A 102,877-nucleotide genomic window follows, 5' to 3' on the forward strand; every position below is an offset into this window, starting at 1 on the left:
GGAATCTCTGTCTGTCAGTGTATCCTCTAAATAGCTCCGGCACAGTTCATCAGCTTGTTCCAGGGCATCCTGGTGAGGACTTTGGTGCAGTTTAGACATGTGACATGACTAATATTAATACATGTTGAATAAACAGTCGTACAGCGCTGTGCAGAGTCCAGCATGTCCTCTGCAGCGGATTATTTACTGCTGCTCCCTTTGCTCCCTTTGCACCAGGAACGAGGGCTTATTTGACCAGCAAGAGTAAACCGCTTTATTGCAAATCCGCTAAATGTATTCTGAAGATGTTTCCAATGAGTGTTTTGGTCCCATTCACCTCTTGCTTTACTTTTTATCCTTTCTATAAATGTGAATGTTGGCATCGGCAGTAATAGAAGAGGTACTGAACATCTGGAGTAAAACTATTACCTATTAATAGTTTTTTATGTGAAGTATTATCAGTGTACAATGTACTTTGATTTATTTAACAGTGTACAAAGTGGCGATTTCGATTCAATGTTCTGCTGCAGAGTATAATTAGTAATGATTAGTAATTTCAATTGTTATATTTTCTTAGAATACAACCAAACAGTGACATATTTCCCTCAGATGAATAGATCACCATTATGTGAAACATAATTCAAGGCTTTTCATACCTAAACATCTCAATAAATCAGTTTGAGGCCCTTTCTGCAGGTTTTCTCCTGTTTCAAACTGTGAATAGAGGAAAGGTAAACAAAATGGTCCGTAATAAAAACTTCCCCTACATCACTCGGCTTCAGTCTCATATTGCGAGGACCATAAAAGCGCCCAACTCTCAAATTCCAGCACTTACCAAACACTTTCCCTCCAACGCAATTATATGGTAAGTGCTTTGCCCATAATGTGCAACACAAAAACATCATTTTTTTTTTTTAAACCTCAGTGTGCTGAATCACACAGTCATCATGAATCCCGGTCTGGTGTTGGACTGCGCTGAGCTCGGCAAAAGCCACATTTAAGTGCCTGGAGACCAACAAACTATGCGCGTCAGTCCGGCCTGTGCTGATTACCAACAGCACTTGGATGTGATGAAGGAGGAGGATCCCGGGAGGAGAAAGGAGTAAAATAAATGAAGTAAACCAAGTCAGAGTGGGAAGGAATAAAAAGGGAAATGGTGTATGAGACTGAGCTGGTACTTACTTTGGTTCAGGCTGTCTCTGCACCAACGTGTTTACGTGCACGGTTTGTTTCTCTAAATGTGGCGATGGCTGTGAACTCACTGCAGTTCCTTCTATTCATTGCCTCGTGCATTAAAGGGCTTTAATGTAGTAGCACTTAATGGTTCTCCTCGGATTATATTAGCCAGCGTGGTTTGCCGCCAGCCATCAGAATAATAAATGGGTTACAATCAAAAATAAAAGAAGCGAAGGCATATGTCTCCTATGGATTACACATAAACAAAACAATAAGTACATAAATTGATTGTTTTATCCAGCATGCGTTTATGCTGTAAAGCTTTACAGTGTGACTCTGCCACATATTGTCAAGTGTTAAATGTCGTCTCTATCGTCAGACTACATGTGACTTTGCCAAGGAGCTCCATGCAGGTCAAAGACGAAACGGTAGATTGGTTGTGGATTACATCAATCAATAAATGGCGGGGGTGTGATGAGCTATTGAGCCACGTGCATTAAATGTTAATCTGCCGTGGTTCATGCTGCCCGAAGAAGATCCCAATGATTGAGTATTGTAACAGCTAATGAAACGTGTCCCAGCCGCCTGAACGACTCGTAAAGCAGCTTGAGGTTTTCCTACGAGGTTGGTGTCTTTGCTTTAGTCCGAGCAGCAGCAGCTGGACTTCAGTGGCGCCGTTTCACCGTTGATGGAGTTTCCTAAAAGCCTCACGTGGGACTGATTGTGCCGCCTCACTTGTCCCATGGGGGGGGGGTTGGTGGCTTTTGCGAGCCCACTAATATCGCACTTCCCTGGGCGGCGTGTCCTTCAACCTGTGCTGGTTTTAAGTGAGTTTCAGTCCTCTCTCTGCGAGAGAAACAGAGGAAACATCCATGGGGGAGAGTAACGCCTTTCTGCTTGGGAAAGTACCCCGTACATGTCGCAGGGTATATGGATAACCAATGACGCCCAACCCGCTGACAGGCTGCTGAGATTTAATCGCAGCATAGAGGATCTTCTTTAGTGTTGAAATTGATTGAGAATAGCAATCAACCTCCCGTTACAGTAGAGAAAAGTAAGTCCTTTCCACAGAAGACGGAGCTCAGTGTGACATAGAGGACCGTGAGGTGAATCTCTGAGTAGGTTTCTAAAATGAAAAGAACTTGGAGGGATTATTGTCAATGTCACTGTCAACAGCAATAGGAATAGCTAACATTCATTTAGTGACACTGAAGCAATGCAAACACGTAGCAGGGGGAAATGAAAGGCCGGACCACTAAATTGTTATACTGAAGAACTAATAGATTTCCAAGGTCAAAGGAAACATTCATCGCTCCAACATTACTGCTTTCCCCCTCCATCCTCATCCGCATTCAAAACACAACTCCACTGCACGGAGAAGGAGATTCCTGCACAAACTGCTATTCTTCGTGGGAGCATAAGGAGAATGAACCATCCATCGCAGAGCAGTGGCCGTGAGACACAAGGTGTGTATCCTGCTCACACTACAAGGCTGCGCTCATTGCGAGACGCGACAGCTACTGTGCGACAGTACGACAAGACGACACAAAATCACACGCGCACAGAAAGGTGTGACACCTAATTGAGAGACTGCATTAAAGTTATTGGGGGCTGTTATCATGTCCACCCCCAGGATCATGCAATCAGTTGCTTGTGTATGTGTGGGTTGTGCGTCTGTGCCTGTGTGTGTGTGTCTGTAGTGGATTCGGTGCGCAGTTAGGGCTGCATGCTCAAGGACCTGCACTTTCTTCTTAAGTTCTCAAAACATCTTTTATATCGGCGTTGTGGTTGGTTGGTATGACAACAGTACAGCAGGGGGTGTTGCAGACACAGTCAGACACACTAATGAGTGCAACCGTACGGTTCATTTCCACTTCCATAGATATTCTCTGAGCTGACATAAATACGTTACGTTCTACTTCAGGAGGGGAAACAATGCCCACACAAAGAGCATCTTATTGATGCAACTATTTGATCTTGACTAGACGAGAATGCATGAAAATAAATATAAATCTGGTGCAAGCAAAATCAAAAACATGCATATCAATTGCAGGTAAGAATGAAATTGTGAGTCATTTATTTGTGTCTTTTTGTTCAACAACATTCAACATTTTGCTGTTTAAGTAACCTAATGTGTCGTGGCTGCGTTTTGATGATATTGTGGTGTTTGTGAAGCAGTGAGAATCTTCTGACTTGTTGCAATCATCATTGAAAGTCAATCTCTCCTGTGAGGCCATGTCAGGCCTTTCGGGACTGATTGCTGGTTGCAAAATGAAGTTGGCTGTCACTTGGTTGAAATGTCAGTCTGCAAGCTGCCGGCTTTCTGTAATAACATGGATAAAAGAGCCGCCGTCTGGTGGCCACGGACAATGAAACTGTCTGATGTATTTGTTGCTTGGCAACGTGTGTGTTTTTTATTAAAGAGAGGAATTCGCAGCCACAATGCACTTTTCTGCTTGCAAGAAATACACAATCCCATGAAGCCATCATCAAAGAAGCATCTAAAAAAAAACAGATTCCTATCGGCTATAGAAAACAGACACGACCCCCACAAAGACGAGGGGTAATGTGTTAAAGATGAGAGGAGCCCATCTTCTCTTACCTGCCTCAGTCTCCCGCTCGCCATCTCCAGACACACTCACAGCTTCACAATCCCAATTTGAGCCGGCGCTTTGTTTCATTGAGACGCAGATGATTCGCAAAGTGTGTGGGGGGGGGTAACCACTTCGGCGTCCTCCGCCCCCCCATGTGATCCAGCGTCATAGAACTGGCACCAGGTTGTTCTCAGAGAGAGACGAGGACGGCTGCTGAATCGATCCAGGTCGCCTCGCTGCTCACTGCGTCCTGTTGAACTCCAGTTCCTTAAAGTTTGTATATACATATTTATACATAAATATCTGGTGTGGTTTAGTAAAGAGGCCATTAGTGAATCAATAACATGTGACCACTGAGAGGCTACACTTACCGGATCACAATTTACAAAGCCAGTCACATGATATGTTCATTGGAAGTGCTTTTATTGCTTAAACATTGGCTGCTGACGTGACCAGCAGAAGCTTCTCTCCTCGGGTTAATAGTCAATGAGAAAAACACGGTTTCCATCCGCAATACAAATGTTTTCTATGACTGATTTTAGCAATCTGAGCAGACAGTGACTAGTGCAGGTTAGCAGGTATATATGAAATAATAAGTAAGCAGTACATTTCTATTAGCGTTTAGCCCTTCAATATCACGGACGCACTGACTCAATTTTCCTTCCTGCATTGATTAATAAAATCCACTCAGGCAGCAAAGTGGCTGTAAATGGCATCAAACCTCAACACAACACAACATTTTGTCTTTGAAGTTTAATTACGAGGATGCGGAGCAGAAAACATGAAGAACAAGATTAATCTTTTTAACCTGATGTCAGAAAAATATCCCGTAAATATATATTTTATATCAAAGCTGTTCTGCTTTTCTTAATTGTTTCTTGGGGATGGTTGCATTTGGTGAATAAATAATTGCGGCACAACACCTGTACTTTTTCCTCTTTAATTTGGGTTTGTGTCGTCGTTAAACCAACAAGATGCGATGTGTTTTATGAAGATGTGGCAATACGCGCGTCCTATGACACTCCAGGAAGAATAATCTCCAGCAACGCCACTTGGGATAGGCCCAAGACCATTCTTATTAAGGCACGCAGAGCCGTTCACCAAATCAGGGGTCAGAGACCATAAGATAATTATAAAAATATAGTTTTATTTGTTTAATACTCTTTTTTAAATGGCAATATGTTCTGCGATAGGGAGTTTGAGGACTATAAGGAAAACAAACAAACAATTCAAATCAATAAACCAGCATGCATAATAAAGATGTAAACAAATTCAAATCAAACAATTCAAATCCATAAACCTGCATGCATAATAAAGATGTAAACAAATTCAACTCAAACAAAAAAAAGGAAAAAAACATGTAATATGTCCAACAGTTCACCCAATAGAGAGCCACATTTGTACTGTTCTTCCGAAAGGTTCTTAGCCGGTCTCAAGAACAGTCTCAGTGAGGGGGGGGAGAGAGCGCGCCGGGGAAGATCGGCCCATTAATTGGTCGCGGCACCAGGATAGCACCACAACAGCATGTCCAAGGCTGCAGCCGGGTCCAGCTATGCTGTGAAACACCGCATTAGAACAAGACCGTAATTAATGTACAGCAAACAGGCAGACACAGCGACTTACCAAATTACAGGTCAAGCTGCCCACAGACCCCGGCGGCAGCACCCACCTCGCGCACACTCACAGACAGCGGCCCACACTATAACAATTAAGACCATTTAGATTTTTATAATAACGCCCAAATGTGTTGAAAAAAAAGGGAGGCGTGCATCGTACCGAGACACCGAACACCAGCAGTCCAGGCATTCATCCACCCACGTGGGGACATCCATGACCCAGACAGGGTCACTATATGGAAGGATGCACATTAGTGCCGCATACACGGCGACACAGGAGACTAAAAAGGCACAAAAGATGGAAAAATTTCCCTTACCACACCACAGCAGAATGTTGACCTAGGGCAGCGGCCAAAACATAAAGCGCGCCTCCCGGGCCGTCTCCACAGACACCCAGCAGGAGAAGACCACAGGACGAGTCCACACACACCAGAGGCTTAAGTAATATCCCTGCCTCTCCCAATCAATCACAATTAGCCCCAGGTGTGCTGGTCCACACCCCTGTGTGCAGGAAAGAGGGAGGGGAAAACCCTCATCCGGTCACAAAGAGAACAAAACAAAAACGGCACAGGGATCATTAAGCAAACCGTGGTAGTTTAATGGCCGGCTGTCTGTCCCTGTTCACCCACCAAGCTAGTTGTGTAAATACATCTCAGATAAAAAATATTAACAACTTACTATTAAGACAGATGACCGTATGACCTCAGTTGACCTTGCACCTGACCGGGACATGGCTGTTGTCACAACGTGCAGATTCGCTGGTAAGAGACGACGGCCCAGAGAGGATCAGATGGCCTCCGAACTGTCACCATGCGCTGACTCTGTTACCTACTTTCACCACACGCAACACTATCACGGTTTTCGGGCCCTGCGGGGGTCTGCTGAGTACAGGTCTGAAGGGTTCTTTTCATCATCACTAATCAACCTCACAACAGCGGCAACACCATCGTATCGCATGGCTGACTGGTGTCCATTAGAGGGAACTTTACTGCGTTGGTCAACCACTGTGCTGCCTCAGAAAAGATGCCGTTGCCTCTTTACGAAGTGCAATCCCAAGTGATCTGCCGAAAAGATTTGAAGGTATAGGAATTGTGACAACTTTAAAACATGCAGTAAAATGCCTGGATGACTTCATGGGGGATGTCGTTGGGTGTGAGCAGGTAGTCAGGGAACACCAGGTTAAGGAAGTTATTTACGATGATTGATCATCTGTTATAAATGGTTGCAAATGTCTTTTGTAATGTAAGCTAGAAGTGACCTAGTGTGCATCGAAGCTATGCAAAAACCATCAGACAATAATATCCATTTCATTATGATCTCGTTTCCTTCAGCTAGCAATATGCTAGACTTATTGATTTTCAGTGTTATATAACCACTATTTGGAGTCAGTATATAGATGTTAATGAGACATATGCAATAAGCCAAAATATGTCTAGTGATGGAAAGGCCATTTCTGTTTGATAATGCACGCACATTTTAGTATTTTTTGTATTTTGTATTTCGTTTTTTGGTTTGATTCAGCATTCGCACACAGACTCACCACACAGTCAAAGTCAATGAGCTGATTGAATCAGCAAAGAGCACCGCGGGTGCAAGTATTGATATACACTGACAAACATTGAGTTTCACATTTACCAATCTGGTACCAATAACAATTTGCAGAAGGTTTCAGGGAATCTTTTCTTGTCCTCCCCTTAAACATTGAGTTAAGGAATAACAACTCTCTATCTGCAGAGGCATAGCATGCATTTATAAATAAGTGATAAGTGATGTGAGGGCTCTTTCATATTCTGCTTGGTCGCCCAGGACAAAGTATACAGAGGTTGACAGGAGAAGATTAGAAAATGTGGTTATGACTAAGCTGCTTGATATGATCCTTGCCTTATCCACAGAGGCAAACAACAAGTAATTATGTTTAAAAGTACTTAAAGGTACTTAAAGTTTTGAGGAACTCTGTGTGTTTGGAGTAGAGCAACATAAAACCAGCACCTCAAACTTAACACGTGGACCAAAGCAAGTATATGCTAACGGACCAACATCTCCACCAGCATGCCTCAGTAATCTTTCTAATGTATTCGTTTTTATGTATTGATGGGACTGACTGGATGTGTACCAAATCGGAATGGCGTTAGTTATGCAAATTGATTGTGAAATCGCAAAAAATGTATTTCAGACAGCCATCACCAGGTCTCAGGGGAGCCTCCCCCAGACTCCAACTGCACCGTTTACATCGCTGGCCTCTGCTAATACAAGCCACCCACATCTACAGCTTTTGAATTTTGCAAATGACGTTTTGTTTTCAACCGATTCTTTAGGAGCTGCTTATCATAATAAAATGCACTTGATCGAATGAATGCAACGTGGAGGACCACCAGTCTTACAAATCAGCACTGTGACAGTGAAGGACATTCAAGTTGACAATGACGCTTACCTGCAGTGCATGTTTCCGACTCATCGTGAGCACATTGGCTGCAAAGCTGCAACGCTGGTAGTTTATGTAATGATGACCGCTGCAGGAAAGTTATCCAGAGTTAAATCCAAACATTCTGATTCTCTTGGCGGCTTTAGAAAGCAGCAATTGACTGGCATGAGATCAACCAGCGGGGAGGAAAGGAGACAGAAAGTAGACAGCTGAGTGTGTGGTGGATGCTTTTAAAGTCTGCAGGCCACTGAAAGCCAAGCAGGCAGAGTGGCCACGGAGAGCAAATATGAGGCTTACTCTGCAGCCGTTTTGGAATGAAGCTCTGAAGTCTCAGAGGAGGAGTGTATTTTATTTTTGTACTGACTTCGAACCCATTTGGACTGTGGAGGGTCAGTGCTTAAAAAAACTGATTGGTGAAAGACGACAGCGATAGAAGGAAGATCTTTATTTTACAGTAGGTGGTGGAAGCTTTATTAGTCATATTTTCTCCATCGAAGGTGGTAGAGAAGTCATTTTTCACTTTGTGTACTTCTTAAAACAGACTTTTGAGACTCTGCCACCATTTAATCATGGTGGAACATTAGCATTCATTCGGATTTCTTTTTTTTTTAGCAAACAGGCAAAGGTAGGTCCTGGTGCATTAGCAGACAGCAGCCTGGCAACCAAACCTTTTAGGCTCCTTATCTCACTGGAGGGGAGAAGCCTCCTGGGGAGGACACCTGATCTGAAGCATCCACGAATACCCCAACTGCTCCTCTGTGGCTCAGTGCCAACAATGACCTTCTGATGTGCACGTTAATACTTGTCACATGAAGCTTATTGAAACATGCGCACATGTCAATCTTTTCCAATTACCTCCTCAGCAAGAAATGGCTTGCTATTATGAATTATTCATAACTTAATTAAGATGCAGCACCGAGGTTAGCGTGTTAATCTAGAGTCTGCCCCTCTGAATCCAGTGAAAAGATTATTTCTTAAATTCAAGTGACATCATAATTAAGTATCTTTCGGGCAGAATTAGGCCGCTGGCCTGTGACTCGCTGTGCTTAGTGTAATTCTGTCCATCGCAGCAGCTGTGTAAAACATTAGAACAGCAGGATTAAGCTTGATTTGAGGGAAGCTCCTGGTATTGTCTCACCCATCCTAACCGTGCATCTTTCCTTTGCATGGAGCAAAAATGTATGGCTCATTATAGGACATTTTTAAATTAGACATGGCTATCCGGTTAAGCTTCTAGCTCATTTAGTTTGTATCTATATTTAATCTCACCCAGGGATTAACCTTAAATGTGTCTTTTTCTCATGTCAAAGACAAATGACGCTGCGAGAGTCACACATTCCTGTGACAGACAGCGGAGGTTCTTTGGCGAATTCTCAATGACCCTTTGTAATGTCAGTGAGGAGGCAGGATGATTTGTAATGATAGATTTCTCCATCACTGAATACCAAGTGTGAGAATGTCTGTGGCAATCACCGTCCTCAGGGAAAAATGTTCTCTTACATTAACTACTTAGTTCCATCAAAGTAAACCGCTTATATCCAAAGGAGAGACCAGGCATGTTCATGCGCTTCGGCTAAAAGGATGAAAGCAGATGTGCAGAGCTAAAAGCGCACTTTCAGTGTGCATCATCCGCTGTCCTCAACTTTCAAGTACAAATTCCGTCTAATAAATCCCTCCCTGGGAACGAGGATGATAAGGCACATGGTCATTTGAGAGAAGCATTGGGGTGTGAATGTGGTCCTGGTGCAAGCTGGGAGGCTCCTACTGTACCACTTCAGGTGTGACGGGGCGCTGAAATTAGTCGGGGGTCATCACTGCAAGTCTTCCTCAGTTAGAATTTGGAATATTTGATGAGTAAGGCCAGATGCAGCCAAACATTTAAATATATCTTAAAATATTTACCTTTAAAAAAATAATATATAAATCAACCTATCATAATTAAGACCCATTTTAAGTTTCAGTGAGCTGTGCCCTCTTCATAAACACCTGGACAGAGCAGTTAGAAACTCTGACTGGAGGAAAAGTCAATCGGAGGTTTCCGTGTGGAAGTACTCATTTTGTCAGCGCCAAAGGCTGCAGAAAGAGAGACACCTCCAGAGAACTGGGTATCAACACTGTCTTAATGAAGCTGTTTCATTCACAAGACATCTTCAAATGGGTTATCCTGATGACGCCGGAGGGACACATCTATGCATCCTGACTGACACCGAGCTTTACACTTAAAGGTCAAAGCAATGTGAAGTGTGACGACATCGTCCCGGCGGTTACAGCGGTCAGCACTTTTTCAACGCCCTTGGTATATAAGGACACATCTTAGTATGGCGACAAGTGCCAGTAAATAACACCAATCCTGGGAGCTGGGATGACATCACGTTTAATACCTTTAAACACATGGACGCAATCGACTGCAGCATAATTCAAGCTTTCCTTGAGTGTGTTTGTCGTGCACACCCCCCAACACACGCACCCGCCCGCATCCCTTGCGTCATTTGACTTCTGAGACTTCGAATCCACCCGTGGGCCCTGAGAAATGAGGTCAGACCAACCACAACGCTGCAGGAGATCAGCATCACAACATGGTGACATTTGTGAACGGATACAAGACGAGGCAACAGGAGGAAGTAGAGCACCTGCAAATGTCAACGAAGGTGGGGACGCACCACAGAGCTGTTGGGTTACATTGATGATGAGTGCATGCAAAACACGGGTTGTTGGGAAGTGGCTTGAGCACTGCCGGGCTCCCCCTTAATGATGGCAATTTACTTTTGCGGCACTTTGGAGCCTGTAAATGCACTTTGCATTGCTTGGAGCCTCCTTTCTTGTTGACATCCTTCTTGTATCTCACATTATAATTAACACTTTGACGCTGGCAGGAGTACAGTTCCATTCAAATGTTGGAGCTCAGGTCGTTAGGTCTGGCGTGGTGTGCAAATATTTAGAATAATACACATTCCTGATCTTTGTGAAGTTGAAGGCTAATCTACACTGTAAAAAAAAATCGTGAAATATAGGCTGCGGTAAATTACTGGCAGCTGTGGTTGCCAGAGGTTACCGTAAAAAGCAAAGTGACATAATGACGTAATAAGACATTACGGTATGTTTTTTTGCACCCGTAAAAAATGAGAACCGTTTTGTTTAGGGAAAATAACTATTAAAAAATTGGATACTTCAATCAGACTTTCAAAATAAAAGTGTGAAATATAAAATGCAATTTACAGTTTTTCACCGCACTTTCCGATATGCTCTTATGCATTTATTCCCAGCACCGTTTCAGAAACTATTGCCCGCTATTCGCACACGAACGTGCGCACTGACATAGTTTGTGCAGCCGCAGTCTCGGGTCGCTCCGCATCGGCGGCGCGGGGAGGAGCGGCGCGGACACCGCGGCTGCGTCCGGTGCACAAGGCGCGCAGCCACCACTCCGCACACGCACCAAGTTTGTATCCGCGCAATGAATCCTGACAACGGCACCAGAGAGGAGAGAAGTACGGACCATTCCATCTTCGCCGTCGGCACCTACAAACTTCTCGCCTTCGCCATCGGGACCATCGGGGTGTTCGGCTTTTGCAACAACGTTGTTGTCATCGTCCTCTACTGCAAATTCAAGAGGCTGCGGACGCCCACCAATTTGCTGGTGGTCAACATAAGTTTGAGTGATCTGCTGGTTTCCGTCATCGGGATAAACTTCACGTTTGTTTCGTGCATCAGAGGCGGTTGGACTTGGAGCAGAGCGACGTGCATCTGGGACGGCTTCAGCAACAGCCTGTTTGGTGAGAGAGATCACGCGAGGAGATCCTCGTTTCTCATCCGTCAGTGTCGTCGCGTTAACTTTTCTTTTCTGAAATAGTTGAAGACGGATGTATTAAATCTATTTATGCCTATTTCGGGGCATGAATAGTATTCTGACCGATTGGGAAAATGAGCACACGCGGTGTGAGAGTTGGGAGGCAGAGATGAGCTCACCCACAGCACACAGCGATGTTTAACGCATGAAGTCGTTTTCATAACACACATGTTTGAGCAGCTGGCAGATGAGCACATTTTCTTTTTATGGTGGCACCTTTTGTCTCTCAGCTTTTGGAGGGTTAAAATACAATTTAATGACCTTCGTGTCAGCGATGTGCTGCGGTTAAATCAAAAGATACTAAAATGTTCTCTGACTGTGTTTTCTTTTTTAAGGGGACACATTTTGCCTTATGCAGAGGAAGGATTCTGCCACCAGTTTTACAGCCTCTACTTCACTGTAACATCAGAGTTCAGCCAGGTCCCTGAATCCAGGGGTGATGGATGTGCTGTAATGAGCTCATTAGAGCCGCACAGCCTCAGGCTTTTTGCTGCTTATCAGCAAACTGAGCACTAAAGGTCGTGGCCGTGACCTTCCATCTCCCCACTGTCCTCCGACTGACATTGGCTTCCTTGCACATGATCTAAGGAACGTTTTCCCGCCTCAGTCATGTCAGCACTTTTTGTGCATTGCAAGTTTGCCACGGATGAGATTTTCGAATCATAACAGCACACCGGGTGTTTACGTCCAGATGAAAAGTTGACGTGCGTGTTCGTGTTATTGTGATTTCTCCCTTCATTGCTGAAATGACATTGAGCCTTGAAGGGATGTGGCGCCTGTCGGCTTTTTGGCAAGATTTCAGAAGATGGCGGAGATCTAAATCGTTGTGACACCTCGTTGTTAGAACCCCCCATGTCATTGACAGAACAGAAGTTGTCAATGTGTACATGGGGGCATTACTAAATGTGAAAGCCCACCCCAAGGTCACGTCGTTATGCAATGGCAAGATCACAAATCCGGAAAAAGGCAAATTCTTCCGCAAAGGCACCTGATAAACAAATAGATCCCTTAGCTTTATCCGCACAGGAGACCTACATGCGGTTATCTATCTGCCTCCTCCTATGTGTTATTCAGAGGGGGCCGGTGTCATTGTGCCACACACACACACAGAATACCCCCTGGCAGCTCTGTCCATGCACATCTATCCCGCTGCCTGAAACTCTAGCTGGGTAGCTGTGGCTGAAGCTGAATGCACAACCTGAAACAAGTCACCAAATACATGGTGTGTTTGTAATTAGTGTGCGTGTCAATTGATGCTTTCACCACACACATCCAGAGATGATATTACGGCCTAAAAGTTTAAAAACATTTAGACTAAAAGTACATTGGGGTGTGTGATTGCATAGAAGTGTGTTTGTGTGCATGCGTGTGTGTTAACTGTCCTCTGGCTGTTGCAGCTCGGAAGCATAATGTTGCACAAGATAAACACAAGACTAAAAGCTATTGCTATTTGAATACCAGACGCCGGATCAATGCAGCTTATGCAACCCAGATCTCAGAGGTCTGTGTGTGTGTGTGTGTGGGGAGGGCAGGTATTCATAAAAGACTGCTTAAATATGCTGATCGGCATCAAACGCGCTGCTCCCCCTCCCCCCCCTGTCCTGCCAGGCATCGTCTCCATCATGACTCTGGCGTCCCTGGCCTACGAGCGCTACATCCGGGTGGTCCACGCCCAGGTGGTGGACTTCCCCTGGGCGTGGCGGGCCATCGGCCACATCTGGCTGTACTCCCTGGTGTGGACGGGCGCTCCTTTGCTGGGGTGGAACCGCTACACGCTGGAGATCCACCGGCTGGGCTGCTCTCTGGACTGGGCCTCCAAGGACCCCAACGACGCCTCCTTCATCCTCCTCTTCCTCCTGGCCTGCTTCTTTGTGCCAGTGGGCATCATGATCTACTGCTATGGGAACATCCTCTACGCCGTGCAAATGGTAGGTCGTCCGCCTTTTTTGATAAATCAGGAATCAGCTGTACTAATAAACAGAGTGAAGAACATATAGACTAAATGTTGGTTCGCTGATCCAAATCGTTGGACTAAAAACTGGGAATCTTTCTGAGCTGCTTGTCATCACCAATGTAGCCTTCAGAAGTGTTAAATGTGTTATATGTATAATTAAAACGATGACATCTCAATGTGAACTGATTTCTCATTTCAGGTCAACACATAGCTAACAGACAATTTACTTGCTTTCATATTTTCTCATCATTAATTCATCTGTGGACCACCCAAACGGACATTTCAAATGCCTGAATTCTTTACTGTGGAGAACTGCTTCTACATTACACGTCATTGTTCTCTGACAGACCACATGTCTGATCACATTTGAACACCCGGCGAGCCGCGCGGTCCTTGCAAGTCTGTGACATCAGCCGATCAAACTGCGTTGAAGAGAAACATTTCGGACTTATTTGGAATGTGTGTGTTGCAACCCAGTCTCACAGCAAAACGTGTAATAGCTACGCTGTGGACCAGCGTGGTGTGCTCACGCTTTTTGGGGAGAAAGCGTGACAATGCAACGTTTGATTTGCAACGAGGTCACGTGACTATCAACTTCCCCTCAGCTAAAAAAAAAGGAAATGGCGGACTGTTGGTCTATTATCTATTATAAATGCATCAGCATTTCTATGGCATTTCTAGCGAGAAGTATGCGTTACATTTTCATAATGTTCTATCAGAGAATGTAGAAGACCTTCCGTTTATTAGTTTCTAGTGACGTAGTTGCAAGGCAATGTAAATGAATGGGCCAAAATAAACCGTAGTATCGTGTTGGGGAGAAAAGCGTGAGAATACCACGTTCCACGACGTAGCTATCACATGTTTTGCTGTGAGACCGGGTTGGTGTGTTGTGTGCAAATGAACAATGTTCGTCTTCACTCCGTTGTCACAACAGTTGAGACGGGACGTTTCCTTTTAAGTGATTGCCCCTTCAAACCCCGTAGCACGTGTCTTTCAGTTTATACAAATGACGTACCGCTCATTCAGTCCAAGACTCCAACTGAACTCCAGGTCACTATATCATCCACACTGTGACTGGTGTCGTCACGGTAAGGATGGCTTCTAAGCGAGCCCACGGGCCTTTGTTAGAAGGGTTCAGTATTTTAACTTTTTTAAGTTTCATAAGTGACAAATCGTGCATTTGAATTCATTTAAACTCTTTAAACTTCACTGACCAAGTGCTGACTTTCTCTCCTCTTTCATTACGAGCTTTTTTAAATCACAGTAGGCTGTTGTGCCTTCAGGGCTCGGAAAGCTCTTTGTTCCTTGTACCTCTACTGATACTTGTGGGGCCTCTAGCTGTCGCTGAAGACAGCCTGGAAAAATAAGAATTGTGATCAGCCTGTGAGGATGACAGTTAAGAATTTGCATTTTTGTGAATGATTCATGCAAAAGAAAAAAATACATAGAAAGTGTGTCTCATAGAAATTCGACAGCACCAAGATTCTCTAAACAGAAACAGTGTCTGTACCTTTGAGAATTTTGCCTGTACAGTGTTTTGCACAGGAGAGTAAGCAAGCCATAATAAATATGCAATATGAATCAAATCGGACCGTTTGGTACGGCAGCCATCTCTGCTTCTCCTTCTTCCTCGTACCTCGTAGGACGTTTACACCTCAGAGGTCTTGGGAGGATTTCATACTTCACAGCCTCAGAGGAGATGTTCTGACAATCTTCAAAGAGATGTACTCTGAACCATAGAGATTATTTTTGGCTTCTTGTAAAGCAAATATTTGAAATTCAGTGATTCCGTCAGAAGTCTTGAGGGAGTCTAGGAAACGCTCCCCACTTTAGCTGCATTCCGTCACCAGACGCTGGTCTCCTAGATAGAAACCTTCTCGGTGTCAGGACTCTCAGTTCTGCTAAGGCTTATTTTAGGAATGATCGAAAGTGATGCTATATAACGTCTATAGAACTTCTCCCTCCCACAAATAAAAAGTCAGATAAATTATCAATGAAATGCATTGTTTCCTAATTCAATATGCAAAGCTGCGACCTAGATTTGGTGTGTCATGACCAGTAAGTGTGGGGATCTATTGCAATTTATTCACCGAATGACTCTTCCTCACTCATGCTACTATTATAGTGCATTTTCGCACTCAGCATCATCCCATAATTCTTACTTCTACCCACAAAAGCGTGCGTTTGAGCAAAGGCAATATGGGATCTCAATAGTAAACCACACATGCAAACAGAGACACAGTGTCTCTCTGGTCTCAATTGTAGTGAGACAATGTGCAATTTACAAAGATAAAAAGGACATTTTCCCCTGTGCCTGTACAGCAGTAATGTTTGTTTAGGATGTGTCCTCCCCTTGCTGAGAAATGTTTACACAGAAGTCCCAAAATTCATGCCAACTGAGGCTGGCTCCAAAAGCGAGTCAATCCGCATAGAACCCCACGTTGAAATGCCCTTTACAGCAAAAGTAAAGGTGTTCATAGAATAGTATGTTCTTCTTCAAGCCTTGTATGGCAGAATATGGCAGTTAAAAAATGAAATAAAAATTTGAAAACAAAAGCTGCAAAAGGTCACATTGTGTTGAAGGTCATTGAGGTCAGTTGTTCCCAACTGGGAAAAGCCAACATGCTAACATCTATCCCAGCCATCCTCACGTGCCCGTGCAGATCAACAGGCCCAGAGACAATCTGGTCACAAAACAGACCATCCTCTCATGACGGCATCTTAATCTCCCCCATTTCACATAGCTGCGCTCCATCCAGGACCTCCAGACGGTTCAGATCATCAAGATCTTGCGATACGAGAAGAAGGTGGCCGTTATGTTCCTACTGATGATCTCCTGCTTCTTGTTGTGCTGGACGCCCTACGCCGTGGTGTCCATGATGGAGGCCTTCGGCAGGAAGAACATGGTCTCTCCCACGGTGGCCATCATCCCCTCGTTCTTTGCCAAGTCCAGCACGGCCTACAACCCCCTCATCTGCGTGTTCATGAGCAGAAAGGTCGGTAGCTCTGTGAAAAGTACATTTTTAATCTATTTTATTGTCGTAGAGGAGCATTTGTAAAAGATCCATTTAAAAATGTGAATAATATCTGCATCATAGTATCATAGTTGTCCCAGGTTTAATAACCTTTGTACCGGTGGGTGTCCTTGGAGACCGATGTGTGTGTTTGACCTGTTCACAGTTCCGGCGCTGTTTGATGCAGCTGCTCTGCTCGCGGGTAACGTGTTTGCAGTGCAACCTCAAAGAGCGCCCCCTGGCTCCGGTTCAGCGCCCCATTCGACCGATCGTGGTGTCCGCGGCGTGCGGCGGCGGCAGGGTCCGGCCCAAGAAGAGGGTGACTTTCAGCTCCTCCTCCATTGTCTTCATCATCACCAGGAATGACATCCGCCACACGGACGTGACATCAAACACTCGAGAGTCCTCGGAGGCTAACGTCTTTCAAGTGAGGCCGTTGTGATCCAAAAGCAACAGGACTCCTCAAGCCCACCACTTAGTATGCCTTAGGACCGAACATGCCAAACCGAACCAAAAATAACCCGGTCTTAACCTCCGGACACAGTTACATACTACAACAGGTTGTAAATACCCAACTGGCTCCCTGAATGAGAGTGTTCTGCCTCAGCCGGCGACATTGTCCTCCACCATCAGCTGTGGCAATAGAAGCACATGAAGATGTAGTCGACTAGTTAAATGTTTATTTTAGATAAAGAATCACACCTGTATGTCAAACATAGCACAACTGCAGAAATGCGTGGAGATTTTTAGAGGCCGGCGCTGTTGGGAACTCGATTGCATCGACGTGTGATGACGGACGTCCTTTTTTCAGTTGGTACCCAACTTCAGTGAAACATTGAAAACAAGCTTTTGCTTTTCAGCCACAAACCATAATACATTGTTGTGAATGGATTCAATAAAGAAATCCTATTTTAAGCTACCAAAGGTTGTGTATCTCATTTCCCTTGAGAAGCTCTAGTGGGACGGTCAGAGCAGTCACTGTGAAATGACTTTGGGTGTTTTTCTAAGTGTGAAGTGTGATTAGATGAAAGGAGATGCGAGCGCGACCTCGGAGTGCTGCAGTGAGACGATCCTTTCATAACCGCCTGGTTCCTCAGCGATCATGGATGTCCATGGCTGGTAAAACCCTTAATTAGTGAGAACATTTTAATGCGTAACTGAGTCAATGTCATAGGGGGGAAAAAAACGTGCTTGTTTTCTTGCTATTCTTTTAACTAAATATAAAAAAACAAGTTCCACGAGTTCCACGCCTCACTTCTAACTTCTGCTGTGGCTCTGTGCTAACGGGGCAAAAACAATTTAATCATGCAACTCTTTCCAAATGTCTATCGAGAGGCGTCACTGTGGTTTCAAGGCTTGTTTGAGTCCCAAAGACTGAGTGGAGAAACACGTATTTATTCAACATTTATCTCTTCAGTATACAGTTTGTATTGACTGTTTGTATTGTAACTCCCAACTGATCACTGGAAATACTCCATACTAATACTCCTTGCCAGTGGGTTTAATACTGCATAATACTGCCATTTTGGTTCTCTCAATGAAAAAATGTGACAATGTTTTTGGATGGCAATTAAATATTCCAATCAGTCACACAGCTATTAAATGTTGAGGAATTCTACATTCAATCAACGCGTCCATCATTTAAGTCCTCATATCGCTACGTTCATTTGCCAGTCAAAGGCTCTCACTGTGTTCATCAGAGGATTCAATCAAACCCTAATTAAAATGGGACTCTCTGTCTGTCAGATCCGAGCCAGCGCTCGGGGGTTGCAGAGGGCCACGAGCCCGTCCCACATCTTCTCAGCGGGCCTGATGAGCTTGCTGATATCAGGAGGGTTTTTAATGAGCAGGTAGGAGCCTCCCAAAAGAGCTGCTGTCGCGCTCAACAGCAGGCCGCGGTTTATCACCTGTGAAAAAACAAAACATCACATTTTTGGAAAAAGCTACTGGATACGCAAACGTCATTTGAAAAGTGTTTATTTTTTAGGAATAACACTCTCACATCAAAAATGCAGAGAAAACGCCCTGTCAAGCCTTTTGCGGCATGATTGCAGATGCCCCTGTCCCCCCCCATCCCCTTTTGTGTCCTTTTGCCCGGATATAATCCAAAGGGTTTTGAAAATACACCACGGAGGCTGTGGAGTCTGTCCCCGCTGATGGAGGATCCATGGAGACAGTTCAGCACAGCGCCGGAGGGCAGACCGACTTGGCTCGTCACAGCCAGACGGGAGAAATGTGCTTTTTGCAGCAAAACGATGCGTTTGTGTAAGAAAAAGAAACACCTTTCACGCTCATTGCAAATAAAACGTGGATGTCAAAGGAGGCACGAATTACACTAAACTGTACAGAGGCATAAAGTATCTCTCAAAAAGAGTCAGTGGTACACATATTTGTCAGCGTGTCTTACCTTGTCCTGCCAATGCCAGCGGTCCACGGCCTCGTGGTACCTTGTCCTGGTGAAAGTGACCTGGAGGAAGTGATGGGAAGCAGATTATCTGGACTTTGTAACGAAGCCAGCAGTGGGACAATGCTGTTTTAGGATGTCAGCATTCCTACCATTGTGTACAGTGGAACTATCGTGCTTGGCATGAGGAAGTGGAGGAAGTTATCAACATGTTTTCGGAAAATGAACCATTTGGAGTTGACGTGGGCTCGCATCTACAAAACGGGAACAAGTACACATGTTAATGAAGTGAACTCCACTCTGCAGGAACGGGGAGGTTAAGCTAAAGCAAAGTTCTGCAATTTGAGATGTGTCTGAATAAATTTGGAGAGCTGGAATTTGACTGAACGGATGGTTAGTCAGATGTGGAGGAGAGTGTGGCTTCTACAGATGTTAAGAGCAAGCAGACACAGAACCTGACTGGATGGCTCTTCCATGCAGCGCTTTGTAAAGACTTTAAGGTTACTCGCTGTCATCGTGACTTGGGGCACGATGGGGGTTGGACAGAGGAGGATATCACAAGCGACCAAATGAAACGGGCCGTCATCTTGTTTGTAATTTCAGATGACTTTTTAAGATGATTTGAATTTAACCAAGCATATGTTACCTCGGCATTAACATTACAATTCAAAACACTCCCTGGCTTTTCATTTTAAACGTCTGTTTGCCAGAAACGTTGCTTTCGCCTTTACTCTACTTTCATGAAGACTTTCATGATTCTCGTGAAAGGTTTTTCTCAAGAATTCAAGGCAACATCTGGTGAGTGTTTATTCAAAGAGCTCAATGTTAATCTGCTGCTGTCGTGTGTTGAAGGCAAAACCTCTCCTACAGTGGGATCACTGCACATTCAATAGACACCTGAACCCCACTACAATGTTGTGTGAAGCAACGTATTTCAAAGCACAAGGACAAATGACCTCAATGTAGTTGTACATGGCCAGGTCTGCGATGGCGTGGTCGTCGGGAACTCGCACTCTGCTGTACTCTGGCAGCACGGCGCCTGAGTGCGGCAAAACAAAGGAATACAGACGATGATGCCTTCCACTCGTTCTCCGTCTCTTTTGGGCTTTGTTTCCTTGAAGGGTACTCACTGAAATCATTATTGAGCTGATCCAATATTTCTCCAAAGACAATGCAGTCCTCGAAGCCCTGTGACGCATGAGCAGACGAATGAATCTCCCTCTATTCAAATGGGCTTTTTCCCCCCCCCGCTCCTTTGAGTGTCACTTACAGCGTTCATCCCCTGTCCGTAGAAGGGCACCACCGCGTGGGCCGCGTCGCCCATGAGGACACATTTGTCTTCAATGTGATACGGGGAGCACTTGATGGACACCATGGCCTGTCCGGGCAGTCGGAAGTAATCCGTCTTGAGAGCATCGCTGCGGACCGAAATAAAACGATGACAAACTCGTGTCGGGGTTTTTTCTTTCTGCACTGCAACCGACTCTGGTTTTTGTTTGTAGCAAAAGCCGCCCGCCACTGTTTAACAGCCCGTGTTGGCAAATTTCCACTGTGTTAGTTATTTCAAACGTGACTTATCTCCTGTTTGTGTCGTTCGACTTCTCAATTTTAGAACCTTAATTCACCTGAGATAAAGGTTGTAGGACTCCCTGTTTCAAACAAGATGTATAAAAGTCAGGCGCTTTATAAGCTGCTCAGACTAACCTGGATCACGCAGCCAAACAAATGTTTTTGCCTCAGCGCTGCAAATAAGACATACCCAGAGGGGAGGTGGGTGCGTGTCTGCCTCGGGCGTCTCTGCACCTCATGCCTCCCGTGTCGCGTCACCCGAAGCCACAAACGGCATCACAAACCAACCTGTAACTGTTAGGCTGCGATTTTGCACTTGGCCGGACGCTGTGGACGCTGCGGATGTTTCCGACGGGACGACGAGGGATGACAGTGCTTTGTGAGGTCGCGTAGGTGCAGGGAGCAAAGGAGAGGAAGTCACTCACACTCCGATCAGTGGTATGGCGTCGGGGAAGTATTTCTGGAAGAAGTCGATGACTTCGTCGCCTGTGGTGATCTTCTCGAACTCATCAAAGGGCATGAAGAGGGTACAGGTAAAGGTCTTGTCCTAAAATAAGAAAACACAAACACAGTCAGATCAATAATCTATTGCAACACATTGCAGGGGATCTTTTGGCAGAAATGGAATATCATATCAGCAACTCTCTTTTCCTTTAGTGTTTAATCTCACAAGACTAGTTGTCGTAGAATGAGCCGTTTACATGTATACTGCTGCCGTGCCGTCAGCCCAGACTAGACGGTTCCTTAGGAACTAGGGCTGTGACAGAGTGAATGGACGCCAACGTCTGCTGGCTGCCTTGACCTGGTCTCCCTGAATGGAGCACAATAATTGAGCCGAGCCAGGAGAGAAGTCTGACAAACACAGACAAAGAGCGGCGGCGTGAAGGTTGGTGCAGCAGGCGCTTTGCAGTAAGTCACTGCTGGTCGTGAAGCTCTGTGAATTAGGCTAATTAACTCCAATTAACGAGGACAGGACCTCCCAGAGGTCAATCACACCCCGACATTGTCTGAATTGATTATGCTTTTGTCTTCGCCAAGAGATGTGAGGTAATCCCCTCAGAAACAAACAGCTCCCATTGCTCATTTTACAAGCTCGGCCTAAACACACGCCTAAGATGCGCACTCACCAGGTTGGGCAGGGCGATCATCATGAAGGTGTTTCGTGGCCAGATGTGCAGATAATTAGGCTTCATGGCGAACTGAGGACAAAGGAATCAGAGGAAATCGACGTTGGAGCCCAGCGCTCGCGAGGCTTACATTACAGGCATCTTGACCCCTTCAAGGAGGGGACGTCCACTCGGAGGACTGACCTCTCCGTCAATGGGTGGCATGGTGAGCTCCATGTAGCCGTGGGGGATGTAGGTCTGGCTGTAGTCGAAGCGGCTGCGGCGGAGGAATTGCTTGCGGATGGCCGAGAACGCTCCGTCACAGCCCACAATCAGGTCCGCGTTGATCTGCTCTTTGGAGCCATCTGACCTGAGAACCACGGCAGTGACATTTGTACCGGACATTTAAAATGAAGTCCTCTAGCTATTTGTTTTTTATATATTACAACTGAAAGAGTGTTTTTCTTTAAAACAGAAATGGGAAACTTTAGGATACATTTTCTCCAAAGTAACAGCTACATATTTCCCTGACACTTTGAACGATTGTTGTGTATAAGGCTCATTTCCCTTTACGCCATGGTGGTCAAGGTGATGGCATCTCATTTAAAAACACACCCAGCATGCAGTTCGGCCCATCTGCTCCTCGACTTTAAAAGCTGCTCTGAACAGCAGGAGTCAGTCTCCCCCACATCCCTGAACACAGATGCACCGTGCCACATGGAGAGGGATTCCTGCAGTAGCAGTATTTGATGAATTTGTACTTTCTTGTTTCTTGTTCTTTTGTTTTGTATCCCTATGGTTGAAATGCACTTATTGTAAATCGCTTTCGATAAAAGCGTCAACTAAATGACATGTGATGTAAAAGAGAAAAATGAACGTGCATCAGTTACTTACATGAGAATATTATTTTGGCACTTTATCGTCCCATTTTATGATCCTTTCCAGAGCACATAATGATGTTTGTATTGTAGCTTATTGAATAATTCTTCAGCTTAGACGTCAGTGAAATATATTCTTCATCTGTTTTGGCTGACATCTTTGAGGAAAGGGGAGGAGCAGGCCAACACATGAAGCGTTACTAAATCATGTTGCTATCGTAACTAGGTGATAGTAGAAAGCAACTGACAGATTCATTATGGGGTCTGTTTACATCAAAACCTAAATATATAATTTCAAACCTAATAAATAGTCTAATGAAAGCTTGAATTCAAGACTTCTCATACCACAGCAGCCACACGTTATTCGTCACATTCCCCTCCAGAACACGTCAACTCAACAATGATAAGATAGTTCAGGCCAAACGTACTTAACACTGATTCCAAAGAGAGCTTTCACCATCGGTGCAAAGTGGGTGTATTATTAGGTCACTTATCGGCTAGATTTTCACATAAAAACTACAATATTGTGGAAATACCCTGATGTGAAAGTAAATGGTAAAATTGCTCTGTAAATTTAAAAAATGTTTGAAGTTGAAGTGAGTCTGACAATCCTCTTGTGTGCATGTGACCCCACCTTCCCAAATTCATCCGATTGTTGATGAGTGTTCATTGACCATTTAAACTTCATTAACGTTATTAGATTTACAGCACTACAGTAGATTATGACTTGATCAGAGACCAGACTAGAATGCATCTAATTCATGCTGATGGTGCCGATCTCTGAACATTATCCATCCCAGTTGCAACCGGCTCCCCCAGTACATTTAATCACACAAGCTGGAGACAGGAAATAGGTGCCGTCACAGTTCAAGGACAGGAGGATCGGAGGGGGTCCGTGTACATTAGGGGGATTTTTGCATTCGAGGCACACTTTATGTAAAACATGACTGAGGTGCATTAAAGTGTGTTTCCACTGTTGCAGTAAGTGAACACGTTCACATCCACAGTGTTAACAAGGTACACGTCTCGCCACCAGGCATGAGAATACAAAATAAAAAAACAGCAATTCGTACACACATGTACAAAGCCATGTGTCTTAACATGTTTAGAGTTATAATAAAGAATCTACACATCCTCTTCCTAAAATTCCCTCCACACACATGTTTGTGTGTTACTCATGTTGTGTGGACATAAAACTGTTTGAATTACATTGTTGTTGTTGTTGTTGTTGTTGGGTTTAGGTTTAGGTTTCGTTAGGCAAAGCTTAGCTTGGGTTTCAAATCTAGGACATTCAAAGGAATCTTGATCATCCCTTATCAAAGCAATTATGGACGGATAAAATATAGATGTTCCAAAATTTACAATATCAAAAAAACAGCTGCACGTGGGGAACAAGGTGTCAGGTTGTGTGTATGTTAAAGTGACACTAAACAACACAAACCAAATAATACCATGGCACCGATTTGTTGTGGTAACTGCTGCATTTAAAACATTTGTTCATCAAAATAATTTGAATAAATAGCGTAACATGATATATAACATCACCTACAAAGGTTAGGGGCATTGTTTAGGGTCAGGTTACGTTCAGGATAAAGTTAAGCTTTAGATAAATCATGTTTAGGTTTATATTTGGGTTCAGGACCAGGTTACGGTTTAAGCCTCAGCCGGTAGATGACTGGGGTTATTCTCCAGGAAATGAATGAATGAATGAATGAATATTTGTAAGAGAGAAGGATCCAGATTATAGAGGTGCATGTGAGTAAGATGGGTAACTATTTACCTGGCAAAGGTCATCCGCCCTGTTTCAGCTCTCCAATCCAGCAGTTTGTGGTCAAAGTTCAACTTTGTGTTTGGATACGTCTCTGCCTCTGTGGGAGTAAAACGTGAGCTTATACGACAGATGCCAGCATACAGGTAACATCAGGTTCAAATGCACATGGAGCCTTTCACCACTCCAATAAAATGCCTCAAGGACACATGCTGCCAGCAAGCGGTTAAATCCTTGCCTCTGCAGAGGGGAACAACCTCATGCTGATTACACGGCTCAGGGCAGCTCTCACACTGGTGATGCTTTGATTGCCACACTCCCCAAAAAAATAGTTATCTTAACGTAAGGCGAAATCCTTTTAGGCCGTAAAGACCATGACAGCCCCCGGACGGCCCGCGGCGTAAACAAGCGCTTGAAAGAAGCAAAAAGTAGAACTGATGGCGTTCAATTCAGGCTGAATTGTTGGTTTCACAGAAACGACCTCTAACATTTGACTTCATGTTGACTAGTGACGTTCTTACTTGTTAACAGCTCTTTGTTCAGATTGGCTCGGTCCACTGACAGGATGAACTGAAAGGAAAATAATCTGTTAAAGTGCAATAACGTCCCGCTTCATAAACTGTGACAGTGTTCAGTCCAAATGGGCGCAGGAAGTCGCGGGCGTTGATCCTCTGTCGCCCCATTTGTGCCCTTGCGTGCTCTCACTGTCTTTATGGTTTATTTTAGATTTATTTAACCGCGCGAGCCCCTGCGGGATCTAGCACCAAACTGCCAGCCGGGTAATTAAAATACGTTTTCAGACTCACTAACCATGCTCGGTTGATTTGTGACATTATTTCAGTTAGACTGCACCAGTTGTCACTGCGCACTGTTCAACGTTTGGCACATTCTGAGTCGTCACAGTAAACAAACACATGTTGTTTGACTATGAATGTGTGGCTATGATAAGCACAGTTCTGGGATCAAATAAATTATAATTGTTAGTTTGTGTAAAACTGTACAGTTGACAATAGGATCGTATTTCAGTTTGGTCATAATATATCTATATAAATATATCTATAGATATTTCTCACATCATAACGATGGTCAGCTTACCTGACCTTTCTTCCCATAAGGGATCGGGGACTGTTTCCCATTTAATGAATGGATCATTCTTGAATTCATGGGGATCCCCTGGGAGACAATCTAAGGAAAAGTATACAGAAAGAAAAGACATGCATTTACGTCAGGATAAATATTTCTGCAAAGTGTAACAATTCACTTTGGCAAAGTCTATGTTTTCGGTGTCAAAGTAACCGTCCAACACGTGGTCGCCCAGCTTCTGGGGCGTGCATATCAAGCTCAGTGCAGTCAATGTGCACCAACAAAGACAATCCCTTACAATGGACGTAGGTATAAAACATCCTGGGTGAACTGCGAGTAGGGAAAGCAGCTCGGACACATGACAGGGGACCCGGCCATTAATGTATCAATTCAATTATTAGAAATTAAAAGAGCTTTCTATTCGGTTGGCTGCACCTCGTAGGTAGTGTGGTGTACAATAACGAGGGAAGGAACAGTGGATGAGCCATGCGTGTCTATTGTGTTATCTTTCAGATCAATAAACAAACAGGCCGGGGTCTACTCGCTGCGTACCTTGTCCTCCATCCCGACCTGCTTCAGTGCTTGCCGACCCCTGTGAGACAAAGCCAGGTTGATGCTTCTTCCCTTCACAACTTCGGCCCGCCGGATATCTAACCAAAATGAGACAAAACATCTTTGTTTCATCTAGGTGAAACAGTTATGTTTTTAACCTGTGTTTGCACAATGTTCCTGGACTATTGTAAGTCGTATGCAATGGATCTACTCTTCAGAGAGGGACATGATGTCACAATGTTAATTCCTGAAAGAGGTTTGAATACTACCTTCGCGGGATTCGAACAGTTCCACATTGAAGCCTCTTTCGGCAAAGAAGCAGGCGTTCAGCGCCCCAACCTCAATGGCGAAGGGGAGAAAGGACATTTCTCAGAACTTTAGTTCAACATACAAAACGAATTATTGCCCAACAAAGCCCAACGAATTATTGCCCAACAAAGCTGTATTGGCAGCTTATCCATAGTTAAAGACACAGCGTTTGTAATTGTATTTGCAGACTGTTTAAATGTTTGACTGCAATACGACTTTGACTTCGAACAAGAGCCTACAGCTCCACTTTAGGAGAAGACAGTCGGCTTGTTAAGGGTCAATATAAGAGATCGTAAAGACAAGACAAACATTTCCTTTTTATAATCGACTTTCCTTACCAAACCACCGCCCACTACTATAACTTTTTTCTTGTCTGTTGATTTCTCCATTGTGCTTCAGGTGTCTTGAACCTTCTCACTGTCCAGTTCAGAGTGCTATACAGAAGTGGTGGTGTAATGATTTAACGGGGGAGGAGCCAAAAGACTCCCGTGGAATGCAAGAACAAGCGAGGAAATAAAGTGCTGAGGTGCAAATTCATAGTGACTTTGTCAACTCGGATGACCCGTCCTGCTGTACTGGACCTGACTGGGTTTTCTTAAAATGAATCTAATGACAACCTGAGTACAGTCATAAGCCCTCCAGGATAAAAAGAGACGGGACAACAACAGCAGTGAGCGGATCGATCGACGTTCTTCTCTGATCGACGTCATTGGACAAACAACTGCTGCCATCTAGTGGCTGTGAGCAGCAACGACACTCAGCGCTTCTTGCATACCTGATAGTGGTGTGATGTCAAAATGTTCTTGGCTTTTTTTGCACTTCTTATTTACATTCTACGATTTGCAGTGACAGAACCAATGGTATTGACGAATAGCTTCGCTGTGTAATATATAGACATCGTAACAACATTGAGAATCTCCAACTCACGTGTCACTTGATCTAGTTCTACTGAGTACTACTACCTCGATCAGGTAGATGATTTATTGAACAATCAGTTTACAAGAAACACGTCACTACAATAATGACGTCACGCTACATTATTAGGAAAAAACATGATCAAAACGTAAACATGAAACAATAACATGTACAACCCATAAAACAATATCAAAAGTCAGAGTTAAACGAATTCTATTATGACCGTTTTAAAAGAAATATGTCAACAGTCCAATTGTGCTTTGTAGTGTTGTAACTTCCTGGCGGGTGCAGGTGTACAGTACCTGCAGACTTTCAGGTAAGACTCTTGATAAAATGCATCGGCAGTAAAATACACCTCATGCTCATTTAGTTGTACACAAACTGCGTCCTGTCTATTTCACACGAGTGCATCGGTTGCGTTAACTTCTCAATGCTTCGTAAATTGAATGCGTAGGCTGGTCTTCGTAAACCGATATGATACGCTGAACAAAAATCCACACGCAGAGCTCCTAATCGATATCAGAACCAATGACACGACAATATTTCAGAACTATGTAAGATATTTCGCCCCGTGCCTGTCATTTTAAGTTCGACTGTGTTATCATTGATTGTTGTTGTTGCTATTACACCAAACAGTCAACCATATCGTCTCAGCATTGATTAGATTCATGTTGAGTTACGCTCTGTTCTGTGTGCGATGGCTTTTGTCTATTTAAAAATGGCGCCGTAAAAGCCAAGGTTTATTTTTCATGGGTGCAAAGTATGTTTAAGTGCATTAACCGAACGTCCCATTTCACAAGATATCTCCAGTCAGCAGGCAGCGGTTTCTCTATCAAACAAGAGTTTAGGTAAGCGTTGTCAAGTTAAATGTCTTAACCTTCTGTGATAAAAATAATTGCGTTATTTTCACACCGAAGGTAGGCTGGCTAGCAGCCGAACTGGAGCGGGTTTGCTGAGCTAACGTTAAGATGCCATGCTAACGTTAGAGTGAAGCTGGCTAGCTATGTTGCTACTTTGGGTGGCACTGTTAGCTTTCTTAAAACGGGATTCGTCCGCGGAGCTTCGGTATTTTTTACAATTATAATGCATTTTTAACAGCAGAGAATAAACGCTGACCACATACTTGAACAAATAAACGCGACGCCGCGTGTAACCGTTCTCGTATTGCTGGAGCTTATGGTGCTAATGTAGCGAGCTAACGTTGACGGCAGTCTGCTTTCTCTGTGGCGGATTATAGGATGTCCTCTAGCGACTTGTGTTTGCACATCTTTGCCGTTCTTTGGGCGAAGCACTTGTATTTGTGTTTTCATGTAACCACCCGATAGCACATCGCGAATAATTCCCATATATTTCCTTTAACGTCGTTTAACGTTAACCAACGTTAATAACTGTGACGTTACTTTACCGAATGCCGTTGCGAGCGGGTTTGGTTTCAGGAGTTTTAACAACTATGCCGTCTAAGTTAACGTTAAATAAAGAAATGACTGAATGTCATATTCGCCAACCCCGATTTCGCTAATATCAGCTGCGTGTTTAGTGACGTTGGCGGCTGCATTTCCTTGCTGTGGTAAACTTGATGTGACTTGACCATTAACTAACATGTTATGGAATCTGTTAAACCCCAAACACCGTCACCTCGGAGACTGTCGTGGCCTTAATTTGGTCCATTTGTTTATTTACACAAGTCTTGTATATAACTCGGTCATACGCAGCATTTAATGTACGATGTTTGTCCGGAGGGGGCTCTGTGCCTAATTACCAATAAAAGTGCGTATGGTGTCGCTCTCCTCGGTCAAATGAAAGTCTGCCATGGACATCACGTCGGTTTATATCGGAATATGAGAGTCTTTCACTAACTGCTTGTGATTCCCCCCCAGGCTGGTGTCATCCTTGCCACTCACAATGAACGCCCCGGCGGTGAATAGGGTGGTTGGGGACATCATTCGCTCTCCTGAGGACAAGCGGGACTACAGAGGTTTGGAGTTCACCAATGGCCTGAAGGCCATGCTCATCAGCGACCCGACAACAGACAAGTCCTCCGCTGCTTTGGACGTCCATATCGGTAACCAAAGTTATTTCATCGCTATTGTCTTGGGAGTCATATATTTTGACCTCACAGGGACATTTTGAAATCCGTTGTGGAAAATATATGCACAGTGTTAATATTGTGTACTTTTGAGGTTACCATTTGTTCAATGCAAAGAGTAACCTCAATAACTGCAATACATTTTGCATTGTTGGGCCTACCTGATTTCTTAAGGCAGCTAATGTTACCCTAATTATTATTGACTACATCTCATATTTCAATGAAGAAAACAACTGTTTGAAATTCTATTTATTGTAAACATCTTTTTTCCCTTTTGTCAATTTAGAAAAGTAAATTATTGTTACAATTCTCCAAATTGTGTCTTGATCGATTTAATTGTGCCTTTTACATGCACACATTCTCTCTGAACAGTGACATTTTGCCCATGAACTGAGGCAGATGTTGCCTGTTTAGTAGTATCCAACGTATCTTGGCAAGGTCTCTTAATTTCTTGTCATATTAGTAAGATACTGTTTATATGTGTTAATTAAAAGCATTATTTGAATAACAAGTTAATAATGCAACTTATATGTGTAGTGCAATGACACATATATGGTTATTATCCGTCTTTCCCCTCCAGTCAGGCCAACCGATCTGACAGACAATGGGAAGGCGATGCATCTGTGAACTTAACAAGCCGAGAGCTACAGCCGGTTTAACTGATGTTCTGTGGCCGCTCTTCTTAAATTCTTAGGTTCATTATCGGACCCCGGGAACATCTCGGGCCTGGCGCACTTCTGTGAGCACATGCTGTTCCTGGGGACAAAGAAGTACCCCAAAGAGAACGAGTACAGCCAATTCCTCAGTGAGCACGCGGGCAGCTCCAACGCCTTCACCAGTGGGGAGCACACCAACTACTACTTTGACGTGTCCCACGAGCACCTGGAAGGAGCTCTAGACAGGTACATCCCTGTTCTTTGATCAGATTCATTTTACCATTTACAGACAGTAACTTGGCTCATTTGTGTTCATTAAAATCATTTGTTAACTTTAGGACCCTGTTACGGCTTTGTGGGCCCAAATATTAGTCGTGATTTAGACCTGACATGAACTACTTTTATAGTCAGTCCAGTCAAATGTATTCAGTAAGTCTCAAATCACCCCCCACACACACACACATTTTGTTTAATCTTTTATCTTCTATTTGTTTTGTTAAGGCTCCATCTACCCTAATTCAATTAGGACCGATCTCTGCCGAAGTGCTTGTTTATTTATCCTAATACAGTGTTTCCCTTCAGAGTCCAGGTGTTAACCCAATTGAGCTGACGGGACCACCAGGATACTAAACCTCAGGCACAGGGTGGCACTGCTGTCTGCAGCCTTTTAGAGGTCTCTGCTCACGTGTCAGAATTGAACCCTCTGGGATAAGCTTACCCACCTATAAATGAATGATGGCCTAAAAGGCATTGGTTTGTGTGTGGTAGACACATTTTTCTTCTGTGCCACTGGATTGTTAAGGCCACCTGGACTGCAGTGGTAGGAAAGGACAGTGCAGAGTACATTGAAATATTAATGATGTTGCCCTGTTGAAAATAGATGAGCACTGTGTCTGAAAGGCTCATGTGCATTAACTGGCCCCTGGAAATGAATGACTGTGACGCTGTTGTTCCTTTTGAACCATGCCGCTCGATGTTCCCTTTACTCTGTTTGCAATCTCCGTAGGTTCGCCCAGTTCTTCCTGTGCCCGCTGTTTGATGAGAGCTGTAAGGACCGGGAGGTGAATGCTGTGGACTCTGAGCATGAGAAGAACCTGATGAATGATTCCTGGAGGCTGTTCCAGTTAGAGAAGGCCACTGGAAACCCTAACCACCCCTTTAGTAAATTTGGAACAGGTAGACAATGTTGCTTTGATTTTCTGTCTCTGTCATAAGATTTGAAAAGCGGTTAATTCACAGAAGGGCAAGAAACTTCATTGTGTGCTTTACAAGCTGCTGTCACTGATGTCGTCGTGAACCGATTTGTTGTCCGATCAAGTGACTCTTGAAACATTATGAATATTTCTGCGGTCCTCAATAAGACCACGCTGTCGTTGGTCTGTGACCTTCTTGGTATTCTAGAAAGAGGAACAGTCTCCGTGCTTCATTCTCTAATGTCCATGCACTGCTCATATCTGGGATCACTTTATTAACACTAGATTGATATTTGCATTGTGAAGATGAACTAGAAGGATTTGACCTTTCTTTTTCTTTTTTTAAAGTTAGTTTTTAATGAACTAGTGAACCATCGCGATTGTATTCCTTGTCATTGACCAGCTCTGACCAACATTTTCTGTGTTTTATCGCCCTCTTTCAGGTAACAAATTGACCCTTGAGACCCAGCCATCTAAAGACGGGATCGACATTCGCCAGGAGCTCCTGCAATTTCATTCTACGTATTACTCTTCCAACCTCATGGGACTGTGTGTGTTGGGAAGAGGTAAGAGTCCTCTCCCACGACGTCACGTTTGAAAATTTGAAAAAGTCACCACTTGGTTTACACGGGCTTGATTGAGATATTTCCAGTTTGCGTTAGTTATTATACAAATATATCAACGGCGAGTTTTGTTACTTTACCTGATTAAAATTGCCCAAAACAAATGAATCATCGTAATGACAGAGTGTCTTCCGCCTACAGCCGGTTGTAGTATTTGTTAAAGGTTAGTCTTAGCTGAGCTGCACTTCACCTCGTCTGTTTGTTTTGCATATTTGTAGTCTCTTTGGGATTTGCAAAACTGACACACAGGATTTGTTAAGCGTCTGAAAATGTCCCCCGTTCTGCCATTTACTTGGGCAGCCTCTGCGATCATTCTGGTTGGGGGAAACTTTGAAAACCGCGGCTTCCTTTTGTGGTAAAAGAACGTCAACCGATTCCTGTTTTGCCATCTTCTGTCGGTTTGCTATTAAACTAAAGCTCATATTGCACTTCAAGCAAAAAGGGTTTTCTCAAAGACTAGCTTAATGTTGGAATGTTTGCTCATGACTTGTTGAGAGGATGCCTCAAAACACCGGTTTGGATTTCAAGTCAAATTACCTCCTTAAATCCTGTTATACAGTGTTCACTTTAATGAGAGCTCGCTCTAAATATGAAGGTCATTTTGGTATTCTTTGCACTCATGTGAGCCAATTGTTCATCTAATTTGAAATAAATCTATGCCTACCTGTACTTACAGAATCATTAGATGATTTGACCTCCATGGTGGTCAAGCTGTTTGGAGAAGTGGAGAACAAGAATGTTCCTGTCCCAGAATTCCCTGAGCACCCCTTCCAGGAAGAACACCTACGGGTGAGTTGGCTTTTTATCTCCCCCATGTTTCTCCCACTTTACTTTAATTTCTAAATTCTTTACACATTTACCGATGATACAATTTTTCCAGTCCACACCCAATATTTAATGTGATATAGGATACAAATGCAGTGTGTCCCAATCAGTCTCTCAAGTCTTCTATTGTCCAATTTTGGTGAGCCTGTGCGAATTGGAGTCTCAGTTTCCTGTTCTTAGCTGACATGAGTGGCACCCGCGTTGGTCTTCTGCTGCTGTAGCCCATCTCCTTCAAGGTTCCACATGTTGTGTGTTCAGAAATTGTATTCCCCATTCCTTGGTTGTAACAAGTGTGATTTTTGAGTTACTGTTGCCTTTCTATCATCTCGAACCAGGCTGCCCATTCTCTTCTGGCTGCTCAGATCAACAAGACATTTTTTTCATCCACACAACAACATTTCACATTTCTTCTATTCTATTAGTAGCGCTATGAATGGGCGGCACTGTCTCCTCACAGCAAGAAGGTCCTGGGTTCCACCCAGTCTGCATGTTCTCTGCATGGGTTCTCTCCCACAGTCCAGACTTGCTCTAGGGGTCCTTTTAGTTGGTGACTCTTGCCTGTGAGTGTGAATGGTCGTGTCAGCCCTGCTATCGAATGGCGATCAATCCAGGGTGTACTCCGTCCCTAACCGGGATTGGCTCCAGACCCTCCACCCCCCCTGTTCCCCCCGCAACCCCGCATGATGAGCGGCTCAGAAGATGACTGACTAACTAGCTGTATGGTTGGGGTTTTTTGTTCTTTGTTTACTTATGCAGCAATTCTACAAAGTGGTGCCGATTAAAGACATCAGGAACCTTTATGTGACGTTCCCCATCCCGGACCTCCAGAAGTACTACAAATCCAACCCAGGACATTATCTGGGTCATTTGATTGGTCACGAAGGGCCCGGAAGTTTGTTATCTGAGCTCAAATCTAAAGGTATGATGTAACGTACAGCGACAACACAACAAGTGGAGAAGTTGGCTCCTGTTTCGGGCTGGACACTTTCCTTTCACTTTTTGGCAACCATAAAGCCTCTATTGAAAAAATATATATATATTGTATTATGTTACATCGGGGTAGAGGATAGACCGACACCGACTGGATAAAATGAGACTTGATCTGGGTCGTTGATGTTATTAGTATACAGTTCAACAAGGGGACACAGAAATAAGCAAAAGGTGAAAATGCATGTTAACAATAGAAAGGGTTGAAGGAGCCTTATCAAGATGGTCCGTGTTAAATCTTCTACGTACTAATGACACACTGAAAATGATTCTGATTTTGAAGGCTGGGTGAACACACTCGTTGGAGGGCAGAAGGAAGGAGCCAGGGGATTCATGTTCTTCATCATCAACGTGGACCTGACTGAGGAGGGCATTCGTAAGTAGCACACTCGCCTGTACATCATACGTTATCACCGCTATCTCATGCTCTGCTCTCGTTTAGGATGATTCGCGTACGTAAATGAAATGTAGATGCTGTTCGTTTAGGTATTTTCTATGCAGAGCATGTACATCATACATATATTTGTATTTGTTGTGTTGCTGCAGTGCACGTTGAGGACATCATCTTCCACATGTTCCAGTACATCCAGAAACTACGCACTGAGGGACCTCAGGCTTGGGTGTTTGAGGAGTGCAAGGTGATTAATGTTGTTTATTTTAAGGTTACATTTCAGACGGAGGGGCGGGACAAAGTTGACCTGCTTATTTCTGGGTAATGGGGAAACCAAGAGAGCAGCACCGACTTTTGAAAGTAGAGGTTGATAACTAGCAGCTTTGAATCTATCTTATCCGCTGAATCCAGCCAACATCAAATGAAGCTGCATTGTATTTATTTCCTGCCTTACACTGTAAAACTGTGTTTCCTAAATGATTAAAATGAAACATCCGTTTTCTGCATTCTGGCTCTAAATTCCTGGCAGCTGTACGCAACTGTTGTAAGTGTTGGAATTTCACTTGTTACATTCTGCGTCTGTCTTTCTCTCTTTAGGATCTAAACAAAGTGGCCTTCAGGTTCAAGGACAAGGAGCGACCACGGGGCTACACTTCTAAAGTGGCCGGTCTCGTACATGTAGGTCCCAGCTCCAGCTCATTGCACCTGCACCTGTTGTTTAGAAGAGGCACATTCACTAAGGCTCAGCTTTTTACATCTTCCACCATACCCGTATGGCTGTCTCAGCACCATTGGCTGAGCCTGTAATCATCACTGCTGCCCAGTGTTTTTGTGTCTGTATTGGAGATCTGCCGCCCATCAGGATAAGAGCTTCAACAACATATTTGTTTGGTTGTTTTGGTTGTTGGTCCTTTGCAGCTGGAGAGTTAGAAGTATTTGGACTTGAAAGAATTTAATTTCAAGCCCTTTTCACTTGCGTTTCCCAGTTGTATTCGCCCCGCCTGAAGAAGTACAGCGCTAACATTGTTCTTTATGTTTCAGTACTACCCTCTTGAAGAGGTTCTAGCAGCAGAGTACCTTTTGGAGGACTTCAGACCCGATCTGATCGAGATGGTGCTGGATAAGCTGAGACCCGAACACGTCAGGTTAGTGCGAGAGCGTCACTCTGCTGATCCATTCACCCGCTGTCACAACCTCTTTGAATGTTAGTTTTAATATGCGGTGGTGAATTTGCTTATTATCGCAGCCGACTCCCGAATACGAAATAAATGTATTTTGTCGGTCAACACAAGACCGATTTTTTTTAACGTGTACATCCACAGACACGTGTTTCCCTCTGTTACATTACGATAATCACTGACACTCACTACTAAAGTAAGTGTGGCTTCACATAGTGTTTAATAATTATCTGTCTTAATGTCATGTGTGTATATAATGCACAAAAAACAACTGCTCTAAGAATGGTAAATAAATGCTTTATATTTGTGTGTGTAATATATTTAGAAAATGAAAAAAACACCTCAGAGTATTATAATCCGATAAAGATTTTTGTGTGTGTCTGTGTGTTCAATTGACTGCCTTGAAAAGGAATGCCAGACAACTTCTCAGACTTGGTTATCTGTGCAGCCTCAAAGGTCGACTTTGATGTACCAACAGACCGATACGAGTGCTTAGGAAGACATTATCAGCTTTATGCTCTTTGGCAAATATCTGATATTTTTCAACTAACCACTCCGCCTTTATATGGAGGGTTTTCGGTCGACCAGACAATTTTGTTTTAAAGCTGTATCCTGGTAGACTTGATGGAAGCCATAGTAAATTTATTCTGGACCGAAACACCAAAGTTATTTACCCAAGAAACCACTAGATTAACCTTCCAAAGAATATGCAAACTGTCCCTTTCTAAATGTTGTGTTTGGCCGTGGCCGAGTTCATTTGTCACAAAGGTTATAAATCACAACTAAAGTAAGATCATACCCAAAATGAGATCCATGCTGTGGGAAAAGCACATCTTCTGTCGCAACCTGGCTTTGAGTCTCATTTAAAATCCTTCTAGTGTAGCTATAACTGCAAGTCCTTTTTTATGGGAGGCTACTTGATTGGAGCAAAGTTCATTCTTGTAACTAGTCCGTTCCTTAGCGCTTCTCAAGGAGGAGACTGCATGTCTCCGTTGGCTCACCCTCACAGTTTGTGTGCCAGTCCCTTCCATTACTGAAATGGCGGTTTTAACCTTGCCGTCTGGCTGCTGGCTGCTGGCATGACTGTGTTTCAGCGACGTTAAAGTCAAGGTAGCGTAATTAAAGCCCTGAACATTATCATCCCACTTTGCTCGTCGGTTTGAAGCAGACAATATGTTAATGAATCTCTGTCCAAACGAAGTGGCAGTGACGTCTCGTCTACAAATATCCAATCACTTCTGACAAGTTCTTTGTGCCAAGGTAAAGCGGTTCTCTTTCTGCTTCAGAGTTGCAGTGGTATCAAAGTCATTTGAAGGGCAAACGGACAAGACGGAAGAGTGGTACGGCACGCAGTACAAACAGGAGGCCATCTCCGAGGAGTCCATCGAGGTGAGTCTGCAGTCATAGCAAAAGTCCCTGCGTGTACGTCCATGCGCCAATGGTGCATTATGATATTAGTTATCAGCTCCTTTACTCCACACAAGAACCACAACACATGCACTGCATATGGAAACCCGCACTGCACACCCACGGCTAAACATTCTACTTGTACACGATCCCTTTCCCCCCGATGCTACAATGTGAAGAACCACGTTGTGTAGAAGTCAGCAGGGGGAGAGCTAGTTAGTGTTGGCTGTCAGCAGCCTGCAGGCCGCACAGTTCTACTCGGCCAAATAAAGGAGCTAACAGCTGTTGGCGGAGGCGTCCTTGAGCTACATTATGAGTAGCATTGAGTGAAAGAATTGTCTAAACGTTGTCATGACGTGTTCAAATGTGATTCGTGTGTTTTTGTTTTTGGTGAGAAAAGTATTCACGGTTCTATAAGACGAGACAAAATGACTCGTCAAACCTTTTTGGTTTCCAACACACTGATATCGGTATCGGGACAAACAATGGTTCCTGGACAGGCTTTAATCTAAACATAAATAAATCCACCCACCATGAAGCATAAAAATGGGTCTGACTGCCTTCTCGTTGTACTCCTGTGTTTCAGAAATGGGCGAGTGCCGACCTCAACGGCAAGTTCACGCTGCCCATGAAAAACGAGTTCATCCCGACCAACTTCGAGATCTACCCTCTCGAGGCCGACTCCCCATCCGTCCCCACTTTAATCAAAGTAAGTGTCTTCGACGCACAACTCCATCAAAGCGCTCAATCACAATGATTGTGACTCCAAAACAATGATCTCTGCCCAGAATCGACTAGACTGTGAAACTAAGTTGCCTGTGTGTGGTGTTCATGTCTTCCAGGACACGGCTATAAGCAAAGTGTGGTTCAAGCAGGACGACAAGTTCTTCCTTCCGAAAGCGTGTCTGAACTTTGAGTTCTTCAGGTGCGTAACTACCTGCAAACCTTTTTAGCTCAGACGGACCTTCTTAAGGTACAAAGTCCTCACAATGAATTGACTGGTCATCATATCACTATAAAGTCACTGATGTAATGCATTTAAAGTATCAGCCAACAAAGACGTTAAAGATGACTTATCAGTTGGTGGTAGTTGTGTCAACAATTCCTGCTCTACAATATGAAAGCCTTTTTGAGTCTTTCAAAAGCGCTGAAGCGCAGCATTTCTAAGTAGTTTTTGATGTTAACACCACTCTGGTCAGTTGGCCAGAGACTCATTCCATCTTGTTCAGAGCAAACAAGGAAACGCAAAACAAATCTGAAGTTGAAGGCCGTTTTACTGTACGAATTAAAAGCGGGTTAGCTGCTCCTTCCTTATGGCCTCTCAGGCTCTTCGCTTTTAAACATACGGTACCATAAACTGGGATAGTCTGGATCAGCTGGTTTTAGTCAATAGAAATACTTCCAAACCCATCTGGGTGGATCAATTCTTTGGTTCATGGGTTGTAACAAAGTGTAACAAGTTGGACAGCAAAAGTCCTATTGGAACGTTTTCTGCTGTTGCGGAACCTAAATGAACTACAGTCAGTAGGAGTTTTTTATTTTTTTTTATTTGCCTCCTCTTTGGGAGGAGCTGGTTGGTTTGCTCGGTAGTAGCAAACCGTCCTGTGAACAAGACATTTGATTCTGTATTTATTTCAATAACAGACTCCCTCAAATTGCCCACTGACTACAATGAATTGTTTGTGTATAGCCAGGTTCTGAACACAACTTGTTAGAAAATGTAAACCGTAGAGATGTTTCAGTGCTTTGTTTGACCAATGCAATTTTCTCCACAGCCCTTTTGCTTATGTGGACCCATTACATTGTAACATGGCATATTTATACCTTGAGCTCCTCAAGGACTCCCTCAACGAGTATGCATATGCAGCCGAGCTAGCCGGCTTGAACTATGACCTCCAAAATACCGTCTATGGGATGTATGTAAGTATCCCCCCCCCCCCCCCCCCCCCTCCTCCTCTCAATCTTTGCAGACTGGGCTGCTGTGGCTCAGCCAGGCCTGGGTTGATGGGTGGCTTTAAGCTATCGGATGAAGAGAGTTTAGACGTTTCTGATATGACCATTGCCAATAACACCAATCTGCCTGATAGGTGGAGCTGTAGCTTGCGGTATAAGCAGTTCAATCTGCTAATCTCCTTTCTTTTTTGAAAGGCGATAATTTTCTGATCCGTTTGAACCCAGACCTGACTGGTCGAGCCTCTGAACTGTCTGCATCTTCCTTTTCATCCTTCATCAGTCCTTTTTTCCCCCCTTTTCGTTCATCCACCTCCTGCGACGCCCTCACCACTACTGCGTGTAATCCCTTTCTCACGTTGTCATACCGAACGATTCATCCTTTTCTCAATAAGATGACTTACGGTTAATAAAACGGGGGAAGTGGTGTTCCGCCGACAGCGTTGCATTTCTGTTTCTAAAGGTTGACCTCGTGGTGACGGAAAACCGGTCATAAGGCTGCATATACATACTCTTACATTCTTCTCATACCTGTATTGTCTTGTATATTTTTCATAACTTTTAACATATATTTTTTTGGCAACCCCTCATATCCAACAGTGTTTTTTGTTCTCTCTTGCATTAGTCGCTATCTGTACGTAGACCCCCTGCACTGCAACATGGCGTTCTTGCTATTCAGGTTACTGAAGGATGATTTAAATGAGTATACATATGCAGCCCGCCTGGCAGGCCTGGTGTATGGCGTAGCCGCGAGGGTGAATGCCATCCTCGTAAGTAAGCCATTGGAAGTCAGAAGGAGTGCGGAAACTTTGGCTTTGATCGTGTGAGCTGCTGTCTGTCATGCTGAACACTGGCTGTTGTCATTCAGGGGACGCTGAGTGACTGATATGACGGATTTGTTTCAGGGTATCGGCGGGAAGTAGACCAGGCCTCATGTTACTCACCCTTTCTAACGATTGTTTTGGCCATTCTCTCGCTTCTAATTGTTTGAGTGTCGTACTGACAGTAGATGACACAGTGTGTCTGCCGCAAGACACGAGGAACACTGTGAGGACACTGAGGACATTGGAAGCAGATTCGTATACAGCAAGTTCGGGGAACGTGGCTACAAGTTACTTTCCCCATCAGACAACTCTTTGTTGACCTGATTCATGAATACAGCCGTTTTCTTAACAGTGTTTGTGTCTTTCAGGGATTCAATGTTGCACAGCAAAGTAGAAAACGAAAAAGGAATGCAGCTGGTTTGCAGTGGAGGTGTTTTGCCCCCCCAAGTTTTCTAACTTCCCCGCTAACACTCTTCGCCTGTCATGCGACGTGGTGACCTGCACGCTGTCTGTGTAGTCGTGCAATGCGCTGTATTGTTGAGTCAGCAGTCTTGGTGTGGCTGGCCGGGCGTCCCGTCAAGGTTAACGACGTTAGGAGAGATGACTTTTTAACGGGCGTCACCGATGGAATCACCAGGCGGGGAGGAGTGGGATGTGTGTGAGCGCACGGCCATGTAGCCAGAGGATTCGCTGAGTCATGAAGGCCTGTGAATTTCAGATGACGCTGCGAGGCAGAGGCTTTAAATAACCATGACGGTTCTTTTTAAACCAGTATGGTGGCTTCTAAACAATTGCCTGACCTCGTGAGCCGAGCCACGTCACACCCAGCGCTGCTCCTCCTCGCGTCCTGAGCCGCCCACCTGCCGGGACATATTTGCTTCCCCCCCCAGCAACGGCAGAGTATACGTGTCATTTGGGTGCAACAGTTCACAAGAACTGCGACTGCGAGCAAGCTGTGCCCAGCATGCTGTTCAGCACTTAACACAACACTTGATATAGTGGCAAACAGAGTGAGCTTTGCCCATCGTGCCTTTTTTTTTTAGATTGACCTCAATTGGAACATTCAAATATACACACGTGACACTTGATGTTCTGTCGTCTTCTGTAACTTGGGTGACTTTTGTCTAGAGGACGGTGGGTTTTTCTTGACATTCGTCTGGTCGGCCAGTAATTCCACACCTGATAAATAAGCTATAGCTGTAGCGCTAGCAGGCTTCACCTCTACATGTGTCGCTAACGTGCCGTCCGTCCTCACCCGCTGTGCCGCAGCTCTCCGTTAAAGGCTACAGCGACAAGCAACACATCCTGTTGAAGAAGATCGTTGAGAAAATGGCCAACTTCGAGATCGACGAGAAGCGCTTCGACATCATCAAGGAAGCGGTAAGCTCCCATTTCGATGACACTAACGACTTGCAAGTTATTACGTGTTGAAGTTGAACTCACTTTGCCTTCTCCTCCTTCCTGAAGTACATGAGATCTCTGAACAACTTCAGAGCCGAGCAGCCTCACCAGCACGCCATGTACTACCTCCGTCTCCTAATGACCGAGGTTGCGTGGACCAAAGATGAGCTCCGGGAGGCTCTAGATGGTGAGGACGGGTTCTCTCATTACCCTGCAGGAGCCCTCACCAAGGCCTCAGATTACCCCGCCGTGTCCTTTCCCAGTTTGTGGTCTCCTATTGCCTAGTTTGGTAGTTCGTGTTGCTGTGGACAGTAACTGGTATTATCAGGAATAGCTGTGTGATGAAATTGCCACACACACAAGTTACTCTGTTTCTTCAGCTCAGGATATTGCTCTTTGTTTAATGTTTTCTGTGATGTGTATTCCAGATGTGACTCTTCCACGCCTCAAGGCCTTCATACCGCAGCTGTTGTCACGGTTACATATCGAAGCCCTTCTCCATGGCAACATCCCCAAGGAGGTTTGTCACTTTTTTTTCTTGTTTATTTTTATTTTATTTTTTTTATAAACATTTTGTAACGTACACATCTATTTACACATTTTTTTTAATTCAAGTAGAGTAGCACTTAGACTGGATTTGTATTCCAATTATCTGCAATGTCACAAACAGACTTTTTGGATCGCCACAATCCAATTGCCATTACTTTAATTGCAAAATGAAGGCGCATTTCATTCACCCATAATGTAATTTTGAATATCCAAAATAAATCGTTATAAATGGAAATGTCATTACAGATATTTAGAATTGGCATTGTGGTTAGAAACAATGCAACTTCAGATGTACAAAAGACATTTGCGGATAAAGATAAAGCCAACTGGTCACATTACAGGTCATTTAGCTGATTCTTTTATTCAAAGCGACTTACATTGCATTATTAACCCATGGTTTTACATTTTGCCCGGGGAGCAGTTATGGGTTGAGTGTCTTGCTCAGGGACACTTCGACATGGGACATGGAGCAGCCAGGGTTTGAACCCTCAACCTTGCGGTTCCCGGTGCACCCTCTACTCCATGCGCCACTGTAAAAACATCACTTAAGACTAGCAATAAGTGTCTTGCGGATATCTAAAAAATAGTCTGTTTTTCTTAGTTACAAATGCAATGCAATGTATTCAGTATTACCGGTACTTGACATGTAAAGCCTGGTACACGTGGAGGCTAAACCGAATCTCTTTAGCAGGTTTGCCACTGTTGATATCTAAAATGCGCTTTGAGACGAGGAAAGATTGAATCACAAACTATTTTCTGCTGAATGTTAAAAACCTGAGGAAGCAGTGCATCGTCTCTGGAAGCTTCACTGCTGTGGACCTTGTTATGTGCTGAGCAGCGAGCACCACGAGCCGGTCCATTCACTGTGAAGACATCTGCATACAAATGTACATTTAATATGGAATATCAACCATCCCTCACATTTTATGTGCGTCCAGACCATTTGATCCTTGTCTCGTAGGACTGCACGTAGCCTAATGCAGCCTGTGTTGAAAGCTACTAATCACTACCTCTTCTTACTCTCTGATTTCTCTCCCTGTTTTTTGTCTCGCCAGTCTGCTCTCGGCATGATACAGATGTTGGAGGACACGCTCATTGAGCATGCTCACACAAAGCCCCTCCTCCCGAGCCAGCTGACTCGCTACAGAGAGGTGCAGGTTCCAGACGGTAGGTCCTATACACCCCCCCTCCCGACCCCCAGCCCGCATTCAGTCACACACCGTCCGAGCAGAGCAGAGCACTCTCTTCATCATTGCTCGCCAGTCATGGCGGTTTCCATGGCAACCACGCAGAGGGTTCCTTGCCAGGCGCCCTTGTGCCTCTTCATCTCCACTTGATTAAGTTTGACATTGCTCATTTCCTCCCAAGAAACCTAATTGCAGACTGGAAATGGACGTCAGTGGGAGAAATGCGCTTACACCTTCCACTCAGTTAAAAGATGATCTGCACATCGGCCAAACACCTTTCTGATTACATTATGAGGCGTTATGTGGAGACGAAAACCACCTTGAGACGTCTTGCGTCTCACTGAGGGGTTTTCCAGGCTCGGCTTTAGGACGCCATTTAGCCATTTTCAACACCGATTGGATGAATCTGTAACATTATCAAATCGTCAATTAACACAATTGTGTTTATAGCAAATGCTATCAAATTTCACTGAAAGTTGGCGTATAACAAAGTCAGTAAAACTTTATTTGACAGTTTGATGGCTAATGTAGAACCCGGTAATCAACCCTACGGATGAACAACGAGCCGTCACACCACTGTTTTTCTTTAGCGAAGGCACTAGAAACTGAACTAATGCCTTTCATTACCGGTTAGAAAAGGATTGATTGCCTATTTAAAGCAGTGAGTTGTGTAATGAGGCATTGTGATGTGGAAAATGGTCAAAGGATTCACCTGCCCAACATGCCTACCTCCTTTGACATGTTGGGGAATAATGCACGGGAAGACGTTGGCGGCTGGGGCCATGCTGCTCTCTTTCGCGGATCGGTCGAGAAGGTCCGACGGGGGGGGGGGGGGGAAGTGTAGTAGTCACGCGCTCTGTGTTCGCTGGTGGGCCACTGCTCTTATGGATGACTCCCACACTTCCTGCTCAAAACAAAATAAAGTGAACGGCACGAGGAGAGGCCCATTTATGCATTCATAGATTATACAGAAATGTACAGCTAGGCCGGAGAAAGGATTTCACTTCTCATTGGAGTCTATTGACCTTGTGAGAGGATGTTGATGTGTACAGTAATTATGACTATAATTTTTGTTGGATCAAATAATTGCAAAATTAATCCAACAAGCTAATGTAATTAACACACAAACTACAGTTCTAACACTAACATTACTACATGTATTATCATTTCCACCACTAGGGGTGCTCTACTGCTTAAATCCCTAACAATCTGCACACGTATACGAGAAATAAATAAAAATGCTCTGCACATTCTGTCTGCCATTACCTCGGACTGTTGACCTGATGCCACCAAAGTACTCAAACGTGATTGGTCAATTCAACCGGACAGCCGAACTTTGCCGTTTCCTTAACTGTTGTCCCTTTGCCTACGTATCCTGCTTTCAAATACAGAGATCTGTTCGGTTAGTTATAATTAATCCAATATGTTGTAATAAATGTCTTTAATCAAACACACAGAAAATGTGTTCCTCCAGTTATGTTACTGCCATTTGTGTCATTAGTATTTGATTAAACAATGAAAAGGTTATTTTTTCTAGCTTGTTTTTCCCCCCTGTCAGAAAAAAACAAATCCACGTAACATCCTCCTGTTCCTCTCAGGTGGCTGGTATGTTTACCAGCAAAGAAACGAGGTGCACAACAATTGTGGCATTGAGATCTACTACCAGACGGACATGCAGAGCACGCACGACAACATGCTGCTGGAGCTCTTCTGCCAGATCATCTCCGAGCCCTGCTTCAACACCCTGAGAACCAAAGAACAGCTGGGTGAGAACGCAGGAGGAAGAACCGCGACCGTAATGCTTCCATCTAGTAGCCAGCATTTTTTTCTGAATCTTCAGAAAAATGCCTCAAATACATTTTGTAGCTGGGTTTTAGTGATGTGAAAGTGGCTGATGTTTGATGACTTGCAGACTGAATGGTGGTGAATAGTTCTTTGCTGTAATCTCCTCTCCTCCCGCCAGGCTACATTGTGTTCAGTGGGCCCCGGCGGGCTAACGGCGTGCAGGGCCTGCGCTTCATCATCCAGTCGGAGAAGGCGCCCCACTACCTGGAGAGCCGCGTGGAGGCCTTCCTCTGCACCATGGAGAAGGCCGTGGAGGAGATGGCCGACGAAGCCTTCCAGAAACACATCCAGGCGCTGGCCATCCGCCGCCTGGACAAGCCCAAGAAGCTGTCCGCCGAGTGCGCCAAGTACTGGGGAGAGATCATCTCTCAGCAGTATAACTTTGACCGAGGTGAGACCTCGGATCAGTGCCGACATATATGAATATAATTCATACCTCTTTGTGATCTACCAGCTGTTGCATATAGGGGGCTTGTGTGTTGCCTAGAAAGTATGATACAACTTTAAAAGAACAGACCTGTCAGTATTTTGGACACTGCCAGAGGTGAGCAGGATGTTGCTTAGAGCGCCACGCGTGGGCATTTGAGGGGAGAGGTCAGCTGACACCCCTCTCCCCCCCCCTCCCACACACACACACACACGCACACGCGCGCAGCGCTGCCATCGTTTCCTGCTGCTTGACTCATTCATTATTTATTTACATTTACTGTACCAGCTTTTTTTACTGCATAACCAGAATGTTTTGTTACAATTATTAACCTGTTGAGAGACTGAGAGGGAGACTGTCAAGTCAAACAATTGGCAAAGATGTGAGTCTCTAGTTCTAAGCCTCTGCTCGTATTACTGTGATGCAGGAGGAATAACTTGGACCAAAGATGCAGCGACAGATTACTGCGGTTAAGGAATAAGAAGCTCACTTTAAACCCTTTGAAACAACCTGTTTTCTCTGCTGTGCTGCAGATAACACTGAAGTGTCCTACCTGAAGACTCTGACTAAGGAAAACATCATGCACTTCTACAGAGTAAGTTCAAAAACGTTGTCTTATGACTCTCCATGGCATGCCCCAGTTAGTACAAACCATCTAGTTATAATTCAGCATTTTTTTGTCAGGCCGCACTTTGGAGGAAGAAAAATGTTCGGGCCCCAAGAAAAATGTAACAAAATGGTCCATGCGGAATTTTTATTGACAAAACGTCAGGCTTGACCATGGTTCAAAAAAGACAGATAACCTAAAACACAAACATGAGTTTTTTTTGTTGTTTTTTAACTGATAACTGTTCAATTAACACAAACACATATCAAATAAGTCAACACAAAGCATTACTGTAAGCTTAAGTTGAGTTTTAACTTGAACAGTTAAAATCTAAAACTTTTCAGAGCTCCCCACAGTTTGAGAACCACTGTCCTATTCAATGGTCCAAGAACCTAAAATCTGTCATTACGAGGTCTAATCGTTTCTTGGACATAAGATGATTTGTGGAGGCCAAGTTTCTCCCTGTGGATCTCTGACTGGTCAGATCAATAATCCAGTCTCATTTCAATGGGAGCTTTTCACCAGATTACTCTGGAGGTTTCCAAGTTGTTATGGAAGTTACATTTTGGCTCGATTTCAGTCCCATTGCACCCATAAGTACAGCCTCTTCTGAGATCTGGGACTCCTGTAAAGCTTTTCCTGCGGAAGGAGGATTTGTCATCAATAATTTGTGCTGATTTTCATTCCCAGACTCGTCTGTTCCAACGTATTTCTGAGCAGCATTTGTGACGATCGCACACACGTGTCTAAACCGCTTCAACCGGATACAGACTCACTGATTGATTGATTGGTTTGAGAGACATATATTGAGATTGTGTGTCCCTGCAGGAGCGACTGACCATCGAAGCCCCGAAGAGACACAAGGTGTCCGTGCACGTCCTGTCCAGAGAGATGGACTCCTGTGAGTACTCCTTCTCCACATGGTGGCTTCATGCAGTCAGAGGGCACATGCAGTGTCAGGCTGACCTGTGTGTGTGTGTGTGTGTGTTTAACAGGTCCAATAGTGGGAGAGTTCCCCGCTCAGAATGATATCAACCTGGCCCCTGCTCCCTCCCTGCCGCAGGTAACGCTCGTGCTTCTGTGTTTTCCAGACCATTTGCCAGCTATTGAGAAGCATTTGTTGATATTGTCTAGAATTAAGTACTAAGCAATGAGATGTATAGGAACGGGTATTCCCGTAATGACATGTGATGACAGTTTGGATGCGTGAGACACAATCCTGTAATTTTGCCGTAGGACATAATGCAGGGGGACTCTGGATGCATCTGGGTTCTTTTTATGCGATTTGCTGGACAGGTTTGTTTGCGGTCTGTTTTGGGAAAGTCTCTAGAAGTGGTTTGACAACTGAAGCTACGGAAGCTCATGAGGCCAAATTGTGTGTGTGTGGGGGGGGGGGGCTTCGTAGTGACTTCGTAGATCCTCGGCGTGGAGGTGGAGGTTTCACACACCTTTCTTCCTCCGCCGAGGGGTCCCAACAAAAGGTGGACCAAAACAAAGCTGTAGCGGAAAACGACGATCCTGGCAAAACAAGCAATGCGAGCACACACGCATTAGAAACGTTGTGCACGCCGCACACGGTGGACTTTACAGGACGCGCAGTCTGAACGTGTCTGTCTCTCTCGTCCCCGCAGCCCACGCTGGTCGAGGACATGACGGAGTTCAAGAGGAGCCTGCCTCTATTTCCCCTGGTCAAGCCTCATATCAACTTCATGGCTGCCAAACTGTGAGAGGTCCACGTGCAGCTAGGGGGCCCTGGAAAGGAGGAGGGGGGCGCAACGGTGAAGGACCCCCGGCCCGTTTCCCCACCTCCACCCCTCCCCTCCCCCACACGGCTCCCCATCAGGAAGACTTTAATCTGACTGATTGTGTGCGTGTGTGTGTTTTGTGTTTGCCGGGTGCATTTGAATGTGTGACTGCACGAGTGGCTGGAGCCACTAGAAGAGATGCTTTGGAGGGAGGGGGGAGAGGGGGGGAGTGTATTAGAATCCTAAAGTTAGCCATGGCTGTGCTGACAACCAGCGCCGTGCGTTAGAAGAAATAGAAAGCAGGTAAACTAAAAGCCGAGGCCCCGCCCCCTTCTAACTGAGTCCAGGTACGCTGCAGAAGCTCCTCGTAGGATTTGAAGGATTCCGACCTGCTGGTTGATGGAGGCGAAGCGCTAAATCCGTCGGCTCCACCGGGCTCCTCTTGTCTGCGTCTGCCGCGTAACTCTGAGGCACCGCAGCTCTCCTGAAAACCCTAAAAGACACTCGGAACGTCTTATTCAAATTGTTGCATTTCTCTACAATATCTGCGTGGTAGTTATGGTTTTAACCCGGGGGGGGGAGGGAAGGACGGGAGGGGGGGTTGAATTGTTGCTTGTAAACCGGTAAAATGCTGGGACCCTTTTGAGGAGCTGCTTGAAATGGCTGACGAGTTTTTATTTTAATTTTACTATCTATTTACTGTAGCTTGTAATTATACACCTCAGGGGAACCTCTATGCTGTTTTTTTAGAAGTCAGTTTTACTAATGATGGATTCAAAATAAGAAAAAAGCCCTTTATGAGTCATCAGGCTGCTTTGTTCACTCGATGGTGATCAAATAATAATTAGCATCTCCCGAGTCATTCTTGTAAAACTGAAGAAATAACAGTATTTGTTTCTTTTTAATGTCGTAGGCTCCAGTGTGATTGTCATGATTCTTTGTCTGCAGCTCGTGCCTTTCTGGGATGATGGGGGGGGGGGGGGTAGTAGTTTCTGGCTTCATTGGACGTCGCTGATTCGGCTCAGAAATCCTGCGTCTTTTATCCGATCCGTTGCTCTGGCTCTTTTTTTAATGAAAGTGGCTGAAAAGAAAAAAACATCTAGTCTGGATTAAAATGTTCCTGAATATATGCACTTCTCTCGCTGAGCAATAACCTCGCTGTGGGGAAGGAGCGGCGTGAGATACGCGGGTAACGACTTAGTTCCCCCCCCTCAGCTGCTCTCAGGGCGCGATCGCCCCCCCGAACCACGCTCGTTTTAACTAATGATCGGGGTTTCATGGGAGGATTTCCGCATCCAAAGCCTCTTCAAGGTTTTGCAACCTGATCAAAACAAAACGACAACAATTATTTGAAGTAAGAAAAAGGCGTTATGAACTCTTGCAGTTCAAAGACCACCAGCAGCAGCATGAAGTCTAATTCGGGTCCCACAGGCGGAGCTTCACGGCACCGTTGGGAACAAATCCGCAGCATCACATATCACGCTGGGACGAGCCGCCGCGCACCTTCTCTTGTGAGGTACCTCGTGATTGTTTTACATTTAGTAGGCAGAAGCATATTTTAATTTCTGAATGTCTTTGGAAGCTCTAGAGACTGACCGGTGAAACAAGAGTGCTGGCATTTTGAGTTTGTTTCTTTTTATCGTCTCCTGTGTTTCTAATTAATAAACTACTGAATGGAACTGTGTGTGCGTGAGTGTGTGTGTGTGTGTGTGTGTGAGTGCGAGAGAAGATCGGGGCTCCATCATGTTGATGTCTGCATCACTTTAACATCTTCAAGGCAAACGTCTCCTTATCTCACAGAAAGAAACTGCATTCACTGCTGTGCCTGATGAGTTAAGACCCTTCAAAAGGACGCGATGGAAAAGGAAACTGGGGCTTGTGAGTTATGAGTCCTACGGCCTTATTTCCTTTGGGATTAATAAACAAGTGGGAAAATTCATCAAGAATGATGTGAAGCATAAATTAAAGCTCATTGTGAGCAGATCAATCAACATGTAACCAGCTCTTGAACCTTCAATAACAACTTTATTTAAACAGACCTGTTAAATGGCCAAAGTCAGGGTTCAATGTTCATGGTTTTTTTTGCCTCGATAAGGAAAGTGGGTCAGAAAGTCAATACCAGTTTCCCCCGAAACTTTTGTTTATGTAAATCAGTCTGCCAGAAAATAGGTCATCCGTCTCAGAGGAAGTAAAGCTAAATATTCTGTCCGTGGTGTGGGATTTTTGTATTTGTATTTTCAAATATTTTACCTGTCAGTTCAGCCTTTTCATTATTATACTTCCACCGTTTCAAGGCCTCAGAGACCCTCACAAGCAACCATTTACCTGCAGACGTCAGTGAGACCAGGTCTCCGGCTGCAGGGGGGGACATCGGACCCTTGTGTCCCAGAACCGTGACCTGTTGACGTACCAACCAGCACGGTCGACTTGTTCCAGTGACTCCAAAGAAAACGAATTTGCATTTTTGAAAAGTAGTGCTGACCTGTGCAAAGTACAAATACTAGACGAAAGATTAAGAAATCGATTAGCTCGTAAACTTTAAGGTCTCTGTCCCTTAAAACTACAACACATCTCACCTGCTGAACGGCACATTGAAGAAATGTGAAAAACAAAACAATGAGTCACTTATGCTACCTGATCACACTGTTTATTGATTTGTTCAATATTTACTGATCAATAGTTAGTTTGTAAAACACGCATACGTGTGCGTATCCAGCGCTTAACTTTTTGTTTCAGCCTTATTCCAAAATGGATTAGATAAATTTTCCACAATTCTACACATAACACCCGATAATGAGGTGAAGAGTTTTGGGGACATTTTTGAAAATCTATTAAAAATAATGAAAACATAACATGTACATTAGTATTCACAGCCGTTGCCACTTAGATTGAGCTCGGCTGCATCCTCCACTGATCCCCTTGAGATGTTCCTACAACCTGATTGGACGTGATTCAGAAGGATCCACAAGGGACACTGCATGCAGCGCACAAACCAAGCCGTGACGTCCAAGGACTTGTCTGTAGACCTGCGGTGTGGTAGAGTCTGCAGGAAACCAGGCTCTGGACATCACGTGGCCCCCGCCAGCCCCACAGTGAGGCATGGTGGGGATGTTCTTCAGCAGGAGGATTGAGGGGAAAGATGAATGCAGCAACATACAGCGACATCCTCGATGCAACGAGCAGACGCACGCAGCAAAGTGCCCCGAAACACGCAGCATCATACTGAGGAGACTGATTGCTGCCGAAGGTGCTTAAAGTATTCAGCAACAGCTGTACGTTATATTTTCGCTCATTATCGTTCAAATAACTTCCCGACTGTTACTCCATAGAAGTTTGCTTTGGTTCTTAATGTAAGTTAGACATTGACAATGTATTTTAAACAGTCCACACAACACTTACATTTAAACATGCAGGACTTTTAAAATAATAGTACATGATGTACAAACTATCAGCCATACGTTCATTCAGTTAAACATAAATATAAGAGGTTAGTATAAATAATGTTACCAACAATTATAGAAAAAATATATAAGTAATAAGTAAATATATTCAAATATTTTGTTGACCAACAAAGTGATGATTTGTTAACCATCCTAACTGAAGACCTGATGTGAGCTCATGAAGATTAAACAGAATAAACATCCCTTCCTAAAAATGTAATTTATTTTGTAAAACCCCAAATTACCAATTGGCCTCAGAGGGCTTTACAGTCTACACGTCGTAGTGGTGGTAGGAATCTCCTCTGCAGCTCGAGACCCCGACTTGTTGTACAAGAGTGTCGGCATTTTGTTCTGATTAATTACTGAAGGGAACAGCGCATGTGTGCGTTTAAATGCGACACTCCCTCCCGGCAAGATCGACACATGCACGTCGTCATTGGAAAAATACATTTATTCACACAAGTCACAGCTTAACCTCTGAGGCGCAGACGCAGCGTCTCTTCTGGCCGAGCAGAGCAGTGAATCTACGTGGGAGGGTTGAAGGACACCGGCAAAGCCGCCACAGTATCTGTGTATATATTTATATACGTTTACATATATATCAATGTCGAATGATTATTTTGTGACTCCGAGTCAGAAAACAAAGTTTGGCCGCCATTCTCCGCTTTAACATTGACATCACGCAGTGCCGTGTTCACACGATCCTCACATGTAGTATTGTATTTTTCCAGGTTTTAGGATTTCCATTGCTACCCCAATACTTTTATTTTGTACGGTCATAATAAATTGGGTCCGTTAACATTATTATTCATTGCGTTTGTTCTACTGAAGAGATGTTGGAAATTACGTAAAACTTTGTAAAAGCCATTGAGGTGTGAGCGCCGCCCGGCCGCTGCTCCCCAGTCACCAGCGCCGCAGGTCCCACTATGTCGGACCCGAGCCGCACTTCACCCGGCAGCCCATCATCACACGCCTGGGGGGGGGAGAAGAACTAAAGCACCGTGCTTTATGGGCCAGCGTCTCAGTGGAGATGGAAATAAAGCTACGACAATCAATGCAACGCTGCCAAGGCGCGTGAACCACAGAGCAGCTGCAGGGTCCAGGTGGTCCTCTGGGGGGGCCGTGCGAGTCCTTTACAGCGGCATTCTGCTGGATCCTCATTCGCTAAATATGAGACGAGGTTTGTCTGAATGCTTCCTGGTGGTGCTGAATGTTTTGCGTCACCACTCATGAATACATTCTACACTCTGCTAACATTGGTGAAGGGGACTCTTTCAAATATGCAAAACAATGTTATAAAACAGTTATGTATTATTATAAAACTAATTACACATGCTTTCTTAAAAATACAGGTTCACAATGACTTCAATATATGGTAGTTGTTGTTGTAGCCCCCCCTCCCTCCAGACACAGAGCCTTGTTGTGTGTGTGTGTGTGTGTGTGTGTGTGTACACTGACTGCAAAACATGCTCCGGTCTGTGTCAACAAGTCTTATCAGTCTTCCCCTCACAAAAGCATCAGGAGATTGAAAACAATGTGGGGGAGGTGGGGGCGACCAGACCCACCATACGCCTCCGTCTGGGGGGGGGGGGGGGGGGGGGGGGCGGCGGCGGCGCTTCGAACGAATGTCCACAACGGTGCTCTGACTCCGTGCACCATCCAGGAAGGGTGATTTGTGGGGGAGGCACGTGGTGTGTGAGGGTGACACCGATCATAAGTCTGTCTCATCAGCACATCCCGCTCTTTAGTCCGTCCGTCCCGCGGCGCCTCCTCAGGCGTCCTCCGGCTCGGGGAAGTCGAGGATCTTGCGGTGGGCTTGTCTCATGTACTGCTGCTGTTTGAAGTAAACCTTAAACGCCCCCTTGATGGCTACAAAGGCGATCCCCCCCTGCAGGAGAACACAGACACGAGTTAGGGGAGACGACTGATAAGGTAGCAGAGTCCACCAACTGTACCAGCCGCCATCAACAAGTTCAACCCAACATGCCCCCCCCCCCCCCCCCCCCTCTTCCCCCTTTGAGTTCCCTTTAACACTTCCAATGAGCATATTTTACAAGAAAAATGTTCTAATTTTCTCTCAAAACATGATTAACTATTAATTATCATTCTCACCTAAAGAAAAGAAACAAAGGCCCATTATTAACATTTCAGGGAAGTTGGTCCGTGTGCAAATCGACTCACACAAAAATAGACCAGTCACATGAGGAAACTGAAACGGACTCATACTTTGAATGAGACCCAAAGCGAAACATGAACTCAATGAGTCCTCTGACACGCCATGTGCACGATGGGGAGCGCTGGCCAGGTCCCACACGTATGATGACATCATTCAAACAGCACAGGAACAGACAAAAGGATGTACTGATAAAGCCACGAGATACAATCCAATCCGCCAGCAGAATTGGATCAAATGTTTAATTCATATTATTGGCCTTTAGTTAACGTCGTATAAAAACTTGTTTTCGGCGCCGTGTGCAGTAACCTTCTGAACCCTCTTAGTCACCGTGAGTCAGCTGACTCCATGAGGTCGCTGTTCCTTTCCAACCACAACCAATATGACCACTGTAATGGTGGTACGATTATTAAAACGACGATGATTTACATTAAATTCATTGTAAATATTTGTCACGTTAATAATAAAATCCTAGAGAGAAAGAAACCAACTCATTAAATGCTGTAAACACATTTTAACAACCTGCAAGTGTCCTTAATATTTGCTGCTGTCGGTCAAAAACGACAAAAAGTCGTGTTCCTCTAATAGCTTCTCACCACGGCCGCTTCTTCCTCCTTCCTGTAAAGGGGAAACTGCTGCAGCACTCAGCTTTCAGTCCGCAGCAGCAGAAGAGGACAGAGTGTTCTACGGGCACCGCTCTGTGAGGGAGGGGCGTCACCCCCCCTCTAGACTTCGACCATGTGATTCTGTGCGTGCTGGTACCCACCAGGATGGTCCTCTGCAGGTTGGAGTTGACGCTGCTGAACATGAGCTTCCCCACGATGGTGGCGATGGTGGGGAAGACCAGCGCGCCGCACAGGATCCGCGTGGCCGACACGTGGTCCGCCAGGGGGCTGGCCTCCGCCGGGATGCGAGGAACCGGGCAGCCGATCCCTGCAGAGACGCACGCGTTGGGGGGAGACAGAGAGAGAGAGACGCAGGGGGCCTGCTGAGAACGTGCACACGCGCAGCTGGTGTGTCGAGCCTCACGTCCGGTGTGAGCGTGTGTTTATTCGTCTCTGGTGAAATGACGACGAACCAGGGGCGGCCCGCGTGGCGAATGAGCAGGTGGCGATGTGTGAATGAGGCACCTCATCACACACAGCGGTGTTGCTGCGTCACCAGCAGCCTGCGTCCTGTGTCCCAAACTGCTTTTGGATCATTGGCCGTGGCAAGTCTGACTCATCGGTGGGATCAACACAATAATAATATTGACAATCTATTGCCATAAAATGCTCATTTGAAACTGACAAAAAGTTGTATGAATCTTGTTCATTTCCCAATTACCCAGCAGTGGAAGGAGGCAGTTCTGCTGCTGGAACGTTACATCCACAACGCTTGACTCAGCTAAACAGCTGTGTGTGTGTGTGTGTGTGTGTGTGCTGACCTGGGAAGATGCTGCTGAGGATCTGCAGCTTGTTGGAGTATTTCCTCCACAGGCGCAGGACGTAGTCCTCCCAGCGGATCATCTTGCCGAGGATCAGCATGACGGGGATGGTGGGCAGGCCGATGAGCAGGAACAGGGGGTCGGCCCGCTCCATGACGTCCAGGCCCTCCTTGTGGCCCACCACCTGGAGGGCGGGGGGGAGGGTCAGGACGGAGCACTTTCACTCACGCATAAGAACGAGTCAAACAACGGAAGACACAGAGGAGCGGCACCACACCTGAACGCAGGCGGCGTATCGGCAGGTTTACTAACCGTCCATTCATTCAGGTCACCGCGTTAACCGACGGGCCTCATAAACCAAAAGCAAACGGCTCCCACCTGCATGACGGTGACGGCTCCGTAGGTGACTGCGGTCCAGTAGATGGAGCCCACCATGATGCCGGCGGCGGCGAAGGGGCCGGCCTTAGAGATGAGGCGGTCGGCAAGGTCCAGAGCGTAAACCACGGGGCCTGCAGGGGGGGGGGGGAGGAGACACGGCTCAGAGTGAGGCCCACGCACACCACCGCTCTTAAAGAAGTTCTTCCTAGCCAGCGTTTCCCCTGCTGTTACATTAGGGGACGTTTCATGTTCGATATACACATTGGATCCAACTCAAACAACAACAAAAACTATACATCATCTGTCAACAATCCTGACCTCCATCCCTGAGGTCGGCTCTGAGGTGTTAAAGCGGCAGTCAGTGCTCTGCTGTCAAACACTAGAAGGCTGCTTAGATGTCCAGCCGCGTTATGAATGCAGCGCCTCATGACTGTAATCTGGCTCACAGTATATAAATGCAGCGTACAATCCCCCCCCCCCCCTTCCTACCGTCACTTAGCGTGATTGATTTAAACAATGAAAGGACCCTGAGCGTGACGGCTTAAGCTCGCCGTTCTCCAGCCGAGCCACAGCGCTCCTACATGTTTCTACTGAGCAGTGGATCTCTATTGGTGTCACATGTTTGTCGTTAAACACATTTTTGCAGCATTTCGACAACGTGTGACGGACTGCTGATGATTTCCCTTTTTTCCATTTTAATCCCACCGAATCAGAGCAGAAAGATTTAGGTAAATCCAGCACATGAACATCCCGTTACTGGCAAATATTCAATCTGCCAATGAACAGTGTGTGCGAGAGCACGACGCGGCTCACGAGCGAAACAAAAAACATCGTCAACACTTCACGAGCCTCGTACATCGACAAAAAAGAGGGGGCACCGGCCGCTTGGATACAGAGGAGTTGAACCGGCGGTGACCTTTGACCTCCAGGATCCAGTACACTGCAAAAGGAGCAGAGGAAGAAATGAAGCGACGCAGTAAGGCCGCCCAAACCAAAGAAATGTCAACTATGCAGTCATGTGAGAGAAAAGAGGCTTTGTAATGCAAGGTGTGCACCGAACCCGACGGGCCTCAGTTATTGACAGAGGGGGAGGAGCTTCCCAGCCAGGTTGCACCTAGATTCTAGATAAATAGGCTGGCATGTGACAGGAGGATTCTTCTGAAGACCGAAACTTTCTTTCAAAGACATTTGCGTTTACAGGAAGGCAGCCTGATTTCCTGGCTCAGACAGACCCGTCCACCTCCTATTAACAACCGGCCCGGGAGTCGGGGGCGGGCGGCGCCGACAGAACTCACCGGCGGCGGGCCTCAGCTGGTGGTGCCGTGCCGCAGTGACCCGCCTGCAGGACGAGGGCCATCGATCCACGAGGAGCCCGTCTCGCTAATATATGGGCCGATCAATGCTCCAGTTGGGGACACTGCGCGCGGCGTTTTTGGTCACTTTCCAAGCATCGAGCGTTGGTACTGATGCTGCCGCGGTGAAAATGTTTCATGATCACGGTTGGCCACGTTAAATGATTAGTTATTTTTAACTCACCGAAGCCTCCGGTTTCGCATTTCGGTTGATCCAGTCGCTGGCATGGCAGCCGTCCAGCTCACTGCTTTTGTACACAGTGTGAACTAGTATTGCAGAACACAGCTGCTTACTAAATAAAATAAGACCACATTTATCATCTTTTTGAAATTGTTTGCATTTGTTTGATCTTTAAGACACAAAAGTCGATCCGGTTAGAGAGAAAATGATCCAGCTGGGGCGGCTTGGACCGAAGGAAGAGCAGGTCAGAGATGCTAAAGTTAGCCTCCACTCTGCTAGCATGCAGGTTTGCAGGGTGAGTGCACAGCAGATGTGCTGCTCATGAACAAGGCGTCTCCTGTGTCCTGTCGACTGGAACCCCAAAAATAACAGCGGGGCGGGCGAACCGCAGCCGACCGGCACAGTGAGTGGAAGTCCCCCGTGGATATTTGGGGGTGAGGGTCTTTCACAGAGGACACATAAGACGTGACAGGCGTCTTACCACGGTTACCTGGGCGACCATTGCTGCAGCCGATGACAATCCCTCTGTAAAAGCTCCGCCTCCAGAGCTCAGGGCCACTTGTTAAGGAAGGAACCCGCGGCAAGCAAGAGGCATTTGGCCCTTTTAAAGCTACTTAGCACGCAACGGAAATATCTCCCTTTTATTTCTGAAGCAGCTTTAAACACAGAATCAATCTCCCCGCGCTCCTTTTGATGCTCTCCAGGGCTCCTTTTTTTACTGCACCTGTTTTCGGCGACCGGATTGATCTTGCGTTGCCTGAACGCATTCAAATGGCATATTTTGATGACAGCGGTGGATTCTCTTCCGCTTTCTCCAAGCCGCAGGGAACCGGGTCGCCCCTAAATGGCTGCTGGCAGGAAGGAGAGCTGAGCAATTCCTTTCAGCCGCTGGCAGCAGATTCCATAATTAAGATAATTAAAAAAGGAGGAAAGGAATGGGCGGGAGGGGAGGAGAGGAGGGGCAAAAAGTGCAATTCCTCAGTAGCGGGCATGCATGCTTGGACACTGTTCCAGCTGGCTTGTTTACTCTGGAGAAGCAAGGACACGCTGTCCTGGAAGTTCTATTGCTGGCCCAAAACGGGCAGATATGCTGGTGGGAATACGGCCAGAGCAGCACATAAGCTACCCGGCTCTTGGTGGGCCGTCTCCTGTTAGCTCATGCACCACAAACCTGTAAAAATATAATCAAAACCTGGGTTTATCGAAAAGGTGGTCGGATCAGCCAAGCCGGGGGAGGCAGGGATCCACCCGAGGAGCCAAACACCAGCGAGGCCCTTTAGCCGGCCTCCGCAGCAACGCGGACAAAGTAACTAGCGTGGCGGCTTCCAAGCAGTGACCCCGTCTCTCCATCACGCAGAGAGAGAGCCGTCACCCGGCTGTACAAATTGCTATTATTCCGAGGGCCAATTGAAGCCGCTGCAAATACCAGTTTGTGCTAGAAGTTATGTTCAAAAGGAAAAATATATACCGGAGTTTTAAACCGAACACGTCGGCCGCCTGTACAAGCAGCGCATGATAAACACCAGGTAGCATCGCCTGCATCCCTGTAATGAAGGACAGGAAGACTGCAGCAATGATGCAGCAGAAGGAGAGGACGCTGTCCTGCTGCGCCCCTACGCCCGGAGCAGCCTGCAGCCAGAGGCCGGATCATGTGATTCAGCATGCGACTTTTGCATGCGGGCCGGAGACGTATCCTGTTTCTAGAGTTTGAATGATGGGTTTTGTCAGTCGGGGAGGGGGCGGGGGGGGCAGCCGGGGTTTCACTGACTCAACCGCTGCCCCGCTCATCCCTTTCTGCTCCGTCAGCCTCCAATGAGCCGCTGCTCCGTCAGCCCCTCCCGCCCCCACGCCGCTTCGGCTCTGTCCAACGCTTCCTAATGGGATTAGGGGAAGGCCCAGGTAAACATCATCAGATCGGGGGGGGGGGTAACCTCATGGTGTTCGGGGAAGGACACTTAATGAAAGGGAAACTGATCAGGTTGTGGTCGGGTAAATGAATTAACCATTGTTATGGCAACGATGTCGACTGGCGGGACGGGTTTGTTGAGGACGACGGTGTTCAGACTACGTTGGTGCTGTGAGTCCCTCACGGAGCGCGTTGGTGCTAATGAGGGCATTTATCTTCCTTTGTAGTTATTTGCTATAACGTATAAACAAATGCTGGATTTCCTCTCCAGACGGACGCGCTTCCTTTCTACCAATTGCTGTGTAATCAGGGGCAGTTGAAAAGCTGGATTCATTACACTGGCTTTCAAATGACTAAATGTACATTTGAACGCCGCGCAGCTTCGTTTCTCTGCTCGTCCTGCTCAGACCGGGTTAGTTCTGCTTAGTCAAGCGCTGATATTTTTAGGGTTAGAGCATTTGCAGAATCAGGCTGCAGTGGCGTCTGCAGGACGACGCCGTCTCTACAGTCTCCTTCCTTCTCAAGCACACAAACACAAAATTAATTGAGAAAAAGGATCATTAATCTAAACCCATAAACCTTTGTTTTAATGACCATAAACGGAATATCCTTAAAGTAGGACAATAGACATCCCAAGCTTAATTTGAAAAGCTCAACAGAAGCTTTGAATTCAAATAAAAAACATTGGGGGGACTTTGGTACAGGCCTAGTAGTCATTGGGACACATGTAACAATATTCCAGTGTTTCTTCTGTCGGTCAGATTCTCTACTTAAGCAATAAGGTACTTAATCGTCCAGAAATTCGGGGGCGGTTGTAGTACTTTGAACTTTTAAAGTTGAAGACAAAGTACTGCCTCAAGTACCGTGGGTCGTCGTGGCGCAGGGGTTAGAGAAGGTGTGCTGGGAAGCACAAGGTTGTTGGTTCGAGTCCAGGCTGCCCCATGTTCCATGTCGAAGTGTCCCTGAGCAAGACACCTAACCCCTAATTGCTCCCCGGGCAAAAATGTGAAAAAGCCATGGGTTTAAAGTGTAATGTAAGTCGCTTTGGATAAAAGCGTCTGCTAAATGACCTGTAATGTAATGTAATGTAATGTACCGTATTGCTTTTATAATACGGTTACCAGCAAAATAATAAACAATAAGTAAATAGCTGCCTTTCAGCACAAAATAGTATTAGTCACGTCACCAAACGTTATGTATCTCATTTCAGTAGTCTAGAGAAAGAATAGTCCCCGTACGTGCTGTACGGGGACCATTGGGTCTCCTTGCTAGATCTCGCACCTTCTCATTTATTCACATCGCTCATGACATCCACCTTACTTGTCCGGTAAAGTTGCCCGAAAACGATCAAACCGATTTCTGGTCCTTTTTCGCCGATCGCCACCGAGCTAAAAACTGAAATGTCAACTAACGGTCGCACAAAATGTAACCTGTTACTTTGAGTGCGAGTGATACGAAAAGCTTGGCTCAATGTGAACAGGCACTTGTTTAGAGGCCGATTAAAACTGGAAGGAGCTGCTATGAATGATGTATAGATCAATGCAGAAAAATGTGCAGGAAATGCTGAACAAAGTCTCTGTGCTGACGTAGCGCGCATGTGTGAGCCGCGTCCTCTGAACAGCCTCTACACACACACACCTGCTGCTACGCCGACGTGGTTTCTCTTCGGTGTGACCGAGGCTTAACCTGAAGCCAAACCAACAAATGCATGTCACGCTAACATGTTATGCTAACCAGGTAACGCAGGCCTCATGCTGCTATGAAGTCCTAAATAAATAGACTGTGTGTCCTTCTCTCAGGGCGCCATCGGCCACATCGGCAACAGTAAAGAGGAAGTTCCCCAACAAAATTAACCACTGGCTCATCACGATGACGTGTTGCCGCAGACCAAACAAGCTGAACATCTGAACTAGTCCAAAGGAACACAAAGATAGCAGGAGGCGCCCGGAGCCGATGAGCTCGAGGCTACAACCACTTTCTCCTGGACTTCACTGTCAGGGAGCGGAAGAAGGAAAGAAGAGCTGGCTGACATGACAGACGTAAGAAAACACTGAGGCAACGTGTCAAAATCATCACTTCAAAAGCCACAGCGTCAAACCGACTGGAGGGATGTGGCAGAGCCAACGCGAGTGAGTGACACCAACATTCGGCAGCAAAAAACATGCTTGGGTCAGAGGAGGAGATTTGCATTCAATGGAGCCCAAGTTTAAATATCAAACCAAGAAAAGAATTGTTTTTAAAAATAAAATGGAAGATGGTTACTGGTTACTTGAAAAACAAGAAGTGTCAAGACATTATATATATATATATATGTATATATATATATATATATATATATATATATATATATATATATATATATATATATATATATATATATATATATATATATATAAACAATGGAAGAAGTCTATTGGGTGACCCATGTCCTTCTCCCCATCGGTTGGCCTGTCTGTGGGAATGACGGTTTCACACTACCAACCCACTTACACTATTCATAGCAGTTCTGATAGGAGTCAAATGTGCATCGCATCCACAAACAGAGGGAGACACGAGTGGGCTGTTAGGATGCTCGACCGGAGGTTATTCTGTTTTTCTCTTGACTCAGCCATAATCAGCTGGTCCCAATTCTTTCAGAACAGGTTTGACAGACACAAACATCGATGCGCACAATAATCAGCTCTTGTCCGTTGTGTCATAGAAGCGTTTGAAGAACCTGAGCCAAATATTCTGATCATGGAAACCAAAAGGGAATGACAGCACAGCCTCGGCCACTATTAATATGCATGAACCTGTTCACCGGCCGAGCCAGGCCACCTGCAGACTGGCATTGTCTTGGCGCCAGCTACCATCTCAAATTTCAACCTCTCTCTTTGCGGCTGAACAGGCTGATGGGTAACCTAGTGACAACTGCGGACTACTCACTTTAAATGTGTCCTGGTTCCGGCATTTGGCTGCAAAACACAACGGCAAAAGCAAGAAAACTGTCGATCTTATTCCTCAACCTAGAATTTTGACAACGGCATAAGTGTGAAAAACGACAAGGGTTCCAGACAAATAAGCAGAGGTGCAGTGTTCCCCCCCAGTTTTACAGCTTTTAGTGGGGGGGGGCTGCATATGCGTCACCTTCATTTTTCTACGCACGCTCTCTGTTGGCTGTTGGGAGCGCGCTCACGCTGCCCATTGGGACGGAACTCCCATGCACGCAGAGATCAGTGGATAATTGTAAACATGAAAAAAAACAGACTTTCTTAGTGGGCGCGGGGACGGTTGGGGGAGGAAGGGGCGCCCCCCTAATTGAACGTAGGGGAAACACTGAGGTGTATGGCGTGTGTTCACTAAGTGAGTCACAGCTGGTGTTCGGGAACCGCTGAAGCCACCCGTCTCCGATTGGTCGGGATTATTGAGGCAGACGGGAACAAACGAGCGCCCTTCTGTTCCTCGTCAGTGCTGAGAGGAAATATTTACCCAGATCATCGCACAACCAGCGCTGGCTTCAGAGTAAATAAACACACACACACACACACACACACACACACACACACACACAGGCAAGACAAACTGAATCGCTCTGAGAGATTTGGACACGGTGGCAGGCGGCAACTGGAACCAGGAGCTAAGTGGTCATTCCCTCTCTAGCGCCGCTTCCACGCTGACAACCGGTCGGGGTAAAAGACACGACATGACAATGTGACAGCACAACGAACGCAATCCAGAAGCGAAAGTTCTGCTCTGTTTCAGTGCTGAGCAGCGTTGGCTCTTTTTCCCCCGTGTCTGTAGTTTGAACGTTGCTCACACGCTCAGCTTCAGCGCGGCGTCCTTGGGACATCGCCGGTGTCACAGGCGACAGCTTAAACAAACAAAGCGAATGCAGCGCAGGCGGAGATATTGTCTGCTTTCCATCATGCATTATTCTTCCTTGTTAAAAAAAAAAAAACCTGTCTACAATAAACACTATTCAACTTCACCGCTGACAGTTTGGCCCGAGGAGCGTTGCCTCCCTTATCCAATGGCAGCGCATCTTAATCATACTTCTTTTTACCTGGAATATTAATCTTACCTCATGAAGCCAAGCTAAAATTGTGTGGAAAATATCTTCAAATGTAAGCGTAGGAATATAATTGAGAGTTTCCTACAAGCACGGACATCGTGTTCTGGAACTTGAGCTCACCGTTCAGTTAGTGAAGCACGATGGCCCTCAAAGAAAAACACACAGAGCTCATCTCCTCTTTCATCCAGTGAACTCACCCAGTTTGGGAAAGACAATGAGGTATTCTGCATTGCATTGTGGGCAGGCCACGCGTGCCGTGCTGTTGCCCCGCTGCTTCTCGTCCACCCAGCGCTGCAGGCAGGCCTGGTGCACCCACTTGGTGGAGCCGCGGCAGCGACACGGGCGCACCCACTCCGCCGTGCGGTCGTCCTCGTCCGTGGCGAAGCACACCCAGCAGCTCCTAAAAGACAAGAGACGCGCCCACAGGGGGGGGGGTGAAGACGACAAAACCAACGCATCGCTGATTAAATGAAGACAAAAAGGCTGCAGATAAATAAAAGAAATCAGACCAGAAAAGAAACATGAACTTCTCCTGAAGCAAAGGGGGAAGGGGGAGTTGTTGCTAATCATTAACATCTATTATCCTGCAGGGCATGAAACACATGTTATATAACTGAAAATGCTGGTTATTGCCATGTTTTATACAAGTGCTCAGATAGCACAGGAGGTCTGACCTCACCGTGACCTTTAGTCAGCTGTACGCTGTGGTTTGGAAGTCGCTGGGTGAATGAACATTTGTTTGTGTTGGACTGGAGGAGAGCGTGAAAGAGAAAGAGCGAGCAAGGCTAATGTGATCTTCAACGCAAATGTGATTGAGAGATTCAAAGCGTTGTCGCCCAAATAGTAAAGAAATGGCCAACTAAAGACATGAACCACATCATAACACTATAGGCACATAGACGAAGCCATCAGCCTAACGAGCACGTCTGAACTGTTCACTGAACACAGGCAGGTAAATATGCATACAAGACAAAGCATTTCAGATCGGATTGCGGCTGAAACCAAAGTCCTGGTCGTCCCGGCCTGAGTCTCCTGATCAGCCACAGCTAGGCTATGCAGTGAAAGCACACTGGGCCTGCTTGTAGACAAACCAAGGACACACAGCCTCTCCCGAGTGAGTGTGCGTGTGTGTGTGTGTGTGTGTGAGACAGACATCCAGACAAATGGCCTGTTCTGGAAACACCCCCTCCCTGCCCACAAGCATCCAAACACATGATATCCTGCCACACGCGGAGAAGGTGCGTCTGAGGGAACTGCTATTCCACTTAAATGAGGCAGTAGGAGTCCACCTCCTCAAACTCGTGGCTCCCTGCTTGCAGGGAAGGAGCCATTAGCAGGTTCAGCCGGTCCGTGCCACCGTATCCCAATTAATTGGACCACATCTGGGGAGGTAACCGGATATCCAAGTTCCCCAACCTCTCCACAGTACATCCCTGAGCGGGACATCATATCGCTTTAACATAATTAATCAGCTGCATGCAATTGGCTGGAAGATCCCCCCCCCCCATCTAAACAAGTTACTTATTTTAGCTGCTATTTAATTTAACTTAATCATAGTTTAGACCTAAATCATTTATTTAAGAAAAAGAAAGCAGCCAAGCCCCTAAACTGCGACAAAGGGGTTTACGTCAGATTTAATCGGTTGTGGAAATAGAGAAAAAGAACTTGACTCCAAAGTGTTTCTTTTAAGTCGCATTCACATTCAATTATGCCGGAGACGAGCTTGTTGCTAGGCGATCGACTCAGGTTCAGGCTGACAGGCTGCTGCCTCTGACCCATTTACAGCCCAAGAACACGCGTGTGACATTTGAGTCTTCATTTTCATAATCACACTGGACCTTGAACAGTTGGCATTTCAGTGGATGGATGAAACAATCATTAGTCTCTACACCCGCCTCCCATAAACCCTGGCATTAATTCAATGAGCAGCAACACACTAATGGAGATGCAGGTTCTTATTCCTCTCAGTGTTATTATGGTCTGGGTTTTTTTCATCATCATCATTCCCATTAGGTAATTTTTGTGAAAAATGTCAGGGGGAAAAAATTGCCGGCAGATTAATATCCGCAAAATGAGAATGAGAACATCCCCTCCCACCACAGCAGCTGGTCTACAAGCCTTCAGACGTTTGTTTTTGCTTTTTTCCACCGCAAATAATTTTTACCACTCTGAAATGAGTTTTAGATATTCAAATCCATCCATTCCGTGACAATACTGCCGGGCTTGTCAGAAGTAGCAGACAGGCACCTATCTGTCTATCTCTGACAGGGTTTAGACTACAGGCCGCATGTGTCAGATTGTAGAGGATTTTCCTGTGACAGGTATGCCGGGAATGGAGAAAAACCTGTAGCTTTGTGACCGTCACCATGAAGTAGGGAATGTGTGAGAAATATTAGAAACTCTAACTCTATCAACTGTATCGCTCAATTAACGAGTGTCCCATTACACTTAAAGTATGGAAAATATCCACTGGTTTACTGCTGGCCATAGATATTCTGCCAGCTTGTTTCACATTGTCCTGGGGAGTCGCTGCAAAAAACGCTCGATCCACTTCTGAAATCACTCAGGACAGTCAGGGAAGACATTTCTGAAGAGAGTGATCCAGAGGTTAAAGCGTGCTGCTTCATGCATTGTCTGGCGTTAACGGTGTGTGGTGGTCACCACCACGTCTCACTGCGGCAAAGACATCACTGAATTAAACAAGACAAACTTTGCCCCAAAAGACCAAAAACTTGACAGAGAGGTTGCTAGAAGTCAGGTCAGTTCAAACTGTTGGTGGTGGCCACCTCCAGCAGCTTTTAGCCTCTTTGTTAGCTCAGTGAATCACATTAGTACACAGTGTATATTTTTACACTCTTACCGCCACAGTTGAATAATGGATGGACCAAATCTGTGGCCTTCTGTCACCGTCACACTCGGGTCCAGGTGTGCTCGGTTACGGGGACCACAGGGGGAGAAGAGGGGGGCTCTCTGTGAGAGACAGCGGCCGGCCAGCTCGGATCATTTGCTCGGCCAGCGTGCAGTGGATGATTTTCCAATTATCCCCCAGGGCTGAATAAAACATGACGATGCAGAGCGGAGCCGTCGGGTCGAGGCGCTCGGGTGACACGGCCAGCTGAAGGACAGACGCCGCAAATCCGAGTGTGGCGGAAACATTAATCCCCCGTTCACACTTCTGTGTACTGGTCTTGGAACTGTCCGCCTCCTCTTTGCTTCTGATCGGTACAGGAGCCGGACACTACATGTCACACATGCTTTTCCTCTGTAGAGCTTTTAAGAAGAGAAAAAGATATGCATTGTGTATTTTTATTCCCCCACACACAGGAGCTGATGTTAAAGGGAGGATGGATTTAGCTTTTAAACACGATGATGCAAATTCGAGTGGAGCAGCGGACAGATGTCTCCGTTGAGAACAAAAGCCGGGCGCTGCCTCAGTCGCTGGCTCCTGTTGTCGTAACCGAGCCCTCCTTCCTGGCAGAACCCAACACAGTGAGCAGCGAAGCGCTATCGTCTGTGCACAACCTCACTCTCCAGCTCGCTGTGGCCTCAGCCCTGTTAAACAGTCGGGGCAGATAAGCACGTGCCACACATGTACAAAATGGTCTCCTGCATATTATGCAATGGATTCACAAAACACGCTTTAAAAAGGAACGCAAACCGAGCTTAAAAAATACAAACACACAACGCTGACCGCCGCGGCCGCACACCTGACACGACCCTCCGGTCGCTACTAAACACGCTCTTGAGGGTGTCCATAAAACTCTCCCTTTAGGAACGTGAGACGTGATGGTGGCGAGTATGCTGAAGCAAGGTGACCTTCCGTCTCAAACTTATTTACATGTCAAACAGGCAACTCAAGTGGGACTTCGCAGTTTCCACAATTTAATTTGCCTACTTCTCGCCAAACCCCTTTGAAACTTCAAGGGCGGGCAAACAACGGTGTGTGCGTCACCCTTTTTTTTTTTAATTTTGCCAACTCAGCTGAGGTGATAATCCTGACGGTCCGAGTAAAAGCAGAGCCGCGTCCGAGGGAAAACTGGAGCACAAAGAGGCACATGAGCCCCAAATTCTGTCCAGCAAACACACATTAAAAAAGTGGGTTATGAACTCCATGTGTGACTGGTGCTGCGCAAACACCAACTAGTCTCCAGTGTAACAGCACATGCCGTTTTGGGAGTGGCGATCGGAATAAAGGAAGTAGGCTAAGAATCCGGGTCTAATTCGTCGGTTTCGGGGTGCGATTGATTTGTACGGTGCCCTTGTGTCTGTCCGTCTATTGATCTGCGCTCCATTTCAGCACTCCGGATAGCGCCGCCCTGTAAAACGCAGAAATGCACAAGACTTATTCTGCCATTGTTCTGAAACAACAGCTCAGCAACAGTCACATGTGTACCGATTGATTTGTTGTTATATACACACGCAGGGGGGGGGGGTCCGGGGACAAAGTTGACATACCGGCCTCGTTCTCGTCTATTGGCTCTCCTTTCTCATTCGGCTCAAAGCCCAAATGTTCCCGCACCGGAGCTGAAGGTTGCGGCCTTTAAATAAAGTCCATTCAGACTTGTTCTTTCTAACTGCAAATTTCTTGCGTCCAGGTTGTATTATCATATATAATAGTTTGTGACATTTAAGTAATAACCAAAACCGGACAGTTCCCATTATTCAGGGAGATGTTTTTTGCTCATGTTTTTCGTCAGTCATTGACAATGAGTTTGGATTGTGTAGTGGGTCAACACAGGAACCTCCCAACTCAGACTACTCCAAAACAAATGTGTGCAATTCTACAACCTGCTGCGCTAGGCGCTGTGACCTCGGTGTCATATTGACACACGTTTACACTCTGAACGGCCCACAAGTGGCTGCTTCTCAAAGTCAAGGGCACTATAATCAGCAGAGGGACCCAAGCCATGAATCCAAGACGGCTTTTTTAATGGGTCTTTATGGTCACGTGACTCACATATGTAATGTTCAGCGTAAACAACGTGGCCTTCAGATAATTGCTTGTGGCTTGAGTCACTGGATCGCGATCGGTAAATCACCCAGCTAGACACGTGCCATTTGGTCTGACCGTTCATTTGAGTTAAGGCCGTGCACCGCGGGTTATCTGTGTAAGCTGGAGGTTACAGAGCCATGAAAGGTCTGCTGAGGGTTGGGGATTGTTTGATTAAAAATAAGTATGATTTAATAATGTCATAACCTAGTATCTGAAAACTACAGGTACACTTCACTCCACTAAAGCCAATGAAATGAGTACAGCATCGCTTTGATTCTACTTCATCTGCATGGTTTGTTGGGAGTAGAAGAGTAGGCTATGTAACTTTGAGCGAGGATTTTAATTTAATTAAAATGTATGGTTACAGGTTCAATCATTACTATCCCCTCTGCGCACACACGCACACACACACACACACACACACACACACACACACAGCGCATATTTATATTCCCATTCCCACGGAGAAGACTGAAGCAAAACGAGAAAAGAACAAGGAGGACGTGTGTGAGCCAATAAAAAGGTCAGGCCGAATTGAAATGTGTCCCCTTCATCTATTTGTGAAACACTGCATTGCAGGGGCAGCTGGCCGCTGGTGGAAGGCCCAGATGTGAGTGAGTGAGTGGAGCCTTAAGTTGGCCCGTGATAGAGGCTGGGTACACAACCATCTAGAAGCAAGAGGACATGACATACATCTTCCGGTTGTCAGCTCTTCAAACACGGCCAGGTTTATTGGGTCTGCTGCTCGCCCACAGCACACGGCTGAAGAACATTTCACAAAGCCCACATGCCATTCGCTGCCTGCTGCTACTGCCGCGTGTGCTTCCGAGACCAAAGTTCAATATCGACAGAAAGTGCTGCACAAGCTATCAAATGCCAACAAGTATTTGGGGGGAAATGGCACAGCGATGTGCTCTGTGGACGTAGTGTTGCAGCGTCTACACCCCCCGACACGGGCAATGGAACATTCTGCTCATGTGATGCAGATGTAGCCGTCTGGGCTTTAGCTGAGTTTGTGAAGTTAAAGTACAGTGAACCCAAACACATCCATGAACAGTTGTTTTATTACTACGCATTGAATAAAAGGTTGGTACGGGTTCGTCTGGGCCGCTCCCCTCACTCTGCAGAGTCCAAGACTCCACTTCTATTGTGTGTTTTGACCGACATCTTGTTTCATCTGCATTATGATCAATCAGCATCGCAAGAAAAAAAAGACTTAAATATCGTTGCTTGTTTCACTTAATTCATTAAGTTAATTAAGTTTTCTTCAACCATTAAGGGTGTATTTGGGTCAACAAGATGACATGCATATTTTTGTGTCTGAGCCAGTTTCTTTCCTTAAACATATTGTATAACATTGATGTATAGTCTCTCTGAAACCTATGCAGTTTCAATACATTGAGTTTATTCAAATAATATATATTATTTTATGTTTTAACTCCTCAAACTCTGGAAATGAGGGTTATTTCTTTTTGTAATTCTTTTTATTTAATATGCCTATAACAAGTGAAGTGAAGTCAACACGACAGGGACGGCATTACGAAGGATCCGGCTGCCAGAGGAGCATATCTATCAATTGTGAAACCCAAAACAGAGAAGGAACAAACGAGGCACTAGTGGAAGCAAAACCAAAGTAAGAGAAACCTAAGACTTTGGATACCACTATCCAGAGGGCCAAGCAGGAGCAACCTAAACCCAACAAATGGAGATTATTGTCGGTTTAGCTCTACAAAACAAGAGCACCCCCCCTCCGCAGAGAGGAAGAAGCACTAAAAGGAAATGGAAGCTGCCAAAAGAGAATCTGGGAAATGATAGCACATAGAAAGATTGAGGAAGAAGCATTCATAAAGCCACAATCAATCAATAACTGAAGAGGGTAGACGCTGGTTTGCAGGGAAATCAGCCATCCAGGGAAGAGGGCGAGTTGTTGAATGCTCACTGCGAGGCGTGTGGTAGTTAAACCATTCAATGGACTTTCTAATCCTGTAACGATGAACTACCAGAGGCGATCTCACCCACTCTCTATTGTGTCTTTTCTTTGTAACGCAGCCAAACGTTCCACACAGGAACACATGTTCCTGGTTTATCAGGTGCACTTTAAACCATTGGCCTAAGATCTGCAGCAGAAAGGTGTTGTGAGCACTGCTAACGGTTCAGAGAGTAAGCGATGATGCATCGAGTGTGTGCAGAATGCTGCCACGTTGACGTAGAAGTTACAACACCCGGGTGGAAGCGACTATGACTCAGTAACATTAGAGAAAAGAACCCGGGTTAAAGGGCTGAAGACCTACGTGCATTGTTTCAAGCCTGGAGCTGGACTGTTATTAACATGAAGGGAAATGTTCTATAACTATTGACAATTTCAATGTAAATAACATGTGTGTGTATATCAGGTATTGGACAGCTATAAAACATTGTTTCACAGCACAACAAAAAGCCAAACACGTTCAACTAAGTGTCAAAAACACCCAAAAGGAGTTTGTTCCCAAAACACAGTTACTCCCCAATGGGACGTCTGTTTTGTGTCAGTCTGATGTTTGTGATAACAAAGTATTTTCCCATCATGCTTCATGTTTATCAGCTTTGTGGTGTGAAACGTTGACTGTGTCCTTTAATACCCTCACGATGCATTTTGCGATCACTTACTTTTTTTTTCCAGTTTAGTGTAGATAAATAAATCTGTGTGACAACTTTGTTCATACGCACAACTCAAACATGTTATGCTAAAGTGTTGGCTGTTGTATGAAGCGGCGTCTGTCTACGTCCTACGTTTCCAGGGGAAATAAAGTCAACTTCACATGAAAATGGTATTCTGAGCATTACTAACAGAAGATAGGCAGACGGTTCACACATTCTGGGCCATAATCAGTGCCAACTACGTACGTGACCCGTTCAGAGAGCATCCATAGTTATTAAGGTCAAAGGTTTGAGAAAAGTAACGTAGCCGTTGTTCATTTGGGTGGGTGGACGTTTGTGGAGAAGCACAATATATGGAGTTACCGTTCGGTATTTGGTGTTTATAACGTTTAGGGGAGTGCGTGGTCCCAGTGATATGCGGGTATGACGTTAACATCCCGTCATGGAGTAACGATATTAATCACATGACAGAAGTAACGGAAGAACTCAAGTATCAACAACTGGGCTTCGGCTAACGGTCAACTAACGTTAATGACATTCAAACCGGGTTTTATACGAGGACTCGCTGTGAACCGGTAGTTGCATGACCGGTCAACTAACGCATGGACGTGTTTGGAGGAAAAGGAACTTGCCCCCAATCTCTTTCCTACCGCGGTGACTTTAGGTAACGTTAAAACTATGTTTCTGCCATTAGCAAGTTAGCCATAAACTTGAACTCACCTGTCCAGATTCTGCTGCATTGCTTCCGAGTCGTGTTCCGCCATCGTCGTTAGAAAGGCAAAATAAACCGTCTTGTTGGCAGGACACACGCAGGGCGTTACAGGTTAAACATTAAAGCACCATTCCGCAGCTGTGGTTAGCGTTAAATAACGTGCTAACTAGCTGAAGCTAACTAGCTACATAGGCCTTCGTGCTGAAACGGAGAGTCAGCTGCAAATGAGCCAATTGTTTCGCATTCAACTATTCCTCCGCGGTCATTTCAGCCCCGAACGCGTGCGTGAACTATTTCAGGTGAAACAACAACTCCTATTTACACCGGCAGCGGTTTCGTTTTCGCAGAAGTCTTTTCGCGTCGGCGTGTCCGCTTGACTCCATTAGCTGGCCGTCCCTGGGGTGACGTCACACGGGACGCGGCTGCGTCATCAAAACAAGGACAGCGCAAAGGGCACCGTTCCACTAGCGAGGGGAAATGTAGTTCCGTAAGGATCACCTCCCTCCCATGACCAAAATATCAAATTAATGTTCTGAATCCACTCTCGGCAGATGTGCCATAGAGTGCCACGGCTCCTTGAAGATACAGCCATCATGAAGATGCACATATGGCTACAGCACACTTCTAACGGCGGTAAGATGTTTCAATGAGGCTGCAATATAATGGACAAAGTGTTTGCTCCATACATTTGCTGCTTTTCTTTAGTTGAATATAAAAGTATGTTATTGTTATGTCAAATCAAGTTTCACTGCGAAATTGATGCAATTAATTCATACCACTGTAATGCTCACTGTCTATCACACAAAGTGATTTGTTATTCTTTTTTCACTATCTTTTATCATTGCTGCTTTAACTAGTTGCCTCGTGCTTTGAAACTGATGGGGGGGGGGGGGGGTGTTTGGCTTTAACCACAGTAGTCAAGCATACAGAAGATAGGCTACATATGTGTTGACGAGCCTCTGCATAGTGAGAAACTACAACTCCCGACAGCCCCCTCGGCATCATCCATGCGCCGCAGTCAATCAGCTGTTGTAGGCAACTGCTGACTATCTCGGCACAGGGGAAGCTCGTTTGTCATATCTAAACCCAGACGAGGCAAATAGAAATATCTTTGAACCCCCAAAAGGTGAACGATAAAGGTAATACCAACTGCCCGTATTGCAGTGAAGCGACAACGCTGTGTGTGCGCGCGTGTGTTTGTGTGTGTGCATGCGTTTGGGTTGTTGTTGTTTTTTTGTCGTTTGTGGGGAAGGGAACACATATGGATTAAAGGGGGACTTCAAGACTAGGCAGCCTCATGAAAAGTACCGGATGAGGAATCCGGTCAGCGCGATGAATAGGCATTTGATCGAGGCGTTGCTTTGGGGCAAAGGGGCCGGTCCAGTCTGCTGATTATGCCGCTTTGATGACCTTGGAAGCGCAGCTCTAGGAGGAGAAAACACCGGTAAATGGGTGGGTGGGTGTGCTGTGCAGCCTTTTGCGAATACACCATGGACGTCTATTCCGGGTTGTCATCCGAAGTGTTATTTGTCAAAGGTCCACAGACTATTGCGTACGTGTTATTGACAGGCCTCCCTGTTGGGTGTTAGCCCTCCTGCAGACGTGTCGCGATAGTCAAAAAGGAGCCTGTGAGTGTATCTTTGTGGTGTTTAAAGTGAGCACAATTTCACCATTGGGCGATTTGACTTTGTGTCCAGGTTTTGTCCCCCAGCGGACAGAATGTTCACATGCTAGAAGAGAAGCGTCGAGGTGATCGAACATATTATTTTAGATTACTGCTGACTTTTATAACGTGGCAACTGCGGCTCTTTGAATGCAAAATTGCCCTTCTGATATTACCCGGACTGGTTGTGTGGCATTGGGGCTTTTTTTTCAAGGCGTAGTCTGAAATGCAAAGTAAAGGAGAATTTTGCATGAAATGTTCTGCAGTCTTTAAGTTATTCAAATGCCAGACGCCAGTGCATATTTGTGTGCTGTGTAAATGCGCACCTCGGGCAGCTCTTCCCTTTGCGCCATAATAAACTACCATAGCTCATAAATCCTATAATTCGTGTATGGAGTTTAATATTGAGTGTTGCTCAATTGACCAGTGAAACGTACTTTACTCATGAGGCTGTTGACGTTTGGTTTGCTGGGGGTATTAATACAGTCGAAGACGCATTCTGCGCCGTAAGGGGACAGTTTGTACGTGGAACGTCTTCGCGGTGCAATAAAGCGCTTCTGCCGCGTCACTTTCCACTGCGTAAAAAGGTGCCTTTTGGCGGACGTCGTTTCCGTTTCTCTGCCGGGTGCGTGTGTCAAAGTGCCTGGGTCAAGGTAGACCTGTCGTTTAGTCTTGCTGGAGGACAGCTGTATTTACTGACGTATGAATGAATATAGGGGAGGTTCCACGGCAAACACACACACACACACACACACACGCAGAATCAGTTTCACATTGCAGCTCCGGAGTTCCTGCGTGGAAGGAAAGACGTGGCGAAATCTGGTGAATATGCGCAGCCATATGCTCCGTGTTTAATTTGTGGCACGTATGCATGTTTCTGGTGCAGTCTTGGCAAGTGTGTTTTTCCTCCTTTCCGTCTTTTTGTCGGCTAAATGTGTGACCACGCACTCGCGTCGCAGTTGCCCTTGGTCCTTTAAACATCATATCCTCGTCGGAGTTCATCAGATACCAAGCAGCCCCGCGAGCCTGCTGCAGGAGCTCCTAAACGATAACAATAATACGAATAAAGCGTAATAATAACTCCTCGTCTCTATTTTTACACCCCCCCGTTGCAGCTCAGCAAACCATGCAGGATGATTTACTGATGGACAAAAACAAAGCCCAGCCTCACAATCTGCAAGATCCAACCCAAGTAGACCCCCCTCCCTGCGCCCCGACCCCGTCGTCGGAGCCCACTTCTTCCTCGTCGGAGTCGGAGAGCCCGTCGTCCGGGCGCTACCTCGCGGTGTCAGCGCCGAGCAGCAGCAGTAAGGACAAAGTGCCGATGGAGTCGCCGATCTTGCCCGGGTTGAGCTTCCACCACCAGCCACAGGAGACCGGCGGCCCCCTTTCCTCGCCGCCCTCCTCCTCCTCCTCCTTTGGGAGCACTTGGTCCACGGGAACCACAAGCGCCGTGGACGACAGCTTTTTCCAGGGAATACCCTCGGTGAACGGGACGATGCTTTTCCAGAACTTCCCCCACCACGTCAACCCGGTCTTCGGGGGTAATTTCTCCCCGCAGATAGGTCTGGCCCCGCAGACCCAACAGCATCCACAGCCGGCGCAGCAGCAGCAGCAGAGGAGGTCCCCTGTCAGCCCCAGTCAGGGGCCCTTTCCCCAGAGAACCGCGTATCACACCGTCATGAATAACGGCAAGGGGTCGTCGTCGTCGTCTTCTTCTGCTGCCTCGTCGTCCGCTTGGAATAATCACCAGAACGCCGCGTGGAGCACCGCCTCCAACCCGTGGAGCGGGCTGCAGGCCGGCCGGGACCCGCGCAGGGCGGTCGGAGTCGGCGTCGGAGTCGGCGTCGGGGTGCCGTCCCCGATGAATCCCATATCCCCCATGAAAAAGCCGTATTCCAGCAATGTTATCGCCCCCCCCAAATTCCCCAGACCCGGTCCCCTCGCCCCCAAGCCCTGGATGGATGACAGCGCGTTCAGGACTGACAACAGCAACAACATACTGCCTTTCCAGGTAAAGAGCAGCATAGGAGCAGGCCTAGGCCTTCCTCTACTGCTTTAAATGTTTACCCCTTTGACGTGCCAGTTTTACCCTTTTGGTCCACCCATCAAGTATAGATGATTTTCGATAGTATATTTATATATCAGAGGGAAACTAATTTAGATCTCCCTAAGGTCACCCTGAACTCATTGGAACCATTGATTCATTGGTGCATTGATTATAGTGATTGAGTCGGTGGCACAGTCGACTGTAAAAGTAGCAATTCCCAAAAATCTTTTCATGGCATCAGTCATACACGTTGTCATTTTGTGCACAGCCGCTGGTTAAAGGGTTTTAAGCCTTCGGAGGAGCTCGTTGAATTGATTTCTGTAACTCAGTATTCAGCTGCCGGCGAGAGTAAACACTTCAGCCCGGCTTCTCTTCTGACATATTGAGCGGTGAAGGTCAAAATAATCGAATGAGACAGCGAGTTCTTGAAGCAACAACTATCGGTCATTGCTATTTTTACTCGTTTCAGGGCCAGACGTAACGAGTCGGTCCTAGAAATAGTCGCGGTGCACGACACGCTGCACTAAACGGTTAACCTCGCTGTGCCAGTGGGGCGAAAGAGAGACGTGACGCGTTCAGGTCCTGCTCGTAACCTTCCCAATGCACATTGAGCGGACCCGGTGGTAAACACTGGATTACCAGCTCGCCCCTGTGATGAGGAATAAGTTATTGTTTTCAATAATGTGTTTTATAAAATACGATAGAGTAAATTAAAACAAAAGATTGTTGAGATTATTTTTTAGAAAGAATACACAATGGATTATTGGACAGTACCTGAAGGCAACGTCCATACGTGGATGGTGATTGGCTTGGGATCAGAAAAGGGGCGCGGCTTTGATTGAGGATTGAAATGGCTATAAATTATGATATTGATATAGTGTCGAACTCTGAAAGTAGAGGGAGGTTTTTGTTGTCTATTTGCCTTTACACAAAGAATAAACAATAATAAGCTCCTATGAGTTTCAAAAAATGTGCCGACACTAATATATGGGCGTGTTTCTGCATGTGAGTCACCTGATGCTAATAGTTAATTAATTAGCATACAAATTGTTCTTATACTAGAAAATAACCACTGAGTAGCTTTACGGCAAGATATCTCTAGTTAGAAAAAGGGTTATTTAATCCTCCCAGACAATGTGTAGTCACGCTGTCTTACAAACAAGCCAACACACAAAAAGCCAGCTGAATTCCCGGCCCTTCACCCGATCAAAGTTAGTGCTGAGAGGCGTACATGTGCAGACACAACGCAGTCCGGCGCAGTGTGAAATTCCAACTGCCTTGAAACGTGTAGCCTTTTGAGGAGATAATGATTGTGTGTGTGTCACTTCGGCCTCCGGAGGCTTTATTACACGTCTGCTGAGTGCCTCGATCTGTTTCCTCTTGCCTCTGCTCACGGCACTGGGAGACAAGGTCAGGGGGCCACGAGTTGTATGCTGTATGTTTGCTGATGTGAAACTCTGGTAAATAACAGGGATGAAGAACAGTCATCCACTCTGGTGTGGTCAAGTGTGTCCAGATAAAACATTGGGGTTGAAGTGACCTTACTTCACTCTCCGATGTGCCAGTTAGATTTGAAATGGTTAATCGAGGGAGAGAAAGGGCCTCTTCACTTTGCAAAAACTAGCTGGAAGCAGCCTTTTTAAAGTGGAAACATTTTCTGCTTTTGGTCATTGAATTCTGTTTTAAATGTAACGCATTGAGGCAGTCGGACATTATTATAAAGCAGGTTTTAATGCTTTAAAAATCACTTGTACTTATAAACGGTATGCGATCGGTGTATGCGAACCGCTTCAGCTGACAGGAAGTAAACATGCAGTCTGTACATATGATCGCCATCTGACAAGGGTTGGAGACATCAGCAATGTCACCCTGCCTGTAATTCACACTTAGACGTTTAGCAATTACACATATAATTGTAGGAGAGTTATCACCAAGATGCAAGGTCGGGCAGCCAAATGCCAAGTGTCCCCTTCACTGAAGTGAAACTGAGCCAACGCTGTCACGTGACTTCTGCTCGCTCGAGACCGACTTTCGCTCGCGTATGTTTGATGATCTGTGCTCTCGGATCTTGACGTTGCTTTGCCTTCATATGTGATGGGTGAATTTGCAGATGGGACTTGGACGGCTGCGAAAGGGAGAAGGCAATCGATGATATTTTCACCCCGCTGCCTCTGCATCTGGCAGCCTTAGACGTTTCCCTACTGAGCAGACTAAACTCATTAGCAACAGGTATTCAGTCTGTTTCTCATCACGCCCCCCCCCCCCCCCCCCCCCTCGCAGACAATCGGGCTCCAATGCAACGAAGCAGGATGAGCTCCAGTGAAGTTGAGATACTACACTTTACGATCCTTAAACGGTGAAGACTGTTGGAGACCTTTGTATAGAGGATATGATCTCTTTAGGTCACTTGAGCACCCGACCCCCCCCCCGTCACTGTTCTCGTCCACAGTGTGTGTGTGTGTGTGGGGGGGGGGGGGAACTAAAAGCTCAGCATTTCAAGTGTTTACCGTTTGTACCAAGTGGGCAGATTTTTATCTACGTGGCGCTGTCGGGCTCAGAGTGGAGGGAATAACGCTTTTGAATGCTCAGCCGAATGGGCAACAAAAGCTGTGGTGTGCAAACAATGTGGCCCCGGGGCCCGGGCACCCGGACACGGCCGCTCAGGCAGAGCAGGGAATTAGTTTAGAGAGGTTTAATAAAATAACCAGAGAAAATACATGCCGGTGCTTCCTCCTTTGGCCTTCACATGCAGAGGAGTTTGTTTAGTTTTTTTGCATCTGGGGCTTCTGCTTGAGATTCATCTTTTCTTGATGAAGGATGTGTTCTTGATCAATCCCTTGGTCTACAAAATAGGTAACCGGAGGCCTAGAGATCTTTTTTTTAAATTACTTGTTTTGTTGTACCAACAGTCTAGTTAACCTGTTATTATAGAGGACTGTAAAGGCCCACATCTTCACATTTGAAAATCTAAAAGCAGAACATTTGAAACAATTGATTATCAAATTGTTGGTCTTTTTCATTTCTGATTCATTCATCTAATAATTAACAAATATAGGGACAAAACTCCTATTAGTCTCCTACAGCTTTAATGGGTCCTCTTCAGCCGAATAATTGATCAACATGTCAAAACGGAGAAAGCCCCTGGAGTAGCTGTTATAGATTCAATTTGCCTGTACTCTAAACCTCTGTACTAAATGATAAACCCGCCCTGACAGATGTGTCTCCTCTGGCTAATTCCTATCAGGGATTTCATTGTAACTTATTGATATGTAAAGGCTCAAAGTTAAGACTCATGTCTTCTTTACATTTACCATCATTCTTAGGGATGACACCAATTTCCCTGCTTTTACTGGTAAAACTTGTTCTAGTCTCAAATCTTTAATTGATATTAGTATATACCAGCTAAGAGTGGAGAGCTGTTGGTACATGCTGTTGTTGCAAGTATTTGCCTTTGAGCAAAATGAGCAACCAGCCAGAATTTCAACAGCAGGGCAAAGTTTTGCCAGGTTTTTTTTGAAGCCCATTTTATTCATACAAGGTTTTCTCCACTATGTTGGTGATTCTGATTATTTGGGGAAGATTTGGGAAACATTTGATTCAGCCTCTCACTGTTTTTTCTTGCACTTTATTGTTTTATCACACTAAGCATTGCGTATTAACTCCACATGAAACATATTCATTCATTGCATTTAAGTTCTGGTACGTAATTACTCTTTTCCTCATAACCTTCAATACTTTGTGTATGATATACAATCCTAACCCTCTTCCTGTTTTGCTGTTTTGCAGGACCGGAATCGGCCCTTTGATGCTTTTAGCTTGCACTCTTTGGAGAGTTCCTTAATGGATATGATAAGGACTGACCATGACAAAGGTAAACCACACCCTGCCGGTGGCCCACCAATGACTATCGCTGATATTATATGGAGGAATCATTTTGCAGGTTAGGAATATTCATACGTCCATGCTTACCGTATTTTTATTTTTGCTTCCTGAGCATATGTCATCTCTTAGTGCATTTGTTTTTCTTTTGCTCTATTTGCCAATCTCTTGACTCTCGGATAATGTTCTTTTTTTTTGACTAATTCTTTTTAATTAATTAATAACATTATGAGCCTTACCTGCAAAATTGTGTGTGTGTGTGTTTAGTTGCATGTTTTAGACCAGGTGTGCTGCAAAATGCACTCGGGTGGTCTTACTCGCTAATAGCATTATCTTTCTCCCTTTCTTCTTCTTTACCGGTTACATCACATTGAAATCAGTGGATTGCATGAAAATGTCACAAGGCCTATACTGTATTTGTTGACTGTACTTGTTGGCCTGGACATGCCATGACCTGCCATAGATTCAGAATCCAGTCAGTGATTCAACCAGATTCAACCTTAAAGGACTTCACGCTACATTACCTTTACGTTTTACCTCCTTGTAACTTTAGAGCATTTCTGAAATCATAAAATAGCCATCAGATATCAAATATCTTCAAACCCTTCCAAGGCCGTCCAACGTATGTCAGACCTTTCTAAGCTAATGTTTTCGTAGAACAGATCACGGGCCGGCTGTAAAAGCTCTGGATCAAGTGTTCCAGATGGGGCCCTCTCAGGTCGGGTGTAAGGTTGTTATGCCACCTCCATCTTCCCACCTCAGCAATGGAACGATTGGTGGGGGAGAAATATAATGAGCAGAGCATGTAGTTTCATCATGCGTGGAGTCTTGTTTGCCAGATCTCGTGCTCAGAGAGCATTGTTGGGGCGCAATGGTCTTCCTGGCCCGAGCTAACCTCAGTGGGAAGGTATCGTAATATCCTGCAGGGCTTCCCCAGTGATTTGTTTATCCAAACACAGTGGAGACGGAGCAGGTATGGAGAGCAACAGATTTTTCAAATTGGGAGGTCCCTGTAGACCAGGACTTCTACTACAAGCTCTGCACTCCGGGGAAGAATTTTTGCCTCCTGACCCCAAATAGCTGGCCCACTTTGTTGTGTAAATCTTGGAGGTCAGGTCAGGTCCAGTTCGGTCCATTCCAGTCATCCTTCATCTACTGTCACTTCTTGAAGAGTTGGGGCAAATATGACAAATTTTGTATTTTTAAGTAGTTGGCAGTACTTGTCGGGTTTGGTCGGTTGCAAAGGCAGGGGTTAATCCAAACCAGCGTGCTGTGGTACAGGAGGAGCATGGCTATGCAACCCAACAGCTGGCGTGGCATTTCATGCTACCAAATTCTTACATGCAAGCATCAAATGAAGCATTCAAGGTACTGCAAGGTATTACTTATACAATGTATAAGTGCTTTGTTGGTACTGCTATCATGCTGGTGGTTAGCGGGTTGACGGTGGCGCTTGGGTAGAGCGGGTGCGCTGGGAACCGCCGTGTTAGCGGTTTGAGTGTCCCTGAGCAACACACCCAACCACCAATTGCTCCCCGGGCCAAAATGTAAAATTATTTATTATTATTATTAGCCCTATAAAACAATGTGACTGGAATGGTTGTTTTACCAGTCCTTGTGTGTGTTCCTGTGTTTGTCTTTAAAAAAAGAAAAGCACTTGTACCATGATTCAGATATAAATCGGTGGGGTGAGGAAGCGGGGGGTGACCCCACCAACACCCCTCCCTCTCTCTGTCAAAACAGGGAGGAGGGCGCGGCTTCTCGATTCAACCAGTTTCTTTTCTTAGCACTTGTTTGTGGAAGAGTCCGCTTCAAAGGTGTGTGTGTGTGTGTGTGTGTGTGTGTGTGTGTGTTGTTGGCGAGCAAGACACTTTATACTGTCAAACCTCTAAAACTTTCTAAAAGCCCTGAACAAACGGGTCGTTTTTGTGGCAACACACAAACGCACACACACGCATTAGTCTGCATGTAGTACCTGGACTCGGTCAGCTGAACTCACATGTGGAGAGCACACAAACACACAAAAACACACACCAGAGATTCTCCCCTTGGCCTGGAAAAACACTGGCAGTTTGACAACGTCCACCACCCCTGCTGCTGCTGAAATGGTCTCACACACACACACACACACATACACACACACACACACGCACACAGGCAACCCATATCCAAATTGTTTCTGACATGCATATCAACTGTGACATTCCATGCTAAGCGCTCTCCCGTCACACACTCTTTCGCCCATGACACTGTGTCTGCATCTTCCATGCCACTCCCCACACGCACACACCTACATACACACTTATAAACATAGACACACACACACACACCACATCAATGTTGCCACTAACATTTGAGATGCTCAAAAGTGTTAAGTCCCTTAAATCTTCATAGAAGCTGGGCGTAGATCCCGTCCTACCCACAAAGTCTCTACACACACAGACACACACACACACACACACATTGACTCAGCTGGTCTGACTCACATAATCTTACTCATGCATCAGTTACAATTTGTGTTTGTGAGTGTGACTTTTAAAACTTTGTCACCCTTAATGCAAATTTAAAGTTCTTTTTAAAATTCTGCCCAAAATCAAAAATATGTAATTTTTCCTTTGCTGTGGATCATCTAGATTGTTTTGGTGTGAATTGGGAAATACACCAAAATAATACATTTAATACATTACTTCTAATGTTACTAATCCACAGACCATGTTGTGAACCCTTTCATCAAAGAACTAACTTGTACTACCAACTGTCAACCTTACGTATACAGTAATGCTGTAACAGGTAGAAGGAGCCGTCAATGTCGGTAGTTGAGGGAGCTCTACTGTCGGTGCTGTTTCACTTTGTTCACTTGTCAACGAGAGCATAGAATAAGAGTATAAATGTCAACATGGTAACAAGAATGACACGTGTAGTAGTTCAGAACAGTGGGAAGGTGCTTCGATGATCAGAAGGAATAGATCTCCTTATCTTGTCCTCTTTTTTTGACTTTTCATAGCCCAAACGTCTCACTCTGATTGGTGTAAAGGTCTCCTGTGAAGCTAAAGTATAATGGTTTTACATAAAACTTTAGCTTTGAGCAAGAAAAAACACTACCTTTGTCTCTGCCAGCACCTCTAACATCATGTTTGTTTCTAAGAGAAGGACGGCATCTTTTGTCTTGGTTCATGTACGTAGAGGTGTCATCGCAGCTTGACCTGAGGTAAAAGGTCAATTTTTTAAAAATTAGGTCAAGGAGGTGGAATCTCCCTCTCAACTCTTCAACCATCATAGTTCATTTAACACCTGCGTCCTGTACTTTAAACAGCCGGATGTATTGAGATAAGATGATGTGTTTGTTGCTGGTGTTAAAGGTTAATCCCTCCATGCCTCTGATCAACTATGCTGTCAGAGGGCTTTGCATTGTTAAGGGGGAACATGCATGACTCCGTTAAGCATGACTGAGCTTAATCTAGTGGAGGCAACAAAACAAGCCTGGACATGTTTCGTCTATTAAAACTGTGCTCAGTCAAGATCCAACAGGGCATGAAATACAATTGAAACAATTGCCTTTTCTGCACGTCCGGCTTAACCCCATTCTGGAAATACTACATTACTATTATATAAATTTGGGAATTCGCTTCTGGAAATATGCCTCAACCATTCGCGTTTTCATACTGCAACTTCATTTCAAATCGTTTTTCATGTTTCGGCTTGACAGAGAGAAGGAACTTTGGACCGGTTGTAACTGTCATGCCGAGGGTTGTTGAGTTCAGCTGGCGCGAGTATAAAAGGAGAAGAAGTGGCCTATTCTGACAGACCGAGACACACAAATAGCTCTCTCGCCAGGTTCTTACAGAAACATCCAACACACTCAGTCGGCTGTCGGCTGTCTGCCATACGCATGCCCCTCGGTCGGTGTTGTCATCCCTTCTTTTCTGTTGCAGCAGTGTGAACTGAAAGCTTTTGTGGCATTAGAACTTTGGGGCGCCCTTTTTCCGCTCTCATATTTTCTCCTGGGGCTTTCTCCTAGATGTGTAATCGGGGGGGGGGGAGTCGTGTATTCATGAGCGCTGAAACGTGGAACGGAGGGACCGTAGTGCTCAAGAACAGCTTCAGGAGGGCCGCCGTTGGGGTTCCTCAGAGAGGCGCACAACTCGTGTAACTTTGAAGAGGTCTTTTCAAAGGTCCCAATCCTGTTTTCCTTGACTGATTTCTGAAAACCTGTGCACCGCTGGTTGTCCAACACAATGGTGGATGCGGTTTTTGGTAAGGATCAGCAACTCAGTTGTGTTATTAATGTAATTATGAGCAAGCCTTCTTCTTCGCTGTCTAGTCTTTTAACTGTCTTTTAGCTGTTAATAGCCATTGATGCTGGATATATATATATTTTTTTTGACAGCCCTTTAAATTATGCAGCTGATGTTGCGTGCAACCTTATTTGGCTTAACATGCTCCCCATAATGAAACATTTAAACCCCATATTAATAGCCACTGGCTATGTCCAGCTAATCCTTCCCCTACTCGTCCTCCTATTTGTACCAAAGTGTTGACGGCAAGCTCCCCGTCCAGTCTGCGCAGACTGACAGACCACGTGAAAAGGCGAGGTACTGTTGGATCCGCGTACGGAAGCGGATGGCGTGTTTCCTGAGCAGACGTGTCGCTATGCGACCACCGAGGGCAGCTTGAGAATAGCTCAGGCTCTCTGCGAGGATATGTCACCAGGACAGCAGCGGCATCAGCATTAACTTTGGGGGGCCACTGAGGACCTGCCACTCAACTCTCGGGGGGGGGAAGCAGATGACGCATCCCCAGAGCTATTTTCAGGCTTTAGGACAACTGTCCCCCTCTGTCAACCCCCTCCCCAAATGTCTAATGTTGATCGAAAGGCGAGCTCAGACCACAGTGTGGTTTTTGCCCTCCGATAAGACGAGCCACGGCTGTGACTCTTGAACTGTCCTAGTTTCCGAGGGATTTTATGGATTCCTCCCTTTTGCTCAACCAAAAGCAACTAGGTCGAGGGGCACTGTCTGCTCCCCAGCCGTACGGGACTCGGTCAGACGTTTGGCCTTTAAAGCTGTAATTTGGTCGGAAGACTAACAAACAGTCCACCCACACAATTACCAATACACACGATAAGAGAGTTAAAAACCCCTCCGTGGCAGGACGCAACGCTGGACCCCTCCCCCTCCCCACATTGGGTACATCTGGTTTGACGATAAGTCGGAGAGAGTAAAGATAATGTGAGACTGGGCGCACGTGTCTAAACAAACGCTTGTATGTCAATGTATGGACTTGTTGCACTCCATTTGCCCTCGAGCCCTACTGTTGCCTGGGTTCTGGCGGCTGGCTGAGAGGAGTGAGGGAATCCACATCTGTGGCCGCTGCAGGGTGGTTGCCCCCCCCTACCCTTCCACTATGGTTTTTCAACCAGGTGTCGCCCCTAGTTTTCCACTCTTGTTTGCGCATCTTCTTTTCCCGCCCCCCACTGTCCGTGTTCTGCGGCCAAATTGGGAAACTGTCGACGTCTCCCCTTGTTTGCGACACAGTAGCTTGCAACACGCCACTCAAAGTCCACGTTACGCATGGAGAAGCACACACCAAGCAAGATCATCTCGGTTGCATTTAACCCCCTTAACCCCAAGTCCTAACCAGCCCCCCGGTGTTGGCGTCGCAGGCACGCAAAGGCTGCGCATTTGCCAAATATTGACGTGTAACAGATTGAATGAGTTGCTTCACCTTGCCTTTCCTAAATGACTCTTGGCACGCCGCATGCTTGTTAAGTAAAAAGCTTTCTGTAGGCGGATTTTGACACAGGGCCCCAATTTTAAGTGGTCCGGGATCAAGGGTGTGGCTCTGCGGCTGCAACCGCAAAAGATGTTGACATTGAGACTGCTGAGCGGCGTAGGCTGTTTCTGCGTCGGCTCAAGTGCCCGATTTGTCTTGTCGTCGCCTCTGCATATTGGACGATGGTAACCAGGAAGACGTCCTGTTTGTTGTCCCACACCGTACCCTCTATCCGTAAAGCACTGACAGATGGGCCCTTCCAACAGGCACACGTTGCCACCGCAACCGAATGCGCGCTGTGATAAATTCCTAGCCATATAGCTGCATGTGCGTGGGCGCTTGCGTCTGTACATATGGTGGAATCAATTTGGATCCAAATAAACTCCAATGTGTGTATATTGAATGCAATGAAGGAACAACACTGAGGCTCACTGGTGTTTCAATGGAAGTGTGTCGCTTATAATAAAATTATAACTAAAAGTTTTTCCTTACTATGAGCATTTGGGGATTTCTCATTTTATGATATTTTTGTTTCTGTTGATGCATACAGTATTTCATAAAAACTCCTATTCCCCCCCCAAAATGTTGTACGTTCAACCTCAAACATTTAGCTCCTTAAAGACCTTAAAGACCATTTTTTAAACAATAGTTTTGGATCCCACTCCCGTCACAGTATCAAATAATACATTCTTTTATCTCAGACTTTCAATCTGGAGCCTAAAAAAGAATATATTTTTTAGTGCGTTTCTATGTGTGTGAGTATTTGTGTGTATGAGATGTGCGACAACAAAGAATACCATTTCTTTTGCTGCTGTCTGTTCGTCCTTTGTGCCATTGTATCATCAGTAAATTTGGCGTGTATTCCTTTGATGTTGAACATTTCTTCATGGTTGGTGTTTTGCCGTTGCTGTAGAATGGAAATATGGCGTCTTTTATCACTGATTTACGTGTTTTTCCCCATTTTGTGAAATCTTTTCTCTTTTTGCTTTCTTGGACAGGACGCATGGGCCTGAACTTTCATCATCCTGGAGCAGAGCACATAATGCCACTGAACGGTAAGTCAAATTTCAATGTTCTGCCCATCATCTTATTCTCTCTCTGGAGTTCATCAATCGTCTCAGTTGTACTGATACATTTGTTTAAATGGAGACACCTATGTGAAAAGTGTGAAATATCTTGAATGCCTACATGTTCCGAAGGAAATCAGCAAATTGAAAGAAGCAAGGCAAATCTTATTTTGTCACTCCATAAATAAAGAACTACTGCAGTAGCTTTTTGTTGTTTTTTAACCGTTGTACGCCCAAAGCCCATTTGGCTACCCCTTAGCTCATGTCTCTATTCCCTGACACCATAAACCTAGGAGAGACCTCCAAGCACAGGGGCAAAGCCTACATGACCTGTGAATAGCACTTCCAAAAATACCCCTGCATGTAAATCTAGACCCCCCCCCCCCCCCCCCCCCTTCCCCGGTGTCCCGCCAGCCAACGACGGGAGACGAGCCAGAGGCATAAATCCGCTCTTTATTCCCACATGTGACTACATGGATGCCACAAGGTTTATCAGGCCCGCCATTCCGAGTGCTCTTTAGCTGGTGAATGTGCTTAGGGACGTCATTTATTAGTCTCCTAGACGCTCATGTTCCTTTGGGCCATGGTCTTCAGGCCCAACATGGTTCCCAGTTCTAAGGGGATAATCGTGTTTGTCATCTTTTTGATTCAAACCTGACAAAAATACGGTCGTCTGGACCGACTGAGGATCAGACCGAATCAGCGAAGCCCCCCGTTTCCTCCGCTCTTCATCGCGCGTATCCGAGGAAAACGTGTCCCAGATGGACGTGAAGCGGTTGTGTCATGGGAATAGGAAACTCTTGAGATGGGCCCAGATCTTCCAAGTCCTTCAGGAGCGTCTCTACCTGCCGTAGCCGGCGACGGTTGTAGACAGGGAAGCTGTGCTTTAAACTCCAAAGTGTTTCTCCTTCATCTCGTCCCATTAGCTCCGAGGCTCTCCAATGCGAGAACTTGTAAGGGCGCCTGCTTTCTGCGGCTGGGTTTAGCACTTGAAGTGGTGAAGAAAGGATGTCAATAAAAGAGTTGGTAAGCGGAGGTCCTTTAGTCCGATTTATTGGTGGTGCTAACCTGAGAGCTTAATGGAAGTGTCTGAGGCTTTGAAGCCGAGCAGAGCGGGGATCCTCAAACTCATCGTGCCCAAAGGAATCTCTTTCAAAAGCGCTCTCGTCCTGTGACGGTTTCCCACGCACCGTTTTCTTCACTTTTCCCGGGTTGCCAGGTGACTTTGTTTCTGCTGAGGCCAGGCGGCGAGAGGGCAATGCTGCCGAGCGGCGGCCCAGGTTTTATTTGGTGGAGGGGTTAGGGGGGGAGGATTGGAGAAACAGATCTTTTTTTAATGAAAACATAGCAAGAGAGAAGAAGAGGCTCAGAGACAATATATTCCCCGAGAGAAGCCAGAGGGGCCAGTCACACAATGGGGCTCTCACAATGAAAAGGCCCATATTGGTTTTTGAGGCGATGGGTCTGCTTTATGACCGATGCGTTTGGAGGATCTTACGGCACATTTTGCCTCGCGGGTTGCTTGCATTCTAAGCACGGCTGAATCACATTGAGCGTGAGGTGGGAAGGTTTCGCAGCGTAGAAACGACATCACTCCTGAAACAAGAGGCAGTGTTTTTGATCTCGCACATTAAGATCTTCTCAGTTAGTGGAGTTTGCTGAGGCCTACCGATAGATGTGCTGCCAAGGGATAACAGGCGGTATTACATGGGGAGAAAGCAGTAGGAGTTCACCTTGATGTACTCGTAGTGATACTGAGCTTCCAATTAAATATTGCAGTCTTTCCAGATGGCGTTTGCATGATTGTCACGGAAATGGCTCATTTGTCTTCAAGCAAGCTAATTAGTGAAAATCTAATCGTGTGATAACAGGTGGTTTTATACGGCGAGAAGACCGTGATGAGCAGAAAGCAAACAACTGGACCTTAACAGGGAACAATGTAGCTCCTCTTGACAAAAAGAATGAAGCAAAACAGCTCTCATGGTCTTCAGCAGATGGCGGTTGCTCAGTATTCATGGGGCTTCGGAGAGGACTGTGAAATGTGGTTAAAAGCTCTGGGAAAAGCAGTTCTAATTATTTCTTAAGACTCCCATGTAGTCACTGCTACTGTAACACAAGAGATGAGAGAGAAATGATTCAGATATTAGATGATTAGATAGAAGCTGTCCCTTCGCCTCGCCGTAGATTCCGATCGGTTTGGCCCCCGACATTGAAGCCTCGCTCTCCCGACTTTCCCTTTCTGCCTGCCTCCCATCCTCCCTCTTTTAGAGCTGCTACCCTTCTTCTCCGCTGTGGGAAGTTTCCACTCGCACCTGGCCTGCCGTAGCTGGCCCGAGAGCAGCGTTTTAATATTCCACCGAGGCCATGATAATGACTAACCTGCACGGCCCTCGGTCCTGCATGCACTCTGCTCTATGGCCTCATTTATGGACAAATTGACAGAAGGCAATCATGAGCGCCAGCTACTTGTGGGCTCATTAATCCAAGATTACGATCCTGGTCTGTGGGGCGTCGCGATATGCCCCTAAATATCTAAAACATTTTCCGTAACTACCCCTCGCCCATGGCGCTCCACTCCCACAGCATGTGCATGAGTGTTTCTTTGCCAACGCAGGTGCAGCAGGTTTACGGAGGACTGCCGTGATAATCGCTCTCCTCCCGTTGCCAAAGCTTAGGCGTGGCCATCTGTGGTTTCTCCGTTGCCTTAGAGATGTTCCTGGCCTTTTTTTGGTTTATTTCCACCAAAACCCATGTCTCTGTATCTCTTTCCTCCCCCTGTTCCTGCCCCAACCCTCTCCGCCTCTCCTCGTGTTTACCCCCCCACCTTCCCCCCACTGTGCTGACAAGCAGCCCGGAGCTATGGCCGCAGAAGAGGTAACGTGTGGCACTTTCTCTGGGGTTCTGCCTGCCATGCCGGCCTCTGTCTTTCTCTGGGGCTGCGGGTGGGCCGGGGGGGCCGGGGGGAATATCTGCTATTGTCTGTGCTGTGATTGAATGAAGTCAGATTCACTTTGACACCCAATTTTTCTTGTTGTGCATTTGAATCAACACAGGGCATAGGTCCCCCAAATCTGTCTTTGTGTGGTGAGAGGAGTTAAAAATTTAAAATAATCTGGTTGCCAGTTGTCTTTTCTTTCCCTTCTGAGTCGGCGCTTGACCTGTGACCTGTGATGTCTGTGGTGTGTAAACAAAACAACAATCTGAATCGACATTAGGGATTTCATCTCGACTGCATCAGCAATGCTGCTACCAGATGCTTTCAAATTCTGTAACATGATCATTTTGGGGGGTTTCAAGACTCTGACTCAGAAGGGATTCGTCATCAGAGCGGCACAAACGCTTGCTTCAGACGTGGCTTATCTCTAACTTCACCTGCTTCTGTTTTTTCCCCCCCCCCACTAATTCTCTCTTTCCTCAGCGAGGAGGAAAGCGACTGTGTGACATTTGTGAGGTTGCCGTACTTACTGCGTGTGTTCCCCGACGTAGTAGAGAGAAAGGTGTAAAAAATGTAATAGCTAACAACATTTATCAACCCTGCTAAAGAACGACAGACCCATGCGGTTCCACTGCAGGCGACATTTGGACTTGACTCCACAGGTGGGATCTGTCCGACGAGGAGAGAATACTGTATCAACAGTCCCTCAGGAATCAGGACATTTATTAAGGAATTTGACTTGGTTGACTATGGTTGGTGCATAACATCAGACAAGACAATGGACAACAAGACAGATAGGACAACGGGAATTTAAATTAAAAATAAAAAGTTAAAAATAAAGTGCACACAAACAGACGATCATCTGATTTTGTTGATGGACGGACTTTAGTCAGAATTCTGAGCGTGAACTAAAACTTATTCTGCCACAGTAAAGGTTTCCAGATGTGATGAATTCATTCATTCATCTCTCACACCCTCCCTTGTTTGTTTGTTTGTTTGTTTGTTTGTTTTCTTCTACTTCACACCACTCTGTCTTTCCCCCGTCTGCCTTCCTGGTGTCCTTCTCTTCCCCTCTCCGGCCAGGTCGCTCCTGTCTCTTCCCCTTTGAAGACGGTTTCCTTGACGACGGTCACGGCGACCCCTCCTTGACCCCGGGCCTGAACTCGCCCACCCGCTGTCAGAACGGGGAGAGGATGGAGCGCTACTCTAGGAAGGTCTTTGTCGGAGGCCTCCCCCCTGACATTGATGAAGGTAAACAAAGGAACCGTTCTCATATACTTCAGGCTCGTTCTCAGCAACCAAAGAACAGATTTTATCAGAAGTTATCAAAGTAAAGGAATAGTTAGGGAAACATTTAAGTAATACTCTAATCCTCTTTCTCGCTGAGAAAGACGATTGAAACCCCCTTTTATATGTGTGCATCAAATATGAAGCTGCTGCGGGCAGTCGTTAGCTTAGCTTAGCACAAAGATCGGAAACGGAGGGCTCTGCCCCCAAGACGGGGCCTTGCATGTCGTCAAGTGAAAATGTAATTTGTTGTCCCAGCCAGAGTCAGATCACACCGACTTTGGCTTTTATACGCCTCGGGGAAATGTTCATAGAGGTTTACGTTTTTTGTTGTTGCTTTTTTTGGAGCCCCACAATCTGTGTATTTTCATACCGTTTCACTGTTTTGGTGTGTGTTTTCCCTGTTTTGATTTCCCTCTGGTGTTACGCCTGTGACCTGTAATAGTTTCTGGAGTTCACCGTTAATATGAAGTGTTTACTGTTGCGTGTGTCTGCGCCGTTGCACCAGCGCATGATGCATTACGTGCCCTTAGCCGGCTGAAAAATTCATGAGTTGCCACAGCACGAGTCGGCCCAGAGCGGACTGGAGGTGCCCAGCCTGCGCTCCTGTTTAATGGAGTGGCTACCACCGCGGTGGGAAAGCACAAAATAGAAACCTGTGGAGGTCTCAAATCTGCGCGTGGCTCCGGCATACGCAAACTCCATGAAGGTTCGCTATCGTGTCATGAAAGCAACATTTAAGTCATTTTCTTCTTGTCTTTTTTGATATTTTCCAGATGAAATCACCAACAGTTTCCGTCGCTATGGGCACCTGGTGGTCGACTGGCCCCACAAAGCCGAGAGCAAATCCTACTTCCCACCTAAAGGTAACAACAGATTCTCAGAGCATAATCCGTGTTATTTTCCCATCTGTCAATAAGGTCTACACCAATAAATAGCACCTGGGTGCATTGCAATATTGGAGTTGTGTTACCCAGAATTCTGTGGCCCCGGCTGGGCCAGCGTGGAGGTGTGTGTTTATCTGAGCAGCCCCATGTAGTTTTCTCCCAGAAACCCACACGCAGTATATAATGACTCCGTAACTGACCACCAAGAGTTCCGAGCCCGAGAAGTGTTTGCTTGAATGAGTAGCTGAGGAGCGTGGAGGCGTCCCTCTGTCCTGCCCAGCCTTTTGGAGTGTGGTTTTACAGCAGGTGATCAGAACAGCAGCCCCCTTTTCCAAACCTCCACATCACCCTTTTCTGGCCCGGGAGCTGCTGTGTATCATATTAGGAAATCTATTAAAGACGCTCTGGAAATAACTGACATTCCATAGGCAGATGGTAATACGCTGCATCTGGAGGACCTGCTGAAGTCTCTGCCAGTTTCTCCACTCTCATTTTTCAAAATCTCTTCTTTTTTTTTTTTTTTTTTTAGTTCGGGAGGATTATTTTGAAAAGGCTCGACTACTAATATCCAAAGCCAGTAGGAAAAATGCAGCATCCTTTTAGGGGAATGTATGAGACGCCGCCATGTGAGGGGCGGAGACACATGGAACCAGTGGTCTGTTTGGAATTGATCTTGCACGCAAATTTCTATACCCCCCCTCCACTCCAAAAATGAAAAGGAAACTTAAAAAACCTAAAATATCCTGTTTATAACACACTCTCCATATGAACTGGCAAGGGAGCATGGTCAGGTGCCTGGTGACGGAGTACTTGGCACTAGTAGCGTCAGGGCGGTTTGCACATCTGCACGTGTGTTTGTGAGTGTGTGCTACAGTCGAAACGACTGCGTGGCGGCGGAATTACAGATGGGAAATACTTGCCAAGGGGTCGGCCTCTCCCCGTGTTAAACGTCCCGACGAGCTCGGCCCGGACGGAAGACGGTTGTCACTTTCCATTCTGCTTCACATTAGATGTGTGTCTGTGCAGTTACCAAAGCATTTTGGTTTATGGGTGACTCATATCGTGGCTTAGTCCCACTTCGGGAGCAGGCGAGGACGCGTGGACAGAGAACCATGGAGGGAGTAGGAATGGGGATTAGCTAACTTTCCCCAATGCAATACAATGCATACAAAGACATTGAAGGTCTAAAGGGAAGAGTTATATTTTGGGGGGCTTTTAACTTTTAATGAATTGGCTCATTCTCACATCTCTTATTAAGCTTGTTTCCAGTTGCAGCGTGCAGATGCTTTCAGCATAAAAGCTCTGGTGTACTTACTGTATACTGCTGTGTACTACCTGACCCGCATCTAATAACAGAAAGTCCGCAACTAACCAGGGAACGCAGCAGAGCATTAAATTGCTAAAGAGCCTAATATTTCTTTCAGGATATGGTGAAGACCAAAACTGAGCTAAAAGAAATAATGCACTTGTGGTCAGAAACCTAAAATGAATACTCATGATATATTGTGTCTGCTGGTGTGTAAGCAGGCAACTTTCCCCTGTAGCATTTATGAGAAGATTAGCAGCCTGATCCAATGGCCCCAAGTGATAACAAAGTATTTAACGCCGCTTTAAATTATACCAGGGAACAATATGAAATGGCGCTTCCCTGCCCTTTTGAAGTGCATTTAAAAAAAGAGGCCTGACAAGATATGGTCAATTTGCTCCCCACACCCTCCCTGTTGCCAATGAGCTTAAAATGTGATGGAGCTATTTCTCTCTGTGATCGGGGGGGAGAGGAGGGGGTGTCATTCCGCCGCAGCCTGGGAGCTATAAACTGCTACGAATGCTAATGCCCACGTCATGCTGTAATAACAGTGGTTCGGTTGAAGGCATCAGAAGGTTAAGACTGAAGATTGCTTTTGACCCCTGCCTGCAATATTAGATGTTGTCGTAGGGCCTAAATTTCCTTCATGTAACAAGAATGAAGCAAAGTCCTGGCTGCAGTGGCAGCGGATCAGTGTATTGCATCTTACTGCAATACTGCGGCCTCAATTTTTACGCAGGGATTATATCCAGTGAGTAAATTGTTATTTTTTTTAATTGATATGATTTGTGACAGTCGATTTCTCTACTCTGACTGCTTTCCAATTGCTCCAGAGCCTCGAGGGCCTGTTTGTTATTAGGAAAGCAGATGTTTGTGTCTCCCTACATCCATCCTCCCAAGCCACCTTATCCTTCTGCTGACAGCATTCGGTCTATTTACATTTTGTGGCAGACAGCCCCCTGCCGATTTCTCTCCACCTCACGCTCGGTTGGCTTCATCCATCATCTACGCCATCCGTGAAACCTCCTTTTTGGAGGTTTTGCTCTCTTGCCTCCATCCAGGTTTCTCTGACAGTGAGTGGCGGATTTGTTTCAAACACGTACACGGACAAACATGTCTGTGTATCTATAGATACAAATGAAAGTGGGGAAAAGACACACTTAGATTTCAATGCCGCTATTAAATCCAGAGAGATGCACATTGTGTCTATTCTTTGTGGGTTGGATTTTAACAAAGTCAACACAACATCCAGTTAATGAGGTAATGGAGAGAATTGGGTAGCAATGTGGTACGTGGATGAAGTGAAGTACCAGCTAGCATTAGGCAGCTAGCAATGCATTGCTTTCACCCAGCGGGGTATTTCTAGACCATCAAGACCATGTGGGTTCATTTGCCCGGTGTTGCTCTGCTTTGAACTCTGAAACCTCGTATCTGTGGAAAGTGCTTAAAGGGATCATTTACGTGCATTCCTCTCATTTACGTAAGTTGGCCGAGCGGATCGATGCCACTCATGTCTTTACAGTAAATAATCTACCGTCAGCAGCAAATTAGCTTAGCATAAAGACTGAAAACAACGGAAAAGCTAGCGATCTCTAACATGTCAATTAGTGAGGTTTTGAGGAACTGTTAACCAGATGTTGTTGCCTCTGGACGTAGCCATACTTCTTTTCCCTGTATCCAATCTTAATGCTATGCTAAGCTAGCTGGTTTCAAATTTAAAATCCAAAATAAAAAGGGTCTAGAGAGTGAACATGTTATCCCCAACATGTCAAACTATTCCATTAAAGGTAAAATGCGTAATGCATAGTATTATATCTGCATGGTTAGTATGAAGCTACCATCGTCAGCTGGTTAGCTTAGCATAAAGACGGGAAATGTTGTAACAGCTTGCTAACTATAGGGATACAATTTACTGAGCTTTATAAGAACTGATAACAGTCATTTCCTTTGAACAGAGACGGGCCACAGTTGTTTCCCCTGTTTCAAGGCGGCCAACTATGCTAAGCTAGCTTCATATTGAAAATATGGAACAAAAGTATCTCTTCTGTTTCCAAAAATGTCACACTATTCCATTGATGAATAAAGCCTAGCGTAATGCTATTGGTAGGTATGCCACAGAAATTGCACTTAGGGTCTTTATTAGTCCACAGATTGATGTTGAGGGGACCGTCTCTCCCCTCACGAGTCAAGCGGCTGGTCCCCCGGGACAGGACCGATTTCTGTAAGTCGGCGGTTTGTCTTCGTAACCCGCAAGGCACTCTGTTTGACTCCAAACAGCGCTCTTAGGCCGGAAAATGCCGCGGGTGTATGTATTCCCTTCCTCCCCGGACAGCGCTGGGAGCTCAGGAGCAAAGCCCAATAAATCTCGGGCACGAGCCACTGCAGATCTGCGCCTTTCTCCTGCGGTGTAAGCCTCTGCACTGCGCAAAGCTGATGGAAAAAGACAGATCCGCAGCACATTTCAGACTAAATATGAGAGCATTAAAGCGACATTAGAGCCTAGTGGAATCTGGCCCGTGTTTGTTCTACTATGTGACCACGGGGAGTTTCAGTGTCATTCAGGCTATTGATTGTGATGGGGCAAAAGTAGAGGATGGGGGACATTATGTTGTCAAAAATTGAACTGTAATGCAGTTTCTTTTAAACTGAGAGGGCTAGTTCTGGGATTGTAAAAGTATGTTTTGTCTTTAATCTTTATTAAAGACATTAGGTCTGCCTTAAAGTAAGGCGTCTTATAAATGTCCTCGGGATGCCATAGAAGTGAACACGGGGCCTTTTTGTTTCTTTCACAGTGAAACCCATTGCAGCTCATGGAAAAGACTCGTCTCCTGCTCCTCGTGCCCTCCTGTGTGTTTTCACACTCGTTCACCTTCCTTCTATCCTTCTCGGCCTACTTTTTTCTCACTTTTCTCCCCTATCTTTCCGTTTGTCTCACTCCTCTCCCCCTCCTTTCCTTCCCCCTGCTCTCCCTCTCCCTCTCTCTCTCCTGCCCTGGGTCACGGAACACGTTGTTCCCTCCTCCAGACTGCATGAGCTGCTGGCTAGCGCTGCCTTTTCATGCTCTATGTCGTTGTTGGGTGTGTGTGCAAGACTGCAGTTGTTTTTCTCGAGGGGGGGGGGGGGGTCTGTGCTAAACCACGTGATTTCTCCCGATGACAAACCCCCCCTTTATATAACCCAGCGACACAGAGACAGGGGTCTTATGTCGTGTGATGACGCGGCGCAGAGAGAACGATGACGAAGCACAAAATCCTCCAAGTCGAGTCTAATTGTGTGTTGTTGTTGTTTTTTGTGGCTGGTCCAGAGGGGATGTGGCTCTGCGTTGACCGATCACAATAATACTGATATTAAGCGAGTCACTTGAAGCAATTAGTTTGGCATCGTGCACATGTAATGTCTTGCCCATCGTGGTCCAGCTCGTTACCAGGGAAGAGATTGCAGCCCCGCAGGGGTTTATCAGCCGAGGTCATTTGACTCTACAAGGCTGATGAATGCAACGGCTAAAAACGTTTAATTAGTATCCGCAAACTATTACTCAACAGTGTGTATGCTAAACATCTGATATTAATCCCAAAGGGACACGTAGATGGTTATTGTGTTGCCATCACGAACCTGCTTCTGCGTTCCCACAGCCTTTTCTTTTGTTACTATTGTTGTTGCCTTTATTTTAATACTTTTTTATCCTCTTGTTGCCACATGAATTGACATGGGTGGCCCTGTGAGGCACCGAGCAGGCTATAAAATGAGGTAATTACGGTGATCAGTTTTTATTTCACGCTGTAAATACCTTTATTTCTTAGTTATGTTGGCACTAAATTAAATGAATATCCCGTGCAGAGCTGTGGATGTGTGGCTCGAGCTGAGCACATTCTTGAGTTCAGTTTGGCTACGCAAACAAATATTTTTGCTTTTTTCCGCAGCCAGAAGTCCTTTAGCTGTACATTCTCCCAGAGCCAAAACCACAATATTTTTCTTTTACTATCCACCAATTATTATTGTATCCACTAATAAATTAACTGAATATCTAAGATCTAATCCAATGAAGTCGTCAGGTCGTGACAATGACGCTTCATGTGCTGCACTGTGACGCAAATGTCAGGAAGACGCTCGTCACCTCGCTGGGAGTGACGTAGGGGACACGCGCCACTCACGCCTGCTTGTTTTCCACTCCACCTTTTTAATGCTCAATGCATTTTGTCCACAGCCCAGCAGCGCATGCCCCCATCCCTCCTTTCCCTCCTCTGCCCGACATTGAAGCCTGACAGTTGCACATTGCTCTTTGCACTGGTGTGCATTTGTCTGCATCAGAGCGTCAGAGTGCGAGACGGGCTTCTCAAGGGGAACATGTGACTGTAGTAGTCTAGAGAGAGGCTGCTACAGACGAAGATGTGAGACCGAGTAAACTCTGGGCCTGCATGCATAATTGCCTCCACTTATGCGTGCTTCTAAGTCCCACTTGCTCCGCTCTGGCGGCAGCTCATATTCCCCTGACTCATGGGTGCCACAGGTGGTGCTTGGCTTCTGCTAACACTCCCACAGCAATGCACTCAAAATTTAAAACCCACAGAAAGACGCCTGTAAGCATTACCATATGCTGCTTTTTCACGGTTACATATATTCATATATAAACACATTCACCTTTTGTCTGGTAAGGCCAAGTATCTGGTTATTATTAACTCCTTTCTCGGTGTACAACAGATGTAGGAGTGTGTGATGGATGTACCCTTTTTTTTTTTTCCCAAAACGGCTTAATAGCTCCGACCTCGGATAAGGTCTCTGCTCTCAACGCTAAATAATTCAATAGCACCGAGTGTCTGCATTGCCCTCACCCCGAGCAAAGACATCACCAAACTCTCTACCTGAGCCCACTCTCGGGGGGCAGATACGCGAGGCTGGGTCGATTTTGCACGGTTCCTTTGGAAGTGGAGCACTCTTAGCCATTTAATCTGAGGCAGCGCCGACAGCGAGGTGCCGGCTGCAGAGCGTCTTGCGCAGGCGGCCGAGGCAAATGAGGACAGAGGGAAGCAAAGTTATCTGAAACTGTGAATAATTCTACCCAAAAAAGAATGTTTGGGGGCTCGGTCACGAGGTTGCTACTTTTAAAAGTAGAAAGAAAACAAAAATTGCATAGGATAAAGTTGTTCACAGGGTATGTTTTACATATATTTAGTATCATTTCTTTCCCTAAAATCCCCCTTTTTGCACTTCTCCCCAGGATACGCCTTCCTTCTCTTCCAGGAAGAGACTTCTGTCCAGGCCTTGATCGACGCCTGCATGGAGGAGGACGGCAAGCTCTACCTGTGTGTGTCCAGTCCCACCATCAAAGACAAACCAGTAAGTGCCAAATAATATTTATCCTGTTATCTTGGCGTGTTAGCATGCTTATATTTGTTAATACGTTGCAAACAAAAAGCACAGTTGAGGCTAATGAGACATGTTATTGCACAAATGCAAAATTATTAACTCAGGGGACCATTACAATTCATCCTCTGAGGACCCAGAATGTTTATGCGATGGCAGTAGTTTACTAAAGAATGGTGGACTAAATAATCAACATCATCATCCATAGAGCAAAGTTGTTTATACTTTGCCTTCTAATATAAGGCGCTGCTCCTTTTGTCATGCAGGTCCAGATCCGTCCCTGGAACCTGAGCGACAGTGACTTCGTCATGGACGGCTCTCAGCCTCTAGACCCCCGCAAGACCATCTTTGTAGGTGGGGTGCCGCGCCCCCTGCGTGCAGGTAAATTACTAAAAGGAATGGGATGTCTTTTTTTTTTTTTTTTTCGCGGCCCAGCAACACCACAAAAATGAGGTGGGCTTCGTAGCGTCGGCTGGCACGGGGGACAGAACCTGGAGGCTGTAACGAAGGTTCTCCAATCCTCTACTTGGGTTTCCAGGAAACGGGCCAAGTGGCCGTCAAGTAAAGAATTCCTGGTGTAATGGAAGGCTCGGCCTATCTGTCCTTAGGATAAACATCGCCGGCTGGTCTGCAATGTGACCCCTACTAATTATACCAGCAGTTTCAGACTGCTGCCCTGATGAATAGTGCAGTAGGGTGGATTTTTTTTTTTTTTGCATCAGCGTCAATCAAGTTGAATCTTTTTTTTTCCCCCTCCAGTGGAGCTGGCCATGATCATGGACCGGCTGTACGGAGGCGTCTGCTACGCCGGCATCGACACCGACCCCGAACTCAAGTACCCGAAGGGAGCCGGCCGCGTGGCCTTCTCCAATCAGCAGAGCTACATCGCCGCCATAAGCGCCCGCTTCGTTCAGCTGCAGCACAACGACATAGACAAAAGGGTGAGCTTCCCTCGCCGCGTCCGTCCCCTGAGAGAAAGCAACGTCTCCACCGCGCCCGGAGGTTGCTGATGCTACTCCGCTGAGCACCAGCCCGCACTAGAGCCGAAGGCCCGGCCCCGGCCTCAAGCCGCCGGAGTGCTGACAGATGTTTCAAGTTGCAGACGCGTAGGGTTGCTCTAATTACAGTAGCTCCGTATACATGTACGTCCACTCTGGCTGTGCTGCAGACGGAGGTTATTTTAGGCTCGCCGGACCGTTTGCATCGTGGGCCGATGGTGACCGAGAGAGACTGGTCGTCAGCCAGGAGGCCGAGCCTCTGCTAACCCCAACCCTCTTCTCTAGGGGGGCTTTATTATGGCTGGGGTTACAAATGGTGCTGATAACACGTGTATACAGGCCACAAGGGTCTGTGAAAATGAACACTTTATGGAATCTATGTCCGTTGCAGAAGGGTTGCACATCTTAAACAGTCGGCTGGGTGTGGAATGAAAGTCTTTTCCACTTTTCCGTCTCATTTTCTCATTTCTAGCAATTGGCGTCCAGAATTCCATTAGCTGCAAATGGCTCTTGATGATAGGACACAGAGGCTCGTTCACCGTGGTCAACTTCCTGTCTGCTCGGTTGATATTGTTTTTTAATGGCATGTCGGCGTGGTCTTCAGCGGCAGGGGGACTCGCACTGTAGTCCATGCAGAGTTTAGCCGAGAGGGACGTCCTCTGCTGTTGTAGGATTTAATAACCTTTCATTTTGTGGCCGTGCTATAACAAGGTTAGCATCCGCCCCTGCCTGCTGGTGCTCTGAGGCGTCTCCATGGCGACTGAGCTCTCATTTCTCATCTCCCGGCTTAGCGGTCAAACTCGTTTCACTGTTGGATGGAAGCATTCCTTCCTGGTCTTATTTTAGAAAGTTGCCTTGCATGGCGATGTGCTGCACACCGGCTTGAAGGAGGTTTTCGCATGTGCATGAAAAGCGTTGGTCCGTGGAGGATGGAGAACTCAGGGCCTCCTCTCGCTCCCCTCTCTTTCCAGGTGGAGGTGAAGCCGTACGTCCTGGACGACCAGATGTGTGACGAGTGCCAGGGGGCGCGCTGCGGGGGGAAGTTCGCCCCCTTCTTCTGTGCCAACGTCACCTGCCTGCAGTACTACTGCGAGTACTGCTGGGCCAGCATCCACTCGCGGGCCGGCCGGGAGTTTCACAAGCCGCTGGTGAAGGAGGGCGGCGACCGCCCGCGACACGTCTCCTTCCGCTGGAGCTGAGAAGGGGGCGGAGGGGAGGAGGAGGGGGTGGGGCGACGAGTATCCCTGCCCCCCCCCCAGCCCGTGCCAGCAAAACCCTCTCCCTCCAACCCTACAGGCCGGAGCCGAGCTTAAACACCGCAGCCACCCCCCCCCCCCCCCCCCCCCCCATCCGCAGCCCCCCCTTACTCCTCCACCCGGCTCCCCTCCAACACCCCCTGAAATAAAAAAAAAAAAGCAAAAAGGATTCCGTCAAATACACGGGACTGTCTTCATACCACATGGCTCTGAACTTATCTACTGACGCTCCCCCTCTCATGGGGGGCCGGGGGGGGAATAGAATGCGGAAAGTCTATCAGCTTCGAAATTTGCACTTTGGCACAAAATCTCACACACCCGGGACGGTATGTTAGACACCCGGCTACTTTCAGTTACCCTGTTCTGACTGGGTAGTGTGGTACGTCCATTTGGACCCCTCCTCCCCACTGAGACGGAGGGGGCGACCATACAAATATTTAAGAAGTATATTTTTTGTTGTTTTGTACCTCTATCTATACATACGTAGATAATTAACATTTTATGTAAAAGGAGCATGCACTTATTTTCAAAAGCTGTAGTTATATTGCCCCTACTGGAAAAAAAAAAATGAACCAAAGGCAAATGAGCGCATGGAGAAAAGCTGAATAGGCGTAAGATGTAGCAGGACTCGACAGCTATCCAGTAGTGTGGGCCTGTATCGCTCGGAGTAACAATACCACGGCTGTATTTGCTCTCAATTCTGACTCGGAATATATTAATACCTCATACGCGCAAATCAGATTAGTTTGCTTTTGGTTTTCGAGGTCTTTATTTTTATAGTAACATTCTTTTTTTTTAGTGTTCCATAAATGTAATGCTGCAACAGCTTTGCTGCTAAATCCGCGATGTAAACAGACACCACAAGTACTTTATCCAAGCTCGGCTGAAAAATATAGCAGATAGCGGATCAAGAGAAGCACCGAGTGTCGTAGATCGGCGAGCCGTCGCGGGGGAGGAGGGGGGCGGGGCAACGATGCGCACCTTTGTGGGGGTTCGGGGTGCAGACACGCTGCCCCTCACTGCATGTTTATTTCAATCAGGTTGCTGCATGCAGTAGACTTTTTAGTATCACTTCTACTATTGGATTCTGCCCATGTTTGCACAACACTACACGGACGTAGAGTCCGTTCGACCCCCTGGACCGGATTCACGGCGCGGGGGGGGGGGACAAAAAACAACCAACCTTAATAACCACGAATCAAGTTAGATGTAGGATTACCATTTACAACTGTCTATGATAGGTGAAGTACTTTTTTGCAGTGATTGTTGATATAATTGTGCAATTTTTTATACCGTACGTAGTTAGGTCTGAGTATGCCTAGAACTGTGATTCGCTTTAACTGTCGTCAGTGTCCGACATAGAAGTCCTGTGAAACTTCATGACTAGTGTATGCACACCTACATTATGTTCTCTCTCCACACAAACACACACACAGTGCACCAGTATACACGGAGGCCTCTCAACACAGACACACACACACACAGGCAGGCCCACAGACGCGTCCGGTGCGAAGAAAAAGCGGGACAATGTGAGCTTAAACTTAGAACCGAGGTCTTGAGGGTTTCTCGCCGTTGTCAAAAAAAAACAACTGCCTGCGTCTCCAAATGCAACCAAAGAGCTCACGTGACACAAGACCGCAGAGCGAGCAGCCGCCTTCTGAGGAGCTGGAAGGTGCATTTGATTCATCATAAGGAACATGGGGCACGTGGGAAGAACAGGGGGGGGTTCCAATTAAATGTTGAAGCTACTGGAGGTTGATAAACTGAGCTCTGCATGTGCTTTCACTACATGACTGGGGTTGGGAGGGGGAGGGGGGGGGGGGGGGGGGTTTAAAGCTGGGGTTACCAGATTTGTCCAGATTTTTTTTTCTTCTCCTGCAAAGCTTGAAGTGATGGACATGCTAGCTAACAAAATGGCGGACATCTATTTCTTTTAGTTTTAATCATTAAAGTAACGGTGCAACAGGGCGGCACGGGTTCGGGCTGGGGCCAAGTTACACTGGTTTCAGAGGTTTTGTGGGAAATCCTACATAAAGTTTGTGTGTTGTCCCCCCCCCCCCCCCCCCTTTTCCTTTTTTATCCTTGAGGTGAGATCGTCCCGTGCAGGCGCCCCGCAGTCCCTTTCTCGTTTTAGTCGCAAACTGTTCATTTAATTAATTTCATTTTCATTTTTTCTTTTGCTTCAGGATAGATGTTTTGTCGTCCAAGAAAAACTAATTGAAACTTAAGCAAGAGATGTGTTTTCTTTAAAAAAAAAAGAAAAAGAAGAATTCAACCACAAATTATAACCACGAGATATATACAACCACGAGTAATAATAAGTATCCCTAAGAAAGTGAATTCTAGGTGATTTTTGTGACATTTCTTTCCCTCACCCAGACAGCTTTTCTAGGTTTGTTCCTTCTCTATGATCGATATCTGTTATGCACTACTCTTTGTACCCTGGCAGTTCAACGGTCAGCAGTTACTTTTGTCAAAAGATTTTAAAAAAACTGACACGGTGTGCTTTCTGACCGGCAAGATCTTTTGCAATACCTCAATTTTGAAATATATTAGGAGAGAAACTGATATTTTCTAAGTTTATTCAGATGAAAAAATATATATTAATTTAATTCTCAAAGAGAAACGATTGAACTGATTGTTGAATTTATTATTTTTATCATGCTTATTTGCTTTTATTTTAAGAATCTATTTTTTTGAAAACGACAACAACTGAAGGAGCTAGAGCTTTATAACTAATGTAATGATGTAGTTTGCTTGAACGTTAGGGTGAGCATCCCACTGGTCAAATTGGTTGAAATATCAGAGAAGAGCGCTTTAGGAAAATAAATACTATCAGGTGCTCAAGAGAGAAAAACTAAACATATTTCCCACGTTTTTGTATATTTATAATCAATCATTTACTATGCTGACCAGAGTTGTGAAAGAGATCTTCTGTTCATTATTTTTTTAAGAGAAGTTTTTTATGTTTCCTAAAAGTACGTGTTCCCTTTTTGTTTTGTAAAAAAAGAAAACGTGACCCTCATTTGTTATCCTGACATTGTTGGGAGAAAAACAGAAACTTGTGGGAGTCACTGAACAGTAGAGAGACGGGAATGTTTTTTTTAACACAAAACAGACACGTGTTTTCACCTGTAACTTGATCGAGAGCCCCTAAGGTGCATCATATTGACTGGTGGCCTTCTATTCACGCAAGACTTGAATTAGTCCCATTTGTTTAAGGCTAAGAACCTTAATTCTTTGTTGTAATGTGCAATACTGTTTGTACTGTTTGTAGAAAAAACGAAAACAAGAAGAAAAAAGGCATAAATCTTTATTGCAGAATTATTTTCATTGCAAGCATTGTGATTCACTAAAATCATTTTCTACTGTGTATTTACCTACTCTACCTGCTAGTACCTTCCAGTAGTAATGTAGCCTTTGTACTGAGAAATTTTCATTATTTTTAGAGTTTTGCTAAAAAAGAAATAAATTTACATATTTACATTTTTTCATTTTTTATTTCATATTCTTTCTTTAAAAACTTTTTTCTCGGCCATTAATAGTTATTTCTGGGGGAGACTTTCATATCTGGTCAATGTCATTAATATTATTTTGTATTTTTACTTGGAATAAATTCATTTTATGATGCTAATTCTTTAAAAGTTTTTTTTTTTCATTTGTTCACTATATTTCTTTTTTTTTTTAAACTGGAAAAAAAACCTTTGATATTGTTACTAAAGTGTCTCGATTCTTGAAATGCTAAGCTTTGTTATGTGTGATCTTGCTGATGTTGCTTACATTACTTTGTAAATGATTGACTGTAAAAAAAAGAAAAAGAAAAATCTATTCACAATCAACAGACTAATTGGTTGGTTTGGAAGTGATTTGCAATGTAAACACATGAATGGGCAATAAAATACAAATGGCAGAAAGGAGCATACACGCAGTATGTTGTCATGTAATTTTGGGAGATGGAAAACACCACTGAACATTTACAGTGATACTCCAATACTACTACTACTACTACTACTACTACTACTACTACTACCACAAACTCTACAATAACTCATCCTCACCTCGTGCAGCAGAGAACAACCCTTCCACACAAGGGAAAAAGAAAC

At 45.7% G+C, this 102,877-nt stretch overlaps 5 protein-coding genes across 19 annotated transcripts; 3 read left to right on the forward strand and 2 right to left on the reverse strand.

The window, feature by feature from the left end:
• Positions 1 to 11,099: 11,099 nt before the first annotated feature.
• Positions 11,100 to 17,523, forward strand: opn3 (opsin 3). Of its 2 annotated transcripts, none has more exons than XM_040178094.2 (4): positions 11,100 to 11,557; positions 13,240 to 13,559; positions 16,330 to 16,581; positions 16,766 to 17,523. In XM_040178094.2, exons 1-4 carry the CDS (start codon positions 11,239 to 11,241, stop codon positions 17,039 to 17,041), a joined length of 1,167 nt encoding a protein of 388 aa, XP_040034028.1. In that variant the 5' UTR covers positions 11,100 to 11,238; the 3' UTR covers positions 17,042 to 17,523. The 2 variants fall into 2 exon arrangements, with proteins under 2 accessions (XP_040034028.1, XP_077960701.1); XM_078104575.1 differs by having other exon boundaries at positions 16,817 to 17,523.
• Positions 17,524 to 17,978: 455 nt separating this feature from the next.
• Positions 17,979 to 27,662, reverse strand: kmo (kynurenine 3-monooxygenase). 2 transcript variants are annotated; one of them, XM_040178085.2, is made up of 15 exons: positions 27,486 to 27,662; positions 26,229 to 26,298; positions 25,960 to 26,057; positions 25,420 to 25,509; positions 24,846 to 24,894; positions 24,337 to 24,424; positions 21,883 to 22,048; positions 21,700 to 21,771; positions 20,998 to 21,119; positions 20,274 to 20,421; positions 20,134 to 20,191; positions 19,960 to 20,042; positions 19,156 to 19,257; positions 19,007 to 19,066; positions 17,979 to 18,506 (listed from the first exon to the last, which is right to left on the reverse strand). In XM_040178085.2, the coding sequence occupies exons 3-15, from the start codon at positions 25,969 to 25,971 to the stop codon at positions 18,342 to 18,344; spliced, it is 1,215 nt and encodes a 404-aa protein (XP_040034019.1). In that variant the 5' UTR covers positions 25,972 to 26,057; positions 26,229 to 26,298; positions 27,486 to 27,662; the 3' UTR covers positions 17,979 to 18,341. The 2 variants fall into 2 exon arrangements, with proteins under 2 accessions (XP_040034019.1, XP_040034018.1); XM_040178084.2 differs by lacking the exon at positions 27,486 to 27,662 and adding an exon at positions 26,607 to 26,934.
• A 41-nt stretch (positions 27,663 to 27,703) lies between these two features.
• Positions 27,704 to 48,743, forward strand: ide (insulin-degrading enzyme). Of its 2 annotated transcripts, none has more exons than XM_078104561.1 (25): positions 27,704 to 28,031; positions 29,061 to 29,245; positions 29,964 to 30,171; positions 30,932 to 31,101; positions 31,562 to 31,684; positions 32,418 to 32,530; positions 33,323 to 33,485; positions 33,837 to 33,929; positions 34,100 to 34,191; positions 34,542 to 34,622; positions 34,986 to 35,089; positions 36,409 to 36,511; positions 37,116 to 37,238; positions 37,372 to 37,454; positions 38,305 to 38,449; positions 40,573 to 40,683; positions 40,771 to 40,891; positions 41,133 to 41,224; positions 42,309 to 42,420; positions 44,039 to 44,206; positions 44,404 to 44,676; positions 45,246 to 45,307; positions 46,148 to 46,220; positions 46,315 to 46,382; positions 46,951 to 48,743. In XM_078104561.1, exons 1-25 carry the CDS (start codon positions 27,946 to 27,948, stop codon positions 47,044 to 47,046), a joined length of 3,048 nt encoding a protein of 1,015 aa, XP_077960687.1. In that variant the 5' UTR covers positions 27,704 to 27,945; the 3' UTR covers positions 47,047 to 48,743. The 2 variants fall into 2 exon arrangements, with proteins under 2 accessions (XP_077960687.1, XP_077960688.1); XM_078104562.1 differs by lacking the exon at positions 27,704 to 28,031 and adding an exon at positions 28,129 to 28,248.
• A 2,194-nt stretch (positions 48,744 to 50,937) lies between these two features.
• marchf5 (membrane-associated ring finger (C3HC4) 5) lies at positions 50,938 to 70,916 on the reverse strand. The gene is made up of 6 exons (XM_040178102.2): positions 70,322 to 70,916; positions 62,169 to 62,371; positions 54,482 to 54,612; positions 54,104 to 54,287; positions 53,444 to 53,610; positions 50,938 to 52,392 (listed from the first exon to the last, which is right to left on the reverse strand). Exons 1-6 carry the CDS (start codon positions 70,363 to 70,365, stop codon positions 52,276 to 52,278), a joined length of 846 nt encoding a protein of 281 aa, XP_040034036.1. The 5' UTR covers positions 70,366 to 70,916; the 3' UTR covers positions 50,938 to 52,275.
• Positions 69,922 to 98,940, forward strand: cpeb3 (cytoplasmic polyadenylation element binding protein 3). 12 transcript variants are annotated; one of them, XM_078104563.1, is made up of 12 exons: positions 69,922 to 70,265; positions 70,865 to 70,946; positions 73,092 to 73,990; positions 77,813 to 77,966; positions 84,676 to 84,732; positions 87,595 to 87,618; positions 88,763 to 88,930; positions 89,743 to 89,832; positions 96,375 to 96,493; positions 96,787 to 96,901; positions 97,280 to 97,461; positions 98,490 to 98,940. In XM_078104563.1, exons 2-12 carry the CDS (start codon positions 70,865 to 70,867, stop codon positions 98,715 to 98,717), a joined length of 2,118 nt encoding a protein of 705 aa, XP_077960689.1. In that variant the 5' UTR covers positions 69,922 to 70,265; the 3' UTR covers positions 98,718 to 98,940. The 12 variants fall into 12 exon arrangements, with proteins under 12 accessions (XP_077960689.1, XP_040034009.2, XP_077960690.1 ...); XM_040178075.2 differs by having other exon boundaries at positions 77,813 to 77,897; XM_078104564.1 differs by lacking the exon at positions 87,595 to 87,618.
• Positions 98,941 to 102,877: the final 3,937 nt, after the last annotated feature.

Source organism: Gasterosteus aculeatus, chromosome 6 (assembly GCF_964276395.1).
Source record: "Gasterosteus aculeatus chromosome 6, fGasAcu3.hap1.1, whole genome shotgun sequence".
NCBI classification, from domain to species: Eukaryota; Metazoa; Chordata; class Actinopteri; order Perciformes; family Gasterosteidae; genus Gasterosteus; species Gasterosteus aculeatus.

Excerpts from the sequence above, each read along its gene's own strand:
- cpeb3 (XM_078104563.1), top strand. The coding sequence starts at position 70,865 with ATGTGCCATAGAGTGCCACGGCTCCTTGAAGATACAGCCATCATGAAG. Across the intron at positions 77,967-84,675 it reads ATGGAGGAATCATTTTGCAG|GACGCATGGGCCTGAACTTT; the intron begins GTTAGGAATATT and ends TTTCTTGGACAG. Across the intron at positions 96,494-96,786 it reads CCACCATCAAAGACAAACCA|GTCCAGATCCGTCCCTGGAA; the intron begins GTAAGTGCCAAA and ends TTTGTCATGCAG.
- kmo (XM_040178084.2), bottom strand. The coding sequence starts at position 26,657 with ATGGAGAAATCAACAGACAAGAAAAAAGTTATAGTAGTGGGCGGTGGT. Across the intron at positions 26,299-26,606 it reads TAGTAGTGGGCGGTGGTTTG|GTTGGGGCGCTGAACGCCTG; the intron begins GTAAGGAAAGTC and ends TTCGCCATTGAG. Across the intron at positions 26,058-26,228 it reads ACTGTTCGAATCCCGCGAAG|ATATCCGGCGGGCCGAAGTT; the intron begins GTAGTATTCAAA and ends CATTTTGGTTAG.
- marchf5 (XM_040178102.2), bottom strand. The coding sequence starts at position 70,365 with ATGGCGGAACACGACTCGGAAGCAATGCAGCAGAATCTGGACAG. Across the intron at positions 54,613-62,168 it reads CATTGTCTTTCCCAAACTGG|GCCCCGTGGTTTACGCTCTG; the intron begins GTGAGTTCACTG and ends CCCCCCCTGCAG. Across the intron at positions 52,393-53,443 it reads ACCTGCAGAGGACCATCCTG|GGGGGGATCGCCTTTGTAGC; the intron begins GTGGGTACCAGC and ends GTTCTCCTGCAG.
- opn3 (XM_040178094.2), top strand. The coding sequence starts at position 11,239 with ATGAATCCTGACAACGGCACCAGAGAGGAGAGAAGTACGGACCATTCC. Across the intron at positions 11,558-13,239 it reads CTTCAGCAACAGCCTGTTTG|GCATCGTCTCCATCATGACT; the intron begins GTGAGAGAGATC and ends CTGTCCTGCCAG. Across the intron at positions 16,582-16,765 it reads GCGTGTTCATGAGCAGAAAG|TTCCGGCGCTGTTTGATGCA; the intron begins GTCGGTAGCTCT and ends ACCTGTTCACAG.
- ide (XM_078104561.1), top strand. The coding sequence starts at position 27,946 with ATGTTTAAGTGCATTAACCGAACGTCCCATTTCACAAGATATCTCCAG. Across the intron at positions 28,032-29,060 it reads TCTATCAAACAAGAGTTTAG|GCTGGTGTCATCCTTGCCAC; the intron begins GTAAGCGTTGTC and ends ATTCCCCCCCAG. Across the intron at positions 35,090-36,408 it reads CTGAGACCCGAACACGTCAG|AGTTGCAGTGGTATCAAAGT; the intron begins GTTAGTGCGAGA and ends TTTCTGCTTCAG.